Consider the following 144,179-nt stretch of genomic DNA (forward strand, 5'->3'; position numbering starts at 1 on the left):
TGCAAATTAGTACAATCTCTGTGGAAAACAATGTGGAGATTCCTCAAAGAACTAAGAAGTAGACTCTACCGTTCGATCCAGCAATTCCACTGCTGGATATCTACCCAAAGGAAAAGAAGTCATTTTATCAGAAAGACACCTGTACTCAAATGTTTATTGTAGCACAACTCAAAATTGCAAAGGTGTGTGATCAACCCAAATGCCCATCAATTCATGAGCAGATTAACAAAATGTGGTATATGTATACCATGGAGTACTACCCAGCCATAGAAAAACAATTTCGATGGAACTGGAGACCATTATCCTAATTTAAATATCTGAGGAATGGAACAACAAACACTATATGTACTTGTGAGACAGGCGCACAAATAATTAGAATAGTGCTGTAGTATCACAGAGAAGGGAACAGTATGGGCCAATAAGGAAAGCCTTCAGATAGAAAAGTGTATTAGGCCCATGTATTGAGTTGAAGAGTGGCCCCAAAAGATATCTAAGCCCTAATCCTCAGTATCTGTGAATGTGATATTAATTGAAGAAAAGGTCTTTGTAGATGTAATTAAGTTAAGGATCTTGAGATGAGATCATCCTGGATTTAGGGTAGGCCCTACATTTAATGACTGCTATCCTTATTAGAGAAAGGAGAGGAAGATTTGAGAAGGAAGAGGAGAAATAGGGGGAAGACCAAGACGGAGGTAGCAATTAAACTGATAGGCCAAAGAAACCAAGAGTTGCCAGATACTTCCAGAAGCTAGGAGAAAGGCATGGACCTGATTCTCCCTTAGAGTCCCCAGAAGGAAGCAATCCTGTCAACATCTTGATTTTGGACTGCTGTCCTCCAGAATCATGTGAGAATAAATTTCTGTTGTTTTAAGTCATCAAGTTTGTGATAATCTGTTATAGAAGCTGTAGGAAACTAATACAGACTTGAAGAATAAGTAGAAAGATAGCTGTTAGACAACAAAATAGAAAGAAAGGAAGTATGAGATCATAGAACTATCATGTGTTTGATGATGAAATACCAAGGGAAATAAGTCCGTTCACAAAGTAAATTGCCATCAGTTGAGAGGGGCTGTGAATCTCACATGGTGTTAGAAACTAGAGTCATATTAAGAGGTATTTGGATATTATTATTATGGATAGAAAACTCAGCAATGAGGGATTTAGCTATTATCATTGCTATTACCCAGGAACACTTCAATACTAGCTGGAGTCTTGGATGCAATCTCCAGAGCGGAAATCTAGTAATCCAGTTGGGCCATGTGGAAGCCTTCTTTTAACTAAGCCTCAGACTAAAATAGGTTCTGAGTCCTGCTCACCCTGTGGTCCTCCTCCCACCTCCAATGGCCTCTACTACTATGTTGCAAAAAAAAAAATGAATCAAGCTGGCATCCTGTAGCATCACCTGAAATGGAGCCAGTAATCCAAGAGGAATCATGTTTAGCTCCCAATGCCTGTCACTGAGACACTCTAGGCCACTGTTCTGGGACTCAGAACAATGTGGAAGAGACAGGACAAGTGAGAATGACTGCATTTACTCCCCTACATGTAAATGCCCTTCTTAAATTCTGTCAAAGGTTGCTGTTATATTATATATACACATGTTGATATAAAGAAAATATAATCTGCATACATATTTACTATCTCCCATTGACTGATGTATTTTTTCTTTCATTTTTTCTTTTTACCTAAATTAAGTCACTTCATAACTGGAAGATACTCTGGAATCTATACAGTTGAATTTTAGGCTTTTGAACATGTTCTTCTGTTGGTAAGACACTCCCTGTCTTCTTCTACCAATCTGGTAAACTTAGTTGTATTAATAAAATGTTCTCACAGCATCTCTTAATACATAACTCTGTAAAATAGGGTGTTGAAAAGAAAATATGATTAAACAGATGTATTTTAAACCCAAAGAAGAAGAATTCAACCTACTTACTTTGAAATATGCATTCTTCCTCAGTGCTTGCCCCTTGGTGGCTATAGTCTTAGTAGAGATGCTACTCTAATTGAAAATGGTCCTTCTCAGCCTCTAAGCCAAATGTCCCCATCATTCTAACCTCAGAAACTCCACCCACACTCCTCTAGACCCCGCAACTCACCAGTCTGGATTTGATCCATCTCCCAAACCAAGCCAGATGGTGCTCGCACACCCCTGATCCTCTGTCTGGGAAACCAGCCAGCAGACCAAAGAAGCACTTGATCAGTCCAAGACTTCAGAGGCGAGTTAAGTGAGCCAGTTCCTAAAATTATAACCTGAGCTTCTGGTCCAAAACAGGGAGAGTGCACATGGTCTACCAGACTTTGCTTATCCCATACTGATCTATATGATCTAGATTTATCAAAATGTTGCTTTTGCCCCCTTAACAGATTGTGCTGTTTAAACTTCTTCCATTTCCATTTCTTTATCACTATGTCTTCCTGGGGTTGGAATGTCAAGGAGCCAGCATACTAAAATTGCCACAGCAATAAATAGTCTCTATAATCTTCGCAGTTAAGAGATCAACTCTAGGACCAGGTGCGGTGGCTCACACCTGTAATCCTAGCACTCTGGGGGGCCAAGCGAGAGGATTGCTTCAGCTCAGGAGTTCGAGACCAGCTTGAGCAAGAGCGAGACCCTGTCTCTACTATAAATAGAAAGAAATTAGCCAAACAACTAAAAATAGGAACAAATTAGCTGGGCATGGTGGCATGTGCCTTGTAGTCCCAGCTACTCGGGAGGCTGAGGCAGGAGGATCATTTGAGCCCCAGAGTTTGAGGTTGCTGTGAGCTAGGCTGATGCCACGGCACTCTAGCCTGGGCAACAGAGTGAGACTCTGTCTCAAAAATAAATAAATAAAAATTTAAAAATAAATTAGAAAAAAGAAAGAGATCAACTCTAGCCTCCTAATAAGCCTTTAAACATTGTAGTTTCATATTAATTTATTAATATGTCAGGCCATAGTGAGGCAGTGGAACAAAATTCAAATACACATAGTATACGTGGCACTTAATTCACCAACTCAAATATATAAGAAATTTCACATTTATCTATTTCCTTTAAACTCAATTCTGTCATTATTTCCTTCTCTAGGTTACACAGAAATCTGGGGAGCTTATAAGTGCCTGAGAAAAAAAAATCAACAAGTCATTTAAGCTTCAGTCAATCTGATTGCTGCCACTATCCTCATTGTCTAATTTTTCAGGGCCCCTTGAAGTGGGCAGCTTCACTGCTACCCCATCAATGGGCACAAGAGACTTTGCCCAGACAAGTAGCCTAAGGTTCAGGCTCCTGGGATTCCACACACCATTGGTGGTTTTGCCACTTTCTAGGTGGAGATGAGGGCTGCTGCCAAGATTCCTGCACATCACATTGCTATTGTGTCCTGGCCTTTTACCCCTCTAATTATATAGCTGAAAATCACTCTCCAAAAGCCTAATGTCTGACTTTGCTAGAACTCTGCCCTGCCCTAGAATGAATGGACAAAAGGTACTCACATGCGGCTACAGCCACATGCCTACTCCTTCTACTGTTTGAATTTTCTCCAATGAACACTGATATTTTAGTTCTGATATGTGTGCCCTCTGGTCTTTTGCCCTTGTTTGCATATCAGAAACCCTATCCTAGAAAGAGAGAAGATGAATTTCTGGAGTAAGAATCATGTCATCGTTTTATATCATGTTTTAAAAATTATTGTTTCCTGATACTCTAAAGCCATGCAAAAGGATTAAGGACCTTTTGGGCTTCCTTTTAACATGGCAGACTAAATACAGGTGTTCATTGCCTCTCCCTTCAGACACCCGCTGAAACAACTGTAAAATAAATGTAAAAAGTCTAAACCTAAAATGCAAAGAGAACAGGGAAAGAAAAAAATGAAGAAAAAATTAACATGTTTTTGAAAGGTGAAAAGTAGATAGAGGAATGTAACTGATTTACCAGTACTGAGAAATCTTAAAACGTGACCTCAGAAGAGAGGTTTGCCTCTCCACTCCCCACAAAAAGAAAATCTATTCAGTAAAAAAAAAAAAGAGAGAGAGAGAAAGAAAAGAAAGAAAAGAAAAAGAAAAAAAAAAAAAGAAGGGAGAGAGGGAGTGAGAAGAGAGAAAGGCCCACAGGAATTGAAGGTTCCAGGTACCCTAAAAGACAGAGAGAGATGTGGGTGGTCAGTTGAAAATCTTTATAAGAAGCAATTAAACTCCCAGATCCCGATGCCCACATCACAGCCAACCCCACAGAACACTGCAGAGCTTATTCTCTAAAGATACCCTGCAGCAAAGAGATCCTAGATTCTGGAATACCAGGCACTAGAAAAGCAAGAGGCACCTTACTGAAAACAGGGGGACTGAGAACTCTACCTCCCTTCCCTGCCTCACTCCCAAAATACTGTCAACTAAACTTACTTAAGATAAAATCTGCAGACAAAATGTTTGAGGATCCTTTGGTGGAGAAAATTAATGCCCCCCCAAAAAGCTCTACAGATAATAACTTTTGTGAATAGATCTCCCAATTGTTTAATCACCAACATACCAGAGGTGACTATGCTCAATCACTTTGGCATAATGGACCTTTTAGACCATATAATTCTTTGCTGTGGGTGGCTGTCATGTGCATTATTGGATGTTTAGCAGCATCCTTGGCCCCTCCCACTAAATGTCAGTGGTAACAATTAAAAACATTTCCAGACAGTGCCAAATGTTCCTCTGGGAGAAAAATTGCCCCCTGGATGAGAATTCCTGCCCTACAAGTAAAACCATTAGTCAACAAATACCACAAACATGCACACCGCTTCGAATCAACTTTCCGATTACTTACTTTCAGGGATGAACAGTCAGTAAAGACTCCAGAGTAAAATAATAAAGAGGCTAAACAAACAGAATAAAGAAACTCTCTTAAGAATCACACAGGGAGTACTTTTGTGTATGTTTAAATTATCTGTGATTTAAAAAAATTAAGCGCAAGATAAATAAAATATGGAGGTAAATATAAGAAGGAACAGTTAAAATGTTGAGGACTTTTATCTCAAAACTGAAGTGTGGGAAGGGTGGGGGCAGATGATTTGAGTCACATCAATAGATATGGAATTAGGTCTTACTGTTACCACTGAGAAGACATAAGGTGATAACTGCCAAGATTCTTAGACCAGTGGAAAAAAAAACTTGAGAAAAAGTTATTTTTCTTTTGGGGATCAGGGAATCGGAGGTGTCTTCACCCCAGAAGCTGAGTTTGAACTATCCTAAAGGGCTAGTAACAATTTAGAAGAGCAGAGGGAAGGTGGTAGGAGACATTTCAGGCAGAAGAATTTGTGTTTAGATGAGATCTTGCATACAAGTTAGGAAAGGTCCAAGCATATAGAGACAACAGAATCAAGGTTAGTAGAGCAGTAACAGGGAAACCAGAGTAAGAGTTGAGTTTCAACCGGAGGATGAAAGGCTGCAGTGGACAATTCCTAAGGTCATGTCAAACTCTAACATTCTAAAAATCCACGGTAATTCTAAAATATTTTAAGGGGGAGTTCAACCCAGTGTTTGGGATTAGGAAGTATCTGTAGGATTCTAGTCTTGGACTATATTTATATCCAGGCCTGTGGAAAACTACCAAGATGAAAGATTTGGGATATCCTCATTATTTGAGGGTAACTGATAAAAGGAACATTAAATCTATTTAAAAATAAAATATCATTTCATATTAAATAATGAGAAAATTTTCTAGTGATAATCATATTGAGAAAAGAAACTAAAAATTATTTTTAAAAATTGATCTTGTACTTAAAATTAGTTTATAATTACCATTATGTTCTAATTCCTACAACGAACAAACAAAAAATTGAATTAAGAATTAATTTTTGTTTTATTTTTGGCATGATTCTTTTGACAAAATTGTATGATAGCTCATATGTCAGTCTTTCCTATTCAATTTTCAGATTTTTGCAAAATATTCTAGAGTTTCATCAATTCTCCCAAAGGCTTCGTCTTACCCTTTGATAATCATTTCTGGATTATCTGTGTTGTCATCATCCTTTTACAAAGTTTGCAGCTTCTTTTTGTAATCTATTTGTGCTCTATTTACATTATTTATTTGGCTTGACTCTGATCTGATGGGTGGGCTGGACACAAATGCTAAATGAGTAAAAGAATCTTTGATATGAGTCTAATTCCATAAGTGTTTGGTTCCTTAATGTGTTAATATTATGATTCACTGTTGTAACTGTGGGGTTGCCTGAATCATAAGCACTTATTTAACAAGAACTCTCTGTTCCTACCACAATTGTCTTAAGCTTACTTATAAAATCAAGGCTCTGTTGTCCAGAAGAATGATAAAGGAGAATTAGTCAAATATTTTGGTTAACTGGTAATATTAGTGTTTCCTTAACCTTTAACCTACAACTCTTGGGAGTACACAGGGAGTAAAAGACTATGATGAAGAGTATGAAGCAACAATCTCTTTTCAAATCAGAATAGTAAATAACTCTCACAACCCAATAGTCACTTAAGGCTCTATTCTAGTAATTTTCAGCATTTGGTGCCAGTAATTAAACTGGAATTTGCATAAAAATATAAAATGTGTCCATGTCTAGAACTTTCTGAGTGGCAAAATGACAAACAATAAAATTTTGAAATAGTTCTTTTCCCCACCAACTGTGGAGGTTTCTCAACAGGCACGTGTTGGCCATGGAAATGATCAGGCCTGGTTACACAAATGCCAATCACTTAGCCTTTAAAGCAGCATGAACAAGGCACTGCGGATGTTCTTGGCAACAGAATCGTTCTTTCTCAATGGAATTCTAGGTGACCTTCAAATCTATTTCCTTTTCTGATTTTCTCTGACATATTACTTTTTTTCAACATTCATCTTTAAAACTGTCTAATCTTGGCAGGGCACGGTGGCTCACCCCTGTAATCCTAGCACTCTGGGAGGCCGAGGTGGGAGGATTGCTTGAGGTCTGGAGTTTGAAACCAGCCTGAGCAAGAGCGAGACCCCATTTCTACTAAAAATAGAAAGAAATTAATTGGATAACTGAAAATATATAGAAAAAATTAGCCGAGCATGGTAGCACATGCCTGTAGTCCCAGCTACTCGGGAGGCTGAGGCAGTAGGATCACTTGAGCCCAGAAGTTTGAGGTTGCTGTGAGCTAGGCTGACACCACGGCACTCACTCTAGCCTGGGCAACAAAGTGAGACTCTGTCTCAAAAACAAAAAACAAAAAAAAACCTGTCTAATCTTTATCCATTTTATAAGTAAATGGTTTCAGAGTTTTAAAAAAAGCCTACACTGATAACATCCTGAATATTTTGCACAGCAATATTTCCATACAAGTTTAAGCATCAGTGATAAAGGAACTTATTAGAACATTCTCTTCATATTCTGAGATTAGTGAATTTGCAAAAATAAATTCTACTTTGCAAGGATTCGCATGAAAAGCTTGGTTGACTTAATCCTTAGAAAACTTTACTGTTCCTTTACAGAACGGGCCCATGTATGATAGAGTATTTGGCTCCCTACCTAGTATTTGAAGGTTTTTGAATGAGCTGCCAAAATATCTCCCCCAGAGAATTTTAGGCTTTATTGCCTAAAATTCCCACTTTGACATTAATATCTTTAGATTTCAACATTGCCTTATTAAAATTTGTATATTGCCATTAAGAGGTGTGGGAGATTGTATGTTCCAAAAATAGCCACGGCAATATTTCTAGTCTTCTCACACACACTTTCAGAACCTTGCCACTCTTCAAGAGGTGGAGCCTATTTTCTCTTTCCTTAAATTGGGGTAGGCTATTTTGACTGCCTTGACCAACAGAAAACAACAGAAGAGATACTGCATGACTTCTGAGACTGGTTTGGAAAAGACAACACAGCTTCTGCCCAAAGTGTACATGATCTGTCTCTCTCTTTCTCTCTTTCTCTCTCAGTGCTTATCCTTGGAACCCAGCCACCGTGCTGTGAGGAAGCCAAGTAGCCACATTGACAGATCACATAATCTGGCCACAAGCAAAGTTGAAGTTCCAGCTGACAGCCAGCATGAAGGCCACACAATGAGCAAGTGAAGTGTTCAGAGAATCAAGCCACTGTAGCTGATTCTAGCTGAGTGCAGCAGAGACTGAGTTGTCATCACATCTTCCTAAATTGTAAATTTTTTAGTAAAGCAAAAAACATCATTGCTTTAAGACACTTAGCTTTAGGTTTATTTTCTCTCTCTCTCTCTTTGTCTCTCTCTCTCTCTCTCTCTTTGGTGTTTTGTTTTGTTTTGTCTTATGTAGTCATAGATAACTAGAACAGGGCTAGCACATTAATATTGGTGCAAGTTAATTTTTCAGATTATCTAGTTATTTTGTAATAGATGCAAAAACCATAGGGGCATTAACATTGTTCAGATAAAATTTAATGAAGAGAAAAGAGAAGCAGGAAAGTACTGTATCTTAAATTTTTTCTACTCACGATGAGTAGATCTGGTGGAGATGGGAAGGAGAGGAGAGAAGAGAGGCAGAGGGGGAAATAGAGATAAGTAAGGATTTTCAAAGGGAAATTATTTGGTTGGGGAGTATGGGCTAGCACTGCATACTTTACAGCTATGAGACTTTTTTAAATAAACAAATTCCATAGAGTACTACTCAGCAGTAAGAATGAATGAAATACTGGCTTTTGCAGCAACTAGGATGGAACTAGAGGCCATTATCCTAAGTGAAGTAACTAGAAAGAGAAAAATAAATGCCACTTGTTCTCAGTTGGGAATTAGAGCTAAACTATGGCTACAGAATGGCACACAGTGGTATAATGGACATTGGAGACTCACAAGGGGAAAGGAAGGGAAGGGGGGAGGGGTAAAAAACTACCTGTGGGTTACAATGGACAATACTTGGGTGATGGGTACACCAAAAGCCCAGACTCCACCACTATACAATATATATACATGTAATGGAATTCAACTTGTACCCCCTAAACCTATTAAAATGAAAAAATTAAATCTCCAGCAAAAATAAATAAACAAACCTTGGCTAATTATACTTAATCATTATTATTAATTTTCCACTCCTCTTTTTTTTTTTAAGGTAGCCAAGGACTTCAAACTATATACAGAAGAGTTTTCTTACCAATTCCACATATATAAAGATCATTTCAGAGGGAAACAATCCTCTACAACCCCTATTCTATATACTGGAAAAATTCAAGTTATCCATAGCCTTCTACACATATGACTCAGTGCCCTCAGGAAAATGCTGTTACTTCTTTCTATATGATAAACATACACTATCCCTCTACATAACTATATACATATATACAAACAAACATATATGAACATATACACACATTTTTTTTAGTTCAGCAATGATAGAGTACAATAAAATGTTGCAAAATAATAAACCAATGGACATAACAAATGATTTACCTTACTAATTGTTATTTAGTTTAATACTGCAATTATGGCATAATTTCCCTGGAAGTAAATTAATTATAAAATGTAGTACTTAGAAATTCATCCAGAAAGATATTATGACAAGAAAAAACTGCATGAAAAGTCACTATAAAGAACCTAAAAACAGGGCCTAAAAAAACACATGAAGCAGGCCCAGTGTGGTGGCTCACCCCTGTAATCCTAGCACTCTGGGAGGCTGATACGGGAGGATCACTTAAGTTCAGGAGTTCAAGACCAGCCTGAGCAGGAGCCAGACCCCTGTCTCTATTAAAAATAGAAAGAAATTAGCTGGACAATAAAAATATATAGAAAAAATTAGTCAGGCATGGTGGTGCATGCCTGTAGTCTGAGCTACTTGGGAGGCTGAGGCAGTAGAATTGCTTGAGCCCAGGAGTCTGAGGTTGCCGTGAGCTAGGCTGACACACCACACTCTAGCCTGGGCAACAGAGTGAGACTGTCTCAAAAAAAAAAAAAAAAAAAAAAAAAAAAAAAAAAAAAAAAAAAGCAGTCTTGTCTGCTCTTTCTTCACACAGTCTCATCTCCTCTTCCTGTCTAGTCTGCTCTTCTTCATCCAGTCTGGTCTCCTCTTCCTGGTCCGGTCTCTTCTCCTCTTCCTTAAAAAAATGAAAAAGAAGAAAAAGAAAACACATGAAGCAAAACTCAGAGTATTGAAAGAGAAATAGACAATTCGAAAATAAAAGCTGGAGGCCGGGTGCGGTGGCTCACGCCTGGAATCCTAGCACTCTGGGAGGCCAAGGCGGGTGGATTGCTCAAGGTCATAAATTCAAAACCAGCCTGAGCAAGAGCGAGACCCCATCTCTACTAAAAATACAAAGAAATTAATTGGCCAACAAAAAACATATATAGAAAAAATTAGCCAGGCATGGTGGCACATGCCTGTAGTCCCAGCTACTTGGGAGGCTGAGAAAGGATTGCTTGAGCCCAGGAGTTTGAGGTTGCTGTGAGCTAGGCTGACACCATAGCACTCTAGCCCAAGCAACAGAGTGAGACTCTGTCTCAAAAAAAAAAAAAAAGGAAAAGAAAAGAAAGAGAAAAAGAAAAGCTGGAGGCTTTATGCCTCACTTTCAATGATAGATAATGGAACAATTGTGCAAAAGATTTATAAGAAATCAGAAGACTTGCACAACACTATTAAACAACTAGATCTGATGCACATCTAGAGAATAGTCCACCCACAACAGCAAAATACACATTCTTCTAAGGCAAACATGGAATAGAATAGACCATACAAAAGGCTGTAAACCAAGACTCAATACATTAGAGGAATTGAAATCATACAAGGTATATTCTCCAACTACAAAGAAATGAAATTAGAAATTAAGAACAATAGGAAGTCTGAGACATCCACAAATATGTGGAAATTAGACAAGAAACTCTTAAATAACCAAAGGGTTAGAAAAGAAACCAAAGAATAAACTAGAAAATACCATTAGATGAATGAAAATAAAAACAACATACCAAAGCTTTTGGATGCAACTAAAGGAGTGCTCAGAGGGAAAAGTATAGCGTTAAGTGCTTATTTAAAAAAAAAAAAAGATCTCCACTCAACTTTGTCACTTCCCACCTTTGAAAACTAAGAAAAGAAGAACAAACTAAAACCAAAGCAAGGCCAAGGAAGGAAATATTAATATTAGAATGGAAATAAATGAAATATAGAATAGAAAAACAATAGAGAAAATTAATAAAACCAAAACCGAAAATTGGTTGTTTGAAAATATAAACAAAATTGGCAAATCTTTAGCTAAAATTGGCCAAGACAAAAATAAGATTCAAATTATAAAAATCAAGAATTAAAGGGGAGACATCACTGCCATCTCTCATTGAAATAAAAAGGATTACAAAGGAATAATATGAATAATTATATGCTAACAAATTAGGATAAAATGGAAAAATTTCTAGAAACAGACATATGCCCAAAACTAACTCAAAAAGAAATATAAAATCTGAATAGACCTATAATAGGTAAAGATAATATATTTAGTAATTTAAGGCTGGGCGTGGTGGCTCATGCCTGTAATCTTAGCACTCTGGGAGGCTGAGGCAGGTGGATCTCTCAAGGTCAGGAGTTCGAAACCAGCCTGAGCGAGACCCCATCTCTACTAAAAATAGAAAGAAAATTAATTGGCCAACTAAGATATATAGAAAAAATTAGCCGGGCATGGTGACGCCTGCCTGTAGTCCCAGCTACTCGGGAGGCTAAGGCAGAAGGATCGCTTGAGCCCAGGAGTTTGGGGTTGCTGTGAGCTGGGCTGACGCCATGGCACTCTAGCCTGGGCAGTAGAGTGAGACTCTGTCTCAAATAAATAAATAAAATAAAAATAAAATAAAATAAAAGTACCCCAAATCTAATAACCATAAGCTATATTAATGGATTTATTTGCCTATTATAATATTTTAGCATTATTTCTGATAATGATTCCCTTACCAAGTGGAATCTACAAATTAAAATTTTAAAAATTGTTACACAATCTGCAAACCAAGTAGTGGAATTTACAGAAAATTCCAGGAGAGCAAGTGAGATAAAATACTGAGCAAGATTATCAATTAGTATACATGTAAAACTCTCCCATTTTATTCATAATTCTGATACTAATATACTCTAAGGAATTTTGCAAAAGTTGATCTGCTGGGTAAAAATAAACCTTGAGACTAAATTTAATGACTTTCATATTTAATGAAATTTAATCCACTTTCATATATATTTCCCCAAAGCTCTACTTTGAGCCAGAGATAATACAAACCTGGAGTAAAATTACTGAGTTGGTAACTACTGTTTACTAAGTACTTTTCTACCCTATTTCTATTTTTCCTCAAGATTTTCTATTTTAAACACATACACAACCAGAACTCATATCTATTCAGATACCAAGTGGGTTATTTTGTGAAAAAACAAGTTTTTAACAACAAATCTTCCCGAATTCAAACTCAAAACTGAATTTGACAATTTGACAATTCAGTTTTAAAGAAAAATCTTCATTTTTATAGCCTCCATCTGTTTTCGATTGATTTGAGAGAAACAAGCAATCCTATCTTAATACTAAATATCACAAATGACAAGCCCCAGCTCGGAAAGTATCTTATTTTGGTTAAGTTTCAATAAATTAAAATTTGGGTTGCTCTCAGAGATGATTAACTATTAAAATTACTTTTACAAATATGAAACAAATTTTTTCATTAGGGGAAGGGAAATAGTAAGAAGGAGACAAATGGACAAGAAGCACAAGATGGTGGACAAGATACCTAATGCTGTGCATTTAGTACATGATTTTGGTCACTTTTTCGCAACCTGGTGGTATTTTCTTGTATATTTTATTAAGCCTATAATAAAAGACAGTGCTAAACCTACCAATGAAAACAAATTCAATAAAACATTCATCTTAAAGTTTCATAAACATATGCAATTCTAACTATAAAGTCTCTACAATACATTTGCACATTTTCGTAGACTAACATAATACACAAACTCATGGAAGTCTCCTGTTATGTTGTCAATTTAGCCTACATCTGACATCATCTTCATAAATATTCAATGAAGCCACTAACAAAGGTACTGTACCTTTTGGAATCTATCCAAGTTTTTTAAAGAAAAAAAAATCAATAATTTCATAAATCAGGTGGGTATTAATCCCTTACTTTCTTTTGCTTTTTGTGTCAATTGTTTGAACAACACTAGAAGCTGACATGAGGTTTTCTGTATGTTGTCTAAGAACTTGGTTTTCTAATTTTAGCTTCAGATTTCCTTCTTTAACTGCATCTACTCTTGCAGAGAGATCTTCAAGTGTGTGTTGGAGTTCCAATACTTGATTAATAGGTCTTGTTTTCTCCTCCAGTTCCACCTGATTTTCAGCATCAACAGCATGTGTGTCGGCATTCATCATCTTGGGTAACAAATTTTTGGGCCTTGGAATCCAAAATCCCTGATGAATGGTCTTTCATTTGAGGTGCCAGGAAGAGGAGGAATCAGGAGGATACCTCAGGCCAGGACACTTAGACCAACCGCCTCCCAACTATTTTAACAGGCCCAAGTCTAGCTAATCCTTGCAAAGCAAAATATCTCTCTTATTACCGTGTCCACACTCTGGCCATTGCCTCCACTATACTCGTAGTCAAGTTCCTTGCAAGAGTGGTTTATATAGTTGGTTTCATTGGTCTCATTTTTTCTCTTTTTTGTTCAAGCTTCATTATATATATATCCTCTCTTCAGATAACCGGTACTCACTCTCTCTTTGAAACACTTTCTCCTGGTACCTGTAATGTCCTCTCTTCTGACTTCCCTTTTCCCTCTCTCCTCCCCTAGATTCCTTTCAGAGACTCCTCTTTCCTCAAATACCCTCTTCAAATTTATCACCTGCAACTTTCCCTATTTCCATGATTCAACACATCCCCTATATTCCAATGACACCCAAAGCTATCTGCAACAGCAAACGTTCTCTAGCTGCCTTTTAAACATCTCCACCTGGAAGTCCCTCAGGCATCTGAAGCTCAGTTTTCCCCCAGCAAACTTGGTCTTTCTTCTGCATTCCCTGATAATACATAAATATAACCCCCATTCAACTTTTTGGTTAAACCAGAACCTCAGACGTTACTCCTTACTCCTCTAAGTCTATTCAATGACCACAGTCTGTCAGCTCTACCTCCAAAGGTCCCTTGAATCCATACTTTCTCACCATTCCTACTTTCAGCTCCTCAGTTCAACCTTCTCACTTTTTTCCTGGGTTCAGGCAATGGCCTCTTAACTATTCATTCTGCCTCCAGTCTTGGCCCCTCTCTCCAATCTTCCCCCTGATGCTCAATGATCATTCTAAATCACACACCCAATTTTGCCATTCTCTTTAAAATCCATGGATCTGTTCCCCAAAGCCTGCCAAAGAAAGTCAAAATTTTCAAGAATGGTATATATGGTATACATGTCCTTTCGAAATGAGCAACTGCTTCTCTTCCCAGTTTCATTGCTAGACCAGTCCTTTCAATGTCCTCCATACTTTAGCCAGAATAATCTATATTTCATTAGCAGAAATCCATTTAGTTTCTTTTTCTACTGTGCTTTCGCACATACTGTTGTTTTTGTCTGGAATGCCCTTTGTACCACCCTGTTCACTTAGCTAAATCTTTCAAAACTCAGATCAGGAGTGACAGCATCTTCTTCAAAACCCCCTCCCTTCATGTTCTCCTCCCCTACCAATTTTGTTTAAGTCTTCTGTAATCCTAACCCTCTGAGAGGCTGAGGCGGGTGGATTGCTCGAGGTCAGGAGTTCGAAACCAGCCTGAGCAAGAGCAAGACCCCCATCTCTACTATAAATAGAAAGAAATTAATTGGCCAACTAATATATATAGAAAAAATTAGCCAGGCATGGTGGTGCATGCCTGTAGTCCCAGCTACTAGGGAGGCTGAGGGAGAAGGATCACTTGAGCCCAAGAGTTTGAGGTTGCTGTGAGCTAGGCTGACACCACGGCACTCACTCTAGCCTGGGCAACAAAGCAAGACTCTGCCTCAAAAATAAATAAATAAAAGTCTTCTCCTGTGTTCTTCTGGCACACCATGCGTAGCTCTGTCATAGTACTCATTCTATGATTAGTCATTTGTTTCCCTGGAAAGTTTTTTGTTTGAAGACAAACTGTATTGTGGAATATGTTACCTTAACCTGAGTGTTTTTCCTCTATACTCACCCACCAACCCTTGGAAGGCCAGGGGAGGGCTCCCCACTGCCCTCTACCAGAACCAGGCAGAACTGGGCAGCTGGGGAAAGGCTTTGACCCAGCCAAAAATACAGGCAGTATACAAACAACCATCTTGGGAGATGATTGGGAAATTGATGTTGAGGGAGAGAAAAAGTCAAGGGGGTTGGCAAAATCAGGTAGGAGAAATAAGAGTTAAAAGGCTATAAAGATAAGGAAAGCAGTGACCTCAAACAAGGAAGGGCTTTACCAGTTTACTGCCAACCTAGGGAATAAAAATTCTGACCCATGAGTTCCCTTATTTTAGTACAATGCAGCAGGACAAGAAAACTGGATTAGAAAGTGGAATACTTTGTTTTCCAAATCCCAATTAATTCTGCCATAACATTGTGTGTGTGTGTGTGTGTGTTTGGTTTTGGGGGAGGAAGATTAGTAACCTGGAGAGAAACCTGAATAAGAAAGGGCATTTTTCTCCCCTCCCCTTTCCCACCTTCTCCTTCCAAAGCTGGTAACAATAAAGAAGAAACAACAGAGACACATTCAGTGCTGGCTTCTGCTCAGAGGACAATGACCCAGCTGATCCTTCCAACCTCTTAAATTCACAGAGAACAATAGCCAGCACACACCATGGCACAAAAGCTGTAACATTTTTAATCTGTGACTACAAAATACAATTGTTTGGCACCCAGAACGTCCTCAATAAATATTTGTTGATGGACAAACAGAAAGTAAATAGGCAACATGAACAAAATGTTGATAAATATTGAAGCTGGGTAATGAGTTTGAAATGTTCCAAAATAAAAACTTAAAAAAAAAAAATTCAGTAAAATCCAAATTCAAGTCATGTGTAAAGTAAATCTAGTAAACAGTAGTTACTGAACATGAAGTATGTTAAGATATTACTCATTTCTGAAGATAAAATATCAGAGTTGTTAAAGGTCTAAGTAAGAGTGTGTGTGTTTAACTCAGCACAATGGCCTGGCACATGAGAAATATACAACAAGTGCAAATCCTTTATACTGTATTATCAGCTGACCTTGGCTTTGAGCTCTGCTCTCAACAGAGTCTATAGCCATGGAAAGCAGAGTATCTCTCTCTAATGTCTCCCAGTGCCTTTATATACCTACCAGTGGTTACATGACAAGTCAAAAGATTAGTTTTTCTTGGGTTATAGTAAAACTTCAATTAATTGGAAGAAGTTACTTTATCTGAGTATCTAAGTGGTAACTAGAATCTCTGAGTGGAAAGACATACCTGAATTATTAATCTACCTTTTCTATGCTTGTTTCTCTCTCTGTCTCTCCCCAACAATACTTAATTTCACTGGTATCCCAGGAGGTAATAAAGAATCAAAGAAGCCACTGCCAAGCAAGTTATCTTCCAATAAGTAGGACAGAGCAGATGCACTAGGGAATAGCTGGAGAGGTGGAGGGGCTGTGATAAGTATCACAAGGAGGATCAGAAAGTAGAGGGGAAGGGACTCAGCTGAGCTCTGTCTGACCCTCACTACCTTGGCCCTCATCATAGATGGACAAGCCTATATCCAAAAGTTCTGGACATTTGTCAGGGAACCTGAAAAGAGGGTAAAATGCTTGGACACTGCGTGTGAGGAAAGGCATAGCCTTCTCCATCTCCAAGCAAACAGAACCAATTAGGAATCTCCCTGAGTCAGGACAGCATTTGACACACCGCCACTGTTGTACTTGCTTGTTAGAGTCTGTGTTGCTCAAAGGCACTTCTACAGTCTACGATGATTGTAGAGAATATAATCAAATCTTCCTGTTACCACCTGGATTCTTGTCCTGCCTCAGGGCCAGTATGCTGAGCATTGGTTCTTGTTGCACATAACTGTTGATGGAGAAGAAAGTATGAAGACAGGAGTTGACTATCATTGAGCCTAAAAATACCCTAAAAGTCAGTCATTTGAAAAGATTGTAATAGGAACTGTGACTAAATCCATACTTCTTTAAAAACAAAATCACATATGAATGAAGGCTTCATTTTCTTTCTTTCATAAAAGTAGATAATTGTGTTTCATTTCCATATTTTGCTATTATAATTAGGACTTTTAAATTATTTAAATGATGATCTATATTCTAATATTATAGAATAAAAATGGTAGTGGGATGAGGAGGAGAAGAAAAGGCAAAGAATGTCCATTTGACTTGATTTATATTTAAGTAATGTTTCTTCAGTGCTAGTGAAATAATTTTATGTAAAAAACTTGAGATTTTAGTAAAAATTAAAAACAAGATCCTAACATGAGAGAAAATAATTTTTATTACATAAATAACGATATATTACCTAAATCCCTCAGGTAAAAATTTCAAGTATAAATAAGGTATAGCAATTAATACATATAATTTAGATGCTTTCATTAGTGTTAGATAAACAATTCTTATACTCTTATTCTGTTTTTAGACTGAAAATAGAAGACTAAGTCTGACAACAAGAAGAAAACACAATGTATGTTTAAGCAACACATTTAAAAAGAAATGTCAGTAATTTAATAATAAAGGCTACCCTTCATCAAGTAATATACTTTCTTCTGGGGATAATGCCTATCTCTTTATGTATTTTTCATTATGTAATCCTCTCAATAACACTATAAGGAAGGGATTTTTACTTCCTATTTTTGAGAAAAGAAAATGGAAATTCAATGTGATTAAATAACTGTCTGAAAGTCACATAACTAGTTAATAGCCATTCCTGAGTATGGAAATAAGTTTATTTTATTCCAAAATCTATTGTTTATATTGTCCACAAGACTACACATTCTACAAGGATGGGGACCAGTCTACTTTGTTCTCCACTGGCATATATTATGTCTCCAATAAATATCAATTTAGAAATCACAAGATCTATAAATTTTGGAATGCGACTTTATTTCTTGTTAAGGGTTATAGCCTGCAAGGTGGCCATTCTGACAGGCTGAGAAGTATAGCAGCCTCTGGCAAAGACCAGAGACAGGCATTCTGAGGAAGGGGGGCCTAAAACAGAATTTAAGCTGAACAGGTTGGCCAAGTATTCATATTCAAGAAGTTACAGGAGGATCTATGAATATTCATGAAGGTCATCCTGACACATGCATATTGAACAAGCATGCATGTTATAGAACACCCATGTTTACCTTGGAGTGGTGACTTAACAATTAAATGTATTACAATTAGACCCTATCCATCAAAATATTTTTTTAGGACAAAAGGCAGTCAAGTGAGCAGCCTCTGTAAAACCTACTAGAAACAGTCAGTCCATGGTCAGTAGTCTCCTTATCAAGAGAAAGTTACTGAAATCAGTCTCCTGTCCTATCAAAGCTGTAGCTGTGGCTTGTGGAACAGGAGGTAGGGGACAGTTTCTGGGGGTGGATGAGTGGCAAATTGTTTTAATATTGCTTATCTTGCGGCCAGTACTTGTTTAGCTGCTAGAGAAAAAGGAAAACCTTGTGGCAGTTAGAGCATAGTTTATTCTTTAAGTGTAGGCTTGTATGATTTAACCCTTGCCTGGTATGTCATTAGATCCTGCTTAGAATTTACCATCTTATTGTCACACAGAATCTGTTCTGCTAGTCTCATAACCTCCATTTTAACATTAATGCTGGTCAGTTGTATCTAAACCTGTGGTCCCCAACCCCCAGGCCAGATTGGTACCAGTCCGGTACCAGTGGCCTGTTAGGTCCCATAGAGCTCCACACCCACCCTTCCCACCTCCCTTCCCCAACCCTTGAAAAAGAAAAATTGTCTTCCATGAAACTTAGGAAAGGGGGTGGGGGAGGGGTGCTGCATAGCAGGAGGTGAGCTAAGTTTCATCTGTATTTACACCACTCCCCATCACTGGCATCACTGCCTGAGCTTCCTCCCCACCCCCCATCCCATGGAAAAATTGTCTTCCATGAAACTGGTCCCTGGTGCCAAAAATGTTGGGGACCACTGCTCTAAACCATGAAAAGGAGGTGGTATAATACGGCATGTCTAAGCTCTTATCCTGTCATGGCTAGGAACTCAGTTTTTTAAGATTTCTCTGGGGTACCCTTGGCCTAGAGGGGGTCCATTCAGTGGTTGGGGGCTTAAGATTTTATTCTTAGTTTACGTAAACATTAGTAAACTTGTGCATGCTTTTCATTGCCATAAAGATTTTATGGTTCTCAAGCTGGGCATGGTGGCTCACACCTGTAATCCTAGCACTCTGGGAGGCCGAGGCGGGAGGATCATTCAAGGTCAGGAGTTTAAGACCAGCTTGAGGAAGAGTGAGACCCCAACTCTACTAAAAATAGAAAGAAATTAGCTGTACAAATAAAAATATATGTACAAATAAAAATATATGGTGGCACATACTTGTAGTCCCAGTTACTTCAGGAGGCTGAGGCAGAAGGATTACTTGAACCCAGGAGTTTGAGGTTGCTGTGAGCTAGGCTAACACCACAGCACTCTAGCCCAGGCAACAGAGCAAGACTCTGTCTCAAAAAAAAAAAAAAAGATTTTATGATTTTTAAGTTGTTTTTGTAAATTGTGCATATATATTCCTAATTTTAGGAACAAAAAAGCCAAAAAGGGAAACATGTACATTTGTAAACAAACCCACACATTATACCAAAAAGTATTTTTTAATAAGATTACTATTTTTTGTCATCAAAAAATTGTTTCTAAGTTGCCCTTTGACTAATGGCCCAGGGAACAATGAAGAGACATCCAACATACAATTACCCAGTGAGCACAGCTCTGTTGCTTTTTGGCCCAAGCAGGCATTATTTGGAGCAGGGACTAATTCACAATTTTATGTAACTCGTTGACATCCCCCACCCCCTTGTATTAAAAAATGATTATTGGCTGGGCGTGGTGGCTGACACCTGTAATGCTAGCACTCTGGGAGGCCGAGGCGGGTGATTGCTCAAGGCCAGGCGTTCCCAACCACCCAGAGCAAAAGCGAGATCCCATCTCTACTAAAAGTAGAAAGAAATTAATTGGATGACTGAAAATATATAGAAAAAATTAGCCGGGCATGGTGGTGTGTGCCTGTAGTCCCAGCTACTCAGGAGGCTGAAGCAGAAGGATTGCTTGAGCCCGGGAATTTGAGGTTGCTGTGAGCTAGGCTGTCGGCACTGCACTGTAGCGCTGGCAAAAGAGTGAGACACTGTCTCAATAAAAAAAAAAAAAAAAAGAAAAAAAGAAAAAAAGATTATTTATTTGATGAAAGAGAATCACATTTTAAATGTTATTAATTGCCAAGTTATTTCATAAGTTTATTTTCAAGAGGGACTAAGGCCCCTTCCCCATTTGAGCCCCAGTTTCTCAAACAGACCTCAAACAGAGGTATTAGTTTGAAGTATAAACGAATTCTACTTTGTTCTTCTTTCCCCCTTTTCTTCACCTCTTTGCCCCCATTCTAAGGCTTTGTTCTATGACATTGCCTCAGGTAAGTACATGGCAGGGCAAACAGCAGAGGTGTCAGCAAACTTTTCAGATTTACACTTTTTCAAAGCCCAGAGGCACTGAAAAGGGAAAGGTCATGAGAACAGAGACATCCAACTACTGTATAATTTATAAGAGCTGAGAACTCTTTCTCAGGCCTTTTTACTAATAAATCCTTCTTACTTGTGAAAATCTGGGAAAGAGAGAAAGAGAAGAGCTTGGGCTAATTATTTTCCCACTAATCTATCATAGGGGACACTCATAGAGATTAAGTTCATCACAGTTAACAAAAATAGTAATATTGCTTCCGGGTCTGTAGTCTCATCTCAGGTCCATACTTACTACAATTATTTTTCCCTATGTATTTTTCTTAACAATCGACTACACATCTTTCATTTTAAGCCACTGAAAACTGTACCAGCTTTTCTCTTTAAATTTGCTTAAAAAGGCAAATTCAGAAAATCAGTACAGGACCAAGATATTACATAGCCCAACTCCATTATTTGATAAACTATACAAAAACAAAATAAGGCAAGGATTATTTCCAAAGCTCACGAGAGCACTCTGGAATTTAATAAACCACACCATAGAAAATCCACCACCTCGTTATCTGTAATGAAAACTCAAAGCTTGACTCTTTTTTTTTTTTTTAACTAGTCACTGTATTTTTAGAAAGAGGAGGCAGAACCACTGTACAAACTACTAAACCGCACGGAACAAAAACTCCCAGTACATTCTGGAATGATATCCCGGCCAATCTGGCTGGCAGCAAATTGACCTGACCCTGGCTGGGGTTGGTGCGTAGAGTATTTAGTTCTGCCCCCTGTTGAATGAAGACTCTTTGGGAAATTCTCCAATAAGAGCCGATTAGAGATAGAGGCGTGATCTCAAGGGGGCGGGGAATTTGACGCCGGATAATAGGAAGTATGAGCTGATTGGCCAGGCTTTTTTTTAACCTACGGACCAGCCCTTTATGGACCGCCCATACCGTCCATCAAAATAACTACACCAATTAGCGGCGAAAATGCCTCCCTTCGCGGGAAAGCCCCGCCTCCCCTAATATATTACTCCGGAGGCCAGACGCGGTCCCTTAGGCTCGGAGCTAACCCTGAGGAAGGTAGGGTCGTCTCCGCGGTGCTGCGGAGATCCCCGCCCAGGACGGCTCCCCCTCCCCGGGCCTCTCTCATTTTACCTGCGAGTCCCTTCGCCTCGTAGGCCTCTCGATTCTCTTATCGTGGGGTGAGGTGAGAGCAGGCCCGGGGAGGGTGGTTACCGCTGAGGAGCCGCAGTGGCTATCAAGGTGAGCTGGGACTGCGGGGTTGACGTCCGGGTGCGGGTGGGGAGCAGGGCTGGGGGCGCGGGGTGAGGGGTAGGTCTGGCTCGCGCCCTTTTTCTCGATTAACTCTCCCGCTGCTGTGAGCACAAGCCCAGGCTAGCCTGAGCCTGGAGGGGCGGAGCCGAATCCGTCCTCCTGAGGTGTCTTAGAGTCTGGCCCGCCCAGCCCCAGGGACTAGGTGGAGGCGAAAGAATTGGACCCCTGAAGTTAGTGGTTCCTCACATGGCCGAGTCTGAAGATCCCTGCCTTCTTGTCTTTAAACTGGTGTGGAGAGGGACTGCCCGTGTACCCAGGGCTTAGCTTGTGTTCGGCACATAGATAGTTGTTCTGTGCACACTTAAATTAATGAAATTCCCAGGTTTATCTTGCAGACTAGGTTAGGATCCCACGCGCCGCCCCACTACGTGCTCCAGGGCACCCTTTAAGTTACCCTTCCTAACACCAATAAAAGTTAACTATTATTGAGCACTGTGCTACATTCCTTAAATCTTGTTTAATCTTCACAGCCATTTAAAGAGGAGATTTTACAGATGTAGAAATAAGCTCATTATTATTGTTAATGTTTACTAAGTACCTATTATACGTGCTAAGTTCTTTGTGTGATTTCATTTAACCCACACAAATCTACGAGGTAGGTATTACCTTATCCCCTCTTTAAAGATGAAGAACCAAGTAAAATTAAGTGACCTCAACAGTTCACATTGTTAATGTATGGCAGAATACATACTACCATCTGATTGCAAAGTTTTGGTATCCTGTCTTACAGTGTCTATTCGTGGTTACTTAATACTGAATAAATTAAACAACTATTTCTTGATGATTTGCATTTTTTTAAAGGCATGGTTCCTATTCTCTAGGAACTCACAGTTTAAGATGTTTCCAACTTGTAGAAGGGAAAGAAATAACAGCACTTTGCAATGACTTAGATTCTGTAGCCACCATGGAGGAAAGTAGACTTGTATTATAAAGCACTTCTTGACCCAATAAAAGATGGCCAAGGAAAGTAGGAAGGACTACTCTTACACTCCTTTCTGGGCTTTGTTCTATATATAGATGATAGAGGTACTGACAACAACTGACTCTCAGAATCTGCTACACCAGCTGAATGCCCTGTTGGAACAGGAGTCTAGATGTCAGCCAAAGGTCTGCGGCTTGAGAGTAATTGAGTCTGCCCACGATAATGGCCTCAGAATGACTGCCAGACTAAGGGACTTTGAAGTAAAAGATCTTCTTAGTCTAACTCAGTTCTTTGGCTTCGACACGGAGACATTTTCTCTAGCTGTGAATTTACTGGACAGATTCCTGTCTAAAATGAAGGTATGTTTATGGCTACATTAACCTGAGTATTTTATAATTTTGCTAACTGTGTTTTGGAGATGGAATTATCAGCTTTTGGCTAGTACTCATAAACTTGACCTTTTTTATTTTCAGCAAGGAGCCAAAAGATTATGGTAATTTTGTGTACTATAGCATTAATATACTTCCTTATTGTAATCAAGGAATCATTTGTTTTAATACATCACTTATTAGACTTAAGTTTTGAAATGAAAACTAGTGTAATATCAAATAATTAATTCAGAGTCTCCCTGCAGGAAAGTTAGCTGTTGTTTTTAAAAACTTCTTGTTAGGTCAGATATATCCATTAATTTACTGGTGTTTTTAGATTTAAAGAAATTTATTATAATGCCAGGTGTGGTGGCTCACACCTGTAATCCTAGCACTCTTGGAGGCTGAGGTGGGCGGATTGCCCGAGGTCAGGAGTTCGAAACCAGCCTGAGCAAGAGCAAGACCCCTCTCTACTATAAATAGAAAGAAATTAACTGGCCAACTAATATATATAGAAAAAATTAGCTGGGCATGGTGGCACATGCCTGTAGTCCCAGCTTCTTGTGAGGCTGAGGCAGAAGGATTGCTTGAACCCAGGAGTTTGAGGTTGCTGTGAGCTAGGCTGACGCCACGGCACTCACTCTAGCCTGGGCAACAAAGCGAGACTCTGTCTCAAAAAAAGAAGAAATTTATTAGAGTTAGAATGCTAGATTGTAGTTAAGAATTAGGATATATTTCTTAATCTCTGTCCATATATATAATTCTAATTGTGTTAGCCTTAGGCTTAGGTAAGCCTTGCTTATACTTGGCAATTCCAGCTTCAGTGTACATGCACTAGAGATGAGAGTATCTTCAGAAGGAGGAGCAATTATTTCCCTGTACTAGATAAACAAGACTTTCATAAGCTTTCATAGCTTAACTGTTAAAAGTTCATCTTGGCCAGCCGGTGGCTCATGCCTGTAATCCTAGCACTCTGGGAGGCTGAGGCGGGAGGATTACTTGAGCTCAAGAGTTCCAAGACCAGCCTGAGCAAGAGTGAGACCCCCGTCTGTACTACAAATAGAAAGAAATTAGCCAAAACAACTAAAAATAGAAAAAATTAGCCGGCATGGTGGTATGTGCCTGTAGTCCCAGCTACTCGGGAGGCTAAGGCAGTAGGATTGTTTCAGCCCAGGAGTTGGAGGTTGCTGTGAGCTAGGCAGACGCCACAGCACTGTAGCCTAAGGCAAGGCAAGAGAGTAAGACTGTCTCACACACACACACAAAAGTTCATCTGCCTTCTCTGTACACCCATAGTCTCTGGGGGAAAATGAGATAATGTGACAATTAGAATGAAACTCATATTTTAGTACTAAGTACCTAACACAATGCATCACATACAAAAGGAACTCAGTATTTGTTGAATGGCTCTAGACACCTGTGCAACAGACTGATTAAACAACTCTTTAAGACATTTAACATGTGTAGGTACTACCTTTCAATCTGTAAATGTTGCACAAATTAATACAGCTGTCCTTCAAGTATAATCCAGTCTTAATGTGGGAATAAGATGGTTGCACTTACAGCAATCATATAGTACAAGTCATAGTAAGAAAAATTATGCCTTTAAAGAAAACGTCATGCCTTGAAAGAGGCATAAATATACTACTAAAGGGTTGAGAAGAGCACAGATATTAATAAAAAGCTTTTTATTTTTTTTGAAATAGAGAGTCTGGCTCTGTCATTCTGCCTAGCATGCAGTAGTGACATGCTAGCCCCCTGCAACCTCAAACTCCTAGGCTCAAGCAATCCTCCTGCCTCAGCCTCAGGAGTAGCTGGGACTACAGGCACACACAGTCATGCCCTGCTAATTTTTTCTATTTTAAGTAGAGACTTAGTCTCCCTCTTGTTCAGGTTGGTCTGGAACTCCTGATCTCAAACAATCCTCCTGCCTCAGCCTCCCAGAGTGCTAGGATTGTAGGCGTGAGCCACCTCGCCCAGCCAAATGCTTCCTGAAGTTTTATTTGACCTAGAACTTAAAGATTGGATAGAATTTTGGACTGTGTCTCAGACTATAGACATTCATAAAATGATAAATAAATGAAAAGGATTGGCAGTGGATAGAACTTTTCAGGCAAACAGTATGTGCTGTAGTATTTAAAAACTGTTTTATATATGTTACTACAAAGAAAACAGCCTGGAAAAATATAACATCCTGGAAAGAAAGTTTGTGAATAAGCTATAAAGTGTTTTAGCCCTCACCTAAGTCACTGACCAGTTAACTTATTTGGTCCAACTAGAGCACAATACTTACTTACAGTTCTGCAATGATAAGAAAAAAAAAAAAGAAAACCAGTTAAGAATGTGTCTATGCTAAGCCGAACATTATACTGAAAGTTAGTCCAGTTAGTCAAAAATCGGTTCCAAGTGGGGTGCCTAGGGTTAACAAGCTATAATTGAGGTATGGGTGGATCTTACTAAGTCCATCACAGCTGAGAAATACACCCGAAAGATACATTTTCATAATGCTGGGTCTGAGCTCTAGATTGTCCTTTGTTTCAATAATGTTAATTGAAATAAGGTGGAGACATGGGCTTATCGGGGATGTTTTGTTTTGTTAGGTGCAGCCCAAGCACCTTGGGTGTGTTGGGCTAAGCTGCTTCTATTTGGCTGTAAAATCAGTAGAAGAGGAAAGGAATGTCCCATTGGCAACTGACTTGATCCGAATAAGTCAGTATAGGTTCACGGTATCAGACTTGATGAGAATGGAAAAGATTGTGTTGGAGAAGGTGTGTTGGAAAGTCAAAGCTACAACTGCCTTTCAATTTCTGCAACTCTATTATTCACTCATTCAAGAGACCTTGCCATTTGAAAGGTATGTGACCTTTGTTTTCAACAAAAGAGATTTGGAAATCAGAATGGTATTGTATAGAGATTGCATAAAAGCAATATCTTCATAGAATTCTAATCAAAATAAGTAAAATGACATCTGTGGCTTCTTTAACTTTACTAACAGAAGTGGGAAAATTTTCAGGTGTCAATAGCTTCATGAAGGCTAATCCTTGGGATTAAAGTGCATTTCAACTTGCTAGTAGATAAACATCTAACACAAATTTATGGAATAAAGGACCTTCAGTAGATGCAGAAATAAATTTATTAAAACAAAAAGGAAATCTTGATATTTCTGGCATGACACTGTTTATTTTTTTTGGCCCAAATCATTTAAAACTAACGTGTGGTGTGCTTAAGAAGTTAATGTCTCTGATGAAAGGGGAATTCCTTTACTTTAAATAATTTACTTTCTACAATAAATGTGCATAAGCTTCACTTTAAAAATTGACTTCAATGTTTTTGTAAAAATGTCTTTTGACTAAATGTAATATTATCTACATAAAAGTAATCCCATTTTCATTTTAAAGGAGAAATACCCTTAATTTTGAAAGACTAGAAGCTCAACTTAAGGCATGTCATTGCAGGATATTATTTTCTAAAGCAAAGGTAAATATTTTATAAAGATTAATTCTATTTATGTAGCCCTATTTTTATATTTGGCATTTACTTTAAAATTATCTCTTTCAGCCTTCTGTGTTGGCATTGTCTATCATTGCGTTGGAGATCCAAGCACAGAAGTGTGTAGAGTTAACAGAAGGAGTAGAATGTCTTCAGAAACATTCCAAGGTATGTCAAGGTCATAGCCTAAATCCTATTAGCAGCTGTAAAAGAAACTAAACCACTTGTACTATCTCATGAAGTAAAATGGAATGTCATATGTTTATTTGAAACTTAAGTAGCTATCCTCAAATTTTTTTGATGAGGAAATACATGTTAATAGATTTGCTTTTATTACTATAGTTTAATATGGTAGGACTTTTGTTTTTCCTTTTGTTCTTTATTTTTGTCTTTTTTGGGACTTTTGTTTTAATTGAGCAATAATTCTTACACATTTATGTACAGATAAATGGCAGAGATTTGACCTTCTGGCAAGAGCTCGTATCCAAGTGCTTAACTGAATATTCATCAAACAAGTGTTCCAAACCAAATGTTCAGAAGTTGAAATGGATTGTTTCTGGGCGTACTGCACGGCAATTAAAGCATAGTTACTACAGAATAAGTCACCTCCCAACAATTCCTGAAATGGTTCCCTAATTGGTAAATTTGGTTCACTGTTATTCTCTAGATAGAGAAAATTTTCTAATGCTATAATTTTGTGCTACAATTGAAGAATTAAAATATTAACTTTAATATTTCAAAGTAAACAAAATGGAGTTGGAATAGCAAAGGGGAAAATGACTTCACTGATGTAGTCAGCTAATATTTGAAGTTTATTACATACAAGGTACAACACTTTAAGAGTAAGGAATTATGCAACCTCTGATGTGTTAGTCATTTCATTAAATTTTCAGCTTAGAAAACATTCTCCTTAATAGCCTGAATTTTAAAAGTAGCACTAGTGGGTTTTTTTGGTTTCTTTTTTATTGTATATCATCTTATTGTATGTAAACCGAAGCTCTGGCTCATTTAAAGCTACACAAGCCAACTAGGACAACAGGACCAAAAGTTTGAACCATATATGAACTAATTTGAGACTGTTATCTTATAAACAAAATCAGTATGTACTTAAAAAGTAACATATGGTAGATGATACCTACATTGGGTGTCTGGAAACTGCCAGGGGGTGTCAACACTATAGTTACGTGTCATTGCTGTAGAAGCTGGACTACTAGAAAGTAGTTATATGCATAAAAATGTGAACTTGGTTGCTGCATATGTGATATACACTCTTGCCATCTCAGGTTAATTCACAATGATGATTGATCTTTTCCTACTCAAAACTAAATTTTAACATTTAACACATCTATATATGATTATGAATGTTAAGATATGGACAGTTCAATTTTGTTAGTAATATTTAGGCAGACTTCTGATAAGTTGGGGTTTATTTAAATAGGATTAATTACAGCAACAAAAAACTCTTCTCTGAAGCCTTTCTCCACAACCCTGATCTGTGGCTTCCATAATGTTACAATGGATTTAAGCTATGAAGCCTTAAAACATCACAGCTAGATTAGCATGATATTCTCAGATGTGGGAAGGCTGCCTAATTAATATTATGCTGTAGTGAAATTATGTTAAGAGTTGAATTCATCTGTGAAGCTTTCAGATCAAAGCTAAAAACATAAATGTGAAATGCTAATGACAAGCCTGGGAAGGTAAACTGTGAATCTTCATTTCTAACATTGATCTAACTTTCTATATTGGATCAATGTGTTGTATTTAGTTGGTGTTGAAAATGGTAACCTACTTAATTTAAATGTTAAATTTTAAAATGTGAGGTTTATATCAAAACCAACATTTCACAAATGCACTTTTAAGGCATAAGGGTCAATATTCTGGACAGTGTAAATGGTTTCTTGGCACCCATAATGCAAGTAATAGATAATCTAGAGATGTGGACTTTTATTGCAATATGGAAATTACATTTAAATTTTAGGGCATTTAATATAAAGCAAAAATACAGATGTAGTAAATTTGGCATATTCATTAAATTATCTTTAATATTTTTTCTAGAAAACAGGTGATGTTTGTATCCATGATGAAAATTTTTATACAGAACCTACTGCCTCAATCTAGCCCATTGAGAAAATTAGTTTCTATTGTCTTAGTAACTCAAAATAAATTATCACTTTGAAAACTTACTTTATCACACTAAAGTAAATTCAGGCTAGATTTAACACTCCAGAAGTTTTTACAAATGACTGTTTTTATAAAATTGTCACTGCTTCTAATTTAGAATTTTATTTAAAAGGAAGAGAATATACTTTCACTAATGCCCTTACTGTGCCAAAACAAAGTCTTAAAAAAAAAAAATGAGCAGGCACCTTCATAATTATGAGGTGGCTGAGGTAGTGTTCAGGATTCTCTGTGTCAGTCAATGAATATAAGGAGAACTACAGTATTTAAGTATTGTGGATGGTTACTCAGTGCAATATGTAGCCTGAGTGCAATCAGAATGGCTGTTAACCAATTTTGAAATCATGTTATAGATACACAAACACTGAAAAATAAACCAAAGAATCCTAGTATATCTTATCCTTAACTTTTGTAAAGCATGTTTTATGGCTGCTTCATTTTTCCCAAAAGGCTGATATAGTTCAATATTTTGAATATTTCAGTGTTAATTTTGAGTTGGCAGAGGTAACCTAACCAACTACCATTATGTTTTGGAACTAAGGGATATACCTTTCAATAAAATTATTCAAATGCAATCTTTTGCTGGGTGGTTTTGTTTCTCTTCTGATTTTATTATTAACAGTGTGATAACAAACCATGATTAAAAAACTCTCTACTTAGTATATTTAAAGTTAACACTAAAGTTACATGTATAGTAGCAGAAATAAAATCTCTTAACAATATGTCTATCTAGGCTATTACCTATTTGACAGTTTTAAAATAGAAACAAGATGATGACAAATATGTTTAATTTGCATTAAAAAGTTGGTCTTTATGCATTATTAATCATATTGTCAACTAGATTCATCACTGCTATGGATGCTATCCTTAATACATATTTATTCTTAGATTCAGCTCTCCTGAAGTTTTGTACAAACCCTCTTACCTAAACAACATTCCAGCAATATGGTTGCTAAATGACAGTAATTGCCAACTATTATGTTGGCCTCATTGGATCAATTGGTAATTATTATTGGAACTGAAACAACTAACATAATGGTTTTGAACTGTTCATGTTTAATTAAACTAATAAGACATCTTTAAAAATAGACATTGGAAGGAATTACTTAGGAAACAAAAACTGCTATAAAAGAAGCCTCATTTTGCACTTGACTCTGATTAGACTTAATAACCCCTTTTCACAGTGTTATTTTTTAAAAAGGTATCTGAACTTTATATGTATTTCCAATTATGAGACATACTATCTAAAAACAATAGATATTTCTGATCATACATTTGTGGCTAGCAATGATAGTTTTTACTGTTAGGTACTGTTGCTAAATGTTTTATATGAATTATGAGTCACCTCATGTTATCCTTAAACTGAGTAAGGTTATCCCAATTTACAGATGACACAAGGAAGTAAAATGATTTGCCCCTGGTCACATACCTGGTACTTGGAGGTAGCAGTCAAATCTGACTCCAGAGGCTGCTTGTTTTCTCAACCACTCTGTACATTACCTCACAAAAGATTGACTGGACTCATGAAACTGTTTGTATAATTTCAAAATATTCTGGCCACATTAACTTCAGTGCTTAAATCATGATCATAGAAGAATAACAACACTCAGAGAATTTATTTTCTCTACACTAAGAGTAATTTTGATAAAATGTGTTATTGTTATTTGTGAAACTATAATTTTTTCATAAACCAAAAACAGTAAACCTCAGGTAAGATAAAAGATAAGGCAATTTTTATATTAGTTCAACAAAGTAGACTTAAGAGGAATCAAAATTACCAAGGATAAAGAGGGACATTCAGTGGGGTGAGGTGGCTCATGCCTGTAATCCTAGCACTCTATGAATCCAAGGTAGGAGGATTACTTGAGGCCAGGAGTTCAAGACCTGCCTGACCTGTCATCTCTACAAAAGATAGAAAAATTAGTCGAGTGTTGTGGCACACACCTGTAATCCCAGCTACTCAGGAAGCTGAGGCAGAAGGATTGCTTGAGCCCAGGAGTTTGAGTTACAATGAGCTATGATGATAACACTACACTCTAGCCCAGGCAACAGAGATCCTGTCTCAAAAAAGAAAGAAAAAGAAAAAAAAAACAGACATTCTACAATGGTAAAAGAATCAAAGTCACCAAGATAATATTATGATTCTAAATACATAAGCACCTAATATCAGAGCTTAAAAATACATGATAGCATTGAAAAGAAAAACAGCTTCAATTATAGTTGGAGAGTAAACACTCTTCTCTCAGTAATCTATAGAATCATTAATACTAAAAAAAAAATTACCAAAGATGTAGATGAACTTAATGTCAACAACTAACTAGATCTAACTGACATAAGAAAACAAAAATAAGCATTCTTTTCAAGTGCATGTGGAACATTTACCAAGACAGACTGTATCCTGGTCTTAAACCTAACAAATTTAAAAGCACTGAAATCAGAGAGTATGTTCTCTGACCGTAAACTAGAAATCAATAATAGCAGGAAAATCTCCAAACATTCAGAAATTAAACAACACACTTATAAATAATTAATGCCTCTAATGTGAATTCTCAAAATAAAATAGAAAATATTTTAAACTGAACAAAAATGAAAATATCAATGTGTGGAATGCAGCTAAACCAGTGTTTAGAGAGCAATTTATAATATCAACTGCTTTTATTAAATAACAAAAAAGGTCTCAAATCAATATTCTAAGCTTCCATTTTAAGACACTAGGAAAAAAGCAAACTAAACCCAAAGCAAGCAGAATGAAGAAAGTAATAAATATTGATTAAACCTCTAGAAAGACTGACAAAAAAAAAGACATTATCAATCTTAGGAATGAAAGAGGAGATACCAATGCAAATCTTGAAGACACTAAAAAGCCCCTAAGACAATACCATGAAAAGCTATGCACAGTTAAATGGAATGAAAGAATTCCTTAAAAGTCATGAACTAACAAAACTATATAATGTGAATAAATTCTATAATTATTTTTAAAAACTATTGTTTAAGACCCTACTGGAAAATTCATAAAACATTTAAGAAGAATTAACACAAATCCTACAAATCTATTCTAGAAAACTGAGGAATCACTTCCCAGTTCATTTCATAAGGCCAGAATTAACATGATAACCAATCAAGATAAAGATAATATAAGCAGGAGGAAACCTTGAACAATATCCCAAATGAACATAGACACAAAAATCCTCTATAAATGAATCTAAATATTTAAATTCAGTAATATATACCATGGCAAGTTTGGGATCAGGGGGAAAATACAAGCTGTTTTAAAATTCTGAAATCAATACAAGCCAATATAATTACCAGTTTGAAGAAAAAAAATCAAATCAATTGATATAGAAAAAGCATTTGAGAAAATTCAACATCCACTCAAGAGAAATTCTGCTAGCTACAAATTAATAGATGGGAACTCCCTCAAACTGATAAAGGACATTCATGAAAAACTTACAGCTAACATAATACTTAATGGTGAAAAACAATGCTTTCAAAACTCTAATATCCAAAACAAGACAGGGATAGCCACTTGCTCCACTTTATTGTTCTAACCAATGCAATCAGGCAAGATAAAGAAATAAAAGGCCTAGAGATTAGAAAGGATAAAATAAAACTCTTCCTATTTGTGGTTTATGTAGAAAACTCAAGGAATTGGCCGGGCGAGGTAGCTCATGCCTGTAATCCTAGCACTCTGGAAGGCCAAGGCAGGAGGATCGCTCAAGGTCAGGAGTTCGAAACCAGCCTGAGCAAGAGCAAGACCCATCTCTACTAAAAATAGAAAGAAATTAATTGGCCAACTAAAAATATATAGAAGAAATTAGCCAGGCATGGTGGCACATGCCTATAGTCCCAGCTACTTGGGAGGCTGAGGCAGAAGGATTGATTGAGCCCAGGAGTTAGTTTGAGGTTGCTGTGAGCTAGGCTGACGCCACAGCACTCTAGCCTGGGCAGCAAAGTGACACTCTGTCTCAAAAAAAAAAAAAAAAAGAAAGAAAACTCAAGAAATCAACATCAAAAAAACTCCCAAAACTACTAATTACATTTAGCAAGGTCACAGGATACAAAGTCAACAAAACAAAAATCAAAACATATTTGTATACACTACCAATGTACAATTGGAAACCCAAATTTCAAAAACAAAATACTATTTACTATAGCTCCAAAAATGAATACTTAGGAATAAACCTAATAAAAGATGTAAAGGATCTGTAGAGTGAAAACTACAAAAAATACTGATAACTGAAAGAAACAGGTCCTAGAGACCCATGTTCATGGATAGTGAAACTCACGAAATTCCATTCAAAACCCCAGCATGATTTTTGTAGATATCAAGTAGCTGATTCTAAACTCTATATGGAAAGACAAAGAAACTATAATAGCCAAAACAACTCTGAAAAAGAATAAAGTTGAAGGAATTATGCTATCCAGTTCAAGACCTATTATAACGCTACGATAATCAAGGCAGTATGGTGTTGGCAAAAGGACAGACATATGTAGATCAATGGAATAGAGTTCAGAAACAGATCCGCATAACTAGCAATTCATTTTTGACAAAGGTATAAAGACAATTCAATAAGGAATGAATGGCCTTCTCAATAAATGATTTTAAAACAATTGGATATCCACATGCAAAATAAATCTCCACCTAACCTTAGCTTATACAAAAATTAACTTAAAATGGGTCACAGATCTAAATATAAAACATAAAATTATAAAACTTTTAGAAGAAACAATCCTCAGGACCTGAGTATTTAAAGAAACTTCTTAGACATGATATCAAAAGCATGATCCACCAATAGCATGATGAATTAGACTTAATCAAAATTAAAAATATTTGGGCTTCAAAAGACACCACCAAGAAAGTGAAAAAAATAGAAGAATTTACAAATCATGTATCTGATAAGGGACTTATACCCAGAATATATAAAGAATTCTTAACACTCAATAGTAAGACAACCCAATTAAAAACTGGGCAAAGGATTTGAATGAACATTTCTCCAAGGGAGATATACAAATTGACAAGCATTAAAAATGCAGGGTATAATTTGTTATTAGGGAAAGGCAAATGAAAACCACAAATAGATACTACTTCATATCCACTAGAATGACTAGAATCAAAAAGTCAGATAATAACAAGTGTTGGCAAGGATATGGAGAAATTGGAACCTTTGTGCACTGTTGGTGGAAATGTAAAATGGTGTAGCTGCTCTGGAAAACAATTGGCAGTTCCTTGAATGATTAAACATAGACCTAACAAATAATCTAGAAATTCTGCAAGGTAAGAAATGAAAACACATATGCACATAAAAAATTGGTCACAAATGTTTATAGCAGCATTAGCACAGCCGAAAGGTTGAAATACCCTCAAAGATCCATCAACTTACAAATGGATAAAAGGGTGACACAGCCATACAATGGATTATTCAGAAATAAAAATGAATGTATTGATACATGCTAGAATATGGATGAAACTCTAAAACATTGTTAAGTGAAAGAAGCCAGTAACAAAAGACCACATATGATTTCATGTACATGAAATGTCCAGAATAGTTAAATACATAAATTAGTGGTTACCTGACTGGCCGGAGTGGGAGGTGGGGGGCAAGAGATAGCAATGACTGCTAAAAAATGGTTTCTATTTGAGATGATGAAAATGTTCTAAAATTGACTATGGTGATGGTTACACATATCTGTGTATATACTAAAAACTATGGAATGGGTTAAATGGGTGAAATGTATAACGTGAATTATGTCTCAATAAAGCGTTTTTTTTTTTAAATTACATGATTCAATTTATATCACATTCTTGAAAAGACAAAACTAGAGACAGAATAAATCAGTGATTTCTAGGGTTTAGGGGCTGGGAGTAGGATGTGGCTTCCAAGAGAGCATGAGGGAGTTTTTATGGTGATTGAATTGTTCTATATCCCCATCGTGAAGGTGTTTACACATATCTACACACGTTGCAAGACTATATACCAGAAAGTTAATTTTGCTTTAAAATATAAAATTTTTTAAATGTCAAAGAGAAGCCAATAAAAAGAAAAAACTTCTTCCCCAACAACTCATTCCTAAAATTATTGGGTAAAATGAGCAAGATAGGATCATAAGGTGGGTGGGATGCAATGGCCCATAGTGAGGTGTTAGGGTCCAACCAGAGTGAGGAGGGCATCCCTCAACAAACAGCACAGGATGTTGGAGCCTGAGCAAAGTGAGGAAGGCATTCACATGGGGGATGACCTACAATAGAGAACCTAACATATTAAGGATAATAGGAATCAGGTTTCTCAGTGCTATTGAAGGGAGTTATAAATATGGAAATGGAGAAAACTAAAATGAACACTATGGGATTAGAATTAAAAGTTTAAATGTGAGCTCATGGTTTTCAATATATAGAAATATGAATGTAAATATATACATATAAATATATGTGTTATATATATATTCACCAACAACCGCACATTAGCGTACACTTCTTGGCTTTTAAATATCATTACCCACTAAAGAAACCAGGCTCTTGGTTGATGGCTGGGCTACGACAGGGAAAACATAATGAGCCTGGTATATCTTCTGCCAGAGAATAAGAAATTACCCCAATAATGGTAGGAACACATCAAAAGGACACAGAAACCACCTAGAATGATCTTCCAGTGGCCAAAAGTACAATTTTAAGCAAAGTAATGAGAATAACAGAATAACACTGAATAAAACAGGAAATCATGAGTCTATACAGATACAAATAAATTGAAAGTTTGATGGGAAACAAGGTAGTATTTTGAAACTACATTCAGACAAAATAATTATAAACATATAGAGTAACTTCACGGTTGGGAAGTCTGGCAGATACTACTGTAATCAGTGATTTAAGTAGTACCAGCAGAAATGGGACAAATTGAAATTATTAATCCATGATAGGATGCAGTAAGAACACATCATCACTTCTATAACTTTCCTAAAACATTTCCAAAGACATATAACTTGAATCTAATCATGAAGAAGTATCAGACAAAATTCAAAATAAGGGATGTTCTACAAAACTGGTTTGTAATATGCAAAAGTGCCAAGCTAAAGCTGAGAAAAAAATGAGATCTTGTTCCCCACTGAAGTAGACTAAAGACCCCTGACATTTAAAGGGAAGATATGATTAACTGGATTGTCTTGCTACAAAGAACATTATTGGGACAATCAGGTCAATATGAATGGAGTGAAGGTCTGAGGATTAGATAGTAGTAACATGACAACGTAAATTTCCTAATATTAATGGTTGCATTGTAGTTATGTAATAGACTGTCCTCCTTTGAAACAAACACACACTAAAGTACTAAGAGGCAATTAACAGGGCATCAGGCCAACTTACAAAATGGTTCAGGAAAAAAGAAACTGTGAAATTATTTAAATTTTGTTTCAAGAATTTAAAAGGGCATAAACAGGATGAAATGAAATTTCAATAGACAATTCCTACTTAAGATCAGAATGATACCATAGACTTTCAATCAGTGACTTATTTTGATTTCTGCTGCTAACAAAACTATATTCACTTAGCTGCTTCTCTTTTATATTAATCCCTTCGTATGGTTACGTATTTAAATATTTTTCAATTTTTTAACATAAAGTAATGCCTCAAGGAATAATATTCTAATTAAGAAATTTTCATTAACTTCAAAATGATATTACTCAAAATACATTTGTGGGCTTTTGTCCTTTTTTTTTAAGAGACAGGGTCTTGCTCTGTCACCTAGGCTGTAGTGCAGGATCAAGGCTCACTGTGGCCTCCGACTCCTGAGTTCAAGCAATCTTCCCAACTCAGCTTCCCAAACAGCTGGCACTACAGGCACACACCACCACTCCTGGGTAAATTCTCTTATTTTTTGTAGAGATGAGGTCACATTATGTTGTGCAGGCTGTTCTCAAACTCCTGGCCTCAAGTGATTCTCCTACCTTAGCCTCCCAAAGTGCTAGGATTACAGGCATGAACCACCATACCAGGCTTTTTCCTTTCTTAATAATTTTTTCAGTACTATAATTTTCCTGTGTGAATTAGTATACTTAGACAAAAGGGTACACAATTCCTATTTAGAAAATTTTATTGAACATCACACTTAAGAAAAACTTAATATTACCTGAAGGCACCCTTTCATTTCACATGATCTACCCTAATGTTTTTTATATTAAAAATATGGTTAAATATGAAATTAGCAAAATGCAGCATATAAAACTTCATGCTGAGCAAAAACAAGTCCAAAAAAGTTCCCATACATCCATAGAATAATTCCAACAGGACATGTTTCCTATGTAAATCATACCTGAATGCAATTTTTAGAACCATTTTAAAATATATTTTGCAATTTGTTAACTGTAGGCATCCACATTTTTCTTCCACCACATAAATCTGTTCCTTTGATTAAGTTGGCAATATCTGCTAGGATCCACAGAATGCAGCAAAACAAACAACAAAAAAAAACCCCAGTGGTTATTTCTCAAGATTTGAGAAATCTGGTCCACCTTTAGTGTAGTTTCCTGAGATTTCTGCTCCACTGAAGTCAAAACCAGGATTCTAAAAGATATGAAAAAATTGTAATAAAATAAAACTTAGTAAAAATATAAGTATGAACTGGCAATTTAGAAAATAAGATCTAAATGACCAATAAATATATAAAAAGCTACAAAACAGCACTGTTATTACCAAAATGGAATTTAAAACTATGAAGTATTTTTCAATTTTCAGAATTACAAATATTTAGAAGATCAATATGTATATTAGTGTTGGCAAGTATATGGAAAAACAAATAAAACATATACTTCAATATCAGTGTATAAACAGAATTTTATAAATAGGTAGCATTTTTTGAGAGCTTACTATATGCCACACAGGGCCCTAAGAGCTATACTAATATTAAAATATTTAATCCTCAATAATAATCCTATGAATTTTAAGTACTACCTCAAGATTTAGTCTTTTCTATGGATTTCATTTATTCAACATTTATTGAACTCTCACTGTTTGGAAGATACCATTAGAGGCATGTGGAACTCAAGAGTTAACAACACAAAGATCCCTGCTCTAGTGGATTACATTACAGCAGGAGAAGACAAATAAAAAATATAAATTACTCAGTGCAGGGATTGGCAAACTTCTCTGTAAAGAGCCAGGCAGTAAATATTTTAGTCTTTACAGGCCACATAGTTTCTGTCACAACTACTCAACTGTATGAAACTACTCTTGGAAAGACAGTACACAAACAAATGAGCATAGCTGTATTCTAGTAACACACACACACACACACACACACACACACACAAAACAGGCAGTGGGCCAGATTTGACAATAGTCTGCCAACCCCCGATCTAGCTTGTTAAAAGTTGGTAAGTGATTGAGATAGGAAAAAAGATCTCCTATTGAGATAGGAAAAAAAAAGTCGGATAGGATAAAGGAAAAGATTATAATATTTAAATGGGATGATCAAAGTATGCTTTATTAAGCAATGACTTGAAACAGTGAAGAAGCCAGCCAAGCTATGGAAGTACATTCCAGTCAGAAGGATGGCAAAGGAAAAGGGCTGGCATGTTGCTTAAGGAACAGGAAATAGGCCAGTATGGCTACAGCAGAATGACTAAGAGAGATAGCAATAAGAGAGGAGGTCAGAGAGATAATGGAATAACTGATTATATAGGATCTTTTAAATGACCCTGTCTTTTACTAGAGTGAAAGAGGAACAACTTGCAGAGCTCTGAGAAGAGAAGTGACATGATCTGACTTGAATTTTAAAAGAACTACTTTAACTGCTACTTTGAAAAGGCTGTGCCTGGACAAGGGAAGAAGGGAAGAGACCAATTAGAAGGCTATTGGAATAATCTAGGCAAGACAATAAAGGTGGTCCAGATAAGAGTAGTAGTAGAGTTTGGGGTGATAAGTGGTCAAATTCTGAATATATTTGGATGGTAGTGCCAGTAAGATTTCCTAACAATTTGGATAGGTATAAGAGTATAGGTATAAGAGGAAAAAAAAATCAAGGATTATTCTCAATTTTTTTTGACCTGAGCAAGTAGTTTCCATCAATTGAGATAAGAAGGCTAGGAAGGAAGCCGGGGTGTTCAATTTGGACATTTGAGTTTGTTATGTCTGTTAGATAGCCAAATAGACACGGATATGCAGGTCCAAAATCCAGGAGAAAAGTCCAGGCTAGAGATATACATCTGGAAATCACTGTCATATAGATATAAATTATTCATCATAATTTTAGAAGTACTGTGATCCACAGTAAATTTTTCTCCCAGATATTTATCTTAGAACACTTGAGTAGTTTCACAGAGAAGCATAGCTTTATTTAAAATGGAGAAAAATAGAAAAATCTAAATTATATCAAAGGCAAATAAATAGCTAAGTAATTATGATATATCTAAACTAGAGAATACTCTGAATAGTTAAAAGGAATGAGTTTTATCTGTATGTACTAGGAGGGAAAGAGACCCAAGACATACTATTAAATGAATAAGCAACCTGATGAACAATATACACACAAAAAATCCTCCATTTATGTTGAAAACAAAACAAATAAGCCCAATATATGAAATGAGAATGAGACAGATGTGTGGAATGGGGGATTATGGTGAAGGGGACTTTCAGAAACTTTTTACACTATGTAAGTCTATACTGATCCAATTTTTACAAGAGTTTATTAATTTATTACTGATGTACATTAAGTAAATTTAAACTAAGAAATCATAACACAAATAAGTTTCTCTAAAGAAAATTTTTAAAAAATCAAATCCATACATGGACCATTTTTCTAATCATTTACTTTCAAAATTCTTCTGAAGAATTGTTGTAACTTCTCATGATTCTTGAGTTTTAATTTCAAGTAATATTTATTCTGTAATTTTTAGATATTTGACGACACATATTCATACATTCATCCAACTTACTTCTTTCTGGAATCTCTCTAATGTAAGCTTTCTCTGCATTTGGTCTTGGACCCAAGGATCAGCTGCATATTCAGATTCTAGAAGAGAAGTCCAACAATTTGCTGCATCTCTCTTTGTCTTTGTAAGAACAATACGAACCATTTTTCTATCCTCTAAAGAAAAAAAAAAAATCACAAATAAAGAGCTCATCATTATATTTTCCAAAAACCTTTAGGTAATCTTGACATACAATTGTTTTCAACACATTTCTATTATTATAGCTTTCAAAGCTACAAAGACAAAAGGACCTAATACAAAAATGGAAAAGATACTAAGTTCCAAGACAAAATTTTAAAAAAGATTCTATGAATTATAATAGTTATCCTTACCCAAAGTCCATGTTCCCTCATCAGCTATTGTAGAATCAAAGAGTTTGCCCTGAAAAATAAACATTTAAGACACTAAAAATATGGCATTTCATTGATTTTTATAAAGCTTTCATGACTATGATTTACCTAATTTCCTACTTGATCCACATCCTATACCATTTCACCACATTTATAGGTGTTCAGTGCTATATTTCCTCCTAGCTAATGAAATGAAACCTAGTTTACATTGCATGGAACATTTATCATGACAAAAAAACACACAGCTCTCTAAGATGAGGGCACCTTAATTTTTAGAAGATGCAGATATACTACTGATCACTAATTAGCCAAATGTCTGAAAGGCTTTAATTCTAACAATTCAAATGAACTAGAAGGATCTCCTGCTAAAACTATGAAGAAATGCCATATTTTTAGGTAAACTTTAAAAAACTGGTTCAATCACATTGTTGGGTGAATGGCATTAAAAAAATTTAAAGCTCATACTGTAGATTCAATTTCAGTTTAGTTGTGACTGATTTTTCACAAACTCTTATTTTAAGTAATCAAAATACAAATTTAAAGGAGAATGTATATGTTCAAATTCATTTTATATAAAATAATAAAAGCTAACATGTAGTATGAGATTACAGACCAGGCACTACTACAAGATTTCCAAAACATGAATACTATGTGAGGCTCAAAACAATCCTATAAAAAAAAGGTACTATAATTACTGCACCTTGTGTATGAAAAAGAGACACTTGCCCAAGGTTACAAAACTAGAAAACGGGTGGAGTCCGGTACCTTACCTAGTAGTTACCCGTCACCACTACAGACACGGCCATTAAACATCATAGGCATCTAATCTGAGAAAGTAATCTAACTTCAACTTGTTAATTAAATGTAATTACAGGCTGAACAAGGAAGAAGCGGATCCCAGAGCCAAAGGACACTGGTGAAAATAAATAAGGTACTATTTTCTTCCCACACTTCACCACCTGCTTGACCACACTACAAACATGCAGGATCTTTCTAATTTTTGATTAGGAAATAAATCACCTGACATCATCTCTGAATCTTTATCCCATTATCCTAGCTTTTATTTTCTTTGTTGTACTTTTCTGTAGCTACTTGCATATTTATCACTCATGCCTCCCTACCAGAGCGCAATCTCTTGAGAGTAGGAATCTTTTCTATCTCGCCGTATATTCTTGGCACCTATATGAGTATACGATAAATATTTGTTCTTTTAACAAGCTAGTTAGGCTGTTCCCAGATGAAGACCCTCAGAAACAAAAGAAGCCGTCCCACTTGGTATAAAAATAAAACAGAAAACTGGGCTCCTCAAATTTCCACAAGTCAAAGACTCGTCCCGAGGATGTGGGCTCCGATCAGGTCAATATAATCGCTTTCTCTTTCTGCCATCCAAAGGACCCCTCCAGCAATCCAAAAATTGTTCCAAGGAAACAGTAAACGTTAAGGCTAGGTAATTCGGAAAAAAGAAATTGAGCACAAGCCCCGACCTGCCGCTACCTTGAGGATCTCGCGGCCACCCACCGCCAGCGCCACATGCCTGCTCTGCAGGCCACACTGGATATCCTGGGCGCGAGTGCCTGGTGGCACCTGAACTTCAATGAACACCTCCTCCAGGGTCTGGTACCACTGGCCCCACGGGGTCCCGCACGGAACCACCCCACTGCGCTCCTCAAATGGGGCAGACATAATCCAATCGCTTCCCGGCTGCAGCCGCACCAAGCGAGCCGAGCGCAGGCGCGGAGTCCCACGCTCAGGTTACGCTCCGACCCCGCCTCTCGGATCACGGCACATGCGCAGGACGGCAAGCTGGTGTCCGGGCGTATGTTTTTCCATTTCAGTGGCCATTTACGACACTGGTAGGACCGGGATTAAAAGAACTGGAATCCAGAAAAGTTTGCAGCCAAGGAACGATGGGAGAGGAATGGAACCAGAGACCCAGGAACTCACTACACTGTCACCTATATGACGCCAAAATGCAGATTTTCAAACGTCTCAGTTGTAAAAGTGCGCCTGCGCAAATGCTACTTGTGCGAAGGTTAAGATTAACAGCAGAAATGATTGGGTGGAGGGGGAACAGTAACAGTCTCCTATTGGCTGGTAGCCTAAACCCACAGACCACCTAATTGGACACAGCTAAAGCCCAGCGTCGCTTTTAGTATTCCGGTGTGGGATTGGTGTGCCTCAGGGTTTTGTTATCCAATTGGGTAACGTTAGAGGTGGGCGGGGAGTGTTCGGGGAAATTTGAATTTGAAGCCAGTAGGCAGTAATAGCCTGAAGGCAGTTGTCTAGGAGTAGCCGTGACTTTTCGGCCTCTAGAGCTGGTCGTCAGCATGTCCTTTCCTAAGGCGCCCCTGAAACGATTCAACGACCCTTCCGGTGCGTAAGGGGGAAGGAGCTGGGGGGCGGGATACGCTCTGACGCCCCTTGTCCCTCTCGGTTTCCTTCATGGGGAGACCAGCTGGAGGAGATTTTAGGGCTGGGATGGGGTTCATTCAACTGATTCATTTCCCTCAAATACATACTAAGCATCTACTACGTGCGAAGCACTAGTCAGCAGTGAAACAGTCCCTGCGCCGCGGAGCTTATATTTGGGTGGGCAGTACTGTCAATAAACGATTAGCGATATAGAGAAACTAAAGCAGGTTAAGGGAATGGGCATGGACGGGGAGGCATTGGTAGCTATTTGATAAGTCGAGTCGGAGAAGGCCTCACTGATAAGAACATTTGAGTATTTTCATCTGAATTTGTGGATTTCTTTTGGATATTCCATTTGAGCATAAAAAGAAGGAAGATTGGTAAAGGCAGTTATAGGTGTAAATTTATAATGGTAGCACTTACTGAAAACACTAAAAATGAAATTATTAGAGGCTGACATTGGCTACTTACCATACATCTCAGGCACCATAGTAAGTCTTTACCTGAATTGTTACTTTTTTTTTTTAATCCCCCAACAACCTTAAGAGATTGTTCATTATTTTATTATAAAAAGACCGGGACTTTTAAAGTTGCTCAATGTTACACAACCAAACTGGCAGAATTGGCTTACGAACCCCGGACTCCATGAATCTGTCATGTGATCTAAAACCCTGCAATGCATAAGCACAATAAACAGGAAGCCTTTGATGCTGTGTGCTGGGACTATTTTTTTGTTTTTTTTGTTTTTGAGACAGAGTCTCACTCTGCTGCCTGGGCTAGAGTGCCATGGCGTCAGCCTAGCTCACAGCAATCTCAAACTCCTCGGTTCAAGGAATCCTCCTACCTCAGCCTCCCGAGTATCTAGGACTACAGGCATGCACCGGCATGCACCACCATGCCCGGCTAATTTTTTCTATATATATTAGTTGGCCAATTGATTTTTTTCTATTTATAGTAGAGACGGGTCTGGCTCTTGCTCAGGCTGGTTTCAAACTCCTGACCTGGAGCAATCCACCCGCCCTGGCCTCCCAGAGTGCAAAAGCATGTTTTCTTAATTTAAAAACTCAAGGACCTGGCTGGGCGCGCTCATGCGTATAATCCTATGTAATCCTAGCACTCTGGGAGGCCAAGGCGGGAAGATCACTTGAACTCAGGAGTTGGAGACCAGCCTGAACAAGAGTGAGATCCTGTCTCTCCTAAAAATAGAAAAAATTAGCCAGGCATGGTGGCATGCGCCTGTAGTCCCACCTACTTGGGTGGCTGAGACAGAAGGATAATTGCTTAAGCCCAGGCAGGAGTTTGAGGTTGCTGTGAGTTAAGTTGATGCCACAGCACTCTAGCCCAGGTCACAGAGCAAGACTCAAAAAAAAAAAAAAAAACTACAAAATCTCAAAGACCATATTATTTCCCAAGTATTCTCGAAGAACTCACATCTTAAATTCTGTCGGAAGTGTGGTTTTCAGGAGAGTTTGTATGTTTGTTTGCTTTTGCCTTATTATAATAGATTAAACTGGCTCTACCAATGGTAAATATTTCAGGCTCACAATTTCAGGAATAAAACTAGTTATTTATTTCATGCTTAGTTTGTGTGAGTGTGAGGCACTGTGGTGCTTTCTCATATTACTCCAATAATCTTCACAACCATACTATGAAGTAGATAATATTTTTTATTCCTGTTTTATGAATGAAGAATCTGAGATCGAAGTACTTTCCAGGGGACTTAAAGCTGTATTAGAAAAGGAGAGTATAATGTTCTTATTCACCCTCTTCTCCCTATGTCTACAAGGTATCTAGTGTATAGCAATGTCTGTTGATTGGCAGATGCAGTGGGATTTGAACCTTGATCTGGCTAATTACAAAACTACTCCCAAATCCCCAACACGTTTTCTATGTTTTATTTTCCATACTGTTAAACTCAATCCTGAGCTAAATAAAAAGTTATTATATGATAGGAAAAATATGTATGCACAGGCTGGTGTGGAGGGAGTTTTCTAGCCTGATTACGGAATTCGGAGAAAACTAGAAGTGACATTCAGGCTGAGGTCTAAAGGATAAATGAAACTTAGCCGGGCAAAACAGAAGGTGAACTGTTCATTCTAGGTAGAAGTAATAAATAGAAAATATAGAGATCTGGAAGTTTGAAACATTTATTTAATGTAATACTTAATAAAATGTTTTGTTTGCATATAAATATTGGCTGCCTATGTTAGCTTTGGGTCGTTGTTGATGAAGATGTAAGTTGTTCCAGAAAGCTTTTGATATCTCCCAAGATATCCCATTTTGTCTGATGTCCCCTCTCCCCAGATTTCTAAAAAGTTATATATATGATGTAGTGCATGTAAGTGATGGTAAGGGAAAATGCACAGAACATGAAAATAGCATGTGCCACAGTCTCACAAAGCGTTGGTAAGTATACAGGATGGATTTCAACCTAGTTCCTTTTGAGTCCAAATCCATATTAACTATTAAATTTGACTCTGTAGAGTCTTTAGGGAAGAGTTTTTTGTTAAGCGTGGTCTTAATTGTTCTCAGCTTGCATATGCTGCTTAGTCACTGTCTACTGTCCCATATTTTGCTGGCCCTTACCTCCTTTGGGAGTGTGGACCCAGTGATGGACTAGGATTTTAGAATTCAACATCATTTTGTTTTTAATTCTGGCTGCTTGCCAAGTGCTTCTCACACTTTTCCACAGAAGCATCTTTAAGTGCAGAGAGTAAATGAGAATAATCATAGGCCCTGCATCATAACATTAATATTGTCTGCAGTTTCCTCTGAAGTCTTCTATTTGCATTAAAATCCATTATGTTGAACGGGCACAGTGGCTCACGCCTGTAATCCTAGCACTCTGGGAAGCCGAGGCGGGAAGATCACTCGAGGTCAGGAGTTCAAAACCAGCCTGAGCAAGAGTGAGACCCTGTCTCTACTAAAAAAATAGAAATTATTTGGCCGACTAAAAATACATAGAAAAAATTAGCCGGGCATGGTGGCGCATGCCTGTAGTCCCAGCTACTTGGGAGGCTGAGGCAGGAAGATTGCTTGAGCTCAGGAGTTTGAGGTTTCTGTGAGCTAAGTTGATGCCACAGTACTCTAGCTGGGCAACAAAGTGAGACTCTATCTCAAAAAAAAAAAATCCAATATGTTCTCCATTCTCTCTCCATCCCTACCCCAAATGAATAAAATAGATGTTTAAGATGTGTGAATTTCATACTTCATCTTGAAACTCTCCTTCCTGACTAGAAATCCACTATCTCTACCCTTTATTGACCACACTTAGATCTGAAAATGTCCAGGACTGAAGTCTTTGTGTCAGTATATCTAAATGATAGTAATTCCAGATAGAGGAATGGAAACTTAATTCTATCATTAATAGAATTTTTATGGTCACTTAGAATTGGTGAAAGCTTATGGTTACTAGGAATTGGTAAATGACTTTAATGCTTTTTAAATTATTTCCCAGAGTGAGAAATAAATTTTATATTCCTACATAGGATATGTTTTTTTATTTCTGCATATATAACTAAAAAGTTCTACAAAGCAATGCTTAACCTTGCTACATGTGAGTCATACTATTTTCTATTGTATTTTACTTGTTTTTAAAGTGTTAGTCAAGATCTAATGGGTTCCTATCTACCATTTGACCAGCACTTAGGGGACAGCAGTTGTTGCCTTGGAATGGTCAAAGCTCCTGCTGTTCCTATTTATTTGCATAAGACTCTAGACCAGCAGTCCCCAAAACTTTTGGCACCAGGGACCAATGTTATGGAAGACAGTTTTTTCATGCAGGGACACAGCCCCTCAGGTGGTGATACAAGTGATGCGGACCAGCTGTAAATACAGATGAAGCTTTACTCACTGGCCCACTGCTCACTTCCTGCTGTGTGCACCCTCCTTCCAATTTTTCCATGGATGTACAGGAAGTGGGGGGGGGGGGGCGCGGAGCTCTATGGCTGAGTCCCTAACAGGCTACAGATCAGTACTGGTCTGCAACCTGGGGGTTGGAGACCGTAGGTCTAGACTATATTTTCTGAAAATAGCTTTTCAGAGAATAGTATTAATCTGTTGGTTCCCAATCAGCTAAAGCTTTATGCTAATGGTATTTTAGTTATTGTAAATCATAAGAGCCCCTTCTCAAGTCTGATATGTGTAAACACTCTGAAATAGCCTCAGATTTGGGACTCCAGTTAAATGAAGTTGTACAGTATAAACTTCTGGAACATAGAAATATTGTCTAGTAAAGTTTGTACTTTACATAACATGGCTTTATAAAGCCATATATATTCCCTAAGCCTCAAATTCTTTATCTGTAAATTATCACAGGGTTCTTGTGAGGATTAATTAAATATCCATAAAATGCTTAGCATAATGCGTGGCATTTAGTGCTCAAAAAATTCTAGTTACTTTTAGCATGATTGCTCTTCTGTGTGTTCAAATTACAGTTGGCACTATCAGTAGGTCTGATGTGTTTATATTAGCTGTAGATGGATTATCACTATAAATTTTTATTCTAGGCTAAATCTTGAGGGCTAGACAGTTTTAATTGCTTTATTTCTGGAAAATAATGGTAGCTACCTCAGTGATTCTCTTTGAGTAGAGTTAACTGACACCCAAATGTCTTATTTCTTATACTCAGTCCTTAATAACAAAGCCACATTGCTTGTTATTACATGATGTTTGTCCCAAAACTATCCTGTTTTGTTCAGTTGCCTGTGTTCCTTTGTCCATATAAAGGACAAGATGATAACTGTTCTTCATACAGAGACCACCTTTGTAATACTAAATGGATGCTACTTTTACATTTTGAAAAACAGAAGCAGTTTGTTTAATGGCATTTTTACATTTATATTCACATTATTATGACATGTTTTTAACTTAAGATCATAAATAACATTAGATGATACATGAATGTTTTATGTTTCCTCTAGGTTGTGCACCATCTCCAGGTGCTTATGATGTTAAAACATCGGAAGTATTGAAAGGACCAGTATCCTTTCAGAAATCACAAAGATTTAAAAAACAAAAAGGTAATGGATCTCAAAATAATGGTATGCTCTCGTAAGTTTTAAAGTTATGAGCATCAGTATTTAAACTTAGCGACGCAATATCACTTCTCAAAATATAAAGCTAAAGCTATGTTTAAATTTTCTTATTTGATAGATTTTTGAAAAAGTCAAGTACAGAATAATGCTTTCATTATTACATTGTTGTATAACCAGGAAAATTCAGCAAGAAATTCATATAGGTATGCAGCTTCCTTTTTGGTAATTACCTTAACTTTTCTTATCAGGGAATATTAGGAAAATCAGAAAGGCATTAGATGTGTAAAAAATATGCAACTAATAATTTGGAAATGTACAATTAAAAGAATAACTTTATATTGCTTAATAATTACAATAGAAATACAGAAATGGAAATTGTGTTTTGTATGTGATTAAAACTCATAAACACAAACCATGATCTATACAATTCATTGTTCGGTAGAATCTCAACAAACTCCTAGTGTTGACAAAGATGCCACCTTGCCTGCTTCAGCTAGGAAAGTCAAGACCTTGGAATTAAAGGTGAGAGACTTTTATATGCTAGTTGGTTTAATAACTGTATCAGTGAAAATGTATCTTAAAAGTATTGTATTTGATGAGAATGAATTAAGTATATAAATCAAGTTTATACATAAATCTGTAAATTAATGAAAAAAATTATCATTAAGACTCTAATTTCTGCCTAGGATATTACCAAATATATTGTGCTTAAATCTGTCCTTACTTAACAATTACCAAATGGTCTCCATTTCTCAGTCTTTTTGGCAGTGGGGGAGGGGGATGGCATGGAGACAGGATCTCACTTTGTCACCCAGGCTGGAGCAAAGTGGTGCGATCATAGCTCACTGCAGCCTTGAACTCCTGGGCTCAAGAGATCCTCCCACCTCAGCCTCCAGAGTAACTGGGACTACAAGCAGGCACCACCACTCCCAGCGAATTTTTGGTAAAGATGGAATCTCATTTTGTTGCCCAGGCTGGTTTCAAACTCCTGACCTCATGCAGCCCTGCTTCCTTGGCCTCCCAAAGTGCTGGGATTACAGGCATGAACCACCACACCCAGCCTATTTTTTTATATCTAAATAAATTTTACATTACCTAGTAAGCCTTTCAAAATTATGTGATACTTTATTAATTACTACCATTTGAGGTTTTTTTGGTTTTGTTTGTGGGAAAGGGTGAGTATTGGTGAAGAAAAAGAAAAAAAATTCCACTGCCTAAAGGTTTACAACTCAGAAACTGTTAAGGAGTGGTGAGAGATTAAATTCTTAATAGCCTTATGACTTGTGCAAGAGCCTGCTATTACTGTTTTTATACATTCATAAACAAGGTACTTTTTTAAGGAGTTGTACAAATTAATAGATATTTTAGAGTGCAAAAGATTCAGAACTGGGAAACCAAAGCTACAGGTTAAGCTTAGACGGTTCATTCATTTGGCAATTACCTAAGTCTCTGATTCTATAATATAGAGCTGAGTTGCTCAATATAGAAGCAACCAGCTAATGTGGCTACTGAGTACTTGAAAAGTAGCTAGTGCTGCTAAAAATCTAAATTTTTAATATGATTTTATTTTAATTAATGTATATTTAAAAATATGCTCAATTTTCTTAGTGGAAAACTTTTAAATGTTTTTGGAACGGCTTGAGTATGTGAATTTACTTTTTCATCTGTATGTTTTATGAAATCTAAATGTAAAAATTTCTGATAAAAATTTAATATCTGAATTGAGATATACTGTATATTGGGTTGAATAAATATACATGTATTAACATTTTTACTTTTTAAATTATGTGGCTTGTATTTTATTTGAGAGGGCAGGACTAAATAGATACTCTTCTTAAAAATTGATATAAATGGCTTGACTTGAATTTCTTACTGTTCTGAAATTTTGAATTAATTATAGAATTCATAAACCCCCTTAGAAAACTAAATTACATACAAATTTGTGTAGAGCCTCAAAGTAATAGGTCTTCACTGATAGAAAATGCCATTGGGTGTGAAATTAATAAAACTTAGAAATATGTAAAACAGATTTTGTTCAAGATGTTTATGCTTTTTCTTCCATTTTTAGATGGAAAAGATAGATATTCTATTTCTAGCCATTGTGTCAGAAAGACTACTGGGTATAAAAAGATGTGTGAAAATTGTATGTCTTATTTAGAATAAAGGCAGTGAGAACATTAGAATCAGAGCTTGTGCTATTTCAGTTTTTCTTATTTCTTTGCATCTGTATATTTATTTTTCTCTTTGGATATCAAAATTTAAGTTGATTTTTTTTTTGGAAGAGTTTTTTCTTTCTGAGGTAACATAATTTAAATATTCCAAATGTGTTGCTGTTTAACATTAGAAATAAGGTAGTCGGTAGTTATTAAAGGTCTACCTGTTCTTTTCATTGAGCTTGTTAGAAAAAAGCCTGATCTATTTGGGGTTGAAGCTTTTAAACCTGAAATATTTTGAGATTTTAAGAACTTTCTTCTTTATTTATCAGATAAGTGGTCTACAAAATGTTTAGTAGACTCAGTGCAATATTTAAATTAGAAATTAACTATTTGGATCCCTTAATCTTTTCTGGTAACTAAATATCAAATTTGGTTGTGATATTTGTGGCACTTAAAGTCATTTACAATTGTTCTTTGTTAAACAGAAGGAACCTCAAAAGAATGGTAAAGATTTGAAGATATTAGAAAAAGAGGTAAGCAACACTTTCAACTTACTTCAAGTTACACAGAGTTAAAAGATGAAGATTCTGTTGCAGTTTGAGTTCTTCAGTGATGCAAACTTGCCATCTAGACCAGTGCCTACAGGGGAATGGTTCTTAGCTTGGTTACCATATTTCAGAGCCTATCTAACCTCTAGTGTAGTATGCTGACCAAGTCAAGTTTGTTAGCATACCAAGGGACAGATTCAAGATAACCTATTTTGTGAAAAACTGATAACTAAAAATCGATATGTCAGTTTATTACAATTAGATGTGTGGAACAAATATTTACATCTACTCATCATGTACATGCTTCCCATATGCTAATCTGTGTAAAGAAAGCATAGCTAGAGGATTGCTTGGTGAGCGTGCAGGCCTAGCAGGTTAGTTAGATTAGAGTGAAGTTATGCTAACTTGGTGCATTGTTCTGCACAATAGGTATATGCCTTCTTCAAGGATGAGCTACATTGTCCAATATGGTAGGCACTCACCACATATGACTAATTAAATCAAATTAAAATAAGATTAAGAACTCAGTTCCCCAGTTGCACTAATCACATTTTAAGTGCTAAGTAGCCATTTGTAGTGAGCAGCTACCATACTAGACAGTGTATTTCACCATGGCAGAAATTTCTATCAAGCAGCACTGACCTAAAGAAGCCACATCTTTAAACCATGCTAAGTTGCTCACTGCCAACTTTGTTTCTCTGGCAGTCTTTTTTCCATGTGTCCCTTTCTGACCAACTCTTCTTCTGATGGACATATTCTTTTGATTTATTAAAACCCACCAGTCAAATGTTGGCTTAGGACCAAGAATACGTCAAGGTATCTGCAAATCTTTGCCTGGTTGCTCTGATCCTTTTGTATTTATGTTAAAAATATTGACTATAATTTTTTTGAGGATACATGCTAATGATGTAGGGGTTGATTCTTTAATTAGTCTTTACGAGATAGCTAATGAGTGAGTTGCAAAGCCAGGATGAGAACTGATCATTTATATCAGTTACTTCTTTGGGTATAGAATTTTAGGTTGGCAGGTTTTTCCTCCTAAGTATTTTAAAGATGTCATTTCCCTGTCTTCTGGCTTGTGTATTTTCTGTTGACAAATATTAGGGTTTTGGCTGTTTTTGTTTTAATCTTGATAGTAGAAACAAGGATGATGGCTTGCCGAGGCCTACAACAGTATACTTAAAAGCGCAGCTTTGCCCTCTTGAAATAAAAAACATATTTAGGAGCTAGTACAATTAGAATGTCTATGAGCATAGTGTCAAAATCAGAGGTTTTTCCAGAAGTTTTAATGCTTTGATTATCAGTAGCACCTATTTATGTTGGTATTGTATAAGTCAATCATTTATTTATCACTTTGTTTTCGTCCAGATTCGTGTTCTTGTGCAGGAGCGTGCTGGTCAGGACAAGAGGATCCAGGACCTGGAAACTGAGTTGGAGAAGGTAGAAGCAAAGCTAAATGCCGCAGTCAGGGAAAAAACATCGCTCTCTGCAAATAATGCTTCACTGGAAAAACAGCTTATTGAATTGACAAGGACTAATGAACTACTAAAATCTAAGGTATTTGAGCCTTGTGATAACATTTACAGTTCAATAAATAACAAACAGGTTTTTTTCTCATTACAGATATTTGAGAGTTTTAGGCTCTGGTTTAGCCTTTTCCTTCATTAAATGTACCTTAAGTGATAAGCTGTTTCAAATAAAAATTATATCTTTTTTAATGAGGATGCCTGACACATAAATGAGTTATAAGCAAATTACTTTTTGTTTTAATATCTGACATTTTATCACCCCTAGTAAATAAGACTATTAATAAAAATTACAGAATTTACATCTACAAATCACTTTAAAGACCTTTCTTTGAAACAAATAATAGCATAACAGCAGGCTTCCATTTCAAATCCTTTTGGGAATGAAGTGGGAAATAAATTGATGGACTAAATATGCTCAATAGATAAATTGTGTTTATCACTAGTAATATACTAATAGAACTTAAAGGGATTAATGTGATCATCCTGTTGGTTATAGGATTAGAGGGAGGATAAAAGTCACTGTTCAGTTTAGTAAGATTCATTTATTCAGGGCCTGTGATGTGCTAGGCTCTTTGCTTACAAAGGGAGTTAAGAGTGCACTAGAATCAAACACAGGGAAGGGAGCAGATTCCTGGGCCCCACCCAGGGAGATTCTGATTTTGTAGGCCTGAGATGGATCCTATATTCTGCATATTTCAAAGTACACCAGGCGATTTTGATTCATTTTAAGCAAACACACATCAAGAAATCCTCTCTTAGAGGCTTTAGAGCCTTGCATTGGACTTTCCAGCATATAGAGGTAAGTGACCACCCAAACTACCTTTCAGAAATAAACCAGCAAGTCACATTAACCACTTAGGTACGGCACTCACCAGCCATGAAACCTTGCCCACAGCCGGCACGCATAGTCCACATGATAGTTTGTGCTGTGCATTGACGACGAATCCGTGTTGTTCTTGTGTGGTAAGGAAAACTTTAAAGCACTGAAAGCTTGTTTTACTTTACAGGCAGCTTTATTTGTAATGCAAATCAGAATAGGTTATATATATATATATATATATATATATATATATATATATATTTTCATGACATTATTTTTAAATGTTCACAATTTTATTTTGATAAGTGAAAAATTAGAAAAGTCAAGTTTTGTTTTTAACACTAAAGTCAATGCTCGGCTGTGTGCCTTTATATCATGGCTGTTGGCTAAAGTTGCTGTGCGCGTTCATCTGTGGCTATCGACTATAGTCGACGCTCGTACCGAAGTGGTTAAGGAAAAAGAGGGATAAGAACAGTCGTAATGTACACTCAGTAATTGTATTATTGGTCAAAGGCTGTTTTCTCTACCAGTATATTGCTAGCAAATAATAGCTCCAGTGATGGGTGGAATAATCAGTATTTATGTGATTTTATATATGACTTAGCAAAAAATATTTCTGAATTATTTGTGCGTTTTTTTTAATTTAGTTTTCTGAAAATGGTAACCAGAAGAATTTGAGAATTCTAAGCCTGGAGTTAATGAAACTTAGAAACAAAAGAGAAATAAAGATGAGGGTGAGTGCTACCTTCAGTAAGTTTGCTGGGTCTAGATCTGGGGATCTGAACAATTTCTCATTTCCTAAAACAGATATCTCTGTTCTGTAGAGTATGATAGCTAAACAAGAAGGCATGGAGATGAAGCTACAGGTTACCCAGAAGAATCTCAAAGAGTCTCAAGAGAAAATAGCCCAACTTGAGGAGAACCTGTAAGTAACTAAAAAGAAAGAGAAAATAAGCATAACTAATTTTCCACTGGCTTCCCTTAGCAAGTTACTATTGGCTGAGACTTCACCTTTCCTTCAATACTTATCTCATTCCTCCTCCTAATTGTCCTGTTTCTTTTTCTTTTTTTTTTTTTTTTTTTTTTTTTTTGAGACAGAGTGTCACTTTGTTGCCCAGACTACTAGAGTGAGTGCCGTGGCATCAGCCTAGCTCACAGCAACCTCAAACTCCTAGGTTCAAGTGATCCTCCTGCCTCAGCCTCCCAAGTAGCTGGGACTACAGGCATGTGCCACCACGCCCAGCTAATTTTTTCTATATATCTTAGTTGTCCAATTTATTTCTTTCTATTTATAGTAGAGATGGGGTCTCGCTCTTGCTCAGGCTGGTTTCGAACTCCTGACCGTGAGCAATCCACCTGTTTCAGCCTCAGACAGCTAGGATTACAGGCGTGAGCAACTGCGCCCGGCCGTAATTGGCCTATTTCTTTAAGTGATAGTTGAGCCCTAATCATTCCCAAACATTTTATCCTAGCAAATTGTATGAATGTATTGTACTTAGAAGTTTATGGCAATTAAAATCCTTCTGGTGTACATCTTCTGTAATAATGAATAGGAAAGGTCTCATAATTTTATGGAGGTGGTAGTTACAGCAAAGTTGAGAAACACTGGTACAGGATTAATGCAGGATTAGCCTTCTTTTTATTACCAAGCTATAATTTACATAGAACAAAATGCACAGAGCCTTAGTATTCAGTTTGATGACTTTTGACAGTTGTGTGCACCTGTGTAACCATTAACCAAACAAGATAGAGAACATTTCCATCCCCTCACAAAGTTCCTTATACCCCTTCTTGCCCTGCTGCTATTGCCCTTGTAATGCTCCCCACCCCTGCTACTACTTTCTGACTTACATCATCATAAATTAGCTTTTTCTTTTGGGGGATGTTTATCACAGTTTATGAGAGAGAAAGAGGGAAGGGGAGAGAGGGAGAGTGTGTCTTTTGTTTAATATAATTTTTTAAGATTCATCCATACTGTTATGTGTATTGTAAATTTCTCCTCTTTATTTCTGAGTAGAATTCTTCTATATGAATATATGCCTTCATTTGTTTACTATTCTTCATTTGATCATGACTTGGGCTGTTTCCAGTTTCTGACTATTATAAATAAGACTGCTATGAACATGTTTTATGTCTTTTTGTGGACATGTTTTTGTTTCACTTGGATAAATTTCTAAGGGTGGGATTCTCGAGTCATGAAGTAGTATGTAGGTACAACATTTTAAAAAACTCAAAGTGTTCATACTATTTTATACTCCCACTAACAATGTATGATAATTTCAGTTCACATTCTCACAGACATTTGATGTTGTCAGTCTATTTGATTTTCCTTTCTAGTGGGTGTGAAGTTGTATTTCATTTATGATTTTAATTTGTTACTGTTAATGTTAAGCATCTTTTTATGTGCTTTGTGACCATTCATATATCTGTTTTTGTTAGGAGTCTAAGTCTCTTGTCTATTTTATTAAATTGGGTAGCTTGAAGGAGGTGAACACATAAGTAATTTGTTCCAGGCAGTCTGGAACAAAAGTTTTATGGCACACAGAAGCTATTTAGTATACTGGGTGGGTGGAGAAAGCAGGAAAGACAAAAAAAAAAAAAAATTATTTCTAACACTTGGAACATTGTAGGTGGTGGTTCTCCTCATCATAACTCTTTTGGCAAAATATATTCAGAAAGCTTTTTCACTTAAATAAAAATTCTAGTCTACTGTTTAACTATAAATTGTCAACTTGAGAGGTCACATAAAATAATGGTTAAGAGTTTAGACTCCAGAGTCAGCCTGCCTAATACAACAGTATATGATACATAAGCATTATATATGATTATTAAATAAACTAATGTATATTAACATATGCAATTTTTTTTAGTGTTTCAATAGAAAAAGACAAGATTGATGGAGAATCTGAAACAGAAAAACTCTTAGAATACATCGAAGAAATTAGGTAATAATGAGCAGTAGCTTTAAATTGGACCTCATTTCATGAAATATTGATGAATACATCATTTTTATTACTTTTCTGTTAATTTTCTCTGTGCCTAAATAGATGTGCTCTTCAAAATAATTTTGTTTTAATGCAGTTGTACATCAGATCAAGTGGAAAAATACAAGCTAGATATCGCCCTGTTAGAAGAAAACTTGAAAGAGAAGAATCATGAAATTTTAAGCCTTCAGCAGTCTCTTGAGGAAAATATTATGTTGTCTAAACAAGTAGAAGACCTGAATGCTAAATGTCAGCTGCTTGAAAACGAAAAAGGTAATGTATTTATATAGCTATCATACTTTTCTTTAGCTAAGTGTTACACACACTTACTAGTCAAGAAAAATACTGATATATAAAAACAATTTTTAATATAGTTATCTAAATTACAACAAAAATCCCTGTTCTGTATTTTCAAATTTTTTATTCTTATGTTCTCTTTATTTCAATACAGTGTTATTTGTCTAGATTGAAATATATACAATTGTGCAGTTCTTAACTTTTCCACTGGGTGGCCATTTAAAGCAGTGGGAGGTTTTATTCCGCATAACATATTATATATGTATATTATATAATACATAATATATCATTTTTTATATATATATAGTGGTGATACAAACGTCACAGTTTTGGTTTTTTTCTTTGGAAACACTTGCTCTGTAATAATGTGCTATAAGCAGTATAATGGAATATAATTGGAGTCTGGATTTCTCAAAGTTAATGTTAGTATCTAGTTACAGTATTTTTAATGTTTTCCCTTCTATAGAAGACCTTGTAAACAGGAATAGAGAACAGGATGAAAATCTAAATGCTGAGATGCAAAACTTAAGAGAGAAGCTTATTCTTAAAAACCAAGAATGTGAAAAACTTCAGCAAAAAGAGTCACAAACTGATTCACTCTTGCAACAAGAGAAGGTAGTTTACCACACTATAAAAAAAAACCTACATCATAAATTGTTCTTTGTATCAGAAAACCTTTAAATTGTGTTTGTTCTTTGATCTAACAATTCTATTTTTAAGAGTCTTATCCTGAGGAAATAATTATGGATATGCTGGAGATTTAGCTACATATTATTACCACATGTTCACCACAGGGTTATTAATAATGTAAAAAAATTAGAAATAATAGGAACAGCAAAATAGGGAAATTATTTTTTAAAAATTTTCTGTCATAGTCTTGTGTTATGTAGGCTATGTAGATATTTACAGTTATCTTGTAAAAGAGTATCTAATTTCAGGAGAAAATTGTTTAAAAACAATTTTTTAAATCCTGATTACATAAAGAACATTTTACATATCAATACAAAAAAAAAAAAAAAGACAGTCCACTAAAAATCTTGGGCATAGGATGGAAATAGATAATTCTCAAGGAGAAATTCAAATGGCCTGTAACATGAAAAGATGCTCCATCTCATTAGTAACCAAGGAAATGGAAATATTTTCCCCACTTACAAGATTGGCACAAGTTAAAACATTTGATAATATAAAACATTGGTGAGAGTTGAGCCAACAGGTACTTGCATGCACTTATGTGAAATAGTATACTGTTGGTCAACCTGCAACTGCTAAAGGAATTAAATAGATCTATATATACTGACCTGGAAAGATCTCAACAACTATCTTTAAGATGTTTTAAAATGAGCTGGGCATGGTGGCCTATACCTGTAATCCTAGCACTCTGGGAGGCCAAGACAGGAGGATCACTCAAGGTCAAAAGTTCAAAACCAGCCTGAGCAAGAGCGAGACCCCGTCTCTACTATAAATAGAAAGAAATTAATTGGCCAACTAAAAATACATACAGAAAAAATTAGCCAGGCATGGTGGCACATGCCTGTAGTCCCAGGTACTCAGGAGGCTGAGGCAGGAGGATCGCTTGAGCCCAGGAGTTTGAGGTTGCTGTGAGCTAGGCTGATGCCACGGCACTCTACCCCACTACCCCAGGCAAAAAGTGAAACTCTGTCTTGGAAAAAAAAAAAATTTTTAATGACATTTATTTACACAGAGTATGTATTACTTATATCCAAAATATATATATTTATATAAATAATACAGAAAAAGATCAGAAGACAAATACATTCCAAACTAATGGCTATTTCTAGAGTAGGAAAACTGAAATTGAGATGGGGAGTAATGAAAGATAGTATTTACTTCATTTGTAAATGTTAGAATTTTTTCATAATAGTAATGTATTTGTGTATTATACAACTTAAAATTTTACCTATGAAATCACAATACATTTTTATATATGAGAAAAGTATATCAAAGTATGTATAAAATCCAGTTGTAAAACAGATATAAAACATAATTTTAGTTTTATAAGAATTGTGTGTGCATTGCACAGAAAAAAAGCCTGAAATGATATTTGCCACAATGTTAAGGTGTAGTATATAATGCATGAATAAAAATGAGTTTATCTCTATATTATTTTAAGTTTCCTTGAAACTCTTGAATTTAGGTTTCATACTTAATTATTTATACTTCTTATTTGTCTCTTAGTAAAACCTCACAATGTCATTTTAAATTCTTTTGATGGTTTTCTGTTTGGACATAGGAATTATCTTCTAGTCTTCAGCAGAAGCTATGTTCTTTTCAAGAGGAAATGATTAAAGAGAGGAATCTCTTTGAGGAAGAATTAAAGCAAGCACTGGATGAGCTCGATAAATTACAGCAAAAGGAGGAACAAGCCGAAAGGCTGGTCGAGCAATTGGAAAAAGAAACAAAATTTAAAGCTGAAGAACTCAAACTCCTAGAAGAAAAACTGAAAGGGTTTGTAATAATAGGACCTCATGTTTATGTGTGACTTCAGATGTTAAAAAGTATTTTTAAGTATATTTTATTAGGATTCTCACATCATTCATGTGAGTGTGTGCGGTTGAAATTATTTTACAAGTAAGTAATGGAGAGTTAAAGCACACACAAAAAATGTACATGCAAACAAGAAAGACCGCCAGAGTTAAAAGTATTGCCCTTTTTTTCCTATAAGGCCAGAGATTTAATTAAAGAGTTTTTAGTAAACAAATTACCAAAGTTTTGTGCTCCATTACTACTTATATTTTCTAAAAATTACTGGACATCAGCATTACAAGAATAAGGAATGTAGGCCAGGTGCAGTGGCTTACGCCCATAATGCTAACACTCTGGGAGGCCGAAGCAGGCGAATTGCTCGAGGTCAGGAGTTCAAAACCAGCCTGAGCAAGAGCAAGACTGTGTCTCTACTAAAAATAGAAAGAAATTAATTAGCCAACTAAAAATATATATAGAAAAAATTAGCCGGGCATGGTGGCACATGCCTGTAGTCCCTGCTACTTGGGAGGCTGAGACAGTAGGATCGCTTCAGCCCAGGAGTTTGAGGTTGCTGTTAGCTAGGCTGATGCCATGGCACTCTAGCTGGGGGGCAAGGGAGTGAGACTCTGTCTCAAAAAAAAGAAGTGGGTCATAAACTTGAATTTGTGCTATCCAGCAGATAGTTCAAAGATGAAGATAGGAAATATATGATTCACAGTTTCAAAGGTAAATACTATTTTCTTTCTTAGGGTAATTATTTATAGTTAATGTTTTATCTTGTAATTGTTCCTTGTAATTCCTTTTTCTTGTAATTGTTCCTTGTAATTCCTTTTTCTTAGGAAAGAAGCTGAACTGGAGAAAAATAATACTGCTAACAGTCAGGCCACCATGCTTTTGCAGAAAAAGTATAATAGTACAGTAGAAAACCTTGGGGATGTTACTGCTCAGTTTGAAAGGTATTTCTTTTGTTTTTGTTTTTAATACTGCATACTTCTCAACTGATGAAGGGTATTTCTGACATAAGCACTCCCAAATATAATATGAGCATGGAAGAGTTTAAAAAGTCTGTGAACAAAGCACAATCACACAAGATGATTGGTATGATTAAATTCCATAATCACCAACCATAAATGGGCATTCAGTGTCACCCGATAATCTTACTACATTTATACAGAAATAATTGTCCAGTTGATCTTCTAGTTTTCCATTCCTACCCCTTCTCCAGTTCATCCTCCTCAGATCTCTAGAGTAATATACACACATATTGTGAGATTGTCAATGGCTCCCCTTTTCCCTTAGGTAAACACACTGTGCCCTGTGGTCATGGCCTGCCTTATGTTTCTAGCTTCTGTTCCTGCCTCTTATTCTTCAGACTCCAGTCTCACCTCCTAATAGACTATGTTGTATCTGCTTCTAAGCATATATGCATCTTTATCCTCTGAAATACCTTCCCCTAACTGTCTAGCTGACTCCTTTACCCATCATGTCTCAGCTTAACTATAAATTCTTCAGAAAGGCCTTTGAATGAAGGTTCACCTCTTGCATTAGCTTACAGTTCTTTGTACTTTTCCTTCATAACACTTATTGCAAATTTAATTATAGATTTTTTTTTTTTTTTTTTTTTTTTTTTTTTTTTGAGACAGAGTCTCACTTGTTGCCCAGGCTAGAGTGAGTGCCGTGGCGTCAGCCTAGCTCACAGCAACCTCAATCTCCGGGGCTCAGCGATCCTCCTGCCTCAGCCTCCCGAGTAGCTGGGACTACAGGCATGCGCCACCATGCCCGGCTAATTTTTTTCTATATATATTAGTTGGCCAATTAATTTCTTTCTATTTATAGTAGAGACGAGGTCTCGCTCTTGCTCAGGCTGGTTTCGAACTCCTGACCTTGAGCAATCCGCCCGTCTCGGCCTCCCAGAGAGCTAGGATTACAGGCGTGAGCCACCACGCCCGGCCTAATTATAGATTTTTATTCCTTTTTGTTTTTTTTTTTTAAACAAAGAGCAAGAGAAGCATTTCCCCATCTTCCCCACAAGACCATAACCTCTGTGACAATATGTGCAGGGATTATATGTAGTTTTTGACTTGTAGTAATTTTCATGTTTGTTAGCTAATTTTTTTAAATCTCTGTATGCATACTTCCTACATATAGTTAAGCATTTGATACATTTTTCCTTTGAACAAAGAGCAATTGCATATACTTACCTCAGAACACTGAATTTTTACCTGTGTAAATATAAGGTTTTGCTTTACTTAAAAGTATACAAAGTGTAAACTGATCAGCTGTATGTCACTTATATAGTAGTTAGAAAAATGTTTTAATTTTTTTTCTTTTTGATAAGCTATAAAGCATTAGCAGCTAGTGAGATAGAAGATCTTAAGCTAGAGAACGCAAGACTACTTGAAAAAGTAGCCAAGGCTGAGAAAAGTGCAGAGGATGTTCAACATCAGATATTGGCAACTGAGAGTGCAAATCAAGAATATGCAAGGTATGTAGAACAAATAAATAAATAATGGTCTTAGAACCATTAAGACAATTTATTGTTGTTGAAAGCCAATTAGTGGCCAAGCATGGTGGCTCATGCCTGTAATCCTAGCACTCTGGGAGGTGAGGCGGGAGGATCCCTCAAGGTCAGGAGTTCGAAACCAGCCTGAGCAAGGGTGAGACCCCATCTCTACTGAAAATAGAAAGAAATTAAGGGGCCAACTAAAAATATATTTAAAAAATTAGCCGGGCATGGTGGCGCATGCCTGTAGTCCCAACTATTCGGGAGGCTGAGGCAGGAGGATTGCGTGAGCCAGGAGTTTGAGATTGCTGTGAGCGAGGCTGATGCCAAGGCGGCACGCTAGCCCAGGCAACAGAGAGAGACTCTATCTCAAAAAAAAAAAAAAAAAGAGCCATTTAGTGACACAGGAAACTGTCCCATGGCTTGAATTTTGGTAATATTAATTTGGAAATTAAGAATTTAGTCACTTAAAAATTGTAATTCTTGAAGAGATCCTTGAGTTTAAAAAGAAAAAGTAATTGACATGGCTGTAAAGTTAAGTGAACTCTTCTCTCTCAAACTCAAGGATGCTTCTAGATCTGCAGACCAAGTCGGCACTTAAAGAAGCAGAAATTAAAGAAATCACAGTTTCTTCTCTTAAACAAATAACTGATTTGCAGAACCAACTTAAGCAACAAGAGGAGGGCTTTAGGAAACAACTGGAAGATGAAGAAACAAGGTAATCTAGGGTTAAAACCTGAGTGCCATGTAAGTCAGCTATGATGTTATTTTTAAAATAAACTGGTTTTTGGAGGGTGAGGTAGGAGGATCACTTGAGCCCAGGAGTCTGAGGTTGCTGTGAGCTAGGCTGACACCACAGAACTCCAGCCTGGGCAACAGAGCGAAACTCTTTGTCTCAAAAAAATAAATTAAATAAACTGTTTATTTAATTTTTCCATGCAGAAAATCTGGACAAGAAAATACAATAGCGGAATTAACTGACGATGTTAATAAGTGGCGACTCCTTTACGAAGAACTCTATAGTAAAACAGAGCCTTTTCAGGTTTGTCAGTTAGGAGCAAACTTGTATTTATGTTGAGGAATTCATTTTGTTCCCTGTTACAGTCATGATCGTGTAATTGACAAATTGACATTTTTTTTAATGTAGCCTTCATAGTTTAAAAAATACTTTCTAAAAAGAAATTTAAAGTTAACAGCGCAGAAGGTTCTCCTAATATGAGCTTTTGACAATCTGTGTTAATTTGTGAGATGCATTTTGTTATGACCTCAGTGTTTCTCAAATTAATACACTGATCTTTTAAAAGAAAAAAGGATAAATGCTAATTTTTGCACTTACCTAGCAGTATAGTGTTGGTTATATTGTGGTGATTCATCTGATACAGGTAAGGCTGGCTAACTGGCTTTCTTGTTTCTTTACCTCAGTTTTAATGATCTTTAAAATGAAAAATGCAAAGTTTAAAAGATTTTCATAGAGAATCTATACAGAGCCCTAAGAATATACTCTATTTTTGTTGGAGTTTTTAAAGATTTTATTTAGTTCATTTTATAGTTTATATAAAACTAGTAAGATTTAAGTTTTTACAAAGGAAAACTTCTTGGAAAAAAATTTAAGTTTTTTTAAGTATTAACTGTATTAAAAATACCTTTTCAGCTACAACTGGATGCCTTTGAAGCAGAGAAACAGGCATTGTTGAATGAACACGGTGCAGCTCAGGAACAGCTAAATAAAATAAGAGATTCGTATGCTAAACTATTGGGTCATCAGAATTTAAAGCAGAAAATCAAGCATGTTGTGAAGTTGAAAGATGAAAATAGCCAACTCAAATCGGTTTGTAAAATATTTAGTTTTATTAAAAATATTAGGGTGGGGAGTCAGATACTGACTGTATACTTATTTGTTTCATACGTGGCTGGCTTATTTTAGTGAAATTTATTCCATCCTCACTGCCACCATCCCCTAACAGTGCTATGCCGCTGATCTTGCTACTCAGGAAGGTGTAGTTTGGGACATGCCCACAGTCACCCCTGGGATGACACTTGCTTTGGTAGAGCTGTCTTCCTCCTTCACCCACCGCACATGGCTATTAAATACAACTGGGTGCTGGCTCATTGCCCTATTGTTTTCAACAGTATCCTAGGACATAAATTGCCCTACAAATTAATCCAATCAAATTCTGGCTCTTTTATGGCAATTGTGTCAGAGATCAGGTGCTTGGTGTTTGTTATGAAGTTGGGAGGGCTGTCTCATTTCCTAGTTTTCTTCTACAACCTTTAAGTTTAGCCTGTATCTTGAATCTCCTCCCAATTCCCTTTCACCATTATCACCATTGTTCTTTAGATCACCCCCAGGCTTCACTTCTCCAAGCTTGGTTGCAAGTAAAGTCAGTTCCATTGGAAAGAAATTAGGCAATCTCTCTCTCATGACCTGCTTTTCCCCCCAGACAAAATCTCTGAGCCAGGACACTGGAGCTAGAAATGGAAGATAGTGTCATGCTTCTTTCTGATATCTCTGCCCTCTGAGTTCTCAGTGGACTTGTGGGGAAGGGGACTGAGGGATAGCCTCAGGTTCTCTAGGCTTGCCTCTGTTGGTATAGAACCATTATCATGTCATAAGGCAGAGCAAGGGTGATCAGAGTTTCACCATTTTTAGCACACCATGCCCAAGATAGAGCTGCTGTCCCATGAGCAAGGCTGAGCGGAGGAAGGGATCCCCCTGTTCAGCCGCATTTGTCCAGGTCATAACCTCAGCAACAGGGAGCTGGTGGCAAGATGAGAAACACTGATGTCCTGCTCCTCCTGGAAAGAAAAGCCTCTGACTGGGAGTTGGAAGAGGGAGCCACATGTTCTTAGCTATAGCAGTCTGGGGCAGGGTCTCTGCCTGTCTAAGCTGGGAGTAGGATGGAAGGAGCAGTTTGGTTCAAATGCCATGATCTCATCTTTTTTTTTTTTTTTAGACCTGGACATGTTGATAGAGATCTCATCTTTCTTATCCAATTTTTGTAAATTATCTTGAATAGATACTTCATTTGCTATTTTGCCCTGGGGACCATTTTCAGAGGCTTGAACTGGTTACCTTTTTATAATTTTTAGTTTCACTAGGAAGTAGGTCAGCAGAGTTTTCATGCTGTCATGCCAGAAGTTGATCCCTGCAATTAATTTTAAATTGAACTTTTATCAGAAAAATAGTTTTGTAACTGTAGAGGGGCAAGAAGATTTAAAAGACTTTATCTTTGTCACAGCTATTTAAAGTTATTTTGTAATTCAGTCTTAAAGCCTGTATCTATTAGTGATCTTTGCCATTTAGGTTTGATACATAAGCAAGTTGGAATTTGCCAGCAACACTGCTAACACGTTTCATTGACATAATCGTTAATATTATCTATTTTTCTCACATAGGAGGTGTCAAAACTCCGCTCCCAGCTTGCTAAAAAGAAACAAAGTGAGACAAAACTTCAGGAGGAATTGAATAAAGTTCTGGGTATCAAACGCTTTGATCCTTCAAAGGCTTTTCATTATGAAAGTAAAGAAAATTTTGTCCTCAAAACCCCATTAAAAGAAGGTAAGGAATGAAAAAGAAGTGTCCTCTGGATTTGCTTTCACAGCATTTAGCAAATAAATTATTCATTTGTATGGACTGTGAAAATTTGTTGAAACATTCTGATATACAAGGAGTTCTTATTGAGATTATTGTATGCAATGCTTTTTTTTCCCCTTCTATACTCTAGATATCCAGATATCTATATTCTAGATATCCAGATCCTGCCAGTCCATTAAGTCCAGTTCAAATTACATCTTCCTTGAAGCCTTGTTTGACACCCACACCAAATTATTCCCTATATAATACCGTTAGCATTTTAACCTAAATGTCTCTTAGGTCCTTAATCACAATAAATCGAAATTGATTGAAATAGTGAATAAAGGAATATATAAATGATGCTGCAGAATGTAAGCACTGCTTCATCTGCCTTAGGGAATATAGGATGTCTGTTCTTAGTTTAATAATTAATCATTATTAATATAATGATTGATGGATTAGTTTTAATTTAGAATACTAATACTACTTTTCCATAATCCTCCCAGGCAATACAAACTGCTACTGAGCTATGAAGTATCAAGAATCATGAAAGGAAGTACCTGAGAAACCTGTTGAAATTATTTCACTCTCATTGTTGATATTATTATTTTGTAATAGGTATTTTATATTATATTTAACTTTGCCTACCCTTAGGTAGATGAATGAATTCCAAGTATTCAATTTGTACTTCATGAAGTTACGTTAATGTTTCTATTTAAGATGTGTAAGTTGAAATATTGAGATTTTATATATTGTCCAATAAAATAAAATAATTCAAAACGTCAGCTTCTACCACTGTCATGTACTGATGGAGTGCTGCTGTGCATGCCCAGTTTGATGGCTTGGTAGGTCAGATAACACCCAGTTCATGATGGGTAGCTCAGGTCACTTGATGGCCCATTGTTAAGCATTCAGTCTCCACTAAGGCCCAGTAGCAGCCCAAGAGCTGTTTCTCAAAAGGAAAATAGATGGCTGCGTGTGGTGGCACTTGCTTATAATCCCAGCACTTTGGGAAGAATTACTTGAGTCCAGGAGTTCCAGACCAGCCTGGGCAATAAAGCAAGACCACCTCTACAAAAAACAAAAAAATAGGTATGGTGGCACATGCCTGTAGTCCCAGCTACACAGGAGGCTGAGGCAGGAGGACTGCTTGAGCCCAGGGGTTTGAGGTTGCTGTGAGCTGTGATCCCACCACTGCACTCCGGCCTGTGTGACAGAGCGAGACCCTGTATCTAAAGGGTGGAGGGGGAGAGAGTAGTTATCTGCTGAGGATGAAGAGGATAATAGATAGGGCTTTGCTTCAAAATCCCGATGGATGGCCCTGAGATTTGCCTATAGGGGGTCTGCCAAAGGCTCCAAACAGCATCTCTATGTGACACAGACACTTCAAATACCATTTGATCTGCAAGGCAGTAATGGCCCAAGCAGCAGTGCAGCTTGCACAATAGCCTGGACCTGCTGCAGAGCCCTCTGTCCTGAGCCCTAAACAAAACTAGCAGCTTTTTGGGTCACTCAGTAAATGGGCCAGAGTAATACACCCAAATGAAGAATATCTTTTCTGCAAAATCCAAAGAGGCCCTTTAGGTATTGTGCTCCCTTTTTGGTCATAAGAATGGGGCAGATGCAACAATTTATAAAGGATATCTTGACATAGCCCAACACCATCAGACCCCTAGAAGTTTTAGTGAGATAGTTGGCCCTTAAATTTTGTTGGATTTATTTCCTGCCCTCTGGCATGCAAATATCTTACCAATAGGTCTAAAGTAATTGCTACTTCTCACTCATAATGTCAGTGAGCATAATGGCATCAATGTAATGGACCAGTGTGGCACCTTATGGAAGGAAAGGGCATTCAAGATCCCTGTGAACAAAATTATGACAGGGCTGGAGAGTTGATATACCCTTGAGGTAGGACAGTGAAGGTGTACTGCTGGCCTTGCTAGCTAAAAGGAAACTGCTTCTGGTTGGCCTTACAGACAGGATGGAGAAAAAGGCATTTGGTAGATCAATAGCTGCATACTAGGTACCAGGGCTATGTTAATTTGCTCAAGCAATGAAACCACAATCTGGTACAGCAGCTGCAACTGGAGTCACCACCTGGTTAAGCTTATGATAATTCACTGTCATTTTCCAAGATCCATGGTGACACTAATCGTCAGTTCCTCTAGGAATTCAGTATTACTTTTGGTTTACAATTTTCCTAGGTACAGGCAGTTCTAGTGGCTTCCACCTAGCCATTCCCACCATAATAGTTCTCACTCCACAGGTGAGGGAACCAATGTGGGGATTCTCCCACCTGCTGAGTATGTCTATTTCAATTATGCATTCTTAGAACTGGGGAATAGCCACAGAATGAGTTCAGGAATCCATTGGGCCCACTGTGAGATGGACTTTAGCTAAAATTCTTGATCATCTGACCTATATAAGCCTCTACTCTGACTGGTAGGCCACAGTGACATTTTGGGTCTCCTGGAATTAGTGTCAGCTCAGAGCCAGTTCCGCTAGTCCACAAAAGGTCCGATTATTCCTTTTTCCCCAATGTACAGTAACCCTGGCAAAAGACTGTATGTCCCTTTGGGAAAGGTTGGGAGAAAGGCTAACAGCATAAATTTTCAGTAGTGTACCAGAGTCCTTCCTCAAGCAAACCCAGTCTCCCCTTTGTTTAGAGGGTCTGGGATTCTATAAAGTGGCTCAAGTCCGGAAATTAAGGGACCATAATTCTCTGTTTTATGATTCGAGTTAGACTTTTGTTCACTTGACCTAGAACTTTTCTGCTCAGACTGATCAAGTAAGAATTTAGTAGGCTTCATATCTCTTTCACTTCTAGAAAAACCATGAACTAGCCAAAGCAATAGGTCTGTGCAGGTAGACTATTCTGATGGCTCTTTTGGCTCTGCCATTCATTACAATAACCATGCCACCTTGCCTTTGGCAGTTGAGTCCCATCCTATGGCCCCTGCTACCCTGGGATTCATTGCTTCCATTGCATTTAGGTTTCCTACTTCAAGGACTGCAAATCCTACTGTAAGTTCTGGCCTTCAAAGAACAATCACAGAGCTCAGAAAAGGATCCTGGGGCTCTCCTCACAATTTTTTTTCTCAGAAGGTATGCCTTTTCCACCTTCCCAGTGTGGGTGAGTAATTCTTAAGTGACAAGTCCACTCTCACATTCTAGTATTTTAATCCTATCCTCTCCATTAAACCAAGGCAAGCCCAACATTTCCAGTTCACTCAATGGAGGCCATCTTTTCCATGTTTCAGTCAACCAACGAAACTGTGAGTGCCCTTTCTAACTCCCCAAACTGCAACATTATATAAAGAATCTCTGCTTAGTGAGCCCATATCAATGAATTTGGCCTGATCCAACTTTGTTTCTTCCATTATTATCCCACACCTTTAGTGTACATCCCCACACATGTTCCCAGATTTCTGTAATTCTTTTGGAGTATAGCATATAGCATATCTCTTCATGGCTAACAGTTTTTTCCTCACCCTTAGGGGCCTGCTGAGACTTGTGTCTAGTTATAGGGCTTGAAGCAAAGAGAGGTGGTGGGTGGGTCCTGAGGAGAATCAGCATTGTCTTGCATGGTTGCAGGAAGGAGACATGGCAACTGCCTCAGGGGAGGCCATTTTACTATTTCCTCAGGTAATACAGCCTTAATCTTCCCAGACAGGATTGGAGGGCACTGTCACTGGGAGTGGGAAAGCCTCTTCCACTGGCAAAGTGTTGGGAACCGAGGCCTTTGAAGTTCTTAACCCGGAAATACCCTGAGCAGAAAATACCCTGAGTTGCCAAAAAGTGCTTAACAACCGTTCCAGGAAAAAACTGCAAGATATTCCAGGCTTGCTGCCTGAGGCTGTTTGTAATTGATCAACCCTAACCCCCCTGCCCCTCCCTACTTCATTGTTTCTGTATGCTTATAAAAGCAACAAAAAACCTAGTAAAGCAGACCTTGACAACCCTTTGCTTGGTCTCGTTCCTTTCTCTCACCCATCTCTTTCAGGCAAGGTCCCCCTTGACCCCACGAGTAACAGAAGGTCCCACGGGCCGGGACAGCAAAGAAGACACGACATCAGTCTCAGCCTCACACAGCCATTCTATTATCTGCTTGCAGTTAGGAAGGACAGAAGGAGCAGATATGGCAATTCACAACACCCAGTTGACTACAACCATATATCATCTTTCATCCTTTTTTTACATTTCTAAATAAAAGGTCTAAGTAGCCAGTTTTCTAGGCCAACACTCTTTTCCATTTTCTTTCCCGTGTTTGGCCCTTTCCCACTTTTGGGAAAGTAAAATAAACTTCTTCCTTTTACCCTAATCTGTGGAGAAACTTTTCTCAAACCTGAGTACACCAGCAGCTCTACACTAGCTCACCACCCCCACAATAATGGCATAATGGCCTCCAGGCTGGGAAAAGTGGTGTAGGCCTGTAATCCTAGCACTCTGGGAGGCCGAGGATCTCTTGAGGACAGGAGTTTGAGACCAGCCTGACCAACAGTAAGACCCCCATCTCTACTAAAAATAGAAAAAATTAGCTGGGCAACTAAAAATAGAAACAAAAAATTAGCCGGTGGTGGTGGTGAGTGGCTGTAGTTCCAGCTAATTGGGAGACTGAGGCAGGAGGATCACTTGAGCCCAGGAGTTTTAGGTTGCTGTGAGCTAGGCTGACGCCAGGCACTCTAGCCCTGGCAACAGAGTGAGACTCTGTCTCAAAAAAAAAAAAAAAAAAAGGCCTCCATTTGCACCCAAGTTGCTCCAAAAATATTATTTTATTCTTTCTTACCACTGAGAATGGCTCGATTTGAATGGCAATTTTTGTTGTTCTTAAATTGGTAGGTGTTCAAAGCTTAACTGAGCACATTCATCACTCCTGAAACTGTTAAAAATATTACTGGGCTTCACTCCTAGAAAATAATTTCATTCTGTATATTCTGTGGTGCATGCAGGCTTCACTCATCTAGAAGTCCTTAACCCTTGAAGGCTATTCTACCTACCATTCTCCCAGTCAGAAGGGGGGGTGGGGACAATGTTGATGAAAATGACCTGTTGCATTTTAATTTCTGTGTGCTGCTACCACAATGCCTTTTACTGTCCTTCGTAATAATTAAAAAGCACTTGCAGGGGGCAGTGGGGGGTGAGCGACGGAGAAGTTAGAAGACAAGGGAATTTCCAGTAAAAATAGTAACAACAATAATAAAAGGAAAAAACCAAAAAGCACTAGAGGGGAACACTGGAGAATTTTACTAGCAATAAGGCGTAACTGAATGAAATTATAAAAACTGTTCCCTTCAGGACGGGAATCAATCGCATGACCCGCGTGCTTTTCTCCTGCAAAAAAAATTGCAACAAGTCTTGACAGGAAGTTGTTGGGCTGTTTTTTGTTTTTAGTTCATTCTACCAAATGGTTTTGCTAATGTACCCTGGTTTAGATGGCAATTAAACATGAAACTTCTCATTGGGTATTTTCGAGACTACTACAGGGAATCAGCTGCCAGTTTACTGCCATGTGGAAAACTGCACGAGATTCCGGGATTGGAATCAAAATGCTAATTTAAAAGGTCAAGGGAAGCTGCGCCTCACGTTTTGGCGTGCCTGCGCTCCCTGCAGGCAGAAGCAAACAAAGACCCGGCAAGAGAAGGTAGAGGCTGAGACCCGTCCCGTATCTGTGTTCCTGAAATAATTTTGGAATCATGCCTGAAATGCCGGAGGACATGGAACAGGTAAGAGCTTAACAATTCAAGAAATGAAGCATTGTAGAGTAAGAGTTGCTTTTAAAGCATTCCAGTGAACGCCTGGTAAAAGCAGAGTGGGCGTATAAAGAAAATAGAAACGAGTGTCATTCATTTCCTTAAAACAAACCCTAGGGACATAGACGAATAAACCAACTTTAGTTATTGACCCAGGAAACCAGGTTATGGAGAGCTCAGTCTCATTAACTGGCAAAAATAAAATGCTAAACAGAACAGCAGTTTCATTTACCGGATTAAATGTAGTGATGTGTGCTAAGGTTCTATATAAATACGGAATTTCTCTCTCGTATGTTCCAGACTTTGTATGCATTAAATCTTGTAACATAACTTTTTAGTTGCTGCTCTTTGAATTTATAGACTTAGCCACCGCACGAAGTTGGGTATTGTCTGTATAAGGATGGCGTTTGATTCACATAGACTATCATCATTAAAGATCAAAACGATTAAAAACCATATTTAAACATCTGCCCCTACACCTATACCCAGCTTTCACAGGGCAAGTATCAAATCAGATTCTCAAATGTAGTCAAGTTAAACTTTTTGTAAGGCTGCTCTGAGAATCAAAATGCTAATTGCATATGCCGGTACTTAAATCTTCTTCACCTTGAACACTTACCCACCCGTCCTCTCCCACCCCCCAGGATTAGATTACATCACACCTTGCAAGGAGAAACTTTAAACAAAAATTCCTAGTTTTTAAGGGAGACACACCGAGAAGATCTTGGATCTGGCCCCTCCCCCCACCCTTTCTTTGTTGTCCCCAGATTACTCTTGTTCAGATCTGGGGCAGTCCCATCCAAGAATTCCCTAAGTAACGCTAGGCCGGTGAACAGTAACAGCCTGGATTCAAACAAAAAAACAACAAAATCGAAAAGTGAGCGACTTCGGGCAGTTACTGTTCCTAAGAAACTTTATTTACATGAATAAGGAAATGAGTTTTGTTGGGGGTTGGGGAGGAAGGAAAATCAAGCGCCTCTGACCTAGAAAAACTTATTTAAAAGGCTGCTTGGCCTTTAGCTCTAAATTAAACTAAAAAGGGGGTTGTGAAAATAAGGCCTTACGAAAATCCAAGCAGTGGTCACGTTTGCTGGTGACGTTTAGAGCTTGATATCTTGGGTGTCTGGAGAGGCGACTCCTCCACGGTCTGTGCTGGGGTTATCTTCTGGGTAAATTTCCCCAGGCGTCCTGTTCTGCCTGGAGGACTCTGCGGTTTTAAAGTGGGAGGAAAATCGGTTGGGTGCCAGGTGAGCCTCAACACTTAGGGCGCTTGTTTCTGATTTACTTTTTAAAGGCATTTCAGGTGGTAGAAAGCCCAGCATTACACTCTGGTTGGTTTTTTAAATTTCGGTTCTTATCAAGTCTGGGCACACACAGCTCAAAGCTACAGCCCCCATGGTGGAGCTTCTCCAAGAGGAGCTTCTCCAAGAGTGGTCCTGACCCTTGTTTACTCCACTAATTAAGAATTAGAGTTCCAGGGCTTTCCCACCAGTTTCTCATTCTGTTATTATGGGTAAAGTCAAAAGAACCTGTGTTTTGAAGAAGTACCCAAATAATTCATCTTCCTCTCCCCCACGCCTTTTTAGTTAAAAATAGTTTAACATTTTTAAAATTTCACACATCCTATTTTTTAACATCCCAGAAAGACAAATGGCTCAGCTGCCAGCACTTCTTTTTGTTCCCTGTCTTTTTCTAAATCTTTCAAAACCCACACCTAATGCTCTAGAGATACGTTCTCTGCGCTCCTTCCTCCCCCTCACCTCCCACGACTTTAAAATGTTTTATTCTATTTTATCTATTACATGCCCAGCTGATTCTTATGATGCACTGTGCAGTCTGCAAACTTGAAACTCTAGGCGATCCAATTCAATCCCTCCTCGGTTAAAGAGAAAAAAAAAAAGCAGAAGGAAAAAACACACAGAGAAACAAAATCTCCAAAACCAAATTTGAATTCATCGCTTCAGGTCAGGGCCTTGGTTTTGCGTACCACTTTAAGAGTTGGCGCGTGGGCTGGGAACGTCCCGCGTGCGCCCGCCTCCTTCCTGGGGCGTCGGCGGAGCGTGGCCAATCAACGGTGCGGCCATGGCGGCGGAAGCAGGGTGCGGGGTCGACTTAGGCCTAGAAGAGGCGGGCACCGATTGAGCAGAGGCCGTGGCGTTTGTGCTTGCGGCCGCTCTGGCGGCGTCGCGGAGACGGCGGGCATGGTGGGGCGGCAGAAAGAGCTCTCCATCCACTTTGTTCCCGGAAGCTGCCGGCTAGTGGAGGTGAGGGAGTCGGCTTGCGGGGAGGGTTTTTGGTGGGAATATGGGGCGCTGGGGGGACCAAACACGTCCGCGGGGATAGAGGGAGAGGCTTTCCGGGAGCATCCCGCCAGAGTCGGAGCCTCGGGCAGGGAATCGTCCGAGCGCCGCCTCCCCAGCTTCGGAGCCCAGGGCGGTGCCACGGAGTTTGTTTATCTCGGCGCACACCCGTCTGTAGTTTCTTTTCCAGCCACTGCGGCCGGAAGCAAAAGCAAGTAGCTGGAGGTTTTACTGTTGAGTTCTCTGTCTCAGCTGCTGGGGACAGAGGGCTCTTTCAGAGTAGTTTCTGTTTTCTTTCTTCGTTTTTTCATCTTTGTATCGTATTCTTCGGTCTTACAAGTTCGTAGCTTTGAGAAGGGGAGGAGGAAAGGGCTTTTCAGAAATAACAGTATTGGAGATGACAAGTTAATGAACACTCTTAGCTTGTGCAAGGGACAGTGTTGTGCGCTTCACAGGCATAACTTTAATCGTAACTATGAGATACTGCCTCATTTTACAGATGCGAAAGCTAAGGTATAGAGGGAGAGAAATTGGCCCAACTTCGTTCAGTAAAATTGGTGCAGGGATTCAATTATAAATCTGTTTCTCAGGCTTTGAACCACTATGAAGTTTGCATGAAGGAAGACTATTTCTGTTATCCCCCTCATCCTCTCCTCCATTCCAAGGGTCCCAGCGGTCATCCATTCACAAAATATTATATATCCAGCGTTGGGGATAAAATTGTTAGTGCCTTGACTAATATTCTATGGAGATAAGACATATAGGAGATGGCTGGTATTTTTTATTTTATTTTATAATGGTGAAATAACATAAATGGCTGGTTTTGATAATGCAAAGTTTTTATGCTTCCAAAATGTATTTAGTGTTTTCAGATCACTTTGGGTCTTTCAGGGTCTAGTTAAATCTCTGTGTTGTTCTGTGTGCCCCCAAACAATGCTGAGTACATTTACGTATTGTTTGTGAATATCCGTATATGTATAAAGGTTAATCTATTTTCACAGGGGTTCAGTAAAGAAATGAAAATGGCTTTTCACGTTTTGTTTCATTAAAAATGGAACAGCTAAGAATTTGGCAACATACTTGTTGCTCTGTCAACCTGTAGAATTAAAACTCATTCGTGAGAATGAGAACTGTCTTATAGTTAATGTTAGAGAAGCAGCCTATAGTGGTTCCTGTTAATACTGTCTGTAGGGTACCTTAGGGTGACAGTAAGACTTAGACCAGTGCCATGTAAATAATAGTCAGGGGACCTTAGGAAGTTTCATTAAAGTCCAGGAGTGTCTGCTCAAAGATCTACCTCAGGGGGAATTAAAAAATAAGTGTGGAACTTTGGCAAATTTAAAAGTTTCTAAGAATAAAAGGCATATTTATCACTAAAATTTAAGATGATCTCTATTAGTGATATTTCATTCTTTTCTAGTTCATTTTTAATAGAAGTTAATAAAATAGAAATCACTGTCCCAGAGTACTGTGTTAGGTAATTTGCAAAGAGCCATTTATCTCCCATTACCTGTATAATTTGGTATCATTTGATTAGATAGCATAATTAAAAACATAATAAATGTAGATATACATTTGTATGTATTTAATTTTTCAAGACTTTTTTGGTGTCTATAAATCTGATCACCTGAAGTGGTTGAATTCCATACATCTAAGAGTTTATACAATAAGAGGCAGAGATGTGTGTAGAGTAGCTTAAGTTGATACTTGATTAACTTATAATAAAAATTGAGAAAGTAGACTTTTCAGACAGACAAAATATTTTCAAGTCTTTATTGTGGTTTGGTGAACTAGACAGCGTTGTATTCTTTCATTCTGAGTTCCTTGAAGGGTTTAGAAATAATTTATGGAGTCAAAAAGTCCAAGGTAATTTTTAGAGGAATACTTCTTTTCCCCAACAAACAAAATCTAACAAAACAGTGTACACTTTAAAAAGCTTCAGGTAGAGTACTATTCATATAAAAACTCAAAAATTGGCATCTTTTAATTTGAGTGATGCATATTCAAGCGAAAAGTTACCTTATTTAAGTAAACGAAGCTCACTCTGTATTTAGACTCTTTGTGGTAAGTATAATATGGAAAATATTAGAAATATGGAACTTTGAAGTTGAAGGCACCTTAGTCATCTTGTCCAGATACCTCATTTTTACCAATGATGAGTTAGATCAATAGAGATGTAATAATTCTCAATACCACGGTTTGTGGCAGTGTATAAAACTTTAATCATTCATGAAACAAAATGTTAAGTTCAGAGAATTGAGACAAAATCCAATGAATTTGGCTTGACCACTTAAGCAAGAAGACTCAAGTTCTGATCCCAGCTATTTCCCTTTTACTATGGACAAAATTGACATCTCTAGACTTCAGATTCCTCACTTTGGGAATAATGTCTTCCCTAATAAGGCTGTTCTTATGGTTAAAAGATGTATGAATTATGTATGTATAACATAATAGTTTTCAACTAGGAGGTTCCCCACTCATCTAATGAAGATTCTTTAGTATTTACATCTGACCACTAAGTACTGTGTAGAGTTTCATATTTTCTTCTAGGGGCCTTTTTTTTTTTTTTTTTCACTAATCCATGTGTGGGTATCTAGGGGCCTTAAATAGTACTCCAGGGTATAAAGATAAAGTTGCATTTTCTCCATGCAACCTCAATTCTTTTTTTAAGTGTATTATATTCCCTCAAGAGCTTTGTTCACCTTTAAACTTAGTACTGTATTTTATCTTCTCTAGGGTGCTCTTGATTATAAGATCATGTGGGCTCTTATTTTAAGATGCAATCAAGATAACAAAAAGTACTGCCAAGCTATGACACATTAATAAGATGCATATCTTTTTCATTCATGCAACAAATGTTAAAATGAGGGAAAAGTGTGCTTCACAGAATGAAAATATGCAGAGATTTTAATATTTTAAGAAGGAAAGATACTATTGTGGCCAGGTGTAGTGGCTCAGGCCTGTAATCCTAGCATTTGGGGAGGCTGAGGTGGGAGGATCATTTAAGTGGAGTTCGAGAACACCCTGGGCAATGTAGTGAGACCCTATCTCTATAAAAAACAAAAATAGTGAGTGTCATGGTGCATGCCTAGTTCTAGCTACTGGGGAGGCTAAGGTGGGAAGATCATTTGAGACAAGGAGTTCAAGGTTGCAGTGAGCTACAATGAGGCCACTGTACTCCAGCCTGGGCTACACAACAGAGGGAGACTCTGTCTCAAAAAAAAAAAAAAATACAGTTGTTTCTTCTAGAAAGGTAGGTGGCACTTTTTTGGTTTGTTTGAATTAGAGATAAGGACCTTTATGAAAGCCTTGAATGTTCCTGGAGTTTGTAAGATTACAGGGCTTTTCAAACTGCAGTCTCCAAATTACCGTAATCAGCATCGCCTGAGAACTTGTTAGGAATAAAAGTTAGCAGATCCCAGCCCAGACTTACTGACTCTGAAAGCCCTCTAAGGGATTTTGATCCACACTGAACCCTGAGAACCGCAGACCTAAGAACTGTTATCTGTTTGTTTGCTTCTATAGAGTGAAGTAAAAACTGAGAAGTTTGGAAGAAACCAAATCATATGTCTTTTATAGTATTTTCGCAGGAATCTTTGTGGTATTTATCCTGTGTGAATTGTTTTCTGATTGTATCTCTACTAGACTTGGCATGTTTTTCCCTCTTTGCAGTTCAGTCTTTCTAGAGCTGTTTTCTTGCCAAAATTCAAAGAAAATATTTTGCTGGTTGAAATCATCGTTTTCATAGATTAATTGGCTTAGAGCCAAGTTTTGCTACAGAGAGCCTGAATTAAATTTCTTTCTTTTTTTAAATAATGAATATATACTATGTTTATTTGAGGAAATACACTATAGAATGATGTTACCTGCATGAAAATTGAAATTTCTTTTAACTTTTAAAATATCTTGAAATTGGTCAAGCAAAAAAAATAATCCGTAAGAATTTACCTATTATATTGTCTTTCTCTGTTAGCCTTTTCATTTTAAGTTTTACATGTGCTAGCAATACCTAATTTTGATGTCTTTTTAAAAAATTTTGTAGTCTGCGGTTATTGCACATATATTTAAGGTTTTAGACAGCTCAGAATTAGGTGACTGTAACAACTTGACATAAAGAGGCCTCAAGTTGATTAAAATTTAACTTTAAAAAAAAAGTCTTAAGAGTCTAAGAAGAAAATTAGTATTGCCCATTTGGGGAAGAAGAGAAAATTTTGAAAGTATGCCTTGGAAACATAGCATTTAAGTTCTTCCCTAAATAGTGGTTCTTTTTCATTTCTGTGTATAAGGAATGTTTTCTTTTTTATAATAGAAACAGATCCGTTTAAAATATTTTTTCTTATCCTCTGTTTATTTTAATTTATATAGGTAAATTTAGAGTTAACTCAGGAACATTTAGCAATTTTATTAAGCTGAGAAAACATTAGTGTCGAAAAAACCAAATTTATTTTCCAACTCATAAATACCTCTGAAATGTTGACTAATTCTCTAACTCAAACTTATCAAAATATGATAAATTATTGAGATTTGAAAGAAAATTTGAGATTAAAAACTGAAGACCAGAAATGTCAACTTGTAACTATATAGGCAGATAGAACCAAATGCTCAGTCGGCGATAAAACAAGTAAACTTAAAACAGTTCTCTGCAGAGACTCAGAGAGCACCTTTGGTCATCTGTGTAGGAACAAAACAAATTGTACACTTTTATAAACTAAAGAATATAACTAAAGTTGCCTTAATTAAATTCAAGGTATATATAATCTTTATTACTCATTTGGGCATCATCAATGATACAAATAAGATTTTCTTTTATTGGGAAATGTAAATCTAGGTAATTTTTTTGCAGCATTATCTTATGTTCTTGGATAAGATTATTAAAACTTAAGTGATACAGTTGTTGATATAGTAATAGTTTGATTAATCTTTGTTCTAACTTTGCACTTGGCTTGTAGATAGATATGAGACATGAATCAAAGTACTTGAGATATTATTGAACAATGATGGTGACTAATTTCTTTGAGAGAATGATTTTCAAAGTAAATAATCCCTTTTCTCCCCTTCACATTTTAGGAGGAAGTTAATATCCCCAATAGGCGGGTTCTGGTTACTGGTGCCACTGGGCTTCTTGGCAGAGCTGTATTCAAAGAATTTCAGCAGAATAATTGGCATGCTGTTGGCTGTGGTTTCAGAAGAGCAAGACCAAAATTTGAACAGGTTAATCTTTTGGATTCTAATGCAGTTCATCACATCATTCATGATTTTCAGGTATGGTTTAGTATATTTTAACATATATGAGCTGTATTAAGAACTGTCTGATGACATAGAAAATGTCTTTGCTCTCAAGGAAATTACTATACTTGAAAGCTCTAACCTGTTATGCACCAACAGAATAGTGTTGGATTTTTTTTTTTAAGCATACCAAGGTATATGTAATCCTTAAAAAGATTAGGTTGAGACACAAGTTGACAAAAACAGAAATATGAAGCATTTTATAAAACTTATGTTTTATAAAAAAAAAAGCATTTTGGTATATATCCTTCAGGTGTTTTTCTTTTTTTATTTCAAAATATTCTGGAGGGTACAAATGTTTTTGGTTACATAGATCAATTTTGTTATGCTTGAGTCAGGGTTATAAGTGTGCCCGTCACCCAGATAGTGTTCACTGTACCTGTTAGGTAGTTTCACCCATCCCCTCCTCCTCCCTCCTACCTGCTTCATTTCCACTGAGTTTTACTTCCCTCTGTGCACATGTGTACTCATCAGTTAGTTCTAATTTAACAGTGAGTACATGTGGTATTTGTTTTTACATTCTTTAGATACTTAGGATAATAATGGTCTCTAGTTCCATCCAAATTGTTGCAAAAGGCCTTAATTCGTCCTTTCTTATGATTGAGTAGCATCCCATGGTATAAATATACCACATTTTGTTAATCCATTCATGAATTGATAGGCACTTGGGTTGATTCTACATCTTTGCAATTGCGAATTATGCTGCAGTATACACTTTGAGTGCAGGTGTCGTCTTGATAAAATGACTTCTTTCCCTCTGGGTAAATACCCAGTAGTGGGCTTTATCTTAGAGCTTTTAAAATCTTTATATTATTTAGGAGTCTTCAAAGTGCAAGTAACAGAAATCCAATTCAAATTAGTGGTCTTCCCAAATCTTAGCTCTGACTTGTCTCCTCTGGGAACCAGGTGCTTGTCTTTTCCACTAGATTATGAAATCCTTGTTCCTTCTACAGTGTCTGCCCTAGATGCCATTTAAATGCTCAATTTAGAATATAATTTTTGTGGATTGTTGATTTTCTTTGTGAGTGGTCAAAGAGATTTCAGTGTATGAATTTGCAATTATTACTCACTCTTTTTTTGAGACAGTCTCTCTCTGTTGCCTAGGCTAGAGTGCTGTGGCGTCAGCCTAGCTCACAGCCTCCTGAGTAGCTGGGACTACAGGCATGTGCCACCATGCCTGGCTGATTTTTTTTTTTTTCTGTATATTTTTAGTTGGCCAATTAATTTCTTTCTATTTTTAGTAGAGACAGGGTTTCACTCTTGCTCAGGCAGGTCTTGAACTCCAGAACCTTAAGCGATCCACCCACCTCGGCCTCCCAGAGCGCTAGGATTACAGGTGTGAGCCACTGTACCCAGCCTATTACTCTCACTTTGATATAGATTTATGAAATATATATTAGTTCATATTATATAAATGATAGCTCTTTTTTCTGATCCAAATTGGGGCACGAAGCTTGTTTTCATTTAGAAATACAGTTATTGGCACAGTTCTTTTCTGGTTTTGTCTAGGGATTACTAAATTACTATTTCCTTTTCAGTGTCTATATATACTTTAAGGAAGTTTGAACTTTGGGGGGGAAAAGGCATGATAAAACTACATTTAAAAATTATAGGCGGGGTGCGGTGGCTCACACCTGTAATCCTAGCACTCTGGGAGGCTGAGGTGGGTGGATTGCTCAAGGTCAGGAGTTCAAAAACAGCCTGAGCAAGAGCGAGACCCCACCTCTACCAAAAATAGAAACTAATTGACCAACTAAAAACATATATATAGAAAAAATTAGCCGGGCATGGTGGCGCATGCCTGTAGTCCCAGCTATTTGGGAGGCTGAGGCAGTAGGATCACTTGAGCCCAGGAGATTGAGGTTGCTGTGAGCTAGGCTGACACCACAGCACTCACTCTAACCTGAGCAACAAAGTGAGAGACTGTCTCAAAAAAAAAAAAAAAAATTATTCTTTGTTTAAGGAATGTTGATTTAATACACATTTTTCTCTGAATTAACTTACCCTAAAGAAGGCTATAATTCTTGTTTTATTCCATTTTGGACTGAAAACATATCAATGCTTAACTTCTAGCCCCATGTCATAGTACATTGTGCAGCAGAGAGAAGACCAGATGTTGTAGAAAATCAGCCAGATGCTGCTTCTCAACTTAATGTGGATGCTTCTGGGAATTTAGCAAAAGAAGCAGGTAATGATGACTTTATAAAATCTTAATTAATATTTTATGAATGAGTTTTTAAAGATTAAAAAATTGTATATCAGTTGTAAGTGATTTGCTTTTATATATCATGAACAATCCATTCTGAATTCCACTAAAGAATAATGTCATGTAAAAATTTAATAGATTCATCTTTTTTTTTTTTTGGTAGCTGCAATTGGAGCATTTCTTATCTATATTAGCTCAGATTATGTATTTGATGGAACAGATCCACCTTATGGAGAGGAAGACATACCAAGTCCCCTAAACTTATATGGCAAAACAAAATTAGAAGGAGAAAAGGCTGTCTTGGAGAACAACTCAGGTAAGACATAACCTCTTTACCCCCAGTTGTATTTGAGGCCTCCTTTTTGTTTGATTTTTATATATATGCAGTGTTTTTTTTAAATTATATTGCCAGTATATACATATACATCTTTATACATGGAAAACAATTCATACAGTATAAATTTTTATAATTCATTTTCAAAAAACAGGGTAATATCTTTTAGATTGAGGTATTCTGTTATATATATGGGTTTTATCTTTTTTTCTATATGTATGTTTTTATATACATATATTAAAAACTATACACTCCTTGAAAAAAGAGATTTTTAAATTACAAAGAATGAAAGCTCTCAGGGATATAAGCACAAAATGTGGTTATATATAAAAGCATGTTTTGTGTATTTAAAAAAAGGTATGCTTGTTGTTTCATAATCTGATTCCCCCACCCCCAGTCTTTGCATTTTAGTACATGTGGAACCATCTCTGGGATATCTTATTCATATCAATAGCTGTATAGTATTTTGTTTAATGCTTCCCCTGCACTAAAACTACTGTCTTGGACTATACTGTGTCTTTGAGAAGCAGCTACTAGTATAGAATACCTCACTAATGGACATTTAGTTTTTCAGTTTTCTTGTATTACAGATTATTCTGCAGAAATCATCCTTGAATACATTCTTGTTTTTGTACTGCTATAATAGAATATCACAGACTGGGTAATTTATAAAAAATAGAAATTTATTTCTCATAGTTCTGGAGGCTGGGAAGTCCAAGGTCAAGGTGCCAGCATCTGGTGAAGGGTCTTGCTGTGTTTTCCAGAGGGGAGAACTCTGTGTCCTCACATGGCAGATGAGGAAAAAGGGAATAGCTCTCTCCCACAAGCCCTTTTATGATGGCGTTAATCTATCCATTCATGAGGGCAGAGAGAGCCCTTATAACCTAAATATTTCCCAAAAGGCCTCACCTCCCAACACTGTCGCATTGATGATTTTCAACATGAATTTTTGGAGGGGACAAAAACATTGAAACCATAGCAGTATTTTATGTTCACTTGTCCAGTAAACATTCAGTTAAAGTGTTAATTATGCAAAGACTTTTGTTATCCCCTCAGCAGGGACTAATATATCTAAATATCTCAAAATTCCTTAATCAGACTGGGCATGGGTGGCTCATGCCTGTAATCCCAGCACTTTGGGAGGCTGAGGAGTATTGCTTGAAGCTAGGGATTTGAGACCAGCCTGGGCAATATGGTGAGACCCCCATCTCTACAAAAAATTAGCTGAGTATGGTGACACATGTCTGTAATCCCAGCTGCTGGAGAGGCTAGAGTGGGAGGATCCCTTGAGCGCAGTATTTTGAGGCCACAGTGAGCTGATTGTGCCACTGCATTCCAGCCTAAGCAAGACCTTAGATTTTTAAAAAGAAAACAATTTCTTTTTTTTTTTTTTTTTCTTGAGACAGAGTCTCACTTTGTTGCCCAAGCTAGAGTGAGTGCCCTGGTGTCAGCCTAGCTCACAGCAACCTCAGTCTCCTGGGCTCAAGCAATCCTCCTGCCTCAGCCTCCCGAGTAGCTGGGACTACAGGCATGCGCCACCATGCCCGGCTCATTTTTTCTATATATTTTAGTTGGCCAATTAATTTCTTTCTATTTATAGTAGAGATGACGGGGTCTCGCTCAGGCTGGTTTCGAACTCCTGAGCTCGAGCAATCTGCCCACCTCAGCCTCCCAGAGTACTAGGATTACAGGCGTGAGAGGAAAACAATTTCTTAATCATTGGTTGTAAGAATACTGTGAGCACTCACCCTTCACTTCAGATAGATTCACCAGTTATTAATGTTTTGTCCCATTTGTTTTGCTTTGGTCAGACCCATTGATAATTAGTTGAATTTTATCCTAAAATACTTCACCATGTATCTTCTAACAACAAGGATGTTCTTTACCATTACAATGCAGTTATCACACTCAGGAAATTTAATATTAATATAGTACTATAATTAAATTCTATATAGGAATTTTCCCAGTTGTTCCCCAAATATCCTTTATTGCTTTTATTTTTTAATCTGGCAATCAAGGCTTATTCATTGCATTTAGCTGTCATGAGAGGTTTTATTTTTAATGATCAGAATAATGTAGAAGTTATATCTAAAAGTATTCCAAATTACAGAAGACATTTAAATTTGATTTTTTATTGTTATTACAAGTGAGCTATGTCATTTTGGTGTATTTTTATTAAAAGTTTCTACCTAGATGTTTAGATTTACACACTGTCATCTTACATGAAAAAATACTAATCAGCATTGAAATAGAATCTGGCTGTTATTCATCTCTAGGAGCTGCTGTTTTGAGGATTCCTATTCTGTATGGGGAAGTTGAGAAGCTTGAAGAAAGTGCTGTGACTGTTATGTTTGATAAAGTGCAGTTTAGCAACAAGTCAGCGAACATGGACCACTGGCAGCAGAGGTTCCCCACCCACGTTAAAGATGTGGCTACTGTGTGTCGGCAGCTAGCAGAGAAGAGGATGCTGGTGAGTTTTTGAAAGGAAGGTTGCCTAACTTCCATCTTAGTGAAGATCCACTTTGTCTTTTCCATGCTTGAACTTTCATAGGTATACTTGGAATGTTAATGAGTGAAAGTTTAAAGTTCCTTTTTAAAACTAGGAGACCAAAAAAGTAGTTTACAGATAGTAAACTGAAGAATTTTCATTCATGAAGAATAAAAATATTCTCCTGTGTTTTATTTCTTACATAGCTGTAGACCTCGTTTTTTTTAAATTGCAAGGTAATGGAAAACTTGTATTTTTTTCTTCTTCTTTGGGTAACAAAATAATCACCTAATGTCTTTGAAGAAGGATATATGCAGTGCCAAAAAAGAAGCTAAGTATGAATCATTTTGGCCACTTTAAGAGTAATTTGTATGTTTTTTTTTTTAAGATATTTAAATGTGAATTAATTTATTTATTTATTTGAGACAGAGTCTCACTTTGTTGCCCAAAGCTAGATTGAGTGCCATGGCGTCAGCCTAGCTCACAGCAACCTCAAACTCCTGGGCTCAAGGGATCTTCCTGCCTCAGCCTCCTAAGTACCTGGGACTACAGGCATGCGCCACCATGCCCGGCTAATTTTTTGTACATATATTAGTTGGCCAATTAATTTCTTTCCATTTATAATAGAGACGATGGGGTCTTGCTCAGGCTTGTTTCAAACTCCTGAGCTCGAGCAATCTGCCCACCTCAGCCTCCCAGAGTGCTAGGATTACAGTCGTGAGCCACGCGCCCAGCCTAAATGTGAATTAATTTTAAACATTTGAAAAAGTTGGTACTAAATAGAGTATTCATACAAGGAAAGATTAGAAACATTTAATTGAGAATATTATTAATAGTATGACCAGTTTTTTAATATATAAAAATTTATATTTATTTTGAATATATACCATGACAATATTTAAGAATGTTTAATTGATTAGCTCATCTCAAAAAATGATTCTGTTAGGTTTTGGTTGTAGTTTAGGATAATTAAAAATATTCATTAAATTGGACTGTTTTCATAAAAATCTAATCACTTTTAGTACTCCCACTAATTAAATAAAATTGGAGCTATTTTTTATTTTAAAAATTCTTAAAGCCAAATTCTAGAAATTGCTTTTTTTGCATTTAGCAGAGAATATTTGTATGAATATGATTTTAGGTATCTCATGGAGGAGAGCATTCCAGTATTGAGGGTTTCGTTTTAGTTCCTAGACCTTTTAAATAAGCTTTCTTGTCAAATCCATTATTCTAGTCAACTCAAAGTTGAAACTATTTTGAACTTATTGTGTCATTGTTTTTAGGATCCATCAATTAAGGGGACCTTTCACTGGTCTGGCAATGAACAGATGACTAAGTATGAAATGGCATGTGCAATTGCAGATGCCTTCAATCTCCCCAGCAGTCACTTAAGACCTGTAAGTACATGGCTTTTAAAACCTTACTTTTCAGAAGTCGAAATCCATCATTATAGTATGTATTATTGATAACATTTTTCCTGTTGTTTTGGAATGTGTTGGATAACCTCATTTCTCAGTATAAATCAAAGTGAACTTTGCTTGTATGTTGGCAGTTTAGTGCTACTTTTCTCTAAATTGTCATCTGTAAAGAAGACAATGAGTGTTGATGAAATTGGTAGGAAAAGTATCATCTTGATTGTGGCAGGCATTTTAATTTTTCAGGGATGATAAAATCAGATTTCTTGCTCTAAGGGTAAAATGAAATAGCGAAGAATATATAAAGTCTCAAGATGTGGCCCTTCATTTAATTTACTTTTGATTTTCTGTGTTTATTTTTCTTTAAAGATTACTGACAGCCCTGTCCTAGGAGCACAGCGTCCAAGAAATGCTCAGCTTGACTGCTCCAAATTAGAGACCTTGGGCATCGGCCAGCGAACACCATTCCGAATTGGAATCAAAGAATCACTTTGGCCTTTTCTCATTGACAAGAGATGGAGACAAACGGTCTTTCATTAGTTTATTTGTTGTGTGCGGGGGTTTTTTTTTTTTAATGAAAAGTATAGTATGTGGCACTTTTTAAAGAAAAAAGGAAATAGTTTTGTATGAGTACTCTTTAATTGTGATTTATGATCTTTCAGGTAAATGATACTCTTGCACTAGTGAAACTGTCTAAAGAAATGAAAGGGCAATGATGCCTTGTTTGCGGTAATGGTTTTTCTGTTTATCATTTTGTTTGTTCTGGCTAAACTTGCATTTTGAGTATAGTAAATTATGATTCTTAACTATTTGAAAGCCAGGATAAAACACATCTGCTGTAGACTTTTTTTTTTTTTTTTGGATGAGATGCATTGTTCATTCCCATAACCTCCATATTTTCAGGGTTTTTGAAACTATTGACCTTTTTATGTTGATTGTTTTAAAGTATGTGAAATAATATGAAAATCACTGTTCATTATTTGCTTTGCTTGAGCTCAGATCAAAATGTTTGAAGAGAGAAACTTTATTTTTGCAACTTAACATACGGTTTTTATGCTTGAGATATTTCAACATGTTATGTATATTAGAACTTCTATAGCTTGATGTATATTAGAACTTCTATAGCTTGATGCCTCCTGATTTTGTAGCAGTGTATGGTGAGCACTTGAGAGAGGGTGTGTGTGTACGTGTATTTTTTAAATATATAACTGTCCTTTTCACTGTGTCGCTATGTGATATTTCATATATGTGGTTATACTCATAATTATGGGCCTTGTAGTCTTTTGACCATTCATGAATAATAATAAATATATACTGCTGGCATGTAATGCTTGGTTTCTTGTATTTATTTCTCTTTTTAAATGTAAGGACCAAATTTATATACTAATTCTTTTGTTATTTTAACTTTTTAAAAGTAACATCTGATACATACAAAAATTATGTGTTGAGATACAAAATGAATCCACCACTGGAGATTTAGAATGTACAGATACATACCAATTGATTTTTAACTAAAAATATAGTGGATCCTTGAACATTTCGGGGGTTAGGCATGCTGACCACTTGAGAAGTCAAACTCCATGCATAACTTTTGACTCCCCGAAAGCTTGTTCTATTAATAGCCTGCTGTTGGCTGGAAGCCTTACAGATAACATAAATAATAAATATATATGCTATATGTATTATATATGCTATATTCTTACGATAAAGTAAACTAGAGAAAAATGTTACTAATCTCAAAAACAATTTTTTTTTTTTTTTTTTTTTGAGACAGAGTCTCACTTTGTCGTCCAGGCTAGAGTGAGTGCCGTGGCGTCAGCCTAGTTCACAGCAACCTCAAACTCCTAGGCTCAAGCGATCCTACTGCCTCAGCCTCCCGAGTAGCTGGGATTACAGGCATGTGCCACCATGCCCGGCTAATTTTTTCTATATATATCAGTTGGCCAATTAATTTCTTTCTACTTACGGTAGAGACGAGGTCTTGCTCTTGCTCAGGCTGGTTTTGAACTCCTGACCCTGAGCAACACCCACCTCGGCCTCTCAGAGAGCTAGGATTATAGGCGTGAGCAACTGCACCCAGCCTCAAAAACAATTTTAAAGAGAGAAAAATTTATTAAAATCATAAGGAACAGAAAATGTGTTTACTAATCATTAAGTGGAAGCAGATCATCATAAAGGTCTCATCATCTTCACATTGAGGTAGGCTGAGGAGGGAGTATGGTCTTGCTGTCTCAGGTGGCAGAGGTGGAGGAAAATCCACATACAAGTGGACTGGTGCAGTTCAAACTCGTGTTGTAGGCGGGGTGTGATGGCTCAAGCCTGTGATCCTAGCTGTCTGGGAGATGGAGGCAGGGAGCATTGCTTGAGCTGAGGACTGAGTTCGAGACCAGCCTGAGCAATAGCGAGACCCCGTCTGTATAAATAGAAAGAAATTAGCCAAACAACTAAAAAAAAAATTTGCTGGCCACAGTGGCACATTCCTCTAGTCCCAGCTACTGGGGAGGCTGAGGCAGGAAGATTGCTTGAGCCCAGGAGTTTGAGGTTTCTGTGAGCTAGGCTAATGCCATAGCACTCTAGCCCAGGCAAGAGAGTGAGACTCTATCTCAAAAAAACAAAAACAAAAAACCATGTTGTGCAAGGGTGAGCTGTACGTTTACATAAAAGTCTCTTCTGAAGAATGCATGTTATTTGTATTGTCTATGTTATATAATTTTCAGGTAACCTTATCAATATTTTAAACCCTGAGTAAGGAAACCAGAAAAGCAGAGTGACTTGTATGACTTGACTTCTGTTCGAGGCTCAGTGCAAACCCTGTTTTCAGATGCTCTGGTTTCTCTTTTGGGATATTCTTTCCTAAGATTATAATCTTATTCCCTCACTAGACACAAAGTGTTTTTTTCTAACTTCCTAATTTACTTAGAATTTAGGGTTTAGATGAGATCAGATTTGGTAAAGCAGTAATTCTCAAACCATATTATGCTTTTGAATTATTAAATAACTGGGGAAATTTTATTGATACCTGAGTCCTACCCTGAACCTACTGAAATAAAATTTCAGGAATTGAGGCCTACTAATCTATTTTTAAATGTTTCCCAGGTGGTTCTAAGGTAGCAAGCCTGGCACTTGAATTTGGTATCCACTGAACTCTAAAGCATTCTGTTTTACTACATTTCATAAAGTGCAAAATTGTTTCAGAGAGTAAAAGGTTATTCTCTAGCTATGCATTTTCCATTGGTGGAAGAAACCAATATAGATCATTTCCTTACATGCATTTCTAGAGGTACTGTGCACATATGAGAATATACTCACAACACATGAATACATGTTCGTACTCTCACCACGCTCCCTTTGTTTACACAAATACTAGTATATATACATTTTCTGAACTTTTTCACTTAGAATTTGTCTTATAAAGGATTTTTTTCTTTTTTTTTAAACAGAGTCTTGTTCTGTCTCCTGGGCTAGAGTGCAATGGCATTATTGTAGCTCACTGCATCCTCAAACTCCTCCTTCCTGCCTTATCCTCCCAAGTGACAGATACAGGCGCGTGCCACCATGCCTGCTAATTTTTTTTTTTTTTTTTTTTTTTGAGACTGAGTCTCTGTTTCCCAGGCTAGAGTGAGTGCCGTGGCATCAGCCTAGCTCACAGGAACCTCAAACTCCTGGGCTCAAGCAATCCTTCTGCCTCAGCCTCCCGAGTAGCTGGGACTACAGGCATGTGCCACCATGCCCGGCTAATTTTTTCTATATGTATTAGTTGGCCAATTAATTTCTTTCTATTTATAGTAGAGACGGGTCTCACTCTTGCTCAGGCTGGTTTTGAACTCCTGACCCTTTCATTTTCACTGTAGTTAGCTAAAAAAGAAAAAAAAAAATAAAGAAAAGAAAATGAACTCCTGACCTTGAGCAATCTGCCCGCCTTGGCCTCCCAGAGTGCTAGGATTACAGGCGTGACCCACCAAGCCCGGCCTAATTTTTTTATTTTTTATAGAAATGGAGTCTCGTGCAGGCTGGTCTCAAACTCTTGGCCTCAAGCTCTCCTGCATCAGCCTACCAAAGTGCTGGGATTACAGGCATGAGCCATTGTGCTGGCCAGAATGGTTTTATTTTTTATCTATTCATTTTGAAGTTTTAGTCTTTCAGAAAAGTTGTCATGATAGTATAAAGAATGCCTGTATTTCCTTTTTCAGATTCCCCAACTGTCAGCAGTTATTCACATTTATCCTATCATTTTGTCTGTGTTTACATACAAACATGATAGTATGTGTACTTTTTTCCTGAACCATTTATGAATTAAGTTGAAGACAAGATGCTTCACTACCCACTTACACATGCTTCAGTGTATATTTTCTAAAATCAAGGATGTACTTTCACATACTCCATAGTTTCTCCAAAATCAAGAAATTAACATTGATTCATCATTATGGACCCCATTCAAATTTCATCAATTGTCCCGGTAATGTCCTTTACAGGTCTATCCAGCTCTGTATTACTCATGGTGTTTGTCACGCTGTTGTATTAGCTTCAGTCTGGAACGGTTCCTCAGTCTTTATTGTCTTTCATGATCTTGACATCTTTGATACCTGTGTGTATAAGAAACCATAAATTCACATTGATACCTCCAATTCCAGTCTTGCTCCACAGGATTTATTTTAGCTTCCTACTTTCCATGTTTGCAGCTCCTTTCTCTGACAGTGAGAAACTTCAATATATTTACTCATTTGCTCCATTCATTTATGAAAACAATTCTGAAGACACCAACCATGTTATCCCCTGCGCCCCTCATTACACAGGCTTCCCTGAACCAGCTGAGACCCCCAGATTCCTGGGGCCTGGCCCTGATGCCAGTGAAGACGTAGGCCATCACACCTGGTCAAGGATCCTTCCTACCATACCGGGCACTGCACCAACAGAAGGAACTAGTTCTTTTTTTGGCTGCATTTATTCCATTGTATCAGTGAGGGAATAACAATTTATTAATCAGTCTATTACTGATGCATATAGATGGTCCTTGACTTAAGATGGTTAGACTTACAATTTTTTGGCTTTACAATAGTGTGAAAGTGATACACAGTAGAAACCATACTTCGAATTTTGAATTTTAATCTTTTCCCATACTATCTATAAGACACCCATTTTCCACTAATGTTATTTTTGTAAAATAGATTTTTTTATTTCATATTATTAGAGGGGTCCAAATGATTCAGTTACATAAATTGCTTTAGTACTGTACCCATCTCCCAAATGGTATACATTCTGTTAGGTGTGAATTTACCCATCCTCTCCTGTCCCCTCCCACCTGCTTGTTTTCTGATGAATATTATATCCATATGTGCACATGGCTGTTGATCAATTAGTTCCAATTTAACCAGTGAGTACATGTGGTTTTGTTTTTCCATTCTTGTGATATTTCACTTAGAAAAATGGTCTCCAGCTTCATCTAGGATAATACAAGAGGTATTCACCATTTTTTATGGCTGAGTAGTACTTACTAATCCACTCATGTATTGATGGGCATTTGAGTTGTTTCCACATCTTTGTAATTATAAATTGTGCTGCTATAAACATTTGAGTGCAGATGTCTTTTTTATAGAATGTCTGTTTTTTTTTCCCTTTGGGTTAATACCCAGGTAAATAGATTGGTTTCATCCCAACCTTAGATTGTTTTTTTGAGATAGAGTCTCACTCTGTTTCCCAGGCTAGAGTGTTGTGGCATCAGCCTAGCTCAAAGCAACCTCCAACTCCTGGGCTCAAGCAATCCTCCTGCCTCAGCCTCCCAAGTAGGTGGGACTACAGGCATGTGCCACCAGGCCCGGCTAATTTCTTCTATATATTTTTAGTTGGCCAATTAATTTCTTTCTATTTATAGTAGAGACGGAGTCTCACTCTTGCTCAGGCTGGTTTCAAACTCCTGACCTTGAGGGATCCACCCACCTTGGCCTCCCAGAGTGCTAGGATTACAGGCATGAGCCACCACGCCCGGCCCCAACCTTAGATTTTTAAAAAAGTTTTTTTAATTGTGAAAAGAATCAAGTATACAAAAAAGTGCATAGAATATGTGTACAGTTTAAAGAATAATGACAAACACCCATGTGCTTACCACCCAGGTTAAGAAATAGAACATCATGAGTATCTTAGAAGCTCTCTCTATACTTTTCCCCTCTTGTGGCTGTCTTAGGCACATTTTTTTTTTGAGAGAGAGAGAGAGTGTGTGTGTGTGTGTATATACGCAGATGGTGGGCCAGCCCTCGGATAGCCAATCTTCCCGTTTGAGTTCCTAGGCAGTCTGCTTCAGAACCAAGAAGAGTTGATGTTGCAGGTGAAATCTGAAGGCTGTCTGCTAGAGAATTCTTTCTTGCTTGGGGAAGTCTTTTTATTCTACTCACGCCTTTAACTGATAAGATGAGGCCCACCCACATTATGGAGGGCAACTGGCTTTACTCAAAGTTCATCAATTTAAATATTAATCTTGTCCAAAACATCCTTCAAGAAGTACCCAGGATTGTGTTTGACCAAATATCTGGGCACTCTGTGGCTCAGCCAAGTTGACACATTATAGTGCCACTTTCTCCCCAGAAGTAACTATTATCCTGACTGGTTTTGGGGGTTTTTTGCCTTTTAAAAAAATTGTGATAAAGCATACCATAAACTTTACCATCTTAATCATTTTGAAGTGTGCAGATCAGTATGGTTAATTAAGTACATTCACATTGTTAGGCAACCAATTTCAAGAACTCTTAATTTTCAAAATTGAAACTTTATATAACTATTAACAATATCAACTCCCCCTTACTCCTCTGCCCTGCCCCTAACAACTAATAGTCTTCTGTCTCTATGAATTTGATTACCCTAGATAACTCTTTTAAGTAGAATTATATAATGTTTGACTTTTCGTGACTGTCACTTAGCAATAACATCCTCAAAGTTCATCTATGTTGTAGCATGTGTCAGAATTTCTGTCCTTTTTAAGACTGAATAATATTCCATTGTATGTATATTACCTTTTATCTATTCATATGTTGGTGAACACTTGGGTGCTTCCATCTCTTGGCTGTTGTGAATAATGTGTCAATGAACATGGGTGTCAAATATCTTTTTGACATTCTGCTTTTAGTTCTTTTGTGTAGAGATCCAGAATTGAAATTGCTGGATCATATAGTAACTCAATTTTTGATTTTTTGAGGAACTGCCATACTGTTAGCTATAGTGGCTGCCCCATTTTACATTCTCACCAACTGAACACAAGGGTTCCACTTTCTCCACATCCTGGCAACATTTGACTATTTTCTATTTTTCTGATTAGTAGCCATCCTAATGGGTGTAAAGTGGTATCCTGACTTTTGTATTAGATTCTTGATTATCTTTAAAGTTATTTACAATCTATATACTTTCAACTACGTATTACTTAGTTTTGAAAAACGGATACAAGTACACACTTAGGGAAAAAAGGGGCAATATTTCTACTGCTAACACATAGCTACCAGATGATTAACCAAATGTTTCTGGTTTCAAGTATTTCTTTTTTTTTTTTTTTTGAGACAGTCTCACTTTGTTGCCCAGGCTAGAGTGAGTGCCGTGGTGTCAGCCTAGCTCACAGCAACCTCAAACTCCTGGGCTCAAGCAATCCTCCTGCCTCAGCCTCCCGAGTAGCTGGGACTACAGGCATGCACCACCATGCCCGGCTAATTTTTTTTTCTAGATATATAAGTTGGCCAATTAATTTCTTTCTATTTATAGTAGAGACGGGGTCTCGCTCTTGCTCAGGCTGGTTTCGAACTCCTGAGCTCAAACGATCTGCCCACCTCGGCCTCCCAGAGAGCTAGGATTACAGGCGTGAGCCACCACGTCCAGCCTAGACTATATAAAAAACTCTTAAAATTCAATAGTAAAATTCTGTCCCGACCCAAGGGACCTTCTGTTACTCGTGGGGTCAAGGGGGACCGTGCCTGAAAGAGATGGGTGAGAGAAAGGAACGAGACCAAGCAAAGGGTTGTCAAGGTCTGCTTTACTTAGATTCTTAGTAGGTTTTATAAGCATACAGAAACAAGGAAGTAGAAACAGAAAAATAGAGTGGGGTGACGATGAGGCTTGGGTCTGGATTAATCAGCCCCAATCAGCGTCTTATCAGTATCCTGTTTGTGACTGGTTACTCATCTCTAACCTGGCAGGTGGTCGGGAACAATTGCAGTCAGCACTCGTTGGAGCATCCCGTGGTCAGCACGTCATGGAATGCATTCTTCTCAGAGCTATAGCTGGAATTTTCCAGGGCGAAGCCCGTGCATAAGACAAGTCATAGGGGAGTTGAGGGTCTTTGAGGGTCCTTGCCTCTAACAAAATTCAATAGTAAAACAAAGAGCCCAAGAGACCCTTATCCAAAAATGAAATGTGGATGGCCAATAAGCACATGAAATTGCTCAACATCAGTAGTCATTTGTGAAATACAAACTGAAACTGGAGTGGAATTCCACTACATATATATTAGAATATCTAGAATTTAGAAGACTGACCAGACCAAGTGCTATTGAAGATGTTGAGCTACTGGAACTCTTATATGCTGATAGTGGGTATGTAAAATGGTATGGTAAAATCACTTTGGAAAATAGTTTGGCAGTTTTGTAAAAATTTAAGTACACACTTATCATATAATTTAGCCATTCCACTTCTAGTTATTTGTCCAAGAGAAATAAAAGCATAACTATATACTTAATAATATATCCATATTATTAATCCATAACATCTTTATTTGCAATAGTCCAAAATTTGGAGTAACCCAGATGTCAATAGGTCAATGGATGAACAAAATGTGGTATATCTATACACTGAAATATCTCTTAGATACAAAAAGAATTGTCACAAACGTAGTGACTTAAAATGATACAAATTTATTATTTTACAATTCTGGAGGTGAGAAGTCCTAAAATCAAGATTTCAACAGGACTGCATTCCTTTTTTTTTTTTTTTTTTTTTTTTTAGTATTTTTTTTTTTTTTTTTTTGAGACAGAGTCTTGCTGTGTCACCCAGGCTAGAGTGAGTGCCGTGGCGTCAGCCTAGCTCACAGCAACCTCAAACTCCTGGCTCAAGCAATCCTGCTGCCTCAGCCTCCCAAGTAGCTGGGACTACAGGCATTCGCCACCATGCCCGGCTAATTTTTTGTATATATATATTAGTTGGCCAATTAATTTCTTTCTATTTATAGTAGAGACGGGGTCTCACTCTTGCTCAGGCTGGTTTCGAACTCCTGACCTTGAGCAATCCGCCCACCTCAGCCTCCCAGAGAGCTAGGATTACAGGCGTGAGCCACCGCACCCGGCAGGACTGCATTCCTTTTGAAGTTTCCAAGAAAGAATCCATTTCCTTACCTTTTCCAGCTTCTATGGGCTGCCTGAATTCCTTGGCCCACGGCCCTTTCCCTTGTGTCATTCCAAACCCTGCTTCCATCATCACATCTCCTCTGACTTGAACCCTCCCCACCCTCTCTCTCATATAGGGATCCTTGTGATTATATTGGTCTCACCTGAAATCCAGGATAATCTTTCCATCTCAAGATCCTTAACTAAATCACATCTGCAAACTCCCTTTTGCCATGGAAGGTAACATAGTCATAGGTTCTGGTGATTAGGACTTGGATATTTGAGGAGGTGATTATTCTATCTATAATAGCAGGTAACATGAATTTTACCTTTATATTTTTGGAGTTTTATTACTCAACTATGAAGGCACACATATCAACGCAACATTATTCACAAAAACACCTTTTATTCTTCATGGACTTTATTATCATATTTAGAGAACCTTTTAAAACCTAGATGAAAAATGTATCTTTTTTTTCAGAGAAAAAATCATATCCACATAATGTATTGCTTACAATGGAGAGATTACAATTTTCTCTTCTCTAGGGGATTCTTTTATTAATCAACAAAACAGAAATGAGCATAAGACTCCACAATGTAGAAAACAAGTCTGATTTTTCAATGTAGGAAAATAAATCTTTAATAATTACCCGATTTGGATTACCAAGTCCAAAGGCCCGTATTTCAGCAAAACACCCATACAAAGTCACAAATGACTTTTTTTCTTTCCCACAACTTTAAGAAAATCAGATATTTATCTCCCAAAACCTCTAAGGTTGCTCACCTGAGAAAACAGGATCCGCCAAAGTAGAGCATACTAGGAATAATACGGTTTTGCAGCGAAAGGCAGCCATTGGATCTCAGATAATGTCCTTTGGGGAGGCCTGTGGAAATACCCAAGACAGTTTGTTCCCAACCTCTTGCACAGCTGGCTTTCCACATATGAGAGAACCCAACATCCTAAAGGGGTGCCATTCCCGTACACTTGGCTATGGTGGTGTCACACTGGCCTTGTCTCTAGGAATTTATGCCTTAGAGAGGCCCCCTGCTTTAAGAAAGGAGAGAAAAAAAAAACATAAAAATATATATTTTTTTCTCCCAGCAACCAGCTTACAACCACAGTCCTGGACTAGAAAAGAAATTAGGCTCAAGACTCATCAGGGCTGGCCCAAGGCATGTTTCGTATACATAGGTTCACCCCAGAATATATTACCTAAACTAGGATATTCTTATTAGTGAATGTGGACATTCAAAGAATTCATAAGAATTCTGAGCTAACTAGTATAAACTGAGGGCTGTCCTGTACATGTCACCCTAAAACACAAGTTATTTGGTTCCCTGGGATAGCCCATTTCTTCCACACTGAAGCTCTTCACCTCCTAGTTAAATTTCTCTTTGATCAGCCAGTTGCTTGGGCTCAAACACAAAAATTGATTAAAAATGGAAGTGTTTGTCCTGGATAATAAAAATTATGTGTACCTTCTGTGATGCGAGAATCAGAAAAAAAGATATATGTCTCCATAAATATCTGTATCTATCACACTGAATTGATTTATTGCAATGAGTGAGATGCTAGAAATCATAGACTTTAGAATCAGAGATACAGGAGTTGAAATTCTAAACTCAACATCTCTTAGAAGTATGAGCCTCAAAAAAGGTATTGTCAACAGAAAAAAAAACCCAAAGTCTGCAAAATAATTTTAAAGAGATTTATTCTGAGTCAAATTTGAGGACCATGACTCAGAACCAGGCCTTGGGCAAGTGGACTAGCTGTGGCTAGGTTACAGTTTGGTTTTTATACATTTTAGAGACAAGGGTTACAAGTAAAGCCATCAATCAATATGTGGGAGGCATACATTGGTTTGGCCCAAAAAGGAGGGCCATCTCGAAGCAGGAGCTTACAGGTTATAGGTGGGTTTAAAGATTCTTCAGATTGTAATTGGCTAAAGATATGAAGCTTTGTCTAAAGACCTGGAATGTTTTAACATAAACTGTTTACCAGAGATAAGCCACCATTTGTTGCATAAATTGAGGACCTGCAGGTTCATCTTGCATACCCTTAGGCCTGTTAATGGGTTACAAAGGAAGTCTCCAAGAAGGGAGGGGGGCATGATAAGGCTTGTCTGACCTCCCTCCTCCTGGCAGGCAACTTTGCCCTAGAATATTCCTTTGACCATGAGGGGATCCATTCAGTCAGCCAGTGGGGTGGGGGGGCAGTGAGCATTTTAGTTCACAGTATGAACTACATAGGATATTGAGAGAATCAACTGGTATTAATACAAGTAAAGAGCTTAAACATATTAAATTGGTAACTTTTTCAGCAAAACTTTGCTTTGTAGGGATAGAAATATTTAGGCACAAAGAGATGATATTTTCCAATTCCCTTTCCTTAACTTTCTCATGCTCCGACTGTATCCCTTCTGATTCTTTTCAAAATTACAGCGACGGCATGTAGAGAAATAAGGGAGAACCATATTAAGAGTGAAGTTTTTTCTGCTTTCATTTGCAAAGGAAACAAAAGGAGACTGTTTCATGAAAACAAACCCAAGAAAAGGGGGAAACTCACTGACAAAGAGGAAAGCTGAAGAGATCCCACCATTGACTTGGGCTAAGGATAGAGGAGGTAAAAAGAAGTTACCTGGATGCAGTGACTGAATGTCCGCCCGCTGTAGTCACCTTGAGGTCACAGCCAGCCTTGAGAAGAGCTGCTGTTCCATGAGTCCATGGCCAGAGGCATGAGCTGCAGAGGATCAAGCTGCTTGCATGGCTGAGTGATTGGCATGAGTTTACTGTAATAGCTGTTCTGAGTTTGATCCCTCTCCTGAACCACCTCCTTTGATGAGCCATGCTCCAGCAGGCAGGGACAAACCTGGAGGTTCTGTACTTTTGTGTTCTGGTTATGGATCATGAGGACAAGAAGTACTAACATCCAGAAGATCTGATATTAGCAAAGCAGATTAATGACCTACCACATTCCAGACCATTTGGTGAATTTTCTCTAAAGGCAAGACTGGTTCCAGTTCTTCCCAGACTGCTCTACTTCTAATTCTCAGAAACTGTACCTGTTCTATCTTTCTAGTATATGATTTTTTTTTTTCTATCAGCCCAGGAAACTCCAACATCCCAAACAATAATCTTTGCAATACTTAAACCTCCCAATTTCTCTACTTGTTGCCCTCCGATACATACACCTTGGCCTAAAAATTGGCCACTATCTGGAAAAATTGTATTTCACAGCAGATGTTAAACTCTCCTAAAGTAGTTAGTATTCTTTTTGTTGCTTTGCATTCCTGTGCCAGCCCAAATCCCACAGCCTCATTTATATTTAGCTCTTTGACATGTCCATCCTCTCTTGATGTCCTGTTCTCCAGTCTTCCCTCCTTCTTCTGAGTTGGAATAAATTCAGCTTCTCACTTTCCTGTTTCCATCCTTGGTGGTGGACAATAGAAAAAATTCCATGCAATGGACTCCATGAAACTGCTGTCTTTGCTACTTACCCAAGCCCATTAAACTCCTAAGGAAGCCTCTTAAGTAATGTCCTGTTGCTACTCATGCCACCTGTCCCATACCTTTTCCTTTCTTTTAGCCAGCTCTTTTCTACTATTCAACTCTAAGTCACCACTCTACTTTGACTGAAAAATTTCACTTCTTTTCTATTGAGTAAACAAGCTTTGGGATGAACTAGCCACACATTTTCCTCCTTAATTTATTTTTTCTTCATTTTTTTGAGACAGAGTCTCGCTCTGTTGCCCGGGGTAGAGTGCTGTGGCATCAGCCTAGCTCACAGCAACCTCAAACTCCTGGGCTCAAGCGATCCTTCTGCCTCAACCTCCCGAGTAGCTGGGACTACAGGCATGTGCCACCATGCCTGGCTAATTTTTTCTATATATTTTTAGTTGGCCAATTAATTTATTTCTATTTTTAGTAGAGACAGGGTCTCGCTCTTGCTCAGGCTGGTTTCGAATTCCTGACCTTGACCTATCCTCCCGCCTTGGCCTCCCAGAGTGCTAGGATTACAGGCACCAGCCACTGCACCTGGCGTCCCCCTTTATTTTAAATTTCTGGAAATTTTATCATCTACCCTTTTCCCCCTATTTTTATCCTCCACTCCATTTACGTAGGGATCTACACATGCATTCCTTTTCTTTCTGTCGGTACCTTGCTATGTAATTTACATTCCTCATTACATTTATTCCTCACAACAATCCTATAAGGTATATAATGCTCTGAATCTTGTAGAAGAGAAAAAGAAAGTGAGGTAGGGACAATTCAAAGAGATAATAATTCATTTGCTGAAGCTATTAAGTATTTACTAACAATGCTACTGAGGACTGACCTCTGATCTTTTTCTTTTGCTAAAAACTCCTTCCTAAGGAGGCCAGCTGGGTCACGCTGACAAACGGTAAATTCCCACCTAGCAGCTTTTGTTAACCAAATGAAGCGGTGGTTTACTTCCCAACCAGATTCTGGTATGGCATTAACATCACCTAAAAGATAAGAAGCCCCTGTCTTAACTCAAGCATCCTAGCAGATGCCTATCATAAATTTAAAATATCTTAACTCAAGCATCCTAGCAGATGCCAATTCTTAAATTTAAAGCATCTTAAAGCATCCTAGCAGGCGCCTATTGTAAATTTAAAATGTCCTCCTGTCTGGACCTCCTAGAGTGCTCACACCCTTATCTTAAAGTAAGCATATCCTTTCTGGTCTTCTAGATAAAGTCTAACTCTCTCAACCGATTGCCTGCCAAAGAATCTTTAAACCCACCTATAACCTGTAAGCCTCCCGCTTCCAGATGTCCTACCTTTTGAGCCAAACCACTGTATGCCTCTCATGTATTGATTTGTGACTTTGCCTGTAACCCCTGTCTCTCTGAAAATGTATAAAACTGAACTGTAACCCAGCCACAGCGAGTCTATTTGCCCGAGGCCTCTTGGCAGTGGCTCCGGGTCATGGTCCTCAAATTTGGCTCAGAATAAATCTCTTTAAAATTATTTTACAGAATTTGGCTTTTTTCCATTGACACTACAATGGGCAGAGACAGGATTAATACCAAAGCCCACCATGTTCACTTGTCATCTACATTATCTCTTAGCTTAGAAAATGAATGCTCCCTTAAATTTATTTTCCAACAGCCTTCTTAGAACCCTACCACAACTGTCTTGTGTGATACATTTTGTCTTTGTGGGCCAGCATTTTTTATTTCCTCTTTGTTAGAGACTAAGACCCTCAACACCCCAACGACTTGTCTTAGGCACGGGCCTCGCCCTGGAAAATTCTCAGGATGAAAATAAGCACCTAACCCTCCAGCTATAGCTCTAAGAAGAATGCATTCCATGACGTGCTTGCTCCAGGGTGTGCTACCTGCAATTGTTTGCTCCAGGGTGTGCTACCTGCAATTGTTCTCACCCCGCCTGGTTGACGTTGAGTGATCAGTTATAAACAGCTTTGATGCCGATAAGATGCTAATTGGGGCTGATTGACCCAAACCCGAGCCTCATCATCCCCCCACTCTATTTTTCTGTTCATACTTCCTTGTTTCTGTATGATTATAAAACCAGCAGAAAATCTAAATAAAGTAGACCTTGACAACCATTTTCTTGGTCTCGTTCCTTTCTCTCGCTCATCTCTTTCAGGCAAGGTCCCCCTTGACCCCCGCGAGTAACAGAAGGTCCCGCGGGTCGGGACACCTCTTCATCAGATCTCACTTTCCTCCCCCAGATCCCAAGATCTCTTCAAAACACTTTGTTCTAGGTAATTTGACTCTATGCTCTATGAAGGAAAAGACCCTGCCTGTACTTAATTTTTACCTTGTAGACACAGTGAAGAGTATTTTTTTTTTTTTGCCACATGATAGGTATTCAGTAAATTAGTACAGGAAAAAAAAAAAAGAATCCATTCATCATTATTTTGTGTTGTTATTTATTTACTGTGTTCTTGGATATTCTTGAAAATATGTCTTCCCAGATGTATTTTAGAAACATTGCGTCTAGTCCACCTGATAAGGAAAACCCCCATCTATTATTTGGCCCTCCGATACCTGAGATCCCCACCCTTCATGGAAGACCCACATCAGCATACTAACCTGTTTCCTGGCCCATCAACTAGTCTATTGCCTGGCATCAGCATAACACTAAATCTATTGCCTGGTGCATCAACATAATATTAACCTATACCAGATACATCAGCTAACCTACACCTGATACCCCACCCCTTGTACCATCCCAACTTAAAGTGGGAAAAATCGACGTTGCTCAGAATTTGGTGGCGATGCCCCTCTGAGCCCGCCGGCGAATAAACTTTGATTCTCCTACTCTCTGTGTGCCTCTCAGTTTGTCCTCGGGGACCACCTGCTGTAACACTTGCTATAACACACCAAGGAATAACCTTACTGGAATTTCGATGGGAGTCACATAAATTTTGGAAAAGTAACGTTGTTATAATATACTCTTTTGATACATGAATGTGGTGTCCCTTCTTTTTGACTTGCGGGATAATTTTTCCATTCTCTCTCTTTTTTTTTTTCCAGAGGACATTGTTATTTTATCCATTCTCTTTTATATACAGGTATTTCAAGAATGATATTTGTAAAACACAAATCTTATCTTGCTGCCCTATTCAAATCCTCCATGGACTCTTCATTGCTTATATTATGGGTTAATTTATGATAAAACTTGGATAGGAAGAATGTAACATTTTACTTTGTATAACTGAAATCAACTTGTTCATTTATATTCAGGATAAAGTTGCTCTGTTTTTTCCCCCTCAATAAAAACACATCCCACATTCCTCGCATGCTTTTCATACAGTTTTTTCCCTTTGCCCATACTATCTCTAGTGGTTTCATGCACATATATTGATAATAATTTTTACCATCAGCAACCTTTCTTTTATAGACAGAATCAGAAAGTAGAGAATTGTGAATTGTTTATCATATATCAGCACTGTGTACCACATCAACAAATTTTATGAATATAGTATAATTTTTAGATATATGCTTCTTCAAAGTGCAATTTTTCAATGTGGCAAAAAGATCAGATTTATTAACAGACTCACATATATTTAATCCCTCTAAAAATGAGAAGCCAAAAGTAGATAAGGCTTAATAATGAATGTTTCCATAGTTTCTTAGTTAAAAATGTTCTACATATTTAGTGAATATCTATTACTTAACTTTGCATAGCTATAGGGCTGCAGTTACCAAACTTTTTTTTTTTTTTTTTGGAGACAGAGTCTCACTCTGTTGCCCGGGCTACAGTGCCATGGCATTAGCCTGGCTCACAGCAACCCGAAACTCTTGGGCTCAAGCTATTCTCTTGCCTCAGCCTCCAGAGTAACTGGGACTACCGGCATGTGCCGCCATGCCCAGCTAATTTTTTCTATATATTTTTAGTTGTCCAGCTAATTTCTTTCTATTTTTTTAGTAGAGACAGGGTCTCACTCTTGCTCAGGCCGGTCTCGAACTCCTGAGCTCAATCAATCCGCCTGAGCCTCCCAGAGTGCTAGGATTACATGCATGAGCCACCACGCCTGGCCCAAGCTATTTTTTTTATTTTATTTTTAGTTGACAAATAATAATTATATATACTTATGAGCACAATGTAATGTTATAATACATGGTATACAATGTGGAATGAGTAAATCAAGCTAAGTAACGTATATATCACCTCACATATTTATTATTACTTTGTGGTGAGAATATAAAAAATCTACTCTTCTACAATTTTGGAATATACAATATATGATTGTTAACTATAGTCGACATGTTATGCAATAGATCACTAGAACTTATTCGTCCTATCTAACTGAACTTTGCACCCTTTGTCTAACATCTCCCCTTCCCCTGTCCATGCCTTCTCACTCCTCCCCCTGCCATGCTCCTTTGGTAAACACCGTCCTACTCTCTACTTCTATGACCCTTTTTTGGATGCCACAGAGATCGTTTGGTATCTTCCTCTCTGTGCCTGGCTTATTTCACTTAGCATGCTATCCTCTAGGTGCATCCATGTTGTTTTAAAGGACAAAATTTTCTCTTTTAGAAAGGCTAAATAGTATTCCATTGTGTACATGGACACATTTTATTTATGCATTCATCCATCAGTAGGCACTTTTTTGTGAATAAATACCTATTGTGAATAATTCTGCAATGAACATGGAAGTGCAGACATCGCTTCAACATACTGATTTCAAGTCTTTTGAATAAATACCCAAGAGTGGGATTGCCGGATCATATGGTTTTGAGGAAACTCCATATATTTTTGTTTTTTTTTTTTTTTGAGACAGAGTCTCACTCTGTTGCCTGGGCTAGAGTGCCGTGGCATCAGCCTAGCTCACAGCAACCTCAAACTCCTGGGCTCAAGTGATCCTTCTGACTCAGCCTCCCGAGTAGCTGGGACTATAGGCATGTGCCACCATGCCCGGCTAATTTTTTCTATATATTTTTAGTTGGCCAATTAATTTATTTCTATTTTTAGTAGAGATGGGGTCTCGCTCAGGCTGGTTTTGAACTCCTGACCTTGAGCAATCCTCCCGCCTCGGCCTCCCAGAGTGCTAGGATTACAGGTGTGAGCCATTGCACCCAGCTCATACTATTTTTGAAAATGGGTGTACTAATTTATATTCCCACAAAGAGTGTACAGGGTTCTCTTTTATCCACATTCTCACCCATACTTTGCCCCTGACACAGCCCCACCTGAGACCAGTATCCATGAAGGACACTTGGGGTGTGATGCTAGGGCCTGCCACTATACAGCACCGTGCCTGATGCCACCGTGAGGGCCACACCTCGTCTGTTGGCTCTGTGGAGGGCTCTAAATGGAAGTGGACATGGCAAGAGGACTGGGAAGGCCGCAGAAGGGGAGGGAGGCTCTGGCCCCTCCCAGGACTATGGTGCCTTCAGAGATCCCTTAGGTCCCAAGTGGACTTCAAAGAACCTTGCTCCCTAAGCCACTCACAGTCCTGTGCACGTCATCCCATTATTGCTGGGCGCTCTCCCCACAGTGCTCCCAGGATGGTATAACTAGGCCCATTTCACAGATGGGAAATGCTGAAGCCCGAGGCACTGAGCTGTGGCTGCAGAAAATAGTGGGAGGCCCAGGCCAGGCCAGGCTGACCCTGTGCAAGGACCTGGGTGCCTCCTCCTTCCCACTTCGCTCCAGGGTTGACCTCAGCAGCCCTTGGTTGGGCTTTTCCCAGAGCCAGGGCTGGAAGCAGAAGTCCCCAGTGTGTGCTCAGGCTGGGCTGAGGCTCGGGGCAGGCGAGGCGGAAACATCCCGGAGATGCCTGTGCAAATGGGGGTCAGCCTCCTCCTTCATCACATACCCTGACTGTGCAGCTATTTGCTGTGCGCCCGTGGGCAATCACTCCTCTCTGAGCCTCAGTTTCCTCCTTGGAAAAAAAGGCAATGAGAACTTGACTTCTCAGAGCTGTTGTGCAGCTTAAATGAGACAAGGACCGACAGCGCTTCTTCCCGTGTTCTCACGCATGACGAGCTCTGGGAAGACAGCGGCGCTAGTATGAACATTAGCAGTAGTAGCAGCCATTTTAAAGCCACAACCAAGTTTTAATCCCAACATTCTAGTCCTAAGGATCATTCTAGCTCTAAAACTCCATTGTTCTCATGTACTGGCCACATAGCAAGTTAGGATGACTTGGGGAGACAGAGCTGTCCAGGCCCAGGCCGTCATTGAGATTTGCAACTTCACTGAAGAGGGAGGGTTACAGGGACCACGCTGGTATTCCTCTGATACAGGTAATGTCCATCTGGGCCTCTCAGTCACGTCTGAGCAGCCACCTCCGGAGAGGACCCTGCCCTTGTCCTTTCCAGCCCCACACCACGCGTCCCCAAGTGCACACCACAGCCCACGACCTTTAAAGCTGTCAGTAAAGTCCAAGCTCTTACCCGCACCTGCTCTCCCCCGCCTCCCTGCTCCAGGGTCTGCTGGCCCAAGAAAGTCACCCAGCCCAACCTACCTCTCAATCTGTCCCCCACAAACTCGCTCCTGCCTTCATCTCCTCCCTTGCTTCAGTAAATTCTTCCAGTTGTGTAGGTCAAAACCTTAACCTTGGCCTTGACCTTTCTCTTTTTCTCAGACTCCACATCCAATATGTCAGTTCTAGCTACATCTATCTGCACCTGCCCCTTCTGCCAGCTGCACCCCAAATCCCATGGTTTAAGCCACCATCCTCTCTTCCCTGCAGTGGTACAACCACCCACTGACCCCGGGTCCCACCCACCAGCATCCTTTCCCTGCAGTAGGGCAGCAGCCTCTGTGCTTGGCCCCCTGCAGTATTTTCAAATCTAAGTTCCCTCTTATCCCCCTCTGCTCATAAACTCACAATTGTCTCATCTCACTCAGAGTAAAGCCCAAGTGGCCAACAGGCCCCTGCGTGACCTGGGTCCCTCTGTATCTTCTTCTCCTTCCCTTTCGCTCACTGTCCCACACACATGGGCTGTGCCCTGCACACTGATGGAGGACATTGAACCTGGGCTGATCTGCCTTTGGAAAGGCACCACCTCCCTGGCTCCCTTAGATGGGGACGGGTTCCCGGCCCTGATCCCTCCTGGCTGCTTCACAGCTGGTAGGCTGTCAGCATTAATCACAGGTCTCAGTGGTTTACAGCACAACACAGGCCCTGGGCAACATGTGTCACCTCTGAGTGATTTACTTGGTCACCATTTCTATGTTTCATGCCATTAATGCTCACTGGCTAAGTTTTCAGAGAGAAAAAGGAGGAGGAATTGAGGGGTGGGGAGTTGGTCAAATTCTGTGTTTTTTTTTTTGGTTTTAAACACGTAGACCTATTTTTCAGTTGTTTTCTGAGATTATTTACCAGCCTTTAAAAGCTTACAGGGCAGCTGTAGGTGTATTCTATGAGTGCTCACTTCTGAGCAAGAGAGCCTAATCCCTTGCAAAGCTGCCTTCTTCTAAGTACGTGGGTGCCTCCCGGTGAGAGAGCTGGGTTTAAAGGACACCCTGGGCCAGGCCCGGTGGCTCATGCGTGTAATCCTAGCACTCTGGGAGGCCAAGGCGGGCGGATTGGTTGAGGTCAGGAGTTCGAAACCAGCCTGAGCAAGAGCAAGACCCTGTTTCTACTATAAACAGACAGAAATTAATTGGCCAACTAATATATATAGAAAAAATCAGCTGGGCATGGTGGCACATGCCTGTAGTCCCAGCTACTTGGGAGGCTGAGGCAGTAGGATTGCTGGAGCCCAAGAGTTTGAGGTTGCTGTGAGCTAGGCTGACGCCATGGCACTCACTCTAGACTGGGCAACAAAGCGAGACTCTGTCTCAAAATAAATAAATAAATAAATAAATAAAGGACACCCTGGATGACTAAGGGACAAAGGCATCAATTAATATTTCACATGATATGGGTGGGGCTTCAGGCCAGGTGTTCCCACCCCCTCTGCCTGAACATGGGCCCCCCTCTGAGCCCTCCAGCCAGGGCTCTACAGGACTTCTCAAACTTTAGTGTGGACATGAGTCACATGGGGAGCGTGTGGAAACGTAGCTTCCGACTCCGTGCATGGGGCCCCAGCGGCACCTGAGATTCTGCATTTCCAGTCAGTTTCCAGGTGACCTGGATGCTGCCGCTCCAGTACCAGTGCTGTCCAACTGATACGTTCTATAATACAAGCCACAAATGTAACAAAACATTTCCCAGTTGTCACATCAAAACGGTAAAAAGACATTAAATTTAATAAGAGATTTTATTTCATCTAATTTATGCCAAATAGTATCATTTCAATATGTAATCAATATAAAATACTGAGATATTTTACATTTCTTTTGTGTAATAAGTCTTTGAAATCTGGCATTTGTTTTACACTTACAGCACATCGCAGTTCAGATTAGTGACATTTTAAGCAGTCATGTGACCGGTGGCTCCTGGTTTGGAAGGTGCAGATCTAAATCTGGCTTGAATATATCTGGTGCCAGGGATCTCAGTACCTTCTGGGAAGTCCACTCCACAGCTGCATGATCTGAGTTGGGAGTTGACTGTAGGACTAGCTAGGGAGACCCAGCTTCACTCTCTAGGTCCCCAAGCCAGTTGGCATTGTCTGTGAACCCAGTACCTCACATCTTCTGCCTCAGGTAGCCCCACAGCAGCCCTGAGATGGTTTCTGTGGTTGTTCTAAGTCTTTGCTTTTCTTGTTGAGGAACCTGGTTCAGGGATGCTGACTGATGCCCTCAGGGAGGCCCAGCTAGGTGGTGGCAGAGCTGGGACTTGAAGTCAGGACTTAGAAACCTCTTCTCCCTCTGCTAGAAGAGGCTTTGGTTCCTTCAGTGTGACATGGTTTCAGGGGACCTTCCAGGTTCACTCATGCTCCTGCTGACACATTTATGTGGTGAATTGCATTGATATTCATTGCATTGATATTGCATTGATATGCACTGATATTCTATTTATGTGGTGAATTGCATTGATAGATTTGCAAATGTTGAACCATCCCTGCATCTCTGGGATGAAGCCCACTTGGTTGTAATTATTTTTTTGAAGAGCACCTGAATTCAGTTTGCTAAGATTTTATTGCGCATTTTTGCATCTACATTCATAACAGTGATCTGTAGTTTTCTTTTTTTGTTGAGTCCTTTCCTGGTTTTGATAACAGGGTGATGCTGGCTTTATAAAGCATTTGGGGGAGGATTGCTTCCTTCTCAATGCTGTGGAATAATTTCTGCAAGATAGGACCTATTCTTCTTTGTAGGCCTGGTCATATTCAGGTGTGAAACCATCTGGCGTGGCACTTTCTTTTTTTTTTAAGGAAGATTTATGATTTTTCCTTCAATTTTGATACTTGATACTGGTGTGTTCAGAAACTCTATTTATTCCTGATTGAGCCTAAGGGGGCTGTCTGTTTCTTAGAATCTGTCCATTTCTTCCACATTTTCAGGTTTATGTGTGTGGAGATTTCTATAGCATTCATAGATGATATTTTGAAAGCTTGTTTGGAGGTTCTAGCAGGAGATCGCAACTACTTGTATACCCTTGACCGAAGACCCGTCCTCCTCTATCGGGGAAGGTGTTCCTTTTTGACCAAGCATGCAGGTTTGGGAGGGAGGCACATGGAGCGGTGAGGAAGGAAGGAGACACCCGGCTAGCCAGCCAGATCAGCCGAATCAACCCTAGGGATCAATGGGGTGACAGATGTTGCAGCCAGATCACCCTCACATCCAATAGATTATATTTTGTATTTCCGTGATATCAGTTGTAATTTCTCCTTCTTCATTTGTGATTGAGCTTATTAGAGTCCTTTCTTTTCTGCTCTGGTTAATCTAGTGAGAGGCATGTCAATATTGTTTCTCCTTTCAAAGAACAAACTTCTTGTTTTATTCATCTCCTATATACGTTTTGTATTATTGATTTCTTTTAGCTCTGCTCTGATCTTGGGTATTTCTTTTCTTCTGTTGGGTTTGGGATTGGTTTGCTCATCCTTTTCTAGTTCTTTGAGACGATTCATCTGGTTATCTTTCTGTCTTTTGGATGTAGGCAGGTTATGGATATAAGTTTTCCCCTCAGAACTGCTTTAGCTGTGTCCCACAGATTTTCATAACTTGTGTCCCTTTTTTCATTTAATTCAAAGAATATTTTGATTTCTATCTTAATTTCCTCCTTGACTCAATAATCCTTCAGCAGTAGGTTGTTTCGTTTCCATGATTTTGTGTAGAGATGAGTGTTTCTGTTGGAGTTAAGACATATGTTTTTATTACCACAAAGGTATATGACAACTTCAATCATCTAAAGGCCTTAACCAAGCCTGTGGCTTCACAATAAGCAGCCCTCCCTGTCAGGGGCTGATGACAGTCACTCCATAGTGACATTCTGGTTTGGGATATTTGTGAAGTGCAAATTCTGACTAGCCTTTAGAAGAAACCTATAGCCATGACAAAGAGGAGTCAGGTTCTATCTCTAGTAATTTTCTGTTCAATAAAAATCCACAGAATCAAAATCCTAAATACTTTGTGCCTCGACTTACTAAAGCACAGCAGAGCCCCAGCTTGAGATGGTGCTGAAGTCACCATGAGTCCTGGGCATAACCAGACTTGTCAAGAGACCCAGCTGGGCTCCTAAGGGTCTATTCACGTGGACATCCAAGGAGCTTCGGTGGCAGGTTAGAGGATGTGAGTTATAGGAAGACAATGTTGGAATTCGGTACTTTCTTAATGACTCTCACAGTTAGCTGGAGCACAGGGAGGCTTGAGATCCCCAGAAGCTGGGGCAGGATTCACTGGGTAGAGCAGGCAAATGGTAGCAGGCACAAGGCAACGGGAAAATGTACGCTAAATACCACCAGAGCTAACCTCAGAAAGCAAGAAGAGTCTCAGGAAATAAATACAAAGTGAAAGGACTTAAAGAGAAGTTGTTACATACATCACAGAATGAAAATGTGCTCAACATCATTAGGGAGACACACAATGAAATACTACCACACACACAACAGAATGGAAAACATTAAAAGTTGGCAGTTCTAAGAACTAGTGAGGTTGTGGAGTAACTGGAACTCTTACACACTACTGATGTAAACTGGTACAAGCACTTTGGAAAATTCTTTGTCAATATTATTATAATATGCGTATACCTCATGATCCCACAGTCTCATCCCTAGGTAACAAAGTAAGTGCATATCCAGTTTCCAGTCCAAGGAGCTTGGGAGGCATCACTTTGTCCTAATGATAAGCGAAAGCTGAACTAACAAAAAACAATCTGGCAGAGAAGTGAGGTGACAGGGCAAAGTGTTGCCCCCAAACTAGAGATAGAGATAGACACACAGGCAAACACAGAGATTACAAGGTCCTAGAACAGACCAAAGAGCAGAAACCTCCCCAGGAACCAGGACCAGCTCAAGAAATCTTAACCTGCAGCTGACACACTGCTGGAGGCTCCATGTGGACGAGTCTGAGAGTCAAACACTCCAAGGAGGCTCAGTCTAGTAGCCCCACACTTTCGTGAGTTTTACCTCTAGGAATTCTACCAGGTTCTTACAGGGACTATTGGAGAAAAATCCCCCTGGTGCCTCCCACAAGGGGCTGGGAATTAAGCCAGAGCATCTGTTCTTCTTAACAAGGCCACTCTTGAGAAACTAACAAGGGACTGACTCATTGGGCTTTATCAGACCCTGAATGTCATAGGGAAAGAGGATTTCCCAACTGCAGCCACTCTTTCCATCCTGTTCCACCTAATGGGGTCGGGGAGAAGACTGGGAAACACATGGGAATAGCTCAGGGCACAGGCTCCCCAAGAGACTTAGACCTATTGTGGGACCAAAGAATGCCTCCCCTCCCCCAACACCATATGGTCACGCCACTAAAGGTCCATTTAATGGGGTTCCCTTTACCCAGGACACCATGTCTAGCTTTCAACAAAATTTATGAGGCATACTAAAAGGCAAAAGTAAAATAAAATAAAATCACAGTTTCAAAAAATAGATGAAGCATCAGATCCAGATTCCGATATGGCATGAATGCTGGAATTATCAGACTGGAAATTTAAAGCTACTAAGATAAATATGCTAAGTGGTCTAATGACAAAAGCCAACAGCATGCAGAACAGATGTGTAATGTACAAAACATGGTGATACAGAAAATGTCAGGCGTGGGGACATGGCTGGTTGCTGCCTCCCTGTCACTCTGCATCTCCACAGGCCAGGGCTGTGCATGGCTAGTTGGAGGGCACGCTGCTGGGGCTGGTCCCCCGAGGCAGAGCCACCAGGGGCCCCGAGTGCTGGAATGCCCCTGGGCCCACCTGCCACCACCTGCTTCCAGCCATGCTACTTGTGTGATCCTGATTGGGTAATTTTTGAATTCCACTGTTTTTGATTGGACATTAAAGCTTGTTGTTGATTGGATGTTAAAGCTTGATGTTGATTGGACGCTTTTTGAGCCCTACCAAGGGTATAAAAGCAGGAGGAGAACAAGGCAGAAGATCAGAATACAGGAGAGCTGTAACACTAGGTGTACTGAGCCTGCCAGAGGAATAAAGACTGTTCTCTGACTCTTCGACTCTTCGTGTGCCACTCGGTTCTCTCCCTGGTCAAGAGCTGTAACACTAACAAGATACATTACCACAACAATGGAACTTCTCAGAATAAGAAAGAAATGCTAAAAATCAGAAACAGAGTAACAGAAATGAAAGATGCCTTTGATGGGCTGATTCCTAGACTGGACACAGATGAGGAAGAATTTCTGGGCTTGAGGATTCGCCAGCAGAAACTTTCAACCCTGGGAAGGAAAAGGAGGGACTGAAGAAAATAGGACAGAATATCCAAGAACTGTGGGTCATCTATGAAAGGTGTAACATACATATAATGGGAATACAAGAAAGAGAAGAAAGACAGAAAGGAACAGAAGAATTGCTGGAAACAATAATTACTGAGAATATCCAAAATTAATGTCAGACACCAAACCAGAGATCCAGGAAGCTCAGAGAACACCAAGCAGTATAATTATTAAGAGAAAAAAAAAAGCAAAAAAACCCCCCCAACAGATACATGCTTGCAGGCATTTCATATTGAAAATGCAGAAAATCAAAGATAAGAAAAAAGTCTTGAAAGAAGCCAGGGTGAGGGGGGGTCCCTTATCAATAAAGGAACAAGGATAAGAATTATGTCAGATTCTCAGAAACCATGCAAGGAAGAAGAGAGTAGAGTGCAATATCGGATGTGTTGAGAGAAAATAGCCACCAATCTAGAACTCGATTCTCTGCTCAATCACTCCTAAAAAGTTGCAGAAGAAATAAATACTTTCTCAGACAAACAAAAATCAAGGGAATTTGTTGACAGTAAACCTGGCTAGCAAGAAATGTTAATAGAAATTCCTGAGAGAGAAGGAACATAATATAGGGTAGAGACTGGGCTCTGTATAAAGAAAAGCAGAGCACTGGAGAAGGAATAAGTAAAGGAAAAATACTAATTTGTATTTTTCTTATTCTTAATTGATCTAATGGATAAGTTTATTCAAAATAATAGTAGCAACACACATTCACTGTAAGTAGGTGTGTGTGTGTGTGTGTGTGTATGCTTGTGTCTACATGAAATGAATGATAGCAGTGATATAAGGGACAGGAAGAAAGAAATAAGATCTTCTTTTATTATAAGGTACTTGTATCATCCATGAAGGGGTATAGTGTTATTTGAAAGTTGACTCGGATTAGTTGCAAACTCTAGAGCCACCACTAAAAAATTTTAAAAAGAAGTACTTAGGAGAAAAAATAGAATCATAGAAAAATGATTATTAAAACTTCAAAAGGCAGAAAAGGAAAGCAATTCAGAAATAAGAACAGAGAACTAGGGCAAGGAATAGTAAACAGTAATAAATATAGTAGACAGTAATCCGACTCTATCAATGATTACTTTAAATGTCAATGGCTAAAATAGGACAAAGAATGTCAGAGTGCATCAAAAAACAAGACCTCACTGTAGTTTGTCTACCAGGATCCCACTTTAAATACAAAGACACGTCAGATGAAAAGTAAATGGATGGAGAAAAATACATCATGCTAATACTAATCAAAAGAAAGCAGGGATCACAGCTGAGTTCAGAGCAAGAACAGTTATCAGGGATTCACAACAGAGCACTCCCTGATTCTAAAGGAGTCAGTGTGGCTGACACGATCTGTCAGTGCACTCCCTGATTCTAAAGGAGTCAGTGTGGCTGACACGATCTGTCAGTGCAGGTTCAGCGAGTATAGCAATGTGCCCCTCTGGTGGGGGGTGTGGGCAGTGGAGGAGGCTGTGTGTTTGTGGGGGGAGGCGGAACAATGGAACTCTGCACTTTCACATAGCTCCATTTTGCTGTGAACCTGCAACTGCTCTAAAGAAATAAAGTCTGTTTGTTTAAAAAAGTGCACATGCCCACAAAATGACACACTTTGTAACCGCCAAAGCAAAGGAATGGAAACATCGGTGGTAACATTTGCAAGGAATGGAACACTGCACAGCAATGAAATAGACCAAACTACAGTGCATGTAACAACATGGGTGAGCGGCACACAGAAAAGATACCAGAAGGTACATGTTGTGGTGTTCCACTTACACAGAGGTTAGGAGCAGGCACAGCTAATCCATTAGGGTAGAAATCAGCACCATCATTACTTGTGGGTGTGGGGAGACTGTGGCTAGGAGGAAGCACGGTAGGACCTTCTGGAGTGCTGAAAATGTGCAGTATTTTGATCTGGATGTAGCTACACATGGCACTTTCATATGTAAAAATCCATCAAGCACTTTTGTGCACTTTGTGGTACAGCACAGAATCTGTCCCTCAGATTGTCCTTCAGCCTGGTGCCCATCTCTGGTCTGTACTGAAATCATAGGGTGGACGTCAGTGCTGAGCCTTGGCATTCATGGCTTACGGGAGTGCTTTCTCTACACGTTCAGAGGTAAGAGCTTCCTTTAAAGGTGAGATCAATTTTCAGGATTCCCTAGTAATCCGTCATGCAGATATGCAGAAATGTAGGACATTTGTATTTGCTCTTTTTATCCCATTCTTTGCAGTATTTTTTTAAAAAACAAAATGTTTTAAACAACCCACATGCTCTACAAAAAGAGGACAGCTAAAGTACAAATGACAGCATAGAAGTTATCACCTAGCCTATATTGCAGCGGGGGAAATAAATTAAAATCTTAGGGTAACATCATTGGAAAAGGCAGAATGGTGAATGCTTCCCTCCCACGGGCATAGCTAAGTCAGTACTTGCAAGAATAGGGAGAGGGGCAGGAAAGAAAATGGGGAAACTATTAATAGAAAAAGCTGATGCATCCTCTAAAAACAATTTTCTTTGTGGTTGTTACAGTGGTGCTTAAGAAATGATGTTTCAGTCTGAATTAAAAGATGGATCGAAAGGAAACCATTAGGTAACTAATGGCGTGAGTAGTGTGTGGATATGGAATAAAACCCACAGAAGTGGCATGGCGATGACTGAAGTTGCTGACTGAAGTGGAAAATCTAAAGACCCTGGTAGTTATAGCTGGTGTGATTAAACGCCAGCTTATCAAATAGTCAAGTCACTAACCACACAGCGGCCGGGGTGAGGAACTAAAGCCAACTCACCACGACGACTCCCCTGGCCTCCTGGGAGGCCACCATGACGACGTCTACAGTGCTCGTGTTGAGGAAGAAGGATCTATGTTGAGGAAGAAGGATCCCGAGCCTTCTCTGACGTGCAGCTCCACCTGCAGGAGGGAGAGGCAGGGAGGGGTCGGGCTGCGTGTCAGAGGCCGAGGGCCCCCCCAGTGGGTCTCACCCCAGCAGGGCTGTGGCAGGGCAAGGGTCGTGCCTGGATGCCAGGGTGGCTGTAGGTGGTCACCTCTTCTGGACTCAGCCTCACATCCTCCACCAGGATGAGCTCTTTGGAGGCCAACACGGGCATGGAAGGGTCGTGCTGAAGGGACAAGGCCAACACCATCAGATCCACGAAGCCATGGCCAACTGCGGGCCAATGCAATGCCTGCCTGCAGCCCACCCCTGGGGAAGAGCAGGCCTAGAAGCCCCAGGTCCTGGCCACTCATTCCATCGGGGACACAAACCCTGATAAAACCATGGTGCTCCTAAGCCCAGCTGAATGGCTACATCCCCTTTCAGGCCTCCCTCAGCCAAGGTGGAGTGAATTGCTGCCTCCTTCACTCCAGACAGAGGCTGGGTGAGCAACAGTCCTGCTCAGAGGACAGCCCCACTCCACCCTGCCAGGCCCCACTGGGTGGGCGACTCACACAACCCTGACCCTCAGGACCCCAGAGCAGATGGCCGGCTCCGGAGCATGTGGCAGATCCTGTGCTGGGGGAGTGGATGGGGGCTGCGCAGACGGGAAAGCCGCTTGCCAGGGCGAGCCATGGGGGAGGGTCCCATGGAAGAGTCCTCACGGCTGGCTCCCAAGAGGACAGGTATACCCCTCACTGCCTTGGGTGACACATTGCATGGCTCTGCTTCCTGTCACATGTCATTGGAGGGAGACTGCCTGACCCGGCCCAGATCTGACTCTCCCACAGTCGCGTGCAGCAGCTGCCCTCAGGGAAGAGTGAGGGAAGGACAGAAAGGTGACAGGTGCACTGTGGGTGCCATGGGCAAGGAGGGCTCTGAGAGGGAGAGCAGCTCTCAGGGAGCACAGACCTCAAGCTGAGGAACACCTGAGCCACAACTTTGACAGGGAGCCGCCAGGGCACAGAGCATGAGTGCAGTTGCCCTACACCCCTGCCTTTATTTTCCATCAGTGTTTTTTTTTTTTTTTTTTGAGACAGAGTCTCGCTTTGTTGTCCAGGCTAGAGTGAGTGCCGTGGCGTCAGCCTAGCTCACAGCAACCTCAAACTCCTGGGCTTGAGTGATCCTTCTGCCTCAGCCTCCCGGGTAGCTGGGACTACAGGCATGCGCCACCATGCCCGGCTAATTTTTTATATATATATCAGTTGGCCAATTAATTTCTTTCTATTTATAGTAGAGACGGGGTCTCGCTCTTGCTCAGGCTGGTTTTGAACTCCTGACCTTGAGCAATCCGCCCGCCTCGGCCTCCCAAGAGCTAGGATTACAGGCGTGAGCCACAGCGCCCGGCCTCCATCAATGTTTTAATTAAATTTTTAACCCCTTATTTATTTTGATTCTCATAAATACACATAGCAAAAAACCCTCCCACATTTGCACTTTTACACAGAGTTCAGTGGCGTGAAGCACACGCACATCGCTGTGCGAGCATCACCAGCGTGGATCCAAGCAACTCATCTCATAACCTGCAACTCTGTACCCAAGAAGCAATAACTCCCTAATTTCCATATCCCCCGGCCCCCACCCTTCTACTTCCTGTCCCCATGAATTTGACTACTCTGGGTATCTCATATATGTGGAATTAGACAATATTTACCTCTTGTGACTGGAGTATTCACTCAGCACAATGTCCCCAGGTTGATCCACAAGGTAGCATGCGTCAGACTCTCCTTCCTTTTTAAAGCTGAATTAACAGTCCTCCGTATGTATTGACCACATTTGGTTCATCTGTTCATCACTGGTGAACTTGGGCTGCTTCCACCTTCTGGCTTTTGTGAAAAACACTACTAGGAATGTGAGAGGACAGATATGTCTTTGAGACTGTGCTTTCGATAAGTTTGGGTATATACCCAGAGGTGGGATTGCTGGATCACAGAGGAATTCTGCTTAATTTTCTCAGGAATGACTATACTATCTTTGATAGCAGTGACACCATTATACGTTCCATCCACCAGTGCATGAGAGTTCTAATTTCTCCACATCTTCACCAACACTTATTGGTCTTTGTTTTTTTTTTTTTTTTTTTTTTTTTTTTGTGTGTGTGTGTATGTGTGTGTTTGAAACAGAATCCCACTCTGTTGCCAGGGCTAGAGTGCCCTGGCATTAGCCTAGCTCACTGTAACCTCAAACTCATGGGCTCAAGCGATCCTCCTGACTCAGCCTCCCAAGCAGCTGGAACTCCATGTGCTTGGCTAATTTTATTTGTTTGTTTCTATTTTTAATTGCCTGGATAATTTTTTTTTTCTATTTTTCAGTAGAAGCAGGGTCTTGTTCTTGCTCAGGCTGGTCCCCAACTCCTCACCTCTAGAGATGCTCCAGCCTTGACTTCTCAGAGTGCCAGGAATACAGGTATGAGCCACCTCGCCGGCCACTGACACTTAATGACTTCTATTGTTGTTTGGATAGTAGCACCTTAAGGAGTGCAAGGAGGTTTCCAATGTGTGTTTTGATTGTGTGACTCTGATGACTAGTAAAGCTGAGCATCTTTCATGTGGCCATTGCATGTGGCCATTGCATATCACCTTTGCAGAAATATCTATGAAATTCTTTTGCCCATTATTTATTGGGGTATGTGTTTTATTGTTTTATTGTTGTCAACATGTCTACATATTCTGGATGTGACCCCCAATCAGGTATATGATTTGAATGTATTTTCTTTCATTCCATGGGTTGCCTTTGGCTATGCTGTATTGTTTCATACATAGGACTTTTAGATTTTGATGTAGTCTAGTTTACCTACTTTAAATTTGTAGCCTGTGCTTTTGGGGTTATATCCAAACAATCAATGCCAAAATCACTGTCTGAAGCTTTCCTACTATGTTTTTCTTCTAGGAGTTTTATACTTTTAGTCCTTAACATTTAGATCTTCAATTCATCCTGAGTTAATTTTTGTGTATGGTGTTATGTCAGCGTCCAACTTCATTCTCTTGCAAGTCTATGTTCAGTTGTCCCGGCACCATTTACTGAAGAGGCTGTCTTGTCCCCACTGGATGGTCCTGGCACCCTTGTCAGAAAGCATTGTCATCCATGATGGCTATTTCTGGGCTCAGTGTTCTCCATTGCTCTGCAAGTCTGTCCGGGCCAGGGCCACCCTGTTTGGACTACTGGAGCTTGTAGAGTTTTGAAAACACAAAGTGTAAAGACCTCCAAATTTGTTCCATTTCAAGATTGTTTTGTTTATTTGGGGTCCTCTGAGGTTCCACATACCTGATACTTTGCTAAATTTCCTTTAGTTCTTAGAGTTCTTTTGTGGAATCTTAAGTGTTTTGTACATATGGGATCATGTCGTCTGCACACTGGTAACTTTACGTCTTCCTTTTCAATTTGAGTGTCTTTCATTTCTTTCTCTTGCCTAATTGCTATTTCAGTTGTTGGCATCACAACATTATGTGTGTCTGCATTGGGTGTGCATGAACATCAACTAATCACAGGCTTTTTTGATGCATTAGTCTATTAAATTATGTACAAAACAAAAACAGTACTAGCTTTTATAACCGTCTGTGTATTTGTCTTTGCCAAAGGTCTTTATTTCTTCCTAACGCTTTGAGTTCCTGTCTAGTATCGTTTCATTTGAAGCAGAAGGACTCCATTGCAGGCAGGACTGGTGGTACTCAGCTTTTGGTCATCTGGCAATGTCTTCATTTCTCCGACATTTTTGAAGCACAGTTTGGTGGATATTGGGTTCTTAGTTGCAGGGTTTTTTTTTTTCCTTCCACAATTTTGAATATTTCAACCCACTTACTTATGTCCTGTATATATTTTTTGTTTTTGTTTTCTGAATTTCAGCATATTATGGGGGTACCAATGTTTAGGTTACATATATTGCCCTTGCTCTGCCCGAGTCAGAGTTCAAGCATGTCCATCCCAGAGATGGTGCCCATTGCAGCCATTAGGCCATTCTGAATATACTCATTCCTCCTCCACCCTGTCCAACACTCGATGAATGTTACTAGCATATGTGCACAAACATGTTGATCAGTTAATGCCAGAGTTTGATGGTGAGTATATGTGATCCTTATTTTTCCATTCTTGTAATAGTTCACTTTGTAGAATGGGCTCCAGCTCCATCCAGGATAATACAAGAGGTGCTAGATCAGCATTGATTTTTCTGGCTGAGTAGAACTCCATGGTATGCATATACCACATTTTATTAATCTGTTCATGTACTGATGGGCAATTGGGTTGTTTCCACATCTTTGCAATTGTGAATTGTGCTGCTATGAACAGTCAACTGCAGATGTCTTTTTTATAGAAGGTCTTATTTTCTGTTGGATAGATGCCCAGTAGTGGGATTGCTGAGTCAAATTGTAGTTCTACTTTGAGCTCTTTGACGTCTCTCTCTATTACTTTACTTTCCACAGAGGCTGCATTAGTTTGTAGTCTCACCAGCAGCAGTGTATGAGCATTCCCATCTCTTTGTATCCACGCCAACGTTTATTGTTTTGGGACTTTTAGATGAAATCCATTTCTCACTGGATTTAAGTGATATCTCATTGTGATTTTGATTTGCATTTCCTGATGATTAGAGATGTTAGCCTTATTTCATATATTTTCTGATCATTAGTCTATCTTCTTTTGAAAAGTTTGTTCATATCCTTTCCCCACTTATTAAAGGGGTTGCTCGGGTTTTGTTTGTTTGTTTGCTTGTTTTTGCTGGTTTTCCTGAGTTCTATATGCATTCCAGTTATCAGCCCTTTACCACCTGTGTGGCACGGAAATATTTTGTCTCATTGTGGATATTGTCAATTTGCCCTCGTGACAATTTACTTGGCTGTGCATAAGCTTTTTAATTTTATCAGGCCCATTTATTTATTTTTGTTGTTGCTGTGATTGCCTTTCGGTTCTTCTTCATGAATTCTTTCCCTAGGCCAATGTCTATAAGAGTTTTTCCAACATTTTATTCTGGAATTCTTATAGTTTCATGCCTTAGGTTTAAGTCTGTTGTCTACTGTGAGTTGATTTTTGTGAGAGGTGCAGATCCTTTTTCAGTCTTCTACATATGAATATGCAATTTTCCTAGCACCATTTATTGAATAAGGATTCTTTTCCATACTGTATGTTTTTGTCTGCTTTGTCAAAGATTAGATGGCTATATGAGGATGGTTTAATATCTTGGTTCTCACTTCTGTTCCATTGGTCTATGTCTCTGTTCTTGTGCCAGTTAAATGCTGTTTTAGTTACTATAGCCATCTAGTATACCTTGAAGTCTGGTAAATTGATGCCTCCCAATTTGTTCTTTTTCCTTAAGATTGCTTTTGCTATCTGGGGTCTTCTCTGGTTCCATATGAAGCATAGAGTTATTTTTTCTAGATCTGCAAAAAATGATGTTGGTATTTTAATAGGGATTGCATTGAATCTCTAGGTCACTTTGGGTAGTATAGACATGTTAACAATGTTGATACTACTGACCCATGAGCATGGTATGGTTTTCAATCTGTTCACATCGTCTGCTATTTCCTTCCTCAGGTTTTATGTTTCTCCCTGTAGAGGACTTTTATCTTGTTAAATATATTCCTAGGCATTTTATTTTCTTTGTTGATGTTGTGAAGGGCTTTGAGTCTTTGATTTGGTCCTCAGTTTGACTGCTGTTGGCGTCTAGGAATGCTACTGGTTCCTGTACATTGACTTTGAACCTGAGACTTTGCTGATTTTATTTATCAGTTCCAGTACTCATGGTAGAATCTTTGGGGTTTTCTAAGATATAGGGTCATATGGTCAGCAAAGAGTGATAGTTTGACCTCTCCTGCCCCTATTTGGATGCCCTTGATTTTATTCTCTTGGCTGATTGCTCTGGCTAGGACCTCCAGCACTATGTTGAAGTGAAGTGGTAATAAATGGCAACCTTGTCTGGTTCTAATTCTAAGCAGGAATGCTTTCAATTTTTCCCCACTCAGCATGATTTGTTGATTGTGGGTTTGTCATTTATGGCCTTTATCATTTTTAGGTAGGTTCTGTCTGTGCGTATTTTGTTAAGCGTTCTCATCAAAAAAGGGTATTGAATTTTGTTGAATGCACTCTCTGTATCTATTGAGAGGATCACATGGTCTTTGTTTTTACTTCTATTTATGTGGTGACTTACTTTTCTAGATTTGGGTATGTTGAACCATGCTTGCATCTGCTGGATGAAGCCCACTTGCTTGTGATGAATTTTTTTGTAATGAGCTGAATTTGATATTCTAGTATTTTATTGTGAATTTTTGCATCCTTATTTATAAAGGATATTGACCGTAGTTTTCTCCTTTTCTAAGTCCTTCCCTGGCTTTGGTATCAGGGTGATGTTGGGTTCAGAAAATTTGTTGAGGAGGATTCCTTTCTCATTGATGTTGTGGAAAAATTTCTGTAGGATAGGCACCAGTTCTTCACTGTAGGTGTGGTACAATTCAGGTCTGAAACCGTCTGGTCTGGGAATTTTCTTTTTTGGAAGGTTTATTATTGCTGCTTCCATTTCAGTAGTTGATGCTGGTCTGTTCAAGAAATCTATTTCTTCCTGATAGAACCTAGGGAGGCTGTGTGTTTCTAAGAGTTTGTCCATTTCCTCCACATTTTCAAGTTTATGTGCATGGAGGTTTTTATAGTGTTCGTAGATGATTTTTTGTATTCCTGTGGCATCAGTTATAATTTCTCCTTTTCATTTCTGATTGAGCTTACTAGAGTCCTTTCTTTTCTGCTTCTCATTAATCTAGTGAGAGGCGTACCAATTTTGTTTATGTTTTCAAAGAACCAACTTTTGTTTCATTAATCTTCCAGTTTTTTTGTCATCGATCTCATTTAGCTCTGCTCTGACCTTTGTTATTTCTTTTCTTCTGCTGGGTTTGGGGTTTCTTTGCTCATCCTTCCTAGTTCTTTGACAAGATTCAGTACACTGTTGCTTTGTGATCTTCCTGAGTTTTCGATGTAGGGATTTATGGATATAAATTTTCCTCTCAGGATTGCTTTAGCCATGTCCCACAGAATTTGATAACTTGTGTCTTCTTTATCATTTAGTTGAAAGAGTCTTTTGATTTCCATCCTAATTTCCTCCTCAACTGAAGAATTTTTCAGAAGGTTGTTTAGTTTTCTTGACTTTGTAGAGAGATGAGAGTTCATGTTGGAGTTGATTTCTGAATTTATTCTGCTGTGGTCTGAGAAGATGCATGGTATAATTTCTACTTTTTAAAATTTGTTGAGACATGCTTTTTGGCCTAGGATATGGTCAGTCTTAGAGAATGTACCATGAGCTGATGAGAAATATGTATATTCACTGGTTGTTAGGGAGAATATTCTGTAACTGTCAGGACCATTCGTTCCAGGATTCTGTTTAACTCCACTGTTTGTTGATTTTCATTTTGGAGAATCTGTCCTGTTTTGTCAGAGGTGTGTTGAAGTACCAGGCTATTATACTGCTGCTGTTTATCATTTTGGTTAGATCAACTAGGATGTGGTTTATGAATCTGGGTGCAATTGACTTAGGGGTGTAAATATTTAGAATTATGTCTTCTTGTTGAATTGTACCCTTCCCCGTTACATAGTGACCATCCTTGTCTTTCATTACTTTTCTTGAAGACTAAGATATCTGAAATCAGAACTGCTAAGCCGCTTTCTTTTGGCTTCTATTTACATGGAATATTTGTTTCCATCCCTTTACCTCGAGTCTGAATGTATCCTTGTGTATTAGATGTGATTCCTGAAGACAGTAGATACTTGGCTCGTGTATATTTATCCATTTGGCTGGCCTATGTCTCTTTAGTGGGCACTTCAAGCCATTGACATTTATTGAAGGAATTGATAAGCGTGGCAGATTTCTGTTCATCTTGTTGAGTTGAACTTTGTAACTTTGTATTCTCCCTTGAGCCACTGTGCTACTTGGTCTTTGACTTTTCACCTTTTGGACGATTTTACACTGGTGACTGTTTATTGTGCTGATCCATGTGTAACACTGTTCTGAGTACTTCCTGGAGGGCAGGTCTTCACTTGATGAATTCCCTCAGTCTTTGCTTGTCGGGGAAGGTCTTTATTTCTCCTTCAGACAAGAAGAGCTGCTTCAGTCTTGATACTGCTCCCTCCTCTGCAATTCCTAGGACATCCCTCTGAGTGCCCTCAGTGTGTTTTAGAATACGGTGATTCACTGGGTCTCTGGAAACTTTGGGAAAGGTCTTAGGCACAAGATGGAGAGTGGTAGCTTGTCAGTTTGGTTTGGTTTCCTTAGTCCAGGAAAAATCCTGGCACCTGGGTCTACCACTCAGGAGGGTTGCATGGAGAATGCTACCTAACCACTAATTATAGGGGGGGCACTGCCCCCATTAGTCTTCACGCAGACCCAGGGACGTCTGGCTACGGAGAAGACTTCAAGGTCACAATCTTAGTCACAGTTTGGGATGCTCATTCTCTGGCTCACATCACCAGGTTCTAGTCTAACTTCAGGTTTTCAGGGATGCCAGATGTCTGATCAGACCTTCAACAGTCAACTGAGTTGGAGCTGTCCTCTGAGATTTCTGGCAATATATGTCCATCCCTAAAAACATCCATCATGGCGACATTCTGTTGGAACTTTGGGACTCATCCACACACATCCCAAATGTTCAGTAAATTAAAGGACCAGGGAATTTGGTCCTAGAATGAATCTCTGCTTGATGCTACCTGAACTTCCATCACTGCTGGCAGGGAAGAGTCTAACATCCGCTACCTTCACACTTTCTTTAAACTTGTTAGACTTCCTGGTCTTCACTCTACCTGTCTCATGTCACTTCTGATCCTTGCATCTCTCTCACTGCCTCACTGTCTGGATGCTTTTTCTCTTTTGGTTCCCTTGTTCCCCCTTCTTCCTCTCTGTCTCCATTTCCCTCACCGAGCAGCCATTCTAGAACTGCCTGCCTGGCTACACCCCAGCTCCCTTTCTGGGAGGCTGCGGGGTCAGAAGGCATTGCAAATCTGGTACCCACATGCATGAAGTCAGGATGAAATGCCACCCCTTTGCTGTGTGAAGTCATTCTCCTCTTTAATCTACATCCTGACACTAAGGAGGCACAATGCCTCTTAGCAATGGACTTCATCTCCCAGTCAGCCCCACTATTTGGCATAAACTCCAAAACTTGAGAAGGCGCCTCAGTTTCCACAAGCGGAACTTTGAACCTGTCCTTCAAGATCTTTGATAACCGCAATGGGGAGAGGTGAGAGGAAACAGAGTGGGACTTACAGCAGCCCCCAAAGCAGAGAAACTTTTTAAATGGTGGCTGCCACTGTGCAAGGGTTTTCACCTGAGGCAGAGTTACTGTAAAAGGTCCCAGGCAAGAAGAGGACAAGACCACACTTTTCTATGGGAACTGAGCCCTGGCTTGAGGCCAAGTCTGGCTCCCTGGAATTAAAATGCCCCAGGAAGTGGGCTCTGACAGGACTGTGTCCCATCTGAAAGAGAATGGCACTAAAAGAGGAAATGCCCTTTTCCTAAAATGGCAGTTCGCACTAGCGTGCCAGAACTGGCTGGCCCACCTTGAATGGATGTACTCCTTACCCACGGACCCTCTGAATCTACTTGAGTGTGATGGGCATGTCTGGCTCTGGGACAGAATCAACTTCGTCATGGCAGGATGGCTGAGCCCTAGGTAACTCTCTCTGGCACAGGTAACAACATGGGAGCCACATCCTCTGCTCTTCCTGAATTTTCAGGGCCTCTGTTTCCCTCTCCTACTCCTAGCTTCACAGTAAAACGTCAAATACAAGTCCCCTGTGCATCCCACAGCTTCTCTGTCTGCTGGGAGATGAAGTGTTTGCCTCCCCTATTTGTGCTTCCCTTCCCCTCTCCCTCCCCTCTCCTTCCCCTCCCCAACCCCCCACCCATGCTCTATTTCCCCCTTACCCTTCCCTTCCCCCTCTCCCTCCCATGCTCTGAAATCAGCCATTGTTACAGAATTACTAAGACCTAGGCTGAGCATAGGTGTTAGTAAAGCCATAACCAGTGCTTATTGGTCAGGAAGGTGCTGGAGAACTGGTAGTCTGACCATAGCAACACTGTTTCATCCTTGTTAGTTAGCAATGTTGGTGTAGTCAGTACAGTTAGTGTTGTTGGTTAGTAGTGCTGGCGTAGTACAGTCAGTGCTGTGTGTCAGTGGTGTCAACATAGCACAGTCAGTACGGTTTGCTGGCAGTGCTCCATAGTACAGTGGATTGTCTGTCAGTAGTGACAGCATAGTGCAGTCAGTATTGTTAGGACAGTCAGTAATATTGGTACTGTTAGCCTAGTTCATGTAGCTAGTATCATAATGCCATTAATGTTCCTAGCCTAGGTCGTGTAGCTGGCAGTGTCCACTAGTTTCCTAGCACAGCCAGGATAGAGTTCGCATAGATAGACGTGAGCAAGCAGCAGGGCATCGCCTGCAATTCGTCCAAGGAGGCGCTAAACAATGACAAGCTCCTGAAGGAAGGTGGCTGGTTAGCATCAGATGGCACAAAGGTAGCCATGAAAATCATGTCCAATCAGAGCCTCCATGGCCTGGAACTTGTAAATATGGAGGTCAAAGCCAGAGGCATCTGAATCATCCAAACATCGGGAAGTGGTTAAACGTCACTGAGACTGAAGAAACCCTCTATGTAATGACAGAATAATCCCAGCTATGTGCAACATTGCCACGAGAACCACATTACATCCCACAACCCCAAAACATCCTACTTGAAGACAACAACAAGATCAAACTAGTGGAGTTTGGCTCTGCCACATTTAGTGGCACATTTAGTGAAGACGAAAAGCTGAACAGCTTCTGTGGAAGTCCTGTTTTTTGGTCCAGAAGTTCCTAAACGAGGACTACATGGGCCCAGTGGGGAGGGTGTGGAGCCTGGGGTTGTCCTCTATGCCATGACAGCCAGGACTCTTCCATTGGATGGAGACAACTGGGGGAACCTTCAAGCAACATCACACATGCACCGTTGAGAATTGAAAACATTTCTGAAAAATTTCCTGACCCTTGACCCCAGGGAGAGGCCCACCTTCCCTTCTCTTTCCCCCTTCCCTTCCCTTGTCTTCTCTCCTTCCCTTCCCTTGTCTTCCCCCCTTCCCTTCCCTTCTCTTCCCCCCTTCCCTTCCCTTCTCTTCCCCCCTTCTCTTCCCTTCTCTTCCCCCCTTCCCTTCTCTTCCCCCTTCCCTTCTCTTCCCTCCTTCCCTTCCCTTCTCTTCTCTTCCCCCTTTCCCTTCCCTTCTCTTCCCTCCTTCCCTTCCCTTCCCTTCTCTTTCCCCCTTCCCCCTTCCTTTCCCTTCCCCTCTTCTCTTACCTTCTCTTCCCCCTTCCCTTCACTTTCCCCTTCCCCTTCCCTCTCACTCCCTCCCCACTTCCCTGGTTCTCACCCCTTCAGCAATGCCTTATTGTTTCTTTTATCAGAGATTACAATGCCAATATGGGAGATTTCAAATACATTTGAATTAATTTGTGAAGTAATTTAATTTCTAGGGACCTATAGTTCTAATTTTCTAGAAGCTTTAAAAAATGTAATGAAAATATGAAGAAGGACAAGGAATAAATAGTACTTTTAACAAAATGCTATATGATTTGTGTGAATATTACCATAACAGTGCCGGTAATATTCTGAAATTTCAGTTCTTCTTCTGGCAGAAGCTCACCAAGAGACTTGCCAACCTCAAGTTGACAAGACGCTGCTTCCTGCCAGCCCAAAACCTCCGCCATAAACGGCAAACACAGTGGTGCCAGCAAATACCATGGAAGGCAAAAGCAGAGACACAAATATGTGGGCTGGTCCAGCCACACATCTTATTTTATTAATTATAGTTTTATTCATATCACTTTCAATGGACAAGTCATTGTTGCAGGCATGCATGTGGTACAATGTGAAGTTTAGGTATATGTGTACCATGTGGAATGGTGACATGAAGCTAAATGATAAATCCACCGCCTCAGAAAGGCAAAAGCAGTGTGATGTCACTTCCCTGTTGAATCTGCAAAGCTGATATCATAGAAGTAGTGTGGTTTGACTGTGAGGAGAGGCTGGGTTAGTAGAAAGAAAGCTTGCAAAGTTGCTCACAGGGCTCAGAGTTTCAGACAGACAACAGGAAGAAGTTCTAACATCTGCTGCACACCAGGGTGACAAGAGTCCATGAGACTGTCCTGCACATTTCAAAATACTTGTGAGGCCCCTTCACATGTCTCCTTGCCTTTAGAATGGAGACCAAGAAGACCCTGCGTCCCGCCAGGCATGGACTCACCACTGGAGGCTCTTATATAGAGTACCCCATCCCCTCCAGAACCTGCTCAGCCCTCCTATTGCCCTGGGAGCCCTGGCTCTGGCAGTCGGTAACTGGCTATGTGTTTTCAGGTTAGTCCTCTCACCTCTCTGTGCCTCCTTCCCCTCATCTGCAAAATGGTGGTAGCAGTAGATCCAACAGTGCCTGGTACAGAGAATTTTCTCAATAAACATGAGTTGTCACTAGTCCTCCTCCCATCTAAGTGAACATCTCAGCAGTTATTGCTTCTTTCCAGATCTTTCCTGGTGGCCTCTTAAAATATACTCATATATAAACTTTCTGCTTATAAAAATAATGCAGATTTACCATGCAAAGCTTGAAGAGAGACAGTACTGAGAATGAATCCTTACCAAGTGCTGTCTACACATATTCATTCTCATAATAATCCTAGCAGTGAGGTACAGTTGCTATTCCCACTTTAGAGATTTGGTAGCCAAGGCACAGAGAGCTTCAGTCATTTGCCTAATGCAGGGGTCCTCAAACTTTTTAAACAGGGGGCCAGTTCACTGTCCCTCAGACTGTTGGAGGGCCGGTGGAGAGTGCAGTGCTCATTCCACACATGCACACTGTGGGCCCGGGATGAGTCAGCTGCTAAGCAGGACAGGCAGCGGCGGCAAAAACACCCGGTGGGCTGGTTAAATGTCCTCAGTGGGCTGCATGCGGCCCGTGGGCCATAGTTTGAGGACTCCTGGAAGGAAACAGAGCTGCTGGACATCAGAGCTGGGACTTGCACCAGACGGTCTGGTTTCAGAGTCCATGTCCTTCACCACTGTGTCACCTGCTCCCCAGGAGAGACAAAGGAACACTCCAAGTCCCTGTCACAGAACTGCTGCTCATATTTCCCACTTCTTTCTCATCATAGTTCAGTTGCGTGAATAGACACACATAATTTTTGGTTAACCAAAAGCATGCTTTTATCCCCTAATTTGAATTATCTTTCAGATCTATTATTTTGATATAAGCCATGAGAGTCAAAGAGAATGGTCCCACTCTTCCCAGAAAGGCAAGGTTTCTGTGTAGATGCCTCACATGGGTTTCTTACCCAGTCCACAAAGATCAGATGCCCAGACTCCAGATCCCCCACAAATTAGCAAGAACTCATTAAGAAAAAAGCCACATCAGATTTTTTCATTGTGCTATATTTTACTCCAGCTCGGCTGAGACATGAGCTGTGTGAGGAAGAGCGGTGGGGAAGAAAGCCATAAAGACAGCTGGGTGTGAAATGGGCAACTTCCAAGTACCAGGGCAGTTGGACTTTCACTCACTGGATAGCAGTGTAGCCACAGAAAGGTTCTGACAGGAGCAGTGACATGACTACAACTGATGGAAGTGAAATGATGAACATTCTAGGATAGCCCAAAGATATAAGAAATGAAAAGCAGACTGACAGTTAAGAGAATCCAAGGTTATTTTGCTGGTTAGCTGTCACTGTATTTGCTTATGATTTTTTTATTTCATTTTAGCCACAGTAATCCCATGACTTCACAGACCTCATCTATTTTCTAGTACGTTGCCTATTAGAAAGATGATACATGTCTTTCTCATTGATTTGTTCAATGGGATGGGATGTGCTTTCAGCTCTCCAATGCTTAGAAAACAGCAGAACCTATCTTTGATATGGATGCCAATACCAATTTAGTCAACAGTGTGGTCACTAGAGTATACTGGAAGCAGCACTTTTTGACTTCTGAGACTAAGTAAAGAAAGGCCTTCCAGCTTCCTCAGTTACCAGAACACTCTCCCTGGGAGGCTTGAGTGCACACAGAAGGCTGAGTCCCTGGAGGCTGCCAAGCTGGAGAGGCCACGTGTGGGTGGTCCAGTGGACACACCCAGATACGCCTAGACTTCCAGCCAATCCTGTCAAAGCACCAAGACCTGTAAGTGAAGAAGCTCCCAGATACTAGACACAACTATAGAGTCATCCCTAGATGCATGAGTCCTCCAAACTGAGGCTCTAGTATTCCTCAGGCAATGACAGGATGCTCTGCCCTGTCCATATTATTGACCCAAAGAATCCATGCATAAAATAAAATAGTTGGTCGCTTGCACCATTAAGTGTTTGAAGTGTTTGATGAAGCAGAAATAGAGAACTGGAACCATAGGTACAAGGGAGGTGATAAACCCTCTGGTTATGGAACCCACACCTGGACTCAGATTCTTAGTTCTGGGAGAACTATAGCAAAAGATTAAAATGCAAACATGTTCAGAAAACAATAACAAGAGTATTCTCTTATAGGAAAAAACTGAAATGATTGAAGATAATTGTGAACTAAAATAAAATCTTAAGGGTTCCCCCCCACCAGCTGACTGAATGGACCCCCTCCTGATGAAGGGGATATCCTAAAAGTAAATTGCCTGCTACAAGGAGGGAGGTCAGACATGCCTCATTATGCCCCCTCCTTCTTGGAGACATCCTTTGTAACTCACTGGCAGGCCTGAGGGCTATTTAAAACTAACCTGCAGGTCCTTAATTGACACAACAAATACATGTCCACTGACTTGTCTCTGATTAACAGAACTCCTTATCTTAAAACATTCCAAGTCTTTAGACAAAGCTTCATGTCTTTAACCAATTACGAGTCAAAGAATCTTTAAACCCAACTATAACTTGTAAGACCCTGCTTTGAGTTGGCCCAACTTCTTGGGCCAAAACGAATGTATGCTTTCCATGTATGGATTTATGACTTCACCTGTAACCCCTGTTGATGGGAAAGAAGCCAAACTCTATAAAATAATTTTAAAGAGATTCATTCTCAGCCAAATTTGAGGACCATGACCTAGAGCCATGCCCAAGATGCCTTGAGCAAGTGGACATGCTGTGGCTGGGTTACAGTTTAATTTTCTACATTTCAGGGGGAAATGGGTTACAGGTAAAGTCATAAATCAATACATGGAAGGCAAACATTGGTTTTGGTCCCAAAAGATGGGCTTTTTCAAAGGGGTGGGGCACTTACAAGTGATAGGTGTGTTTAAAGATTCTTTGACTTGTTAAAGACATGAAGCTTTTGTCTAAAGGCTTGGAATGTTAAGATAAGTAAGCCTGTAAAATCAGAGACAAGCCAATGGGCATATATTTATTGTGTAAATGGAGGTCCTCCAGGTTTGTTTTGCAAAACCTTGTTAATGAGTTGCAAAGGATGTCTCCAAAAATGGAGGAGGCCATTATGAGGCCAGTCTGACTTCCCTCCTTGTGATAGGCAATTTAGTTTTAGGATATCCCCTTGGCCAAGAGGGGGTCCATTCAGTCAGCCTAGGGGTGGTTAGCCTTAAGGTTTTATTTTAGTTCACACTCCCTGTCTCCCTGAAATGTATAAAACCAAAGCATAACCCAACCACAGTGAGTTCACTTGCTCAGGGCTTCTTGGGTGTGTGGCTCCAGGTCATAGTCCTCAAATGGGACTCAAAATGAACCTCTTTATTTTACAGATTTTGGCTTCTTTTCTGTTAACCAGAAAAAACAACAAACAGTATGTGTTAAGCATCCTCAAATATTTGAAGGGCCATCATAAGTGAAAGTGGAAGGAATTATTCTGTATATTTGCAGAGGGAGGCCTAGAGACAGCATGTGGAACTTACAGACAGACTGAAGAGTTTTCTAATGTTCAGAGCTTCCCATGAAGGAAGATGCAGTATTAATAGCTAGTGGGTTAAGGCTAGACAATCATTACCTGGTGAGTACGTTTGTAGAGAATTCATTTACTGAACAGAAGGTTGAGTAAAATATGAGTAAAATAGCCTTATTTTAAGGTTATCTGTAACATGGAGATGTTTTTAATCTAAAGATCATCCCATTTCCTTGTGCTAAGAAGTCTAACCCCAATACATGTCAAGCAGAGGGAAACTACAAGATGAAGAAATTAAACAAAGGCAATTCCAAAGCATAAACAGAAAGTTACACAGAACTCTAGAGGAGAAAGGAATGGAAAACTAATAGGAAAATATAAACCAGCATAGCAGGAAAGAAACTTTAGAAACAATGAAGCATGAAGAATAAACTCGGGAATGAGGAAAAAAGACAAGAAAAGAACATGTCATGGACAACAGTGGGCATAGAGGATGGCTTTAGATTTCTGAAATGGTTTTACTCATTTCTAAAACTTTTTCCTTTCCAGTGGGAAAGACAGACCAGAAGAATGTGGGTCATTTAGCAACAAGGGAACAAGGTATAAGTTGTAAAATTAGTGAAGTGGTGCAGCGATCACTGAATTTCTGGCCTCAAAAGATATAGGATCTGCGTGCCTATGGGACCGAGTTCACTTTCCTGGATGTCTTCAATGTCACTACATAGAGAGTGATTACTAAAGGATTACTAAAGGAACCAAGAGGAACTGTATATTAAACACTTGCTTCCTCTTTCTCCTCTAAGGCTCCTCTTCTGCATTTTTTGAGTAGATTCTTCTTCCCAATTGTTTTTTCACTGCATGTGGTAAAGACCTGTCTATGCAACCCCTGGCCCTAAAAGACTCCCTGGAAAGATCGCATCTGAAATGCATGAAGTACTTTTTAAAGAGCTATTTTCCTTTTATTTCTGCCCATAATGAAAGAATCATCACCACATTCCATAATTACATAAATTAGTATTTTAGGAAATTAATATCTTTCAAATGAGCAAGATTTTTCTTTCCATTTCACAACTCAAAGTACAAAAATTAATGTTGACATATTGCTTTTCACTTTACAAAGCACTTGTAACCTATATTGGCAGCCAAAAGCGAAAGTAAATGTAAAGAGGAATACATAAGCAATCTACTCATATTTCAAAATAAAAATATTTATACTTTTACTTGGTCAATTTCCTGTTTCTTGCCAAAAGCAATCACCTGTCAATCAGTTCACCTAAAGCAGAAGAACAAAACGCTGGCCGAAATCATCAGTGCTCCTTCCAGACATCGAAACTATGAGTGTCTACACTCATTTTTTTTTTTTTGTAGAGTTGTATTTTTAGAGGACTACTATGTTCAAATGAATTATATTTTAATTTGCAACATGTCATTAGTAATATCCTTTCTATAAACATGGTTGGCAAAATAAAAAAGGCACAAAAGAGAGGTAAAGAGAAATGTTTTCAACTTTCAGTGAAGATAACAAAGCATGTATCTTTCATGAAGAAAAGCAGAGAAAAATGTTCAGTAATTCATGCACAACTTGAGCTACAATATTATAATTAATTTAAAATATACATTATTAACTGTAATTCCACACTCAACACATGAATATATTTCCAATTATCTTGAGAATTTGTTTCATTGCTTTACTTCACAGATTTTTTTGGTAGTAGAATTGTTTTTCCCTTTTGAATCAAACTTCAACATTATCAAGTATTAATAATTAGCTTTTCCTGTTTTGTTACCCCTATTCCAATCCCTCAACACAACAAAAACACATCAATCTCCCTCCATCCCCCGCCCATATTTACCTTCTAGTAAAGCATGTGTTTATACTTTCAGGATAAAGAAAACGTAGTACCGGCCGGGCATGGTGGCTCACGCCTGTAATCCTAGCAGTCTGGGAGGCCGAGGCGGACGGATTGGTCGAGGTCAGGAGTTCGAAACCAGCTCTGAGCAAGAGCGAGACCCCGTCTCTACTACAAATAGAAAGAAATTAATTGGCCAACTAATATATATAGAAAAAAATTAGCCGGGCATGGTGGCGCATGCCTGTAGTCCCAGCTACTCGGGAGGCTGAGGCAGGAGGATCACTTGAGCCCAGCAGTTTGAGGTTGCTGTGAGCTAGGCTGACGTCACGGCACTCATTCTAGCCTGGGCAACAAAGTGAGACTCTGTCTCAAAAACAAACAAACAACAACAAAAAAACACGTAGTACATATTGTTCTGTGTATGGGAATCTTCCCAAGGCTACATCAACACAAAGTAACCTGAGCCAGGGTAACTTGCTTTGCCACTTTTGTTATCTGGGGTAGCAGCCAACAGGTACTTGGTACAGGGACACTAAAATGACATGATTTAAGTGTCTGCAATGCCAAATGAAACTTTCCTCTTTCTCTCTTCCACCTGCTTAGTAAATATAGATGGATATAGATGATAGCTGAGGAATAGACAGGGAGATAATAGGTGCAATAAGCCACAAGATTTCGCACCTAAAAGTATGTCCCTGAGCTGGCATCACTATGTCACAGGTCCCATGGATTAACCCAAACTCTGTAAGGTTGTAAAGTTAGCTCACATTTATTGAGCATTAAAAATAGCCCAGGCACTTGGCTAAGTCAGTCTTGTGTTGCTTTGATCCTCACAGTAGCCTTATAAGGAGGGTAGTTATTTCTCTTGTTTTGCACATGAACCACTAGGTTTTACACAGGTTACATACATAACTCAAAGTCACACAGCAGACAGGTGAGTGGTAGCCCTGGGATTTGCACCCAGCTCTGTTTGACTTTGATGACTGTGCTCCCATCCTCTTAACAATGTTACCCCCCTTAGTACACAAGAATTTGCTACCACAGAAGATATTTTAGGAAACTCAAATTGTCACCGATTCAGCTAAGTTTCCTGAACAAAAGAAAACCTGGTAGCCTTTAGGAGTTCTATCTAACTGTCAGATTTGGGCACCATGAATTGTTGCTTATTACTTTTCAGTGGCTCCTAAAAGGAATCACTTATTGTCAGTGGCTAGTACAACTGTCTTACTCCAGTCACATGAGCATGAGTGACGTGAAAGCCAGGAGTGCCCAGAGAGTCACACTGTCTTTCAGAGCATTGCTGCACGGAGAGAAGGAGGGTCTGAGGGGACCACAGACTCTACTCTGGAAAGCTTAGGTTCAAATTCCTGCTCTGCCATTTTAGCTTGATGACTTTCCTTACTCTGGTTTCATCTGGAAAATAACACCCCCTGGAGGACTCATCCAGGTACTTGGAAGTGCCTGCCTTAGATATTCCGTCATTCCTGACAAGATGAAACCCTTAAAGGGAAAGGTTTTCAAGTTAGCTCCTGCTCACAGAAAGTTCAGAAAATATTACTGTCTAGTATCATTTCATTTGAAGCGGAAGGACTCCATTGCAGGCAGGACTGGTGGTACTCAGCTTTTGGTTATCTGGCAATGTCTTAATTTCTCCGACATTTTTGAAGCACAGTTTGGTGGATATTGGGTTGCAGGGCTTCTTTTTTTGCTTCCACAACTTTGAATATTTCAACCCACTTACTTATGTCCTGTATATATTTTTTGTTTTTGTTTTTTGAATTTCAGCATATTATGGGGGTAACCAATGTTTAGGTTACATATATTGCCCTTGCTCTGCCCGAGTCAGAGTTCAAGCATGTCCATCCCAGAGATGGTGCCCATCGCAGCCATTAGTTCTGAATATACTCATTCCTCCTCCACCTTCCCACCTGTCCAACACTCGATGAATGTTACTAGCTTATGTGCACAAACATGTTGGTCAGTTAATGCCAATTTGATGGTGAGTATATGTGATGTTTATTTTTCCATTCTTGTGATAGTTCACTTTGTAGAATGGGCTCCAGCTCCATCCAGGATAATACAAGAGGTGCTAGATCAGCATTGATTTTTCTGGCTGAGTAGAACTCCATGGTATGCATATACCACATTTTATTAATCTGTTCATGTACTGATGGGCATTATTTAATCATTCTAATCAAACTCCACAAAGGCTGCAAGACAGGTTAGGAGTTTAGTTTGGAAATCAGCACAGATACAGGATCTGTACATATTGGAAAACACTGGCTTTCACATTGCCTTTGTTTCACACTCTTCAGTATATTATTTCTCAAAAAAAAAAACAAAAACATGTGTAATGGAGACATAACTAGCTCTAAGTGTTTATGGCTTATATAGCTGGAGAAAAGGGAGTGACAGTAGGAATTCTGCATTTGTGAGATCTGAAATTTTAGGTTAACCAGCACGATCATGCTAATATTCACAACAATCATATTTTATTAAAAGCACTCATTCTTCCTTGATTGTCTTCATTCATATTTTCATTTTCTTTTTTAAGGTTTAGATTCACAACTGTAAACTTAATTTTATAATATGTTTAGAAGCAAGTTCATGAGGGTTGGCAAGAAGGTTAAATGGGAAATCTAATTATCTGTTCCTCTAAGAAGTTCTGGTACTCCAGGCTCTTATATGTATTCCACATTAGCAAAATGAATAAAGAAAATTCATCTAGCAGATATATTTCTATATATTTCTTGAGCATGATGACAGTGCTTAGTGCCTGGTGTTCACTTCAGACTAGAAAGCAAGGAAGGAAGAAAGGAAGGAAGGAAGGAAGGAAAGAAGGAAGGAAGGAAGGAAGGAAGGAAGGAAGGAAGGAAGGAAGGAAGGAAGGAAGGAAGGAGGGGAGGAAGGAAGGAGGGAAGGAAGGAAGGAATTTACATGTGTGTTTTATTTCCTTCTTACCATCAGAATGCTAGAGCTCAATAAAACTTCAGAAATCATTTCATCTAGCCCTCTCATCGAACAAATAAGGGAACTTCTGGATGTGATAGAATCCCCAAAGGCATAGCCGTGTGGTTGATTTGGGGGGCAGAAGTCTGTGGGTATCAGTCACGGAAGGCACACATTTGCTATTCCTTCATAACCTTTGAAGGGCCACTTTAAAGGTTTCTCAAAACCTAACTTTCAAGCTGTATTTCAGATCACTGGACATAATAGAAATCTACCTTGTATCAAATATTTTATAAAATATTGGACAGCACATGGTAGGGAAACGGTATAAGCTTTGGAATTAAAGTTGAATTCAAACCCAGGTGCCAACATTTACTAGAGTTGAACATCACACACGTCAGAGGTTACATCTTTGGATCACAGTTTTCTCATTTATGGAATGAAGACTACCAGTGCCTATGTCAGAGGATTAAAGGAGCTAACATATATATGTTAAGTGCCTGACAAAGCTAAGGCATTTAGTATTTAGTTCAGTGTAATGTCTTCTCTCTCCTTTTATTTTCAAATGCTACCCTCCAAAAGAATCCCTAACACTTCTGTAAGTTTCCACAGTGATTTCCCAAGCATTATCTTACTGAAGTAGGGCAGCTATTACTTCCTCTGTTTCAGAAATGGGAGACTAAATCACCTGCTCACGTTCCTAAGTAGGAGAACTGAGAACCAGTCTGATTTCAAGGCAGTAAAGGGTCTGTCCTTCAGGGAGTTATTCCCATATAGAATAAAACTGTCAGGGGAAAATTTAAAATACAAAAGATAACCTCCTAGAGTGAAAATCAAGTTGGTTAGAAGTAAAATATTTCCAATTTTCCTATAAACACATGGATAAGAGCAGATGTTGGGAACCAAGACAATAGTTCAATTCTGACTTCAGGGACAAATTTAGATAGCTATTAATTTTTTGCTATTATAACTGTTCTCACTATATTTCATATGTACTGTGATGAATGATGGATAAAACCAGAACTCACCTATTCCAAATCAATCATGCATCTGTAGGAAAAATGAGCTAGATAAATATTTGGATACCATGGCACCTGTTTTGTTTTCACATATTTTCAGTTTTTAAAGACTTAGACCTGCTTAATCTAAGAATATATAGAGCCCAATATCCAAAGTCCACATTTTATTCATGTCAGTTGCTTTAAAAAAATACAAACAACATAAATCAATGTGCACTAGCATCAGAATCAACTGGACTAATCAATCAGGCTAAGCCTTGAGGAAATTCTCATTTTGCCTTTTTGATAATTCCATTTGATAGGTTTCACAATTTTAAGTACAACACTATTACTCCTGAAAAAATGTTATAATTTTCTATCACAATAGATTTTCAACGGGAAATATAAGTAAATCTCATCATCCATTGTAGTTCTTTCTTATCTTACCCAAGGAAGCTCTTATTGTCAAGTTCTATGTCAATATTTTGCATACACTTTTCTTCATGTATACAACCACTAACTTAAAACCAGAGCCACAACAATAGAAAAAGTTATTGTTTACAAAATTTAAGTTTTCCTCCTCCAAATCTTCCCTCTGCCTTTTTTTGTAATCAGAAAAATCCATAGCAATGATGCAAGATTTCACAGGGATGACATTATGAACTAATTTGTTATTGCCTTAGACTAAAGGGAATGCTCACACTACTTCTCACTGAATCAAATAGAATATACCCCTCAAAAGTGTTCAGTGAATTGAAGCAATATCAAAGAAAGCAATAGACTAAAATATAGTCAGTTCCCCACTCACCTTTTTCTCCTGGTTGGCACAAGGATTCATAACTAGAAACTTCAGAATCCAGGACAGTGCAATTCAGTTTCCACCTTGTGTCTTCTGCTCTGAAAACTGCAGAAAGTCAACTAACAAGACAAGACAGGTTTGACTGATCCTTCAACATCCATCTGTTCTCAAGAAAGAACTGAAAGGCAATAGAATACCAATCTGGAACATTCTACCTCCTTAAGGAGACCTTGAGGTAGAAATGAGCCAGGAACATAGGTAAGCCAACCTAATGAGGAGCTTGCAAGTTCAGAAGAGCTCAAAAGGACAAAAGCTTCCAGAGAATTGGAACTATGGGTCCCTAGACATGAAGTTACTTCACAAAATACTTCAAATGTGTTTGAATCTCCCATATTTGGATAGTAATGTGTGATGACATAAAAAACAAAACAAACAAACAAACAAAAAACAAAAACAGGCATTGCTGAAGGGGTGAGAGCCAGGGATGGATTTCAGGGACAGCAGCACTGGGTGACTGCTCACTGGGTTGTTAAGCATAAAGAAAATCCACACTGGGGAACAAAGGGTACCCGGTGGGGGCTGAGGGGCCCCGTTGTCTCCAGGGCTCCAGGCCATGCTGCAGCTCAGTCTACTGTGGCTTGGATGCCTGTGAAGGCCGCAGGCTGCTTCTGGCCGGCTCCCACCCAGAGCTGTGAGTTCCCGCCTGGCCCACTTCCCACTCCGTGTTGTTTGGATCTGGGGAGCTCACGGTCTTCTTGCTCTCCATTCTAAAGGCAAGGAGACAAGTGAAGGGGACTCTCAGGTATTCTGAAATGTGCAGGACATTCTCACTGACTCTTGCACCCTGCTGTGCAACACGTCAGGGTTTCTTCCTCCCGTCTGTCTGAAACTCTGTGCCCTGTGACCAACTACTGGTGCCCTCCCTCTGCCACCCCCAGCCTCTCATCACCATCCAGCTGCTCTACCTCCATGAGGTCAGCTGTGCAGATTCAACAAGTGACATCACGCTTGTCTGCCTTTCTGAGGTGACGGATACATTAACTAGCATTATGTGACCATTCCACATAGTGCACATATACATAAATTTCACATTGTACTGCATACATGTGTACATCTATGACTTGTCTATTAAAAATAATATCAGCAAGACTGTATTAAATAACATAAAATGCAGGAAGGGTGGCTGGACTGCCCCACATACTTGCCCTTGCTGCTTCAGCTGTCCTCAGTCACTGGCACCACCCTGTTCAGCCGCATGCAGCAGATCTGTCCGGCTGGCAGGATGCAGCAGATTCTCAGGAGGAACCTGCCGAGTCTCCTAGCGAGCTTCTTTCCCCCTGGGCCACATGGGAGGGCTATGATAACACCAGGACTCCTCTGCCCACTGCCTTGAGGACTCGAAGGCACTGTGCCTTTCCTGGTCACCTTCGGTCTCTCCTGTTGCTGGATCCAAGAATCCTTCATAAGTTCAGGGAGAGTGGGCCTCAACTCACCATCAACGGTGAAGAACTTCCTCAAAACTGCTCTCAGTTCTTGAGAAAAATAATCAGGTGTCTCATACTTTCCCTCGGTGACGTCGTTTTTCAGTTCCTTCCAGGTGGCACCAATAAATGGAGTATGTCCGGTTAACATATTGTAGAGGACAGCACCCAGACTCCTGATGTCCACTTCCGGTCCCACATATTCCTTATGCAGGAATATTTCTGGGGCACTAAAAGCAGGAGTTCCGCAGAATGTGTCCTGGTATCCCTCCTCACTAAAAGTCGTGCAGATGCCAAAGTCAGCTAGTTTAACATTCCCGTGTTTGTCCAGTAGAATGTTGTCGGGCTTCAGGTCGCGGTGGACGATGTTGTTCTCGTGGCAGTGCTGCACCGCGTCCAGGAGCTGGCGGAATATGGGACGGGCCTCCTCCTCACTCAAGCGCTGGAGTTTACTTATATGCCTGGAAAGGTCCCTGCCACTGGCGTACTCCATTACCAAGCAGATGGTGTCTTCATCCTCGATGACATTCAGAAACTTGAGGATATTGGGGTGATTCAGGGCCCTCAAGGCTTTGACCTCCATGTGGAGACATTCCAGCCTGGGGTGGATCTTCTTGGACATCATTTTGAGAGCCACCTTGGTCTCAGTGGGAATGTGCATGGCCAGCATCACCTTGCCATACCTGCCAGAGCCAATTTCCCTGAGGAGCTTATAATCGTTCAACTTCTCCATGGGTGGACTGGAGTCCAAGGCGTGAGCCATGGTCCCCTCTAGGCTCAGTCTACACTAACTGTGCTTACTAACTAGTGAACACTCCCAACTATACTAACTAGGCTAAGGATACTAACAGTACAAACTACAATAACTATATGAACTACACTAACAATATTAATAAATAGTGCTAAATAGGCTAACAATACTAATTATACTAACACTACAAAAGAATAATACTAAGTATACTATCCTAATAAAAAACAATATTAACTACACTACACTAATGCTGCTAACAATATTAACTACACTACACTAATGCTGCTATAATATGGTAACAAAACTAACAAATAATACTAACTATAGTATGGCAACAAAACTAACAAACTACTAACTATCCTACACTAACACAACCAACCAACAATGCTAACCATACTAACTACACTGGCAATACTCACTAACAAGGAAAAAGCAGTACTGCTACGGTCAGGCTCCACAGGTCACCAAAAAACAGCTTCCTGGGCAACAAGGACCGAAATTCTAGGCCCAGCCTGGGGCTTATATAGGTGCAGGGAATTTTGTAACAAGGGCTCTTTATGAGGTCGGAGCAAGAAATGGGCCAATCATGGCTGGGTAAAACCTACAGTGTTGTTTTCATTTTTCAGTCACAGGAACACTTTCCTCTTTAGACACTTAGGTACCACGCTCAGGAGCCGCGAAACCTTGCCCACAGCTGCCACTCACAGTCCGCACAATAGTTTGTGCTGTGCATTGATGACGAATCCGTTTTTGCTCTTGTGTGATGAGGAAAGTTTTAACGCACTGAAAGCTTGTTTTACTTTACAGGCAGGTCTACTTGTAATGTAAATCAGAATAGGTAACATATACATATATGTTTTCATTATGTTATTTTTAAATGTTCACAATTTTATTTTGATAAATGAAAAATTAGAAAAGTCATTATCACGGCTGTTGGCTAAAGTCGAGGCTTGGCTATGTACCTTCATGTCACGGCTGTCAGCTAAAGTCGATGTGCACGTTCATCTGTGGCTGTTGACTATAGTCGACGCTGGTACCGAAGTGGTTAAAGAAAACAAGTGTTATTTGTTTACATGGTTATAGACATTGATATTTAGCATATTAGAAATTTAAACTTGTACAATGCTTCAGGGACCTTTCCATTTATAGTTTGAAAAGCTGTAATAACTTTAAGCTTTTAAAAACCTCATCATGTGTATCCTTGAAATATTCAATTTCTTTTCTTTAAATTCTGATTGGTGTCAGGGTGATGCTAAAACATAGCTGACATCATCATAATGCAAAAATGGGTTCTGTGGTGTGTGATACACGATAAAGTCCATTATTAACATCTGTAGAGCTGCCAGAGAGATAAATGTCATCATAATTTCCCCACATGATCGTCATCAGATTTGTCATCAAAAACTTTAGAGGCCAGTAGTCAGTGGGTTGAAATATTCAAAGTCTTAGAAGAAAAAATAAAAAGCCTGTCAACCAAGAGCCAAAATCCTACAAACTGTGCTTCAGAAATGATGGAGAAACTAAGACACTGCCAGATAACCAAAAGCTGAGTACCACCAGCCCTGCCTGCAATGGCATCCTTCTGCTTGAAAAGAAAGGATAGTAGACAGGAACTCAAAGCATTATGAAGAAATAAAGACCTCTGGCAAAGGTAAATACACTGACAGTTATAAAAGCTACTACTGTTTTTGTTTTGTACATAATTTAATAGACTAATGCATCAAAAAAGCCTGTGATTAGTTGATGTTTTTGCACACCCAGTTCAGACACACATAATGTGGTGATGCCAACAACCGAAAGAGCAATTAGGCAAGAGAAAGAAAGAAAAGACACTCCATTGAAAAGGAAGATGTAAAGTTACCAGTGTGCAGACGACATGATCCCGTATGTAGAAAACACTTAAGATTCCACAAAAGAACTGTAAGAACTAAAGGAAACTTAGCAAAGTATCAGTCATGTGGAACCTGGGCTCTAGCAGCCTCTGGGGCTGGCAGTCTCAGCAGGGGATTTCCCTATCTCTGGTCCCCACCAAGAGCACATGCGGCACCCCAGTGCTTACTGACATCCTCTGGGAAGATGATGCTGATCAGGTGGCAGTCTGGGTGAGCAGCCTTGGGGAGCAGCCTTTTGGGAGCACTGCTGCTGGGCTGGGCCCAGCGGCTCAACGCTGGCCACCTCCAGCTGTATGGACAACCTGCAGCTGAACAAGACAGCCAATTTACTCTCTGGAGCTATGATGGGAGGCACAGCTGGGCCCTGCCACCAGCTCTGTGGCTCCCGCTGGGGCACCGGCCTGACTGAGACAGACACCAGAGGTGGGTGGTCTCAGGGCAGCATCAACACCAGAGGTGAAGTGGGTCTAGTGACAGAGTATGGCAGACCCTGCACTGAGCCTACCCAGTGAGTGCGTGCCATTGCCACAGCCTGTGGATGGGTGCTTGGGGACATGCAGGACTGGGAGGTGAGGCCAGGGAACCAGCGGGCAAAAGGCCCTGCAGCAGGAAGCAGTGGGCCTGCTGCCCTCAGAGCTTCAGTGTGGCCAAAGCCCCAGGGAGGGGACCGCAGAGCAGAGCGTCTGATGGCCCTCATCTCTTGGCGGCGCACCCAGCACAGTGTCCGACACAGCGTTGGTGCTCTGGGCTCTCCTTGTCCTCCCCAACTTTGCTTAAACTCACCTGAACATCAGTGTTCTGGGGATTCAGGAGACTTGTAAAAATCTCCTGGCGTTAGAAAGCAGAGGTGGGGGACACACCCACGCAGACATCTCTAAGTCTCGCGGCTTCCCCAAGTGTCCCTCCCAGAGCCAGGCAGGCACAGGAGGCATTTCCCCACACACCTGAGCACACTGATCGCTGAACACCAACTGCGCGTGCTGGGCTGCTGTACTCAGAAAATAACCCTCCTCCATCAGTTAGGGAAGGAAATCTCAGCCCCAGAGGACATGCATGTGTGATGCCCTCATTGATTTCTTCTGAGAAAATAGCATTTCAGAGACCAAGGGAAGAAGGAGACAAAGTAGGTATGTACATACACAGATGAGAATTGAGAGAAGGAACCCAGGTAGAAACAGATTCCGTGTCATGTGGAGCCCTAAGATATTTTTCAAGGGGCGTTAAAATTCCTCCCCCCCCACAGGTGTGCACACGCGTGTGCACACACACACAGAGACACCAGTCTGTGGAAACAAGAGAACTTAGACAATTTACACAGACCAGAGGAGGCCAGGAAGACATGACAAAAAAATGCAACAGGGGATCCTGGATTGAGTCTGGGAGCAGACTTTAGTGGAAAAACTGGCAAAACCAATATAGTCTAGAGTTTAGAAACAGTCATGTACCAGTGTTACTCTCTTAGTGTGAGCACAGAGGATTTTTAGAGCAGTGACACTATTCTGTGTGATACCCTAATGGTAGATACATGTCACTGCACATTTTCCCAAACCCACAGAATGTGTGACACCAAGAGGAGACCCTCTGGATTCTCTGACAAATGATGTGTCAATGCAGGTTCATTGGTGGGAACGGGTGTACCTACCTGGTTGGGATACTGAGAGTCGGGGAGGCCATGTGTGTTGGAGAGCAGGAGTCTATGGGACCTCTCTGTACTTCCCACTCAATTTTGCTGAGAACCTAAAACTGCTCTAAAAAAAAATAAAGTCTATTTTTAGAAAAGGATTTATCATTTGCCACTCCCACCTTTGAGAATCAGTGTGATATATCTCATTCAGTGGCCCTGGGAGCCAGGGATCCAGGCTTAATCTCAGACAGAGTGCCAATAAGCATAAATAAGAGCCCTCCCTCTCTAAGTTGGAGAAACCCAATATCCTCCCCCTCACCCAAGCCCTTCCCTGGGGTGCCACTGAGATGCCCCAGCAGCCTTCAGAGCCTGGCTGCAAACAAAACGCCTTTTAATTTGTGCCTACCATGTTGCAAGGTCATGTTAGCGATGGGTACAGACTTAAGATAGCCCTGTACAACAGATACATAACTCCAACCACACTTTCATTTTCTAATTGCCCTCCAAAAAAGTAACAGGTGAAATTAACTTTTTAATAGACCTTATTGTTTTAAAAGCAGTTTTAGGTATACAGCAAAAATTGAGCAGCAAGTATAGAATTCTCATGAGCTCCCTGCCCCAGGAATGCAGAGTGGTCCATCTGGGGAATGGAAAATGCAGGATCCCACATGGCATCACAGTCACTCAAAGCCCACAGTTCACACGAGGGCCCACACTCGGCACTGCACACTCCATGGGTCTGGGCAGGTCTGGACACATAACATCGTATATCCACCATGACAGTATCATTCAGAATAGTTACACTGCCCTAAAAATCCCGTGTTCTGCTTATTGTTCCCTATTTTTCAAAAATCCTTATTAAAGGGCCATATTTGTTAAAAGTTACAGGTTATTTTAATAATACATGTTATTTACTCCAACACATCTGAAATATGATTCAGACATGTGTTCTTGGCTGCATTTTAAGAGCTCACACTCACACGTCCTGGTCCCTTTGGGCTGCTATAGACAAATGCCATAAATACAGGGGTGGGGGAGGTGCTTATAGCAACAAAAATGTATTGCTCACAGTTCTGGAGGCTGGAAGTCCAAGATCAACTGGTATATCGGGTGTCTGATGTGGGCTCACTGTCTGGTTCGTAGATGGCTGTCCTGCCACTGTTCTCACATGGTGGAAGGGGACAGGGAGCTTTCTGGAGCCTATTTTATAAAAGGGAACTAATCCCAACTAGGAGGACTCTGCCCTCACGACCTGATCACCTCCCAAAGGCTTTGCCTCTTAATGCCATCTCCTTGGTAATGAGGTTTCAACAGAAGAATGTGGGGGGACAGACATTCATGTGGCGAGTGGCACCCATGCTGGCCCAGCTCCCAGGCCCCACCTCCTGGTGGAGGAGCCCCACAGGCTCCTCACTCCTAGGGTCTCTGTGGACATCCTCTAACACCTGCAGAGTGCTGAGGGCTGACTACACAGCAGGAATTGCAGCCTGGGGAAAAGACAAAGCCTCTGCCTGGGGAGGCTGGCACTGGGCCATCTAGGGAGGCCCCACCTCCACCCTGGGCTTGACTCCCTGCACCCAGATGGCTGAGCTCTGTGCTCAGCTCTGTCCTTCCCCAGGGAGCAGGGAGGGCAGGAAAGGGAAAGCACTTCCTAACCAACAGAAGGCTGCCACACCCCATCCCAGCCCCCCAAGCTCTTCTCTCTCGGCTCACTCAGGACCCTGCATCTGAAGCAGCAGGAGCTCATCCCACTGCCTACCTGAGGGGTTGAGGCAGCTTAGGCTGTTTTTTCTGTTGTTACCAGAGCAAGAGTTCTTTTCAGTTATTTGACCTCCTCAGACATTCTGAGCCCAACCCTAGTTTTGGGTATACCTTTAAGGGGCACAGAAGAACCACAAAATCCACCTGCTACGTGTCCTTATCTGTCAGGCAGGGCCTCCACTCACCCTGCCTTCCCCACAGGGAGCGTGTCATGCTGGATAAAGAAGGACACTAGAAACTATCTATCAGAGAATTATAAAGGAAAAAGTATGAACCAAACTCAAAGTGGAGACTGCCTTAGGGGGTGGGAATGGAAACCAGGAAGAGAGCAGTAAAAGGGAATTCATTTTATTTCTTAAAAAAAAAAGACTAGAAACAAATATATACATTGTTACACAATAGTTAATTCTGATGGTAGAGAGATAGGTATTCATTATTCTTTTTTTTCTCTGTTATTCTAATTTCGAAATAAAAATACCTTCCTCCTAATATTGGATGTCACATGAACTGCTATGCCCTCATCTTACAGATAGGTAAACTGAGGCTCAGAAGGAAAAGGGGATTGGTTTAAAACCATGCCAAGGACCAGGCTGGGATACAGGTTTTCCAAGGCCAAAGGTGGGATGCTTTCTGCTATCTGGGTCACCTCCTGGCCACACAGAGTCTCACTTTGTTGCCCAGGCTAGAGTGAGTGCCCTGGCATCAGCCTAGCTCACAGCAACCTCAAACTCCTGGGCTCAAGCAATCCTCCTGCCTCAGCCTCCCAAGTAGCTGGGACTACAGGCATGCACCACCATGCCCGGCTGATTTTTTGTATATATATTAGTTGGCCAGTTAATTTCTTTCTGTTTACAGTAGAGATGGGGTCTTGCTCTTGCTCAGGCTGGTTTTGAACTCCTGACCTCAAGTAATCTGCCCGCCTTGGCCTCCCAGAGTGCTAGGATTACAGGCGTGAGCCACCTTGCCAGCCCTATTTACAATCTATATACTTTCAACTATGTATTGTTTAGTTTTGAAAAAAAGATACAAGTACACACTTAGGGAAAAAAAAGGGCAATATTTCTACTGCTACCAGATAGCTACCAGATGATTAACCGAATGTTTCTGGCTTCAGGGTTTTTTTCTTTCTTTCTTTTTTTTTTTGAGACAGAGTCTCACTCTGTTGCCCAACCTAGAGTGCCGTGGCATCAGCCTAGCTCACAGCAACCTCAAACTCCTGGGCTCAAGTGATCCTTCTGTCTCAGCCTCCCGAGTAGCTGGGACTACACGCATGTGCCACCATACCCGGCTAATTTTTCTCTTTTTAGTAGATACAGGGTCTCTTGCTCAGGCTGTTGTCTAACTCCTGAACTCAAGTGACCCTCCTGCCTCGGCCTTCCAGAGTGCCAGGATTATTTAGTCATCTTTGAAAATGTCTCCTTAATTATAGTTAG

General features: G+C 39.3%; 4 protein-coding genes and 1 pseudogene across 8 annotated transcripts; 3 read left to right on the forward strand and 2 right to left on the reverse strand.

Moving 5' to 3' along the window:
• Positions 1 to 7,108: 7,108 nt before the first annotated feature.
• NUDCD2 (NudC domain containing 2) lies at positions 7,109 to 42,099 on the reverse strand. 4 transcript variants are annotated; one of them, XM_075996262.1, is made up of 4 exons: positions 41,622 to 42,099; positions 40,110 to 40,158; positions 39,742 to 39,818; positions 7,109 to 10,001 (listed from the first exon to the last, which is right to left on the reverse strand). In XM_075996262.1, exons 1-4 carry the CDS (start codon positions 41,808 to 41,810, stop codon positions 9,819 to 9,821), a joined length of 498 nt encoding a protein of 165 aa, XP_075852377.1. In that variant the 5' UTR covers positions 41,811 to 42,099; the 3' UTR covers positions 7,109 to 9,818. The 4 variants fall into 4 exon arrangements, with proteins under 4 accessions (XP_075852377.1, XP_075852376.1, XP_075852379.1 ...); XM_075996261.1 differs by having other exon boundaries at positions 7,116 to 10,001; positions 39,742 to 39,893; positions 41,622 to 42,093; XM_075996264.1 differs by lacking the exon at positions 7,109 to 10,001 and adding an exon at positions 34,117 to 37,372 and having other exon boundaries at positions 41,622 to 42,084.
• On the reverse strand, positions 12,889 to 13,744 carry LOC142863045 (short coiled-coil protein pseudogene; annotated as a pseudogene).
• CCNG1 (cyclin G1) lies at positions 21,552 to 29,396 on the forward strand. The gene is made up of 6 exons (XM_012753004.3): positions 21,552 to 21,789; positions 22,879 to 23,142; positions 25,752 to 26,005; positions 26,550 to 26,628; positions 26,710 to 26,808; positions 27,085 to 29,396. The coding sequence occupies exons 2-6, from the start codon at positions 22,879 to 22,881 to the stop codon at positions 27,274 to 27,276; spliced, it is 888 nt and encodes a 295-aa protein (XP_012608458.1). The 5' UTR covers positions 21,552 to 21,789; the 3' UTR covers positions 27,277 to 29,396.
• Positions 42,100 to 42,353: 254 nt separating the features above from the next.
• On the forward strand, positions 42,354 to 61,974 carry HMMR (hyaluronan mediated motility receptor). Its single transcript, XM_012753000.3, has 15 exons — positions 42,354 to 42,500; positions 47,462 to 47,560; positions 48,018 to 48,097; positions 50,217 to 50,264; positions 51,648 to 51,836; positions 53,276 to 53,362; positions 53,453 to 53,553; positions 55,499 to 55,573; positions 55,710 to 55,885; positions 56,376 to 56,524; positions 58,161 to 58,375; positions 59,233 to 59,349; positions 60,732 to 60,878; positions 61,462 to 61,614; positions 61,839 to 61,974. Exons 1-15 carry the CDS (start codon positions 42,455 to 42,457, stop codon positions 61,972 to 61,974), a joined length of 1,818 nt encoding a protein of 605 aa, XP_012608454.2. The 5' UTR covers positions 42,354 to 42,454.
• Positions 61,975 to 70,025: 8,051 nt separating this feature from the next.
• Positions 70,026 to 84,977, forward strand: MAT2B (methionine adenosyltransferase 2 non-catalytic beta subunit). Of its 2 annotated transcripts, none has more exons than XM_075996265.1 (7): positions 70,026 to 70,193; positions 77,588 to 77,782; positions 79,880 to 79,994; positions 80,176 to 80,328; positions 82,623 to 82,816; positions 84,118 to 84,231; positions 84,619 to 84,977. In XM_075996265.1, the coding sequence occupies exons 1-7, from the start codon at positions 70,164 to 70,166 to the stop codon at positions 84,787 to 84,789; spliced, it is 972 nt and encodes a 323-aa protein (XP_075852380.1). In that variant the 5' UTR covers positions 70,026 to 70,163; the 3' UTR covers positions 84,790 to 84,977. The 2 variants fall into 2 exon arrangements, with proteins under 2 accessions (XP_075852380.1, XP_012608456.1); XM_012753002.3 differs by lacking the exon at positions 70,026 to 70,193 and adding an exon at positions 72,278 to 72,484.
• Positions 84,978 to 144,179: the final 59,202 nt, after the last annotated feature.

This window comes from Microcebus murinus, chromosome 21, assembly GCF_040939455.1.
Source record: "Microcebus murinus isolate Inina chromosome 21, M.murinus_Inina_mat1.0, whole genome shotgun sequence".
NCBI lineage: Eukaryota > Metazoa > Chordata > Mammalia > Primates > Cheirogaleidae > Microcebus > Microcebus murinus.

Bases quoted from the DNA above. Each gene is read 5' to 3' on its own strand.
- CCNG1 (XM_012753004.3), top strand. From the start codon at position 22,879: ATGATAGAGGTACTGACAACAACTGACTCTCAGAATCTGCTACACCAG. The intron at 26,629-26,709 runs GTAAATATTTTA...TATCTCTTTCAG, and splicing joins TATTATTTTCTAAAGCAAAG to CCTTCTGTGTTGGCATTGTC. The intron at 26,809-27,084 runs GTATGTCAAGGT...ATTTATGTACAG, and splicing joins GTCTTCAGAAACATTCCAAG to ATAAATGGCAGAGATTTGAC.
- MAT2B (XM_012753002.3), top strand. From the start codon at position 72,422: ATGGTGGGGCGGCAGAAAGAGCTCTCCATCCACTTTGTTCCCGGAAGC. The intron at 72,485-77,587 runs GTGAGGGAGTCG...TTCACATTTTAG, and splicing joins GAAGCTGCCGGCTAGTGGAG to GAGGAAGTTAATATCCCCAA. The intron at 84,232-84,618 runs GTAAGTACATGG...TTTTCTTTAAAG, and splicing joins CCAGCAGTCACTTAAGACCT to ATTACTGACAGCCCTGTCCT.
- NUDCD2 (XM_075996261.1), bottom strand. From the start codon at position 41,810: ATGTCTGCCCCATTTGAGGAGCGCAGTGGGGTGGTTCCGTGCGGGACC. The intron at 40,159-41,621 runs GTAGCGGCAGGT...TTTATTTTTCAG, and splicing joins GTGGCCGCGAGATCCTCAAG to GGCAAACTCTTTGATTCTAC. The intron at 10,002-39,741 runs GTAAGTTGGATG...CATTTTTTTAAG, and splicing joins TAGAGAGATTCCAGAAAGAA to GAAGAGGAGAAGAGACCGGA.
- HMMR (XM_012753000.3), top strand. From the start codon at position 42,455: ATGTCCTTTCCTAAGGCGCCCCTGAAACGATTCAACGACCCTTCCG. The intron at 53,363-53,452 runs GTGAGTGCTACC...TCTGTTCTGTAG, and splicing joins AAAGAGAAATAAAGATGAGG to AGTATGATAGCTAAACAAGA. The intron at 55,574-55,709 runs GTAATAATGAGC...GTTTTAATGCAG, and splicing joins GAATACATCGAAGAAATTAG to TTGTACATCAGATCAAGTGG.